Here is a 142,603-nt window from a genome sequence, read left to right as displayed (position 1 = left end):
CCTCCCAGCTCTGCAACTCTGTGCATTTCTGCTTCATTCTTCTCTCTTCTTAAATATTATTCTTCTCCTTCTCTGGCGCAAACAGCAGAACATGGGCACTACTGCTCCAGCCTTCAGCTTTAGGCATCTTGTTCAGCAACCCCCAGATTCCTGGGAGGAAGAAGGTTACTGAACCAGCTCAGTGAGGGCCTCTGCCTGTCACCTCTGGGTGAGGACACCTTCTCCTGGAGTACAAATGTGTGTTCCGGGAGCCCTGCCCCAGGAACAAGGGCAGACGCTCCAAAGTGGGTCCCATCAGGGGCTCCACCCTTCACAGTACGTATGTTTTCAACCATCAGAGGGCATTAACTTTCTGATCTGTTTTAAAGGGGAAGGAAACCAGAGACAGGCCCCTACTTCAGAGAGGGTCTTGTAGGCTCTGGCTGTGACCCATGGTGTGGCCTAAAGAAGACGCAGGAGCCCTTCTCTGGTGGACGGACCTGCTCATGCACACACTCATGTTCATGCACAAACGCATGCTCGTGCACAAACTCATACTCGTGCACAAACTCGTGCTCGTGCACAAACGCATGCTCGTGCACAAACTCATGCTCATGAATAAACTCATGCTGGTGCACAAACGCATGCTCATGAACAAACTCATGCTGGTGCACAAACGCATGCTCGTGCACAAACTCACGCTGGTGCAAAAACGCATGCTCGTGCATAAACGCATGCTCGTACACAAACGCATGCTGGTGCACAAACTCATGCTCGTGCACAAACTCGTGCTCGTGCCGGAACAGGTTTCAAGTGCTCCTACATTCGAAACTTAAAGTTTGTTCACAGATGTGAAGTGGTTCACTGTGGGTCCTCCTCCTTGGCTGAGTTGATCTGCTCCAGCTCATGGGGACACCGCATCCTCTAGGGGTGCGCCTGGCCCTGGCTCTGGGAGTCGTGGACTCGCAGACTCGCTCGCCTCTGTTGCGGCCGCGATTGCCCCACCACGTTGCTAGTCAGCCGTGAACAAGGGCAGTCAGCGTCCTGACGAGTAGGGTCCTAACTGTCACACGTTTAGTGTGTGGAAGCTGGATCCCAGCAGCAAGTGACACCGCTGCCTTCCTGTTTTGTGCTTCTCCTTTCAGGCCCGCCGTTGGGAGGGGCTGCTCGGCGGGGGCCTGTGATGCGTGCTGGCGCCCGGGCCCCTGGCGGCCCTGCCCCGCGGCCTGCGGCTCGGTCCCGGAGGGTCGACTGCATCCGCGCGCGGAGCTGCGCCCCGGTGGCCGCGAGGCGCTGCGCGCAGGGAGAGAAGCCCGCGTCCCGGCGGCGCTGCCTCGGGCCCCCCTGTGACAGTACGTACCCCTCGCGGGGACCACGGCCGCCCGCAGCCCGTCCCGCCAGCCCCGCGCGCCCGAGGGCCGTTCGGAACGGACGCGCTGGCCGGGCCGCCAGATTAGCCGCCTGGATGCGGGCGCAGCCCAGTGTTCCTTAGAGGAGAGACAGGCGGATTCGAGGGGTGTCCGCGCCCCGGGTTGTGCCTCCGCACGGCCTCCCACCTGCCTGGGAGCCTCCTCCGCCGGGCCTAGGGGTCCGAGGGTGGGACTGCGTAGGGGCGAAGGTCCTGAGTTGGGTGTCAGATTTCATCATAAACGCATTTCTCTAGGGAGCAGGCCCCCAGCTTTCTTAAGCTTTCCAGGGGTCCTGACCCTCCCGAAGCTGACACCGCTACCCCAGCACCTGCAGGAGCGGCCTGGCCCGAGGCCGTGGGGTCCCGGGGAAGGCAGAGGCGTCGCCAGCCGAGAAGGGAGTCGGCGCCCTCTGGCTGGGGCGCAAGGCCGTGGCCCTGCTCAGGTTTCCTCGCTTCACCCTGTGACCTCAGGTTACGCTCGTCAGGAAGTCACAGGGTTCTTTCAGCTAGGTCTCTGATGACCTGTGTGATGAGTGGAGATATATGTTGTTATTTTATTTTCTGCAGGAGACTGCACAGACGCCACACACCGCTGCATGTTTGTGAAGCATCTCAATTTGTGTTCGCTAGGCGTCTACAGACGGAGGTGCTGCCGGTCATGTCAAGAAGGATAAACCTTTGGAGGGGTCCTGATGCTGCTGTGAAGATAAAAGAAAAATGTAAAAGCTCTTTTCCCCATGCACAGAAACGTGCATTTCTTCCAAACTCTAGATTCTGCGATGGGAGGTGGATGCAACATCACCAGCGTTCAGCTCTTGCAGCGTCATTTTCCCGCGGCCGGCTGTTAATTCCGACTCTTTCCATGATGTGCTCGAGGACTAACAAAAATGCCGCGGCGCGTGGGCCCTCACCACGTCCTTGTGATGGGGAAGCACGAGGGGGCCAGTGCCTTGTCAAGTGCTGCTGCTTCCTGTGCTTAGTAGCCTCCTACAGAGAGGGCGTCCTGAAGACCTGGGGACACACAGCAGCTGACTTCCCCCCTCAAGGTTTAGGGTTTCGACAGGCTCACGAGGCATCTACGCTTCAGAAGCTCCAGCCAGTAGTTGTGACGGTGTTGGATCCTTGAGTTCCGTCTGTGAAAGAGACAGTCACTCTGGACAGGCTTGTGACACTGACTGGTCCAGGGACGTGGCGGGTGGCGCCTGTCCTTGCTCTGAGGGAACCCATGGGAGAAAACGCAGAGTAGATGTTGCTGCCATTTTCACAACTACGGAAATCGATCTGTGACCAAAGGAGGCGCCCTGGAAACCACAGGAGAGGGAAAGTTAACCTTTTCTACTGATTTTGGAGTCTATTCAAAGCTTTCTTTTAAGAGCTGTGAATGAAAAGTTTTTGTAAGCACTATTCTCTTGCACACAAACACAAAATCAAAGCCCTGTTAGACCTAATTTATGCATAAAATAGTATTCCTAAGGATTTTTATTTTGGAAAAATTATAAGAAAGTAATCTAAATATGAAACCTGATAGCTGAAAAGAATTGTTTATAGTAAATAATTGTTTTGATTTGAACTGATTTTTCAGTAAATCCGAAGTGAATTAGGGTCAGGCTGGAAGTTGCAGTTAGGACTGGGGGTGAGAGTTAGGATTGGGTGACAAGTTCAGGATTAGGATTCGGTTAGTGAGAACGGAAGTTCAGTTAGGGTTAAGGCTGGAGTTGGCTATCGGGTTAGGGTTAGGGTTAGGGTCAGGGCCAGGTTAGGTCAGTCCAGCTGGGTGTAGATTGGGGCCAGCGCTGGTGTTACGGTCGGGGCAGAGGTTAAGTCTGGGGTGAATGTTGCTGCTGAAGCAGTCTGGGGCTCGCATTAAATCGTAAGCTCTGAGGCTGACGTGGTCATGGGCTCTTGCCCTTGCATTCTACCAGTGACAGCTTCGGACGGCACATGACCCCAACAGGTGGTCATACGTCCTCCTCCCGCGTCCCAGCGCTGGGCCGCACGCTGCCTACAGTCTGTTGGCCACAAAGTTCCCTGAAGGAGGTGGTGCTGGACCGCGTGCCCGGTCACCAGCACTGAGCAGCGCCTGCGGCTTTGGATGCGTCTGCGGACGAGCGTGCCGAGTCCCGGCCGCCCTCCGAGCCCCAGGTCTCCTGTTCTGACTCCAGCCTCGCTGACACTGGGGTGAGCACTACTGTACGCAGAGGGTCTGGTGTCTGGGCGGGCGGGGACGTGAAGGGCACACACCAGCCCGTGGGTGTGAGTCATCAGTCACACTTGGTTGGTGAGGTTTGTAAATTAAAAGAAAGATCATTTGTAAAATACTCTTTGTATATATTTATTATATGACTTAAAGGTGCAATATTTTATTTTGTACAGTATGTAATAAAGACATGGGACATATATTTTTCTTATTAACAAAATTTCTTATTAAATTGCTTCACCTTTGTATTTAAAGTTAAAACTTGCTGTTTTTCATTTGCTATTGTACTTTTTCTTGTTATTATTCAAATGACATTCCTGTGTACTGTATTTTACTACTATTTCTGTAACATAAGAGTTAATGTTTCTCTTTCATGATCCTTAAGTAATTCAGAAATAAATTTACTTTGATTATTCAGCGGCATCCTTGTGAATGTGGGTGGCTTCTTTGTTTGATGTTGGTGGCCTTGGGTATTGTCACCTTGGCTGCCTCCTTAGAGTCTCCAGGGTCATTTACTGAAGACAAAAGTCAATCATCTTACAGTAACTTGTGAGACGATGTCAACCTCATGAGGCCGAGCCACACGGGAGGTGAGCAACTGGACACTCAGCTCTCTCAAAAGCGTGCTTTCTTCTCTCTTCCTCTTCCTTCCTGCCTTCCTGCCTTCCTTCCTTCTTTCCTGCTTGCCTTTCTCTCTGTCTTTCTCTTTCTCTTTTTTTTTTTTTTACTAAGGCTGACATAAGTGACAAGGAGTGGAGAGCATCATCAGGAGAGAGAGGAGGGGTTAGCAACTTCATTCATAGTAAGAGAAATTTTTCTAGGAAATCCCCTCTGTTTTCTTGGCAGTTTGAAATATTTTTGTAATCTTCAGTAACTAGGCAAGGACGCTGCAAAATCCAGATTTAACCATCTAAGCACTAGGATCAGGCTTGGGTCCTCTCTCATGTAGTGTGATGACGTAAATACCCAAATTCTCACTCTCTTACATGTCAACTAGGAAAAACGTGAGAGGGGATGGCCCAGTGGTGCAGCGGTTAAGTGCACACGTTCCACTTCAGAGGCCTGGGGTTCGCCGGTTTGGAACCCAGGTGCAGACAAGGCACCGCTTGGCAAAAGCCATGCTGTGGTAGGCGTCCCACATATAAAGTAGAGCAAGATGGGCATGGATGTTAGCTCAGGGCCAGTCTTCCTCAGCAAAAAGAGGAGGATTGGCAGCAGTTCGCTCAGGGTTAACCTTCCTCAAAAAAAAAGAAAAAAAGAAAAAGTGAGAAAATCATTCTGAGAAAATATAGGGAGATTATCCCCACACATTTCTATGTAATAAACAAGGACGGGAGGAGTTTGCGACAAGCCTCCATTCTGAAGTGCAGAGAGAGAAGGTTTAACCAGGGCAGATTTGATCCCACGGCCCCATCAGTTTTGCAGAGGTTCTGGGACAGCCCCTCCGCTCAGGGTCATTCCCTTCTCAAGCCTCGCCCAACGTCCCCCAGCCTATCCCTGAGCTGTGAGCTCTGCCGAGGCAGGGTTTATCTCCCGTCTGTTTCTAGTCCCCAGCATCTAACATGTTGTCAGGTGTGTCGAATGACCTCAAAATTTTTAAATAAATTGACGGATGGATGGATGGCTAGGGAGTTGAAAAGATAAACCTAGTGCACCAGGCCGAGCAGGTTTATCTATTTTTTGAACTTTTTACATGAGATAACTTAAGACCTACAGAAGTGTTACAAAGCAGCACCCTGCACCTGGCGTCCTCTAAGGTTAATACCTTATGCAGCCATAACGATCAAAAGCAAGACAGTGGTGGGGCCGGCCCGGTGGCACAGCAGTTAAGTTCACACGCTCCCCTTCGGCAGCCCAGGGTTTGCTGGTCTGGATCCCGGGTGCGGACGTGGCACTGCTTGTCAAGCCATGCTGTGGCAGACGTCCCACATATAAAGTGGAGGAAGATGGGCATGGATGTTAGCTCAGGACCAGTCTTCCTCAGCAAAAAGGGGAGGATTGGCAGATGTTAGCTCAGGGCTAATCTTCCTCAAAAACAAAGAAACAAGCAACAACAACCAAAAAAACCAAGACACTGACGCTGGTGTACTACCATTAACTAAACTACAGACTTCATTGGGAGTGCACCATTTTCCCACGATTGTCCATTTTTCTGCCCCGGGTTCTCATCCAGGACCCCATAGGGCATTTAGTTGTCCCGCCTCTTTGGTCTCCTCCCGTCTATGGCGCTTCCTCAGCCTTTTCTTGTCTTTCACGACTGACACTTTTGACCACGACTCTGGCTAGAGCTTTTGTAGGATGTCTCCCAGTTTGGGGTCATCTGCCGTTGTCTCGTGATTGGAGTGAGGTCTGCATTATTGCCCTTCTCAGTGTGCAGTATCGGGGGGAACATGATGTCAATGTGTCCTATTGCTGGTGAGATTACCTTGATCCTTGGTTGAGGTGGTTTCTGCCAGGTTTCTTTTCAATAAAGTTACTATTTTCCTCTTTGCAATTAATAAATATTTTAGAGGAAACACTTTGAGACTGTGCAAATATTCCGCTTCTCCTTAAAGTATTGTCCCCTGATTTTAGGATCCGCTACGGCTGGTGCTGGTGATGTTCTAATGGTGGCTTTCTATTTTCTTCATTCCTTCTACTTTTGCTAATTGGAATAGTGTAAGAAAGAGTTGTCCCTTCTCCCCTACTTATTTATTTATTGACTTATGTCGATATGGACTTTAGGATATATATAATTTTGTTTGGGTTAAAATCCAACACTGTCATTATCTTGTTGCTCAAATCGTCCCAGCTTTGGCTATTTGGGTTTTTTTTAGGTTTATTATATATATACTAACCCATGAAAGCACGCACACACACATCTACCTTTATTTCTGTACCTATGCGTTCACACTGAAACCTCAGGTGCCGATCCAGCGCAATAGGTCATCATTGTAATCTGTCTACACCTTTTTCTTATTTGTAACTTGTTTCTCTGACAGTGAGAAGCCTGGCTGTCATTATCAACAATCTATTTTCTTGGTTTGACCTTAGTATACACAGAAAGTAATTTCAGAATTGCTAACACATACCCCTGTGAGAGAAAAAGAATTACCAACTAGAGAACAGTGTTTGTATAGAGTTCTTCTGGTCTCCAGCCGTATAGCGTCCGGTCAGGACACTTCCCCAAAGTTGCTGAGGTCGTCTCCTTTCTCCTCCCTGCAGAGTGGTTAGGTGATTCCTTTGTGTCGTTGTGTGTCACAGTCTGCTTCCTTTTTGGGTTCTCCCCACCTCCTGGGCGATGGCTAACTGACTCCGTGGTTTCGGTTCCATTTAGAGAGTTGTTTATCCACCACCCCACCGTCTCACATAACAGCTTCCTCGCCCCCCAATTCCCTGGTCCTGCCTCTTTGCGGTGCCCCCACCCCTCCCCCGGCAACCACTGATCTATTTTCTGTCCCTATAATATTCTCTTTTCCAGAATTTCACGTAAGTGGGATCATACAATATGTGGGCTTTGAAGTCCGGCTTCCTTCACTCACCAGAACACATTTAAGACTCATGCGTGATGTTGGGCGATAGTTCGTTCCTTGAATGGGCTTTGCGTGGATATGCTATAGATGAGCATCATTCTTCCAGTCAAAAGACAGCTGCGTTGTTTCCAGTTAGGTGATTGTGAATAAAGTGGCGGTACCATTTTATGGTTCCACCAACAACAGATGAGCACTCCAGGTGCTCCGAATCCTTGCCAATACTTAGTATTGTCAGGTTTTTGTGTGTGTTATTTTCTTTGGTAGCCATTCTAACAGGTGTGTAGTGGTATCTCATTGTAGTTTTAATTTGCATTTCCCTAATGACTAGTGATGTTGAGTATCTTTTCATGTGCTTATTTGCCATCTTTTATGGGTTGAATTGTGTCCTCCCCAAAGTTTCTGACTCCCAGAATGTGACTTTATTTGGAAATAGGGTCTTTGCAGATGATCAAGTTAAGATGAGGTCATCAGGGTGGGTGACATTGGTGAGAGTTCCATGTCTGTGAGTACCAGTATGGCTGGTGTTCTTATAAAAGGGGATATTTGGACCAGATACATGCACATAGGGAGAAAGCCATGTGAAGATGAAGGCAGAGATCCACAAGCCAGGGGACACCGAAGATGGTTAGCAGACCCGCAGAAGCTGGGAGAGGGGAACAGAACAGATTCCCGTCACAGCCCTCAGATGGAACCAGTTCTGCCGACACACTGACTGGGACTTGTAGCCTCCAGAACTGGGACACGGTAAATTTCCGTGGTTTAAGCCAGCCGGTTTGTGGTACTGTGTTACAGCGGCTTTAGCAAACTAACGCACCATCGTATATATTCTTTGGTGAAGTATCTCTTTAGATCTTTTACCCATTTTTTTCTATTGTTGAGTTTTAAAAGTTCTTTATATATATATATATATATATATATCTTGACAGCCTGCACCAGAGGGCACCTGCGTTACTACCTGTGAACCACATCAACACGTCATCGTCACCCACAGCCCACGGCTTACTGGGTCACCTCAGCTTTGTCTGTGCAGCTTTCATAAACCATGAAGCCTTTCCTTCTGATTTCTGAGTCTGTGGTGTTATTCCCACAACAGGCTATGCAGGGAGACGGGGAGATGGTGTGGGGTGGGGTGGAAACCTGCTATCACCTTTTCTCTCTGAACTGTCCTTTCTTCATCAGACTCATCCCAGTTTGGCTTAGTGGAAATTCCCTCTGAATCTGGCAGCCTGTTAAATAATGTTACCAGTTTCCAGTGCTGCTAAAATGTTGTGTGAGTGTGTGTGTGTTCCTGAATATTATTCAGAGACCTAGGGAGCCGACGGACGAATCGGGTTGCTAGCTTTCCCCACTGTGTCTTGGAGTCTCTTTAACTCTTGCACAGAGATACAGATCCCTCTGCACCTGTGCTCATGCTGTTCCCACCTTCCCACTTTCCTTGATCTGGCAAGTTCCTACCTACCTCTCAGGACTGAGCTCCACTGTCTTCTCCTTGAGCAAGCCTTTCCTGCACTCCCAGGCTAAACGGTTCACATACACTCTGTGCTGCTATGTCCACACCTGCTACACTGAGTGTTAGATGGTGGGGAGACACTGTTACCCATCTCAGTGTCCTCCGCTCAGGGCAAACTGCCCAGGAAACCCTAGGAGGTGTCTTGTTATGGTGACCTTTGTCCAGGGAGGAGACCCCCCACTGGATCACAGAGGGATCTGAACCCCCAGCATCAGAGCATGGGCCAGGATGACAGCACTGTAGTATTCCCTGACTTTTCATTTGAGTGCATATGTTCTCTGTTAAAACGGTAGGAATATCTAATTACATACAGGTTAACCGAGACAAGACTTTATTAAAAAGCTCTCTTTTCTAGAGAAAATTTGGCGCAGAAATGATTTCATGAAAATTTATTCCTTTATTGACGCTTTATTAATGTTTCATAGAGATATAAAATTCTACATATCCATAATTTTCACTAATAAATACAAATGTAAATAAGAAGAAACTACTTTCAAATTATTTTAACCAAATATTGGATTTATTGTCAATTAAGTATATACTTTGAAACAATTCTAAAGCTACAAAAGATTAAACTTCCTGATAAAATAAATTATATTCTATCACAATCAATCATTCTTAAAGAAAACCACCCAAAGAGTCGAGTTCCTTGGGTGATTCTCAGTGTTCCCACACGCGGCTCTCTCCAGCTCGCCTGCTGGCCTTGTCCGTCCCTCCCTCCTGTCCCTCGTCTCCACGCTGCAGGAGGACAATCCTCCCCATCCCAAGCCTGGGGCTTCTGAGCTGTGGCTCTGGGTGCCATAATTAATTAGGCACATAATTAACCGAGGTCCCCTGAGGATGTCGTCCGAACCGTCACCATGCTGAAAACCACTGCAGGCAGCGCTCTTTCGCCTCTGGAAACTGTCGCTCAAGCCACGGGGGGCCCGCACCAGCCTCTCCGGGTGTGAGGCTCACAAGGGCAGGACTCTTCTCAGCGGTCGAGCTGCTCCTGAGCTCGGAGCGAGTTCGGGGGTTTACAGTCCTTGCTACAGGCCAGAGAGTGAGGACTGAGTGGCAATGACCCTAACAGGAAAAGGAGGAACCAGGGGCAAAGAGAGACTGAATGACTTACCAACGGCCCCTGACGTTTGCTGAGCGCTTTTACTTTATGGATCACAACGTGTCAGAGGGCCTGATGCTCAAAACAAAATTTCTGGGAGGCGGGCAGAGCAGACATCCTTTTACAAACAAAGACACTGAGGCTCAGAGACAGCAGCCACTTGCCCAGAGCAGCACAGACACGAACTGCTGTGGTTAGGACATGAACGCAGGTCCTCAGGTGCCCAGAGCCTGTCCTTGTCACACCACAGCCTCCTGCTGACCGGCCCGCGGTGAGGAGCAGCGCGGCCACCTCCACCACCAGACGCCCGCCGGGCACCATGCGGATGTTCGGAAGCCTGGGGAGATGAGCACTCTGGTCCTGGAAGAGGGACCGTATCATTTTCAGGGGTGTGCTAGACAGTGCTCATGCGTTGATAAATGACAACTGGTATGTGAATAACCACAGAATTGGCCTAATTATAAACACAAGGAGAAAGGACAACAGATTGGGAACAAGCTACCAAACAGTATATTGGGCATTAAAATAATTCAGAGGGGAATGTACCTCATTCAACTTTCAGAAATGCACATTAAAGAAAAATCTTGGTAAAAATATCAGTACAAAATGAATCTTAAGATCCTGATTTCCTATAAAAAATTTTCCAATTTTCTTGTTTAAAAATGTAAAAACTTGAGGCTGGCCTGGTGGCACAGCGGTTAAGTTCTCACATTACACTTCTGTGGCCCAGGGTTCATCAGTTCGGGTCCTGGGTGCAGACCTATGTACCACTTGTCAGGTCATGCTGTGGCAGGCATCCCACATATAAAGTAGAGGAAGATGGGCACGGATGTTAGCTCAGTGCCAGTCTTCCTCAGCAAAAAGAGGAAGACTGGCGGCAGATGTTAGCTCAGGGCTAATCTTCCTCAAAAACAAAAAAAAATTTAAAAACTGATTTTTGTTAGCTCTCATAATTTTTTTCCTACTATAAAAAGTTGGTCTTGCCTTTGGAAAACCCACCCGCTGTGAGTCAGCTTCCTTTCAGTGTGATTTGGTGATCAGAAGGCCTTTACCACGGGAGTGACCTTGCGGAAGAACTGATGACCTCGGGAGTCCGTGTGCTCGAAGACATAGCCTGGAGGCGAAGGACAGCTGGCAGGGCAGATCTCCCGTCTCTTTGGCACGTACTCTGTGGAGTACATGGTTACGTCATCAAACGGAGCAGAACTCTTAACAGGAACATGTAAAGGTCTACAGCTCTCCGTTGGAACCAGTTCGTGAGGCACGTAGTGAGACCTGAAAGTGCTCAAACCCTCGAACCTTCCAGACGGGGCAGGAATCTGCGGCTGCTGCTTGACGGGGCCTTGGCGACGACTCTCCCACGTGGGAAAGTCTTCCTTCGTGGTGCTCTTCCCTTGGAAGGGATCACTGTTCCTCCTCCGATGGGACAGCGGCCTGACGGGAAGGACACGTGTGGCCTGATGGGGAACGTAGTCGAGGTGGCTCGTGCTGTCTGACTGCATCGCACCTGCAGGAGGAACGTACTCCTGCACTTTCCTGACCTCAGGGGGCGGGAGTTCCCACAGCTGGAAACTTTCACGGAATTCAGTGCTTCCTTCGAAATGAGCTCTTTGGGTCACTCTGGTGTGTGCAGGTCTGCAGATTTTCGCAGTTTCACCAGCCAGACCCTGAAAGTCACGTCGGTGCGTTGTGAGAACCTCAAAGGGTTGGCTGGTTGGCTTGTAAACTTCTCTCGGCCTTGCGGACTTGACTTCTAGCTGGTAAGGCACACAGTCAAGGCGATGACTAGTGTCACCATCAAAAGGGCATGTGGAGCATTTGACCACAGAGCTGGGTCTAAAGCTCTGCCTGGGCTTTATCTCCTGTGGAACATAGTCGTCCTGAAATGTGGTTGAATTTCCAAATTTCACAGCGGGGGGAGAGTAAGTTTGTTCTCGTTTATAAAGTTCAGTTTTCTGAATGTCCCAAGCTCTATAATCATCTTGAAAATAATTTTTTTTAAAAAAGAGCATCTTTAAATACTGAACAACCGTCTTTTAAAAATCATGACTGAGTTCTCTCATTGCCATACACCCTTCCATTTCCTTTAGAAACCTGACCACCAGTCAAGTCTGAAGCTTCTCTGATTCACCTCAGATTTGTTTTTTGCCTCATTCCCACCTTCCTCTTCTTATATCCTCACTTTAAGGCATACAATTTTGCAATTGCAGATTCATCCGATTACAGAAGAAGGGAATGGAACATCTGAGTGCTGAAGTAAACCATAGACTCTAGGGGTTCACATAAAATCAGGGCCCTGATGTGTGGGTGAAAGTGACGTGGGTATCATTCCTTGCTTTGGAGGGAGTGCTCAAAGGAGAGAGAATTTCAGCACCATTCTCTCTAGGAAGCCTACAGGACAGGGTAACTCATACTATCCCAGAAAGGTCACTGGCTCTGACTTTTCCTCCTCAGGAAGTGGGTTCAAAGCATTCACAAAACATAGAGGGCCACCGAGGCCAGGAGCGTGGCGTGACGCTCTCAACAGCGTCAGAAGCTGTGCATAGAGTTCAGAAGTGAGTGTCAGAGCTCAGTCTGGATGCATCAAACGCCTTAACTCTGCTCCTGCAGCTTGCCGAGACCACGACAGAAAACTGAAGGGCCTGCACTTCAACTGCGGGTTATCTAGGTTCTTCTATTTCTAGATGACAAAGGCAGAAAGCTGAGAAATACTACAGAATTGACTTCACCCATAAGTATGTATTTCTAAATACCAAAAGTCAATTTATAAATGACAGAAATTATACCACATAAAGCATTAGTCTAGAGTCCATGCAGTGTTTACTGGAAAAGCCAAAACTCAAATGTTTATTATGTGGATACTTCCTTTGAAGAGAAAACTTCCTCATCCATGGACATTTCTGCCAAGATGGCCAAGTTTTGGACCAAATGATTGCTCCCACCTCAAGCTACTGACGTCTGGACAGGAGTGGAAGCTGCTCCAGGAGCAGGCGCTCCTTAGGCTGGCAGAGACCCGTGAGACAGCCTGGCAGGAAGAGACGGGCTGGGGCAAGTGCATTTCCTGTTCTCGTGAACCTAATTTGAAAATACATGGGCAGATAAAAGCGGGAGAAGACTCTAAAAGGATCCATGAAGCAGAATGGAGAGCCATGGTGAGCTGAAGACACCAAGCAGACTTGCAGGGAGACAGGAACGATTGGGGGGGAGGCTGGCGGGCAGAGGGCGGTCGGAGCAGGGTGCAGAGGGAAGCGAGGACGCTGCGGGAGAAAGCACGCGCTCCGGGCAGAGACGCAGGGAGGGGCTCCTCTCTGAGCGTGTGCCTGACGGCTCTCCACTTCTGGTCCACGTGCAGCCTTACACGAGCCTGCTTCCCCTCGAGGCCCACGAAGGAGGCTCCGCTGTTTACAGCCTAAAGTGTAAAACTGTGACACTATTTGTCAGTAACTAAGAGGAGACCACAGGTACTACGGAAAGTCTGCAACTCCACACAGACATGCAGGGAGAGCCCTTGTTGACAAGATGACTGAGAGGAAAAGGAGTTCATTTCACAAGTAGAAGAGAATATTTATCCCTTGTAAACCAGGTTTGCTTTTCAAACAGGAAGAATTTTAGACTGAAGGACAAGGTTTGAGAGCGGATGTTAGTGTGAATATCCATTCTGGGAAACTGCAGAGCACTGACTCTCCTCTTGAGAACATGCCTCTGTTCATTGTGGCACCTTCAGGCAGATGCAGTCTTCCTCCAGTGTCAGAGGTCTCTAGGACACGACCTGCAGGCTGTTTGTGGCAGAGCCCTCATTCTAGGGGGACTTCATCTGCTAAGCATCTACTCCCAAGTGAGACTGCGGGATACTTCTCTAGGACCTTTCTGGTCCAGTCTCCTCTCCCACCGTGCTCCCAAACTCAGCCAGCATCCCTCAAGGAAAACTGGCCCAGCACCTGGGACTCGCAGATTCCACTGTCATGCCAGTCCACGTGGCAGGTGCTCCACTGGTCTCCCTTCCCCCAGTAGAGTCTTCCTGACTCGCCGAGTCCACACTGCGCCTCGTCTGCTCAGCGCCCTGTCAGAGTCTCCCCCTCCACTCCTTCCCACTACGTGCAGCTCTCCTCCTGGACTGCACCTCCTCACCCACTCGCCCAGTCAACTGCTTCACATAGCTTCCGGTTTGGCTCCTTCTAGATTTTATCACTGTTGTAACTTTACACTTATTCTGAGTGAGGTTTCTGACTGCCCTGTTCACTAGACTGCGACGTCCGTGAGCACAGAGCTCAGGACCGTTTCGACACCGCTGCACCCCAGGTTCCTGGCACAGGGCCTGACACTTACAAATGCTTAAGAGACATTGTTCAGTGGAGGAATGGCAGCAGAAACCACACATCTCTGCTTCTCAAGACACCCGAGGGCTCTCTGCTCTTCCCAATATCACCTGGAGGGGAGCAGGCTAAACACAGTCGGGGAGCGGGAGACCCGGGCACAGAGAGAAAGCTCCGAAGTCTCAGCATCTCTACTAGACTAGTTAAGCATTAGAAAGGATGCCTCCAAACACACAGCGGCTTTCTAGGGAGAAGCAGTAAAGGGTGGACACTCTCTTACTCATCTGACACATCCCAAAGCACATGACTCGTCCAGATCATGCTCTCTGGGCTGACTTCTGCCACTCTGGCAGTCAATCCACCACACCATGACTGTAATGCCATGAGGGGTCACGTCCAGACCTGCTCTCCACACCGCCTCTTCCTGGATTACATAAAGTAGAGAATACACGTTGCTGTTTGTTTGTACAGATAAACCAGCTTTCTGCTGCCTAGTCAGCACAGTCAACACAAGGGAGTCAAGCCAGAGTTCCAAAGCCTAAGGAGAAAGAAGAGATCCAGCATTGTACTAAGTGGAGAGATGATTATTTAAGAAATGGAAATTTTAGTTTTATTGCACATTTGGACCTTTTGGGAGTTGGGACATTTCTTTTTCTTTTTCTTTCTTTCTTTCTTTTTTTTTTGTGAGGAAGATTGGCCTTGAGCTAACATCTGTGGCAATGTTCTTCTATTTTGTATGTGGGACTCCACCACAGCATGGCTCAATGAGCAGTGTGTAGGTCTGCGTCCGGCATCTGAACCTGAGAACCCTGGGCTGCCAAAGCGGACTGCGTGAACTTAACCACTATGCCACAGGGCTGGCCCCATCTTTTTCTTCTTTCTTTCTATTTTTTTTTTTTACTATTAAAGTCTATCTGAACAAGTTGACTGAGAAAACCCAGAGTTGAAAAGCAATTGCCTTTCCAAAGAAAAATATGGCAGGTTACGTTTTCCCAATTTAAACACTTAGAACTGGTTAAACACAAAATCTTTATTCAATAAATACAACTATTGTGAAATTTATTTCAAATCTCCATTATGAATCATTAAGGCCTCCGGAAGAAAGAAGTTAAGCCGAAGTAAAAGAAGCAACTATTCCCCTTTGCTCTATCTCAGCGAATTGTTCAATTTCCTCATCTCATTTACTATAATCCGTAAGTACCTTGTTTAGCTATCTGATTTTCATTTTGGACTGTCTTTCCCACGAGACTATAGACAGCAGCAGGGCGAAGCCCCTCTCCATGGCTCACGTCGTGCCCAGTGAACAGTCCGGTCCCTGACTCACTGCTCTGAGTCTGTGGCAACAGAGTCACCAGCAAAGCTGGTTGGAAATGCAGATTCCTGGGACCATTCCATTATCTACTGACTACCTTAGTGGCGCTCTGGAATCTGTGATTTTCACCCTTCTAGATGAATCTAAAGAACACCAAAGTCTGACGAATGTGGGAAGTCTTCCGATTTGTGGAAGAGGCACACACCCACAGAAGCGATGGAACCTCAGGGGACTGTCACCGCAAGGGCTGCCCGGGTGTCAAAGGCAGAAGCACTGGACTAGAAGTCTGAGGGTCCCCCCCTGCTAGGGAGGCAGAGTGGGCTCTTTCTGAAAAGAAATGAAAATCGCTAACACTAAATAAGATGTTACAGCACACTGTTAAAACCCCAAATTATGGAAATCTGATGTCTGAGTTCCTTGAAAGCAGGAACCTGTTTTTATGGATATTGTTATACTTAATACCTAAGACTGTGCCTTGAATACAGTGTGCACAGCAACAGAATAAAGAAAAGAATTAACCCGCTCAACTGACAGAGACAGAGAGAGGTCAGAAAGCTCCATCCACAGGAAGGGTCCAGGCTCAGGGACCCTCATCTACCTCTCACTGAGTGGACACCGAGTCCACCACGTGCTCGCTGGTGGTACTGGGCTCCTGGGAAGGGAGCTCGGAGGTAAGAACAGACGTGGCTCCTGCCCTCACAGATGCTGAGACTAATCTAACGGTAAGAATGGGATGATGCTCTGAGAGCTCACAGGGACTTCCACCTGGCCTGGAGGCTGGGCGAGGGGTCGGAGCAGGTTTCTCAGAGGGTAATGGAGTCGAGATCTACAGCCTGATGGGAATTAACTAGGGTGAGAGGAAGGGAGAATTCCGGGCGGGCAAACAGCACCTTGGAAGGCTCTGTGGCAAGGGAAACCTGGTCCTTTCAAGAAGGGAAAAATGTCCATGGGATGTAAGCGTAAGAGTGCAAAGGGCACTGCAGTGAGGATAAGGTAGAGAAGTGAGGAGGGACGGAACCACGAAGGGATTTTTGTGTCTATCAAATACAATGGGAAAGTATAAGAATATTTTAAGCAGGAAGGCGACAGGATCAGACGTGCATTTTAAGAAGATCATCTCGGCAGGCTCAAAAGTACAGAAAATAGATCAGGGACAAAAACTAGGGTAGATACAGATCTAACAATTAGGAAGCTCCCGCATTCCTCCAGGTAGCGGCAATGGTGGAAGAGCAGATAAATACGAAAGATTTTAGGAGGTAAAAAAAATCAATAAAACTTATTTCCCTTTTTCCTTTTCACTTTTTGCCATTCTAACTTAATTCTCACCTTTCTATTTTTCTCAGGTTGTGACTCAACTAGTTTATTGCTTCTTGGATTGGTTCAACTTAAATCAACTAAATAGTTCAATTTATAGGGTTAAAAAAATTATTAAGACCAGAAGAGTTGGGAGAAAAATAAGTAAAGCAAACAGTTTCTCAATATTTACTTAAATGTTGTCATTGCTTCCATTTTACCGCTGCCTGCTCGAAATTCCTGCTTGGGCTTAAGACTCTGAGGTGGAAGAGCACTGCCATACGGAGGGTATTTTTCCAAATATTCAGTTGTGGGGCAAGACAAGCCAGCATTTTCATAAATCCTTGTGATTCCATGGGGACAACGATGTCGCCTGAGCAAACATAAACAAACGAAAGATCATTTCCACCTGCAGAACATGCTGTGTGATAACTGCATTTTAATCAGACCTTCCATAAACTCAGCGTCGCTAAGTTTAAGAGCAGCTTTACCAAAAAACGCAAACAAAACCCCTTCTGCTCACTCTGCAGTGGTGTTTACAAACGCCGTGAACAAACCGCGGTGCACCCTCACCGGGTGGACACTCCCGCCTGGCTCTGCCGACACCGGCGTCTCCTCCCACCGCAGAGGCGGGACGGCCGGCACGTGGACCGCCCGGGCTCCCGCATCCACGTGCTCGCGGGAGGCTGACTCGGAGCCACCGGGAGGGCAGCGCCCCCCGCACGGCTGCAGGACCGCGGGAGGCGCGGGGCGTGGGGCCAGCAGCAGCGTCCCGGTCACAGGCGGCGTCCTGACCCGACGGGGGCGCGGGGTCCGCCCGGCTCTGCAGTTCCCTGTGGCAGAGGCAGCGCCCCCCCGCAAGGCTGCAGGACCGCGGGAGGCGGGGTCGGCGGGGCCAGCAGCCGCGTCCCGGTCACAGGGGGCCGTCCTGACCCGACGGGGACGAGGGGTCCGCCGGGCTCTGCTGGTTTTCTGATTGTGGCAATGGCAGCGCCTCCCTTGGCAGCCCAGACCTGCGGTGAAACTTTGGGGCATTTTTCCGGAAGGCTTATCTTGAAACTTTTCTTCCATTCTTCCAACAATTCTGTGAGCTATATATACTACTCCATGCCTAAACTCCTTCATGTCCACAACTAAGAAGCGTGACCAGGACATCAGATAAGCTAAGAGCATGCAACTGTTAAACAGAAGGAGGTTGATCCTTATGCACGGCGGCTGGAAGACGGAGAGACGATAAAGTGAGCACATGGGCTGTAGAATAGCGTGTGCAATACGCGCTCTCTCTTTGTAAAGATTGTGGATGTAAAACAAGTCTTAAAGAACAATTGTTATCTGTGGGGAAGAGGATTATGAGGAATTTTTACTATAGATTTTTATAGTGGAATTTTTATACCATGCCTCATGTATATTTACTTCATAATCAGAAAAAAAGAAGATAAAGCTCTTAACAAAACAAACAGAAAAAAGTAAAATCCCGCAATTCTGAAACATAAGGTCAGTTTCTCAGGTCTGGCATCCTTTAGGGACCCCAAGAAGATGAACATGCTCTGTAAAGGAATCGGAACCAGCTAAGAAATCTAGACTCACTGAGCCCCCAGGAAGAAGGTCAGAGAAATCAGCGCTGTGCTTGGGGGCTGGCCAGCGCGAAGAACTGCAGTGCCGGCAAGAGCGAAGAGGTGGTGTCACGGGCTGCCGAGAAAATCCAGTGAAGGGAGCTGAGACTCAGGAAGATCCGCTGAGAACGGAGGCTCCGGAAAGCGCTGAGGTGGTTTAGGGCCCCATGGTCTCCCGGAAACACAGGGAGCGGTACACAGGTCAGGCAAGCAGGTTCTGAACAGTGCACTGAGCTACAAGAATCAACTCAAAGCTTTGGGATCTCTCCGTGTTTGTGTTTTATTTTCCGTCCAAGAAACACATTCACATTGTAACAGATCAAGTCGTGCTGAAGAGCTGGTACAGAAAAGCAAAGCCTCCTGGGCAGTTTCCAACCCCCGGAGGCAACTTCTTCCCAGCTCTGCTTCCTAGTTTTTCCCGAGGCTGCATCTGTAACACTTGTTTATGAGCTCTGAACATCTTGATTTATCAGCTTGAATTACTAACTTTCAAATCCTAACATACTAGACAAAGATTTAATTTATACCACTCCACTCACTTCCTACTGAGATATGGTCATTCATTCCTTTATTCATCCCTGCAGCAAGTATTTAAGGACCAACAACTATGGAATGGTATTGGGGACACAGTAACAAGAAAGAAAGGGCAAAAAATTCCTTCCCCTCCTTGAGCTAACATCCTACTAGGGGAGGAAGGGAGAGCCAATGAACAAACAAATCAGAAAAATACACAGCACATCACATAATGGTTAAGTGCAGTGGAGTAAAATGAAGCAGGTAAGTGGCACAGAGTGTGGGGTGGGGCAGGAGGGTTGCAATTTTAGATAGCATGACATTTGAGCAAAGATCTGACTGAGAGGATCTTTCATTATATTTGAGCAAAGGTCTGAATGAAAGGGATTTTCATTACATATACCTTGATTACATTTGTATCTTTAAATAATACACTTAAACCTCTTTTTTGATTCCATCAACTTCAGACTGCATTTCTGGACATCCCGCTTTGCAAGATGAGGATATCAGCTCTGAAATACTTTTCTCTGATTTTCTCACTTTGTAAAATGATGGAGCAAAGTATTAGCTCCTAATTATTTTTCTCCAATTTCCCCCTCCCTTTCACACCTGACTTTCTGCCAGCTATACCTTTTTATTATATATTACAAGTTTAGATTTTATCCTTCAAAACCAAGTTGCCATGCTTTGAACCCAGGTTCTTCTGAAAAGTTGTGACCCTAGTGTTCTGTTTACTTTACCATGACTACAACATATTGTCTACTGCTAGGCGCTCAATGAGTGCAGGGAGCACCTTTTCTGTTCCATGGGGTCAACACCATGGCCCGAAGAGCGCTCAAAGCAAAAGGTTCCCAGCGTCAAGATTAAGGAAACTACATTTCCTTCATGTTATCACTTATCAATACTTAAAAATCATTCTAAATTTTACTTCATTTCTGAACCATAACTTTATTGTGTAACCTTTAATTTTCCTCAAGTTTCTAGTGCCTTTAATTCCTCATGCGCTGAAGACGTTCACCCTATCGCACCATCTATTTTAGTGAGTCCGCTTTCTTCACGGCAGGTTTCCACAACTGGAGTCCTAACTTTCCCTAGACAAGCAATTTATTTACTTTTTTTTTTTTTGAGGAAGATTAGCCCTGAGCTAACTCCTACTAATCTCCTCTTTTTTCTGAGGATGATTGGCCCTGAGCTAACGTGCCCATCTTCCGCTACTTTATGTGTAGGACCCCTACCACAGCATGGCTGGCCGAGCGGTGCCATGTCCGCACCCGGGATCAGGACTGGCGAACCCCAGGTCACCAAAGCGAAATGTGTGCACTTAACCGCTGCGCCACCGGGCGGGCCAGACAAGCAATTTAATGTTGTAAAGAAGCATTGTTCCTCCCTGCCCTCAGGGGTGAGTGTCAGCCGCCTGTGCTTCACATGGTGGGGGCAGACTGCAGGACATGGGAGGCCAACCAGTGCAGGTGTTTTGGATTTAGACCTCAAATTCTTCCTTCTGTACACACCCTACCCTTCCATCCTCCACTGAACCTGTGCACTTAGAACCGAGTCTCTCTCAAGGCGTTTGGCAGACAGACTCCCAGATGTGCTTCGGAATATTTCCTTCAATATATCTATTTTGGTTTTATCTGTCAGTGTCCCTTCATCCTTTCATATTCCAAAAATCTGTTGAAATTTCATTTCCTAGTTAGTCCTCTGCCCATTCTACTTAATAACATAGGTTTATTTCTATCTCAGTTTCTATAACTTTATTTCAGTAGATCCTAGGAAAGGAAGAAGAAATATGCTCTTTTTATCTGCCATGAGGAACTTGAGGCACAGACAAGTCAACTGATTTCCTAGCCTTCGAAACATCTCCCTCTGTCTCCTCCCTCCTCTAAATCTCACCCAACCATTCAGACCAGGTTTGCAAAGAAAGTTGGTTGTTACCAACTCTCAGTTTTCCTAGCATCCCGCAACTCTGTTTCCCAATATAATGTAGCTCTATCACTTAATTCACACGCACAATTGTATATACACACTGCAGAGAAAATGTCATGACATGGGTAGTTGCAGTAGCTGGTGTGCCCCTTTAAAACCACGTGTCCTTGAGGCTCCTTGTCTTGGCTTTGCACCAGCACTCATGATGCTCAGTCCTGGGCTTCGCCAACCCGGCTGCTTTCTCGTGGGAGACTTAGCACAGAGACCTTCACAGTCTGAGGGAACATGGAGGCCCTGGGGGGGGGCAGCGCTCTGGTCCTTGGAATGCAGGTCATACAGGGACAGTCCCCCTTGGCAAACACGCAGCCTTTGTCTCTCTGCCTACTTAAGCACGATTCTCTCAGGGGACGGCAGCAGATGCACATTGCCTGTCCAGCGGGCTGCCACTGGACCTTCCCAGTAAACCTCTATGCCTCATTTGCTGTCTCCAGGGCTTTTCTTCAGTCTCTTAACAACCTATCCCACACTGCTCACCCAGCTGGGCGTGTGGCAGAACAGTTGCTTTGACTGATATAGTGAAACAGATATTTAAAAAAAGTTATGTAGTAAGAAAAAAAAAAAAAGATTCAAACAGCAGGACGAAAAAGTAGCGGAAGCAAGTCAAACTTTCCCTGAAGAGGTGTCTTGACAAACTGGATCCTCCTACAGAGAGCAATATATGGAAACAGTAGTGAGTTTGTTCTCCTTGTTCTTTCCGCTCCTTCATTTCAAGAGGCAATCAGGGCCTTTGTGTTGCCTTGTTGCAGGGCTTTTGGCAGGGCAAAGAGAAAATGCCTGAAGTCAACACGTTTTCATCTTTTTAAAAACCAATTCATGGAAGACACAAAATCAGGTGTCCCTCTGGAGATGAAAGATAGTTGTCTTTTAGGGTCCCAAGAGGAAAGGGAAGTCTTGGACTGAAAAAGAGGGAAAGACTGCCCCAGAGGGAGGAAGGAGGTAAAAGATGAGAAAGGATTCTTAGACGACTAGGGATCTTTGCCCCACTCTCTATCAGTGTCCCAGGTGGTGGCCAGATTCCAAGAGGTGGCTGAACGGAACCCTACAATAGTAGCTTTCAGCTTTGCTAAAGATTCTCGATCTCTAACATTATCCTGAAGGGGGGCGGGGGGGGGGGGGGGGGTGGCACCACTCCTGAAGCGATTATGCGAGCTTCAGCGAGACGTGGTGGGAAACATCAGCACCTTTTACAGTCTAGAGGGGACGCCTGTGCTGGCAGAGCCTCAGCTCCCTGGATCACCACGTGCTGGAAGAAACGGGAGCCTCCGACATAATGAAGACTGAACTTCCTCACAGCTGGATGGGAAAGGAACTTAGACTGGACATAAACTAATTTAAAGATTAGAAAAAAATTAACTTTCTTGCACATCAGAATTTTGGGATTCATACCTAAATATTAATTTATCTTCTAATCGACATCTAATTACTACTTGTAAACAACGTTTATCACGCAGCTGGGGGAAACTGCTTTCCGTCCACACGCGTCTTTCCTCCGGAGAGGACGCAACAAGGGAGGACGGGCGCCCCCGTCCCGGCCGGCGGCGAAGCTGGGGAGGGGGCGGCGAAGCTGGGGAGGGGGCGGCGAAGCTGGGGAGGGGGCGGCGGGCGGCTGTCGGGCAGGACGCGCAGCCCAGCTCCAGGAGGCAGGGCGCAGACGCCACCTTCTCAGCGGCCAGATCCGAGCATGCGACCGGAGCAGGGACAGGCTCGGCCGGAGGCGGCGCTGGAGGAGGGCGCGGCACGCAGGGGAAAGCGCGGCCTCGCCCCTTTCCTTCCCTCCTTCCCGCCGCATTCAACCTGCGCAGTGCGCTCCCCGGGCGGGTCAGCCTCAGCTGGCTGCGCACACCACCCGCCCGGCCGGCGGAGTCCAGTCCGCACCGACCAGGGCGTCTACACTGCGCACACCACCTGCCCGGCCGGGTCCGTACCGGTCAGGGCGTCTACACTGCGCACACCAGCCGCCCGGCCGGCGGAGTCCGGTCCGCACCGGCGAGGGCGTCTACACGCGGACACGGTGACGCCGCGGCCGGCGGGCGCAGCCAGCGCTCGTGACCCGATGAGCGGGGCCGCCGCCGCGCCCGCGCCCTCCGTCTCCGGGGGCCCCTCCCGGCCCTCTTCTTGGCCGCTTCCTACGGCGGCACCTCTGCTCCCGGTTCCTGCGCGCCCGCCGTCGTCAAGGCGACCGCGGCTTCCGGGCGTCAGGCGTGGCGCCGCTTCCGGCGGCGATAGGGACGCGCGCAGGTCAACGGTCGTGCGCCGGCCGGCCCCGCCCCGGCGCGGCGTTGGGGACGCGCAGAGCTTGGCGGCGTGGAGGCGCGTGGTGTGGCGGCGCGGCGGCGGGAGCTAGTGGTGCGCGTGGTGCCTGCGTTCTCCGCGGGCGGCGGGGCGGGACTGGCGGAGCCCGGCCGGAGGCCGCTCTGTTGGGCCGGGCCTCAGGGGCGCGGCTGCGGGCCGCGCGGAGGGCGGGGGTGTGGGGTGGGTCCCCGTCGCCCCGGGACGACGGGAGGAATACCCTCGTGCGCCTGCTCGACGGGAAGCACGGGACCCGGAACTGGGTTCGGCTGCCGAGAGCTCCGAGGCGGCCGTCACTTCCGGTGGAGGGAGTGGGCATGCGCGGACCGGGCCTGGGCAGGACCGGGCTCAGCATCCTCCCTCATCCAGCCCAGGGACCTCCCTACGCGCCCCGTCCTCCCGCGGCCGCGCGGGATGGGCGTGTCTCGAGCCGGGCGGGGCCGGGCGGGGAGGGCAGGGCAGTCTTCACGACCCCACCTCTGGCTCAGGTGCCTTCGTCAGGAGCTTGATCTTCGGTCACGGGAGGTAAGCGACCATGGTGCTCGGTAGTTTGGACAAGATGGTTCAGCTCCAGAAAAACACCGCCAACATCAGGAATATCTGTATTTTGGCTCACGTGGACCATGGTAAGAATCCCTTTTAAAGGCCGTCTTTCCGGGGACTGAGGGGCGTGTCTCCACCCGTGTCAGAGGAGCGACGCCGCGGGCGGTCGACAGTGATGGTCGCCGAGGAGCGAGTCTTATTTCCTTTACAAGTTTGATGTCAGAAGCTCGCGGGAAGGCGTGTGAAATGAACAGCTGCCTAGTGGTTAGCGTTCTTCTGTGTCGTGTACTGCACTGTTTTTAACGCGACCTTGAGTTTTTGTTAAAAATCTGAAGAGTTTTTGAAATGGCTGTGTCATAGGAAAAGCCTGTAGTCTTGACATAATGTTCTCAGAACTTATGTTTTGTGGTTCTGTTGAACTCAGCAGGGACGTAGTGAATATCTGCTCGGTTAAGGTATTCTGCTGGGTGTGTCGGAAGGTACAGACTTCTGAATAGGGCGTCAGCCCAGCTGTAGAGGAGACGGGGGCTGAGGCGGGGCAAAATGAGGCAAAAAGTAGATTGCCGGGGTCGGGAGAACCCGAGGCTCGGGAAGCTCGGTGTGGGTCAAGGAAAGGCGTCCCAGCATAGTTCGTCTTACCGATGACCCTGGAAGGGGAACCAGGAGGGCAGTGGAGACCACATTCCAGGCGGGAATCGTGTCAGCAAGGGAGGAGGGAATGTGTGAGACCGCAGCGCGGGACAGGGAGGGCAGGGTCGAGGTGGGGCAGGTGTGGCTGTTACACCCAGACGTTGCTTCCTGCTCAGCCGGCTCTTGGCTTCAGGCTGCTCAGTTCGGGCAGCCACAGCAGGGTGCCAGGAGTGGGTGTGTGAGAGGAAGCCTGGTCCCCGTGCTGAAGGTGAGGGAGTCGCAGTTGAGGATGAAGAGTTGGGCGGGCGCGTCCCACAGAGCCTTCATCCTGGTGAGCTCTGGGATGGGGCTCAGTGTCCCGCTCTGCAGCCAGACCACCTGAGTGCGGAGCTCTGTCTCAGGTTCCTTTGCTCCTTGGCTCCAGTATCCGGCATCTGCTAACTGGGACAGAAACCGTCGCTGCCCTATAGGCCTGTGAGGGTTAAACGTGATGGTAGAGGAAGTCCATGGCAGGTACACGCTTCGTTATGAAGACAATCATTAACATTAATCGTTAGGTACTAGGCAGCCACTGGGAGAACAGAATAAGTGCGGGTGTTGTAATCAAATCAGACGTTACAAAGGGCAGTCTGGTGGAAGTTTAGGATGAACTGAAAGGCAGAAAGGAGGTTAGGTGGCTGTTGCCTTTGATAAAATAGCTGAAGTGAAGAAGTATGGGAACTGAGAGGAGGAGTTAATGGGTTGCTTTATAGGTGAAGCTGACTGAGAATGTGTGTCATACAAATCCAGTGACCGACCCTGCCCCATGAGTTTTTCTAATTATGCTGCTCACATTTTGAGGACATGAGGTTCGACAACAGTATTTTTTTGCTTTGTGAATTAAATCGTGTGGCAAGTCAGTGGCATGTGTGTGTATAACAAATTACTTTTAAATTTACTTTTTAAAGTTATGTTAAAATAGTACTGTCCTGGAAAACCTGTCGTTTGTTTATTCATTCAACAAATGTTCATTGAGTGTTTCTTACATGCCAAGCATTGTTCTGGTCCTGGAGGTACAGCCATGAATAAAGCGGAGTCCCTGCTTTTGTGGCGCTTGCTTTCCAGGGGATCTGTGCTTGCCGTGCTTGGAGTGAGTTCTCCCTGGGGTGGCAGGAAGGCGATGCTGTGGGCTTGTGTGCTGACAAGACATTTGCGTGGCGCACAGGTGACACAGTGTTAAAGGTCCTCAGTGCTCCTGCTGATTGGTCTCTGGTTTGAAGTATTTCACACAGATTCCATAGCTTTGCTAAAATTCCTAGGCTGCAGTAGACTTCTTTGTTCTGAGGAAAAAACTCTCCTTTTGTTACTCCAACTCTCAGCTGCAGTAATTGTATATACCCCCAGCGTTCTCTGAACAAAGTTACCTGTCTGTACCACTTGAAATTGTGTCGGCTTAACAAAGGTGACTATAAATGTGTACTTGAGTATACAAAGAATTTCTTTTATGGTAGAGCAGACTCCTAGGTCTCTGTGTGGATACCAGGTAGCATCAGTAGCTGCAGTGTAGCCGATGCCCTCCACAGGCGTACAGACAGTGGGAGATAGGGTAAATTTCCTGAATTTCTTTGCTAAGTAAGTATTTTTCTTGAGACAGTTTAACTGGCAAATGCCAGCTAATGCCATACGAGGAAACATGGCAGAAGATTATGTTCTGTTTCTTGGTGCTGTTTTACCCAGTATACTATTCAGACACAGAAATGATTGCTGTACTGTCTTTTTGTCCTTCTGAGCTATTATGGGTTTAAGTTTATAGGTGTGGTCACCACTATGGATATCGGATGATTGATGTAATAGTTACCATAAACTTGATCAAATTCTCGCAGGACTGATGTGAGTAACTTTGTAAAAGTCGTTTGTCAAGTGTTCTGTATTTTGATTGGCACAGTGGTTTGTCTCGTCATGTAAGAGTCTGTGCATTTTACTCGGTGTAAATTATGCCTCAATTTTTAGAAAAGTTTTGTGCTTAAAAAAAAAAAGTTGCTTGTCAACTTTTGAGATGAGGTTGACGCGATCCACAAGGGTTGGAGACGCGTATTACAGCACTGTGGGGCGCTGGGATGTGTCCTTCCAGATGCTGTTCTGTTTAAAAGTCTGATTAACTCTTTAAAACGCTTGTTATGTCTTGCTTCACTTAGTATAGATAAATAGGAATTCTTTGCTAAACCAATTCTCAGATGTTAGATCTGTAGATACAATCCATCTCCCCCTTAAAGAAAAAGGGGGGGGGGCAGCCTGGTGACACAGTGGTTAAGTTCACACCTTCTGCTTCAGGGGCCCCGGGTTCACCGGTTCAGATCCCGAGTGTGGACCTACGCACTGCTCAACAAGCCATGCTGTGGTAGGCGTCTCACATATAAAGTAGAGGAAGATGGGCATGCATATTAGCTCAGGGTCATCTTCCTCAGCAAAAAGAGGAGGATTGACAGTGGATGTTAGCTCGAGGCTAATCTTCCCAAAAAAAAAAAAAAAAGATTTGAATTATATTGTTATTTTAACAGGAAAAACGACTCTGGCTGACTGTCTCATATCTAGCAATGGGATCATCTCCAGCCGCCTGGCAGGCAAGGTATGTTGCTGTATTAGATGAATACTTGCTGCATTTGAGTAAGCTTTAGCTGTCTACAATGTGATAAACCATTTGCTGTGTTCTTAGAGATCCAAGAAAGTATATAGCATAGTTCATGCATCTAAGAAGCTGTCAGTCTTTTTAGCAAGATAAAACAGGTGTTGAGAGGGGCCGGCCCAGTGGTACAGTGGTTAAGTTCACATGCTCCACTTCAGTGGCCCAGAGTTTGCTGGTATGGATCCTGGGCGTGGACCTACACACTGCTCATCAAGCCAAGCTGTGGCAGCGTCCCTCATAGAAGAACTAGAAGGACTTACAACTGTGATATGCAACTATGTCCTGGAGCTTTGGGGAGGAAAAGAAAAAGAGAAAGATTGGCAATAGATGTTAGCTCAGGGTCAATTTTTCTCAGCAAAAAAAAAGTTGAGAAAAATTATTTACATATTGCTCTATTTTTATAAGTGTAAAAATGAATTTTTGCAACCAGGCAAATGATAGCCTGGCATGATTATGGAAGATTTCACTGAGGAAGAGATTCTTCACAGCTGGATGAGTTGGGTGGTTGGAGGAGAAAGCAGAGAAACCATCAGATGGGGGAAATAACATGGGTAAAGTGGATGAAGGCTAATTTGTATTGTTGTGCTTGATTTGAGTGGAACATTTGCCTAGAGACTACTGAGAGAGCACGTGTGTTGTAGGGAGAGTGTGTCAGCTTATGGAAACCTTGAAGGCTAACCCAAGAACCCAAGGAAGGCTTCTGAAGCCTGAGACTTACGAAATGAAATTAAAGAGATCTTTGTTTCTATCTGTGACTTGAAAGAACTTGGAATAACTTATTTGCAGTAGAAAAATAGAGATATTTCTCTCCTTAATGAATTTAGGATATAATGAGCAGGATTTATCAGATAACTGGGAATAGAGAGAAGAAGAGATGGAGCGGCAAAATTGGATCATGGAGACCTAGGAGACTGTGGGAAGAGTTGGACATTTGAGGCGGGTTAGATGGGGAACTGGCACAAGATGGTGTCTAGAGGAGGCCAAAAAAAACCGGGGTTGAGTGAAATAAAGTGCTTACATTTTTCCTACTTGAGAAATTAGAGTACAATAACTAAAGTAAGTAGTGAAAGTAAATAAAGCACAAATTAATGCAGTGGAAAACAAACGTTTTATAGAAAAGATCAGTGAAGCCACAATTTGTTCTTGGAAAAGACTAATACAGCTGACAAATATGATACAATAATGATGGACATGTTATTCTATGTTTAAAGAGTGAACCCTACTGTAAACTATGAACTTTAATTAATAATAGTGTATTGATACTGGGTCATTAGTTGTAATGTGTACTGCACTACACATTCATGCAAGGCGTGAATAATAGAGGAAACTGTAGTGGGGGAGGGGTATTTGGGAACCTGTATAAGCTCCAATCAATTTTTCTGTAAGCTTAAAATTGCTCTAAAAAGATAAAGTCTATTAATTTTAAAAAAATTACTGGCACTGTAGACAATTTATGATTATCGTGATACAACTCATAAATATCTAGCAAAATTGATGAAGTGAAAAAGAAAAGAGGAAGGAATACATGATACTAGGAAAGAAAAATCCTGCAGCATAAAAAGGTAATAATGGGACATAATGAACAACTTCATGACAGTAAGCTTAAAAGTGGAGAAATGGAAATATGTCTGGAGCACTGTAACTTAGCAAAACGGAGTCAAGAGGAAATGAAAACATGAATAAATCTATCGTTGTTTAAGAAATTGGATTGTTGGCAAAAATTTTTCCGCAAAGAAGTCCAGATGGCTTAACTCTATAGTTTTACCAAACCTTTATGAACCATTCCAAAGTACAGCAGAGGAAAAAACAGGGACTACTCTCCGAATCATAGGAAGAGGGCATAAGCTTGATCCCAGCAGTCTGTTAAGGATGATACAAGACAGGAACGTTATGCCATAACCTTATGGTTTTAGGTATAACAGAATCTGGAATTGTGTAAAAAGTTCTTCATAAGTAAATAGGGTTTATCCTGAAGAATTCAAGATTGGTTTGCTGTCATTTCACCATATTAACAGATTAGAGGAAGAAAATCATAATCATTTCAGTAGATTCAGAAGACATTCAATAAAATTCAATATTCTATATGATAAGACCTCTTAGCAAAGTAGGTTTAGAAGAGAGTTTCCATAATCTGATACAGAGTCTACAGGAAGCCTACAGTGAAGATTGAGCTTAACAATGAAGTGTTGAAACTTTCTATTTGTATTCCAGAATAAGGCAAGGTGGCTTTTGCTCCCTTCTGGTCATTGTGTTACAGCTTCTGTTTTACATTCCAATGGAGGTTCTAGCTGCAACAAAAAGGCAAGACAGAAAAAGTATGAGTTTTGGAAAGGAAGAAACAGCTACACTATTAATAGATGACAAGACTGTGGGAAACTCAAAGAGTATACAGATAAATTGCTAGGATGTTAATAAGAATTTAACAGGTTTTAGGATACAAAAGTCATTGAAAATAGAGTTTATACATGAGCAATAAATAGAAAATATAATTTAAAAATGTCTATCACTTAAATAGCATTAAAAGTGTACCTGTGAGATATTGGAGAAAACTTAAATAAATGAAGAGATATACCATGCTTGTGGATTGGCAGACTCAGTATTGTTAAAATCACAGATTTTTTCATGTTGATCTATAGATTTGGCAGTTCCAGTAAAAATTCCAATCTTTTCTTTTTTTATTTGAACTTGATATGCTGATTCTAAAATCCATACACAAGAGCAGAGGGCCAGTAATAGCCGAGGCGTGTCTGAAGAAGAGTAGGGTGTGCAGTGTGTCTTACCAGGTGGCAAGCCTTATTATGACTCTGTTGTAACTTGTGTTTTGCAGTCAGCTGAGGGGTAAAATTGACTGATGGCCCAGGATACCAGGCCTGGAAACAGCCTAATTTATCACAGACCTGGCATTTCAGGTCTGTAGGGAAAAGCTGAACCTCTCTGTACGTTGTCCGTGGACAGTTGGTTATCTATGTGGGAAAAAAATTGGACCTCTATTTAATAGCACACACAAAGATCAACTGCACATAGTTAAAATACTTATATGTGAAAGGCAAAACTGTAAAACTTTTCGAAAATAATATAGGACAATACTTTTATGTCTTTAAGGGAAGATTTCTTATACATGACAAAAAAGTGCACACCGTTATGTGAATGTTTGATTGGCTCAACTACGTTAAAACTAAGAACATCTGTTTATCAGAAGATGCCATAACAAAAATGAAGAGACAAGCGTGGTAACTGGGGGAAAATATTAATAACACACATATATTGACTAAGGTCTACTGTTTGAATACTAGAAATAACTCCTGTCCAAAGCAAAACAAACCTGTGATGCAGCCATTAAAAAGATGGAGAAAATCATGAACAAGAAACTCACAGAACAGGAATGCCAAATGGTAATACAATAAACTCATAAAAAGGTACTCAGTCCCATTAATAATTGGAGAAATGTAAATTAAAACCTCAAAATGCTCTTTATCATCCATCTGATTTAAAGCATGAAGTCCGACGGTATCGAGTGTTGCTGAGTTTGGAGGCAACAGAAGTGCTGTGGCACTGCTCAGAGCATGGGGTAGTCCAGCTCTTGTAGAAAACAAGTGGGAGCATCGAGTAAGGTTGAAGATGTGCACATTTAATAACTCAGAAATTCCATTCCTGGCTAGTGTACCAAGGGACACACACCTGACTGGTAATAGCAGCTCAGTCACAGTTACAAAAAACTAGAATCAGTCTACATGTCCATCACTAACAGAACAGATGAATGAGGTGTGGTGGATTTGTGTGGTGGAGTCCTATGGTAATGAGAATCGATGAACTACAACTACATCCATCAGTGTGGATGAATCTCAGGAATATAGATCAAAGACAAAGTGACAGAAAAATACATAAATATATGTGTATTTCCATTTATATAAGGCCCCAAACCTGCAGCTCTAAGTGATGTGTTGTTTAGTGATACTCTCAGTTTTTAAAATTATAAAGAAAACAAGCGAATGAACAAGATAAAATTCAGGATGGTGGTTACCTCTGAGCCGGGGGCAGAGGGGAATTCAAAAGTAACAGAAACCTTTTTTTTTTCCTTTCTTAAGTAGGATGGTGCCTACGCAGATCTTCATTGTCTTGTTATTCTTCATGCCCTATACACGTTTTGTATAAATTCAGTCCTTAAAAACACACACCTAGAGAAGAAGAACAGGGGGCTGAGAGTTTTGGAGGAAGGCCCTCGAGGTCAGAGCGGTGCAGGGGAGCCAGCGGTGGGATCTCAGGGGAAACAGGAAGGAAACTAGGAGAGTCCACGCTCCTGGAGGAATTGCACGTGTGTGGCGTGTGCATGCGCACACGAGGGTCATCAGCACCTCTATGCAATACCACACCAACATCGGGAGAGCAGAAGGGACAGCTGTGTCTGGCCGCAGGTTGTTGGGAGCTTTTAGGAATTTGCTTTTGCCTGAGCTGTGGAAAGGGACCCTTTCTGGAAGTTGAGGAGTTAATGTGGGTGAATGAATGTGGCAATCCTGTGTCGGTGAGTTCTTCTCAAGGCTTCTGAGTGGAACAGATGAGTGAGTGTGAGGTTAAGAGCTTTTTGGGAGTTTGGCAGCAGAGAAATAGGTGGGCAGGGACAGGTCCTTCTGGGAGGGAGGGAGTCAGGCGGTGGGCAGGGCTAGGCTGAGCAGAGCCGGGAATGAGGGGTGTGGGCGCAGACCTCTGCGAGCCTTCTTCAGCCAGGTGCTCATGTGATCGGACCTTCTGCTGTGCCGCTCTTTCCTAAAACCGAGTTTAAACTGTGCTAATTTGGGAAAAGGAGTGAGGACTTCTCCTGCCTCTAGAGACTGTCTGTTTCCATGTCTGCTCAGACTTTGTGGAACAGACTATGAACAGGGAGAGAAGGGCCGTGTTCTTGGTGAACAGAAGGAATTTAAGTGTTTGAAGTAAATGTCCAAATCATTCCCTTTTAATGTTGTATTTTAATTCATTGGGCAGTAAGAATGCATGTGCTGTATTTTTACAGTTAAGGTACATGGACAGCAGAGAAGATGAACAGATCCGAGGGATCACTATGAAATCCAGTGCCATTTCACTCCATTATACAGAAGGTAAATCAGTCTGTGTCTTTAAGAAAATAATTCCGTGTCCTTTCTCTTCCTGAATTAATTGTGTGCCTCGGTTTCTTTGCTTTATGTTCTGCAAATTTCCTTTTGGCCCCTCCAAAAGATCTGTTGTCAGAGTCCAGCTGTCCAGACCTGGATGCAGATGGGGATGGTTGACTGGCCTAAGAGCAGCGCTGGCCGTTCACACCTGGCCCTGTGCACCAGGCGATGGGATGGGTGTCTTCCTGAGGAAAGTCAGAGTCCTAGGGCCTTGCTGGTTCAGCCCTAGTGCTCCCTTTCCTGGCTGGTCCTTGTTCTGTCCCGTGGCCTGCATATTGGGTTTAGAGTCTTACTTAACTGTGGGTTTCCATGATCCTTCAAGCTTGCTGTCCCCAAGTCAGAATGTCATTTTGACAGTAACACTTCTAGGAATTTATCTGACAGAAATCGTCATACAAATGTCATACAGAGTTCTACCTGTGAGATAGATGTTCATTGATATTCACCAAAAAGTCTGTGTTAGTGAAAAAACGCCAACAACCTTAATGTCTGTCCTTGGGAAGTGGTTAAGTAAACCTGTACCACCGTGTTGTGAAATGCTGTGCAGCTGTTCACACAATTGTTTGATCTACATGTAATTATATAGAAAAACATGCTAAGAGACAAAAAGCAAGTTGCAGAGTAAATACTTGTAAGATATGAATGTTTTGGTAATAAAAATACATTATGCATGTAGATAAAGATGTCTGGCAGGACACACACCAAAATCTTAACAGTAGTTATCTCCAGGGGCTGGATTATGCGAAACTTGCACTTTTCAAAATACTTATTTTTTTGTACTGTTTGAAAATTTTACACAAAATGTGTGTTTTTGCAGTTAGAAGAAAATAGTAAAGATATATTTTATTCCCCTATTGGCCTGACCTGTGGTTTGTCCTTCATAGTGTCGTTATCTCTGGTGCTGACACCAAGGGACGCACCCTGTGAGGCATGACGGTTCCCTTTGAGGGGAGTCTTGGAATTATTTTTGTACTAAACCAGTTTGAAGCTCTCAGGTACATGAATTCTCAGTGTTTAATATTTAAAGTAATGCCTTGTTTTTTAAAACTACCTCACATTGTAAAGGATCCGTCCTCCTTCTGTGATCCAGCGAATGGGTCAGTGGTCAGTTTCTTTCTCTTCTCTCCTTATTTTTATAGACTTCAGAAGATCTGTCGCTGTCCTTTCTCTATACTCACATCATTAGTGAGTTTTTATTTGAAGATTCCTCTAGTGTCAGTTTTAGTTGCTCTCTCTGCACTTTGGCTCCAGTTCCCCCACCCCTTTGTTTAACTGTCTTACTAAGGTTTACGTGGCATTCACCTGTTCCAGTTCACTTTCGTCTTTCTGGTATGGGACTGAGAGAGAGGGGCTCTAGGACCTTGGGGACTGAGGGGTCTCCCATCTGTTCTGTTGGACTCTGATCTTGGGCATCTCGATCTCGGTTTGCTTTAGATAGGCTTTCTTGATTGCACAGAACAGAGACTTAAGCCAGCTTGGGTTGGGGTGGCTTATTGAAAGAATATGCGTGAAATGATATTGGAAACAATATTCAGGAAAATCAAAAAGCAGAAGCGCTGTTGGAGTGACATCTCATAGAAATTGAAATCACCTGTCGATTCTGGACCCAAGATTGCCATAGAGACCATCAGTAAAAGTTGGACCTTCCGTCTGGAACTCCACTGCTGTCTTTGGGTTGAGTTCTGTGTTTTTCTCTCTCTTATTACCCTATAAGCCTCTTGCTTATCTCATAGCTTTTGCCTGCTCTTAGTGTCTCCATGCTCATAATCCCACCTTGCCCTGACCCTTCTTCTCAACTCCTGTTTTTTCGCCTTATTTCCATTGCTTACAGCTTCTTTCTCTTGTGATTCTGAGCATACGCTCTTAAGAGCAGGACATGGCCCAGCTCGTCTCCTTATGCCAGACCATGGCAGAGGTTGCACCTATGGGTTGGCCACCCCCGGGTTAGATGGTCACCTCCCAGTCTGATCAGTGGTTGTTGGAGTGGTGTCATAAAGTGTCACAGCTGTTTCTCCGTGAGCATGACTGCACAGAGGGGCTGTGGTTAGGCAGTTATCACACGCGACAATTGGTGCAGAGCCTTGCTTTCCACGTCTGCAAGATGGGGATAGAAGTTGGGGATGTTGACTGAGAGGTATGCTCTCAGAGCACCTGAGAGAGGAGGTATATTCTTATCTGTCTCAGTACTGATGCTCTGGAGGGGGTGTTTCCTGCTGTGAAGGTGGGATAGTCTGAAGGGGAGCCCCCTTCTAGAGGAGGGAAGCCTGCAGGTGGAAGAGACTCTACAGGTGGATTTTGTTCACCATGTCTTCCCCTCCTTTCTGCCTCCTTCCAGATGCTCTCTGACTTGAGAATCTCTGTACTGAATGTTAAGTAAGTCCTTTCTGCTTCTGACTCCTAATTTTTTCAAATCCTTATTTGGATTGAAAGATAAGGTATTTTTCTAGTTTAAGGTAAATAAGCTTAGGAAAACCATGCATTATTATAGAAATGATGTTGAAAACTATCAGTGTGATACCCTATCTTAGTGTTTTCCAGGGGCCTAGTTCTTCCTTGAGAAAATAGAGCCTCTCTCATCTTTACATTTGTGACCACAATTTTGCTACAAATGTTGGGACCATATTGTTAAACCTTGTTATTTTCCTGTTTCTTACCCACCTCTTTTTGTGCTCCTCCCACAAGGATATCATACATTTATCTGATCATTTCAAGAGTTAGGAAATACACCCAAGAATACACATTTTGTAAAAAATCCTAAGGGGATATAATACCTTAGAATCCTTTAGTCTAGAATCTATTCAAATGGTTTGACTCATTTGAAATTCATGGACTATTCTTTGAATGATCTCAAAAGGCATATTGCTGTCATTTCTACTCTGTAGCCATTCTTCATACCACTGAGCAAATAGTGCCATTGCAGAACTTCTGAAATGGACTTTTCATTCTAATTTATCTTTTTAAAAATTTTAAATTTACAAATTTATGTTTACTATAGAAAATTCAGTATGTTATAGTATATACAGTAAAACACAAGAATTAAAATCATTCCTAGTTTCACCACCAATTGTTTTGTTTTCAATTTTTATATTTAATCCAACCATAATTGTGCATGTGTGTGTGCACGTGTACAAGCTGTGAGGTAGATATCTAACTTAATTTCCCCCCAGTAGTTAACTGCTTATTCCAACACCAGTCACAGGTGATTGTGAAGTGCTGTATTCTTAGTTCTTGGTGTGGTGTTGGCGTTGACCTATACGTGAGGGAAGCAGTCTGGGGGAGCTGTTAAGGGCTGCAGAGTGAACTATGCCCACCCTTTGAAACACCCTCTCCACTCCTCCGGGTGGGGGCAAGTGCCATTCAGCTCCAGCTGATTGATGCCTGTGGGAATCGGTTTTTTCAAGAAAAGTTGACGTCGAGATTTTTGGTAAAATCTTCCAGTTTTTAAAATACTGACAACTTATTTAAAAATTGTTAAATACCACGTAGAACAAATCGCAGTGGGCTTTAACCTACAGACTTTTAGTTCGTAACTTCAGGCATAGGCTCGCTGACAACCTGGTTCACTGGGACTCACCCAAGTGGCAACCACATGTAGCTTGTATGCACTCCAAATGTGGAGACCACGGATATGGCAGGACTTTCTGCGGAGATGCAAATGCAAGTTCACCTCTTTGTAAACCCCAACTTAGGGGCTAGTAGCTGTGGGTGGGTGGAAAATTTATGCCCCTGTTGGTTTCAGCTCTTTTGCTTTCTGGTCTTGATCTCCAAAGACGAGGCCATGGGGAAACTGACTCACACCATCCAGATTCACAAGGCCAGTGTGTACCAGGACGTTGTCTTTCTTATTTAGAGGCAGTAGCTTCCCTTTCTGTCCATGTAGGTGAGCATTAATACATGGTCCTGCTGTTGCTTAGTCCTTTGGGACTGAGGCTGGGAGGGAAGAGTTCCATTGTCCCTTGTTTGGCTGAAGATTAGATTTTTTTCTCGGAGGATAATGAATGCTTTACTTTGTGACACATTCAGCTGATGCCAGGTCTAAGAAACCAGGTATGTGATGGTTTGATCCTCAGCTAGTTGCCTCATATGCATGATTTTGTGGATCCTACAGCGACCCTTGGAGATGGATATTATCCTCACTTTACATGTGTGCAAAGTGGAGTTCACAGAGGTTAGGAAACTTTCCCAAGGACAGAGCAGTTAGCAGGTATGGTTCTGGGGACCGAGTCATTACATTTCCAGCCTGTTCACTGGGACTGGGAGTCTCGGAAGTAGGTCAGTCCAGCCCATGGGGGGGTCTTGCTCATTCTCTCTAGCGGCTCTTTTGCGCTTTCTGGTCTCTTCTCATCCCCTCCCCGACAGTCTCAGCAGACATCCTTGCCTTCTGTTTCACAGAAAATGGAAGAATTCTCTCAACTGCTTGCCACCGCACCTCACAACGTAGTGGTGTTAGTATCTTTGCTTGCCCCCATCATTGTGAAAGACCTGTGCTCTGGACTTATCTACTGTTGATTATCTTGTTTCCTGTATCTTCAGCCTCTCCCTTCCCTTTGTCCTGATGCCTTGCCATCAGCTTTTAAGCATGTTCAAGTCTGTCTCATCTTAAGAAATATATATATACACACATATATATCGTTGTGTCTATATGTGTGTGTGTGTGTGTATGTATATATCCTTTTAGCTCCATGTCCCTCTGCACAGTCTTAGTCTAGGTACATTGCTGTTACTCCTTCAGTTGCTCTGATAGTAGAACCTGTGCCTTTTAGTAATGGCATATATTAACAATGTGAAATTGAGTGAAAGATGGTTGATCCTTGATCTCTGACTTTCCCTCCAGGGTGATGTAAGCATAGAGAGATTTCAAGCAGGTTGCAAAGGTTTAGAGCCCTTACGTGTGTCCCAAGAAGTGAACATCTACCTTTGTTATTACAGGGTTTCTTATTCTGCTCTTACTCTTTTATCCTTCCAAGCAAAAATGCCAATGAGTAGAAGAATCAAGACGATGTAGGCGTGTAATTACTAGCTTTACTAGCTACACAGCAGGATGTCAAAGATGGAGAGGTTCTCAGTGATGTCAGAGTTCCAGTGTGGACGTAGTACTAGGTGGCTACATGCACTGGCGTTATGCTGAGAGAAACCAGAAGCAGGAGAGAGAAACCGTAATCAGAAGTGGCTCTGACCTGGTCTGGTTTGTTTCGTGTTGGAGGAAGGTCTGGAGAGAACTTTGGGATAGGCTTATGCAGCAAGAAAACTTAACTTATACGTGGTTGGTTGTAGTTGTTTCTAGATCCTTGTTCCCTCATTCCTCCCTGAAACACCTCACTTTTGACATTTGTACCATTAGAGTCAACCACCCACAACCTCTTGTTGTGGCAGCTTTCTCATGAGGACACAGTCGGTTACCCTGCCATGCGTGTTACCTGTGTCAACACACAGGAGATAAAATGGGCCGTACGGTTCTGTTAAGGAGTAAACTGTATTGTGGACTTGCACCTTCTGTTCTGTATATTGATGTAAAATGTATAAGGGACAGTAGTGGTAGTTCCTGTGGGAGCTCGTGGTTGCTCTGTAGTTGGCATGTAGTTCATGTCCACACGTGTTGCATGTTCTATGAAGAAAGCACTCAGGGACGTGGCGCAGCTAACTCAGGTCCTGTCTCTGTTGCTGAGACTTGTGTTGTTAGAAATAGTGTTCTTCTACTGATGCTCTGAAACAAAGGATGCTTGCGCAGAGTACGGATCTTCATCCACAGTTTGAGTGTTTCTCTCTCCCTTCATTTTAAGGAAAGTTTCCTCTCATCGGCTTTCTATGTGTGCTTTAGTGAGCATCTCCAATGTTCTGGAAACTGGACAATGACCTCCTTACATGAAGTTTTACCGTTCGCAGAGGAGATATTTTGGCAGGTACTGGTGACAAATGTGTGCCTTCAGTGAAACCACTACCCCTGGTACTTTAAAACCAGAGGACTCTATGGGCAAGGAGGAGGGTCTTTTCCATAACTCTGTTAGCAGCAGAAATTGCCTGAAAGATGTCTCCCATAATTAACTTCAGGTCTTCCAACTTTTTTTTTTCCGGTTACCTGGAACATAAAAAAAAATTGGATTGGGGCTCAGCTGCCCCTGAACTGAGATTTGTTTTGGAACGCCTGGGAAATGAGGCAGCAGAAGTGGCTGTCCCTTGATGCCGTAGCAGGGATGAGTCCAGTACACAGCTTCAGGACTGCGTCACACGTTGGAAAGATCATTTCGCATGCCTAAAAGGTTATAATTTCCATTAGCAGTAATAATATCTAACATGGTAAACCCCACAGCTGTTTGTGTGTGTGTCTTTCTCTTTGATCCTCACACACAAAAGGTGGTAGATGGCATTCGAGGAAGCAGGTCTCCCCGAGGCATAATGTGGCTGAAGTCACAGCAGAGGAGTTGTGCCTACAGCCTGTTTTTCCTCTAAAAGATGTTGGACTACTTTTCACCTCCCTTTGAAATTTAGTTTGGAGTTATTTGGAAAGAGTTAAGATGAAAAGGTCATTGAAAGAGGAGTGGGAGACCTGGTTCTGTGCTGAGCTCTGCGTTTGTCAGCTCTGTGACCAGCCGTGGCTCTTTCCCTTTCCCACGATCAAATACATTTGAGAAACTCGCTTAGACAAAGTTGGACAGGCTTCCTTGAGCTTTTCTGAGTCTTTAATATGTACGTGTGTTGTGAGCCTCTGCCCTCCTCCCCCAGGGCTGGCCTAATTTTCCAGTTATTTGATCACATACTCTTATTTTTTATTTTGCATATTTTTAGGTGGAAACACTTGATATATAACTAGCTTTCTGTTCCCTTCTAGAGCTGAACCTGCTGTCCCTGAATGAATTTCAAGAGGTCTGAATTGGATGCATAATTGGGTGGTGTAGATAGATAGATATGGGTGGATGGATGTTTGCTTTTCTGGGTGTTCTCTAAAAAGTCTGTAACCCAATACGAGACAAGAGCACTGTTGTATAGGAAGCCCGAGGTTTCTATATGAGAGTGTCTTCAGACTCTGTGAAGACAGCAGACCCAGCCTCGGAAACTTCTGCATCAGGTCCAGGTATTGTCAGGGTAGGAAGGTGCTTGTTGTTCTCCTGCTCTAGAGCCTGGGGTTTGGCCGGATGAACATGCAGGTGTCGTTTCCCCAGCTGCAGAGCTGGGGAAGGAGTCTCAGCCCCTTCTAGGCAGCAGGTGAGTTCCTTAGACCTGGCGTGTCCTGGCCTGCTGCTCATGCTGTGGCGTTGCGTGAGTCTCTCCTTTTGACAGACATGCTAGTTTACCTGTGAACTGAAGGGTGTAGGCTAAGACATGCCAAGTGGTGTCAAGAGCCTCACAGCTCGTGTTTTCTGTGATGGGAGCTGATGGGGCCTGAACGTGCTGCAGCTGCTGACTTTCCTTTGGCTTGTTTGATGAGGCCCTGGTGCTGATCAGAGGGTGGCTGGGAGAGTGGTGCCCTAAGACCTGATGGTGGCAGGCTCTGTTCAGGTGCAGTGCTGTCGTTCCAGGCCCCTGGCTCTTGGACTGACTGGATTTTCCTCTCAGGTATCCTCAGTCTCCTCTGGTTGCAGCCTGGAACTGCTGGGTGCCGCAGAGCCAGGTTCCTATAAGGCGGTTTGCATGGAAAGACCAGGGCACCAGGAGGATGGTATTTAAGAAGGCAGCCTGTTGCTGATTGATGGCAGTCTCTCCGAGCCCTAGTGCACTTCAGGATCCATAGCCAGTGTCGGAAACACTACCACGGGCATCTCAGCGTGTGAGACGAGGCCTCTGTCTCTTGAGGGTCATGTGAAGGTGTCTTTGCAGTCAGAGGGTTTGAACTTGAGCTGTGCCGTTTGAACCGTTTGATCTTAGGCAGTTTTCCTCAGAGTTGGGCTCTCACTGGATTTCTTGGAGAAAGGCGTTTAGCTTTTCTGTGCCCTGGTTTCCTGCTCTGTGAAATCAGGCCAGTAGAAGCAAGTACGGCAGAGGGTGGTTGTGAGTAGACACTGGATAATGTCTGTGAAATACCTGGAGCCGTGCCCGGCACAGAGAGACGGTCCACAGATGTGGGCTTTGGCTGCGGCTGCTGTGTTGTTGCTGTTTCATCATTGTCAGTGTCACCTGGGGCAGAAGTCACGTGGTCAAGGTGTTAAGGTTACACGGGGGAAAATCCTTTAAATGGCCTATAAATTATAATATTCAGCCCTTTAGTGGTTCTGGAGCACATGGAAGTTGAAAAACACTGAGCTGAGAGGAGGCACTGAATAAAGTATATGTGTAGGTGTTTGAGCATTTAAATAATTATTTTGCCTTTGACAGAATTCTATCAGATTTAGCAGTAAAAGAGGGATAAGTGTATAGAATTCTAATGAATTTGTTTTGTTCTGCTGCTTTTCTTAATAATGTTTTAATGGGAAGCCTCTGTAACCTAGCGTGGCCCTTGTTCTGGTTTGTCTGGGACCGACTTAGGAGTTAGTGGGATGGGAACTGACTGGGGTGAGGTGGCATGTGAGACTTGGCGCTGAAACTGAACAAGTCAGCCTCAGTTGTCACCCTCCTGTGATTCGAGTGCTCTTGTTTGTTGTGTGGGGATTAAAGGAGGTGATGCATGTGAGAGCACAGAGGTCACTGCTGGGTGCACAGTAGCTGCTCCTTAATTGCGTGGATCGAGTGTGATGGTGACTGAGCACTCACAGCGCCCTGCGTAACTGTGGGGAGTGTGGCTGGCCTCTCTGTGTCTCTCTGCACCGGCCCATCCTGCGCTGGCCCCTTGGAGCAGCTCTCTCAGCGCTGGCTTTTCTCGGTCTCAACTGCTGACCTGTGAAGTGAGTGCAGTAACGTGTGTCTCCTAGGGTCTTGTCAGGGTTCAGTGACGTGCAGCCAGCCTGGCGCCTGGCCAGCGGCAGCCCTTCTTCTGTGGTGGTGACTGTCAGAGTGATAACGTCCTGCAGCCTTCATACAGTTGCTCTTTGGTTCAACAGTTCTGTCCACGGGAGTCCTGACTCAGAACCATAGCTGCTGACCGGGCTTTCAGCTCCTGACACTCTCGTCACTGCCTTATCAGAAGCGTCCTGTTCCAGAATGCCGAGGAGGCCTGCGTTCACCCGTGTGACTGACGGGCCTGTTCTCACTTCACACAGGTCGCGAGGAGTACCTCATCAACCTGATCGACTCCCCGGGGCATGTGGACTTCTCCTCGGAGGTCTCCACAGCCGTGCGCATCTGCGATGGGTGCCTCATCGTGGTGGACGCAGTGGAGGGAGTCTGCCCGCAGGTAGTGGACTGTCCTGTGAGCGTGCTCACCTGGGCAGCAAGGGGGAGGAGGGACTGACGCGGGTCGCTGTGTGCCGTGTCAGCTGGCACATTTCACACTTGGCAGTGTGTGTGTGGGGGTTAATCCCCTGAGTTTTGAAGGGACCTCAGAGAGGACGCCTTTAAATTTAGATGCTCTGGAGTGTCTGTGACATCCTTTTAGAGAGGGACTCAGCAAGAATGGGGGAAAGGGTGAATTTTGGGGAATCTGGAGGTTTTATTCCAGTGGGAAGGTTTCTGAGCTGAGAGATTGTTGACAGCAAGATGCTGAGCTAGTTCTCCTGGGTAAAAGAAGTTCTCTTCTTTGGCTTCTGGTCCACACTTACGCCTCTGCTTGCCTCCGCACACTCCCTCCCTCCCTCCTTCCTTCCTTGACTCTCCCTGGTCCTTGTCTAGTCTTTCTCATCTTTTCCAGAGCTGGAAAAGCCCCTCAGGCCAGAGCGAACATGGGGCCTTGGGACTCGGAGCTCAGAGTGCTCTCTACGTGCAGTTCTTTAATAAGTTTTTTTTGAAACTTTATATTTTATCTTTAAAAAGGTTGTCACCTTTGTATCCTACTTCTTAATTTACCCGTATTTGTTTCAGTGTTTTTAAAACAGAGTAAAAAAAGATTTAAGTTACCCAAATGGAGGAAATGTGGTAATTCTGGGACAGGCTGTAATTATCCTGTTGCTGTGTCTGAGTTCCCCTGAGGCACTGGTGCCGACTTGAGGAGCACAGCCACAGCCTGTGTGGTGTCTGGGCGTCCTCATCTGAGGGAGATCAATGCACCTGCCTTCAGAATAGCTGCATGTTAGCTCTACGAGTTGGGGGTTAGACCAGGGGCATGTGTCCAGGGGACTTGTGGGGAGTGTTCTGTTTTTGACCTGTGTGTTGGGTGTTTATTTTCTAATTATTAATTAAACTCTGTGTGTGTGTGTAATTCCAGCAAAGGTTTTACCATCTTATATACAGTTTTATTTATCCTTCTCAAATAAATTGTGCCGTCCATAAAGGGAAGGCGGTGTCTCATCTGTGGTTCTTTGCTTCGGTGTTACCCACTTCGGGCGGGTCTAGAGAACACCTCTGTCTGGCTGGCGTGATCTGAGTTGTGATAAAGCAGTATCGAAATGAGCTGATTATTAACCAAGATTTTCTAATATGCTTGAATGATGTCAAATCATGAGTTTACATTTTCCTTTCTGTTTTAATTAGACACAGGCAGTTCTGCGACAAGCCTGGCTTGAAAACATCCGTCCAGTTTTAGTGATTAATAAGATAGATCGCCTGATAGTGGAACTGAAATTCACCCCCCAGGAGGCCTATTCTCACCTCAAGAATATCTTAGAACAGGTATTTTATCCTTTACTTTAGTATTTTAAAAATTAGGGCTCAAAGAAGACTTGTAAGGAAGTTGCCGAGTTGATTATGAGGCACAGCTACAGAAAATTCTCTTATTTATGACTTTTCCACTGAAGATTTGTGTGTTGGAGTTATCATGACAACAGAGGCGACAGGACAAGCATCCTCTCGGGAGTCCACTCTATCTCCTGGAAGCATCCTTCAGTATCAAGCTTAGACAATAGGTTTTCATGTGCTTTTGTTTAAAATCTTGTAGTTTGGTTCCAAAGTGAAGCAATATTGAGAAGCTCTTTGGGTTTGTTTTGTTCTTTTTTTTTTTTGGTGAGGGAGATTGGCCCTGAGCTAATATCTGTTGCCAATCTTCCTATTTTTGCTCGAGGAAGATTGTTACTGAGCTACCATTTGTGCCAGCCTTCCTCTATTTTGAATGTGGACACTGCCACGGCATGGCTCGATGAGTGGTGCATAGGTCTGTGCCTGGGATCTGAACCCACGCAGCCCTGGCCGCAAAACCAGAGTGTATAAACTTAACTGCTACACCACTCGACCAGCCCCTCTTTGGTGTTTTTTATTACTGTCTTTAGATGAAATTTTACCCAAGCATTCATTCATTCATTTATTCAGCAAACATTTACATAGCTATATGTTGAATAAATGAATTCTTGGATGGCCATGGTGTGCTAGGGATTGTCACTATGAAGACAGACAGGTCAGAGTCCCTATTTTCAAAGTTCTCACATGTGGTGGGAGAGACAAACAGTTAAAAGAAATATTTGGAGAATGATGAGATAAGTCCTGGGTGTGATTTGAGAGCATAAACAACGGCCACCTCACCCAGACTGGGTCGGGGGGAAGAAAGTTAGGAAAAGCTTCTCGACAGAAGCCTCGAGATGGAGTGAAGCTTGTGTGTGCCAGATGGAGAACTGTGGCAGGGCATTCAAGAGAGAAGGATAAGATGTACAAAGACATAAAAGCAAGAAGAAGCATCATGCAATGTTTCATTCAAAGAACTGCACATTGTTTGTTATAGCTGAATTGATCTTGTTAAGCAGTGATGAGAGGGAGAGTAGAAAGGAATATAGGGCTCAGACTGGGGTGAGCCTGTGGCCACGCCTGGAGGTTTGACCTTTCTTCTTCAAGACAGTGGAGCACCACTGAGGAGACCAGTTTAAGAATGTTTACTTACTAACGGGAGCAAATGCTGAAGGCAGAGCAGTGGAAAGGAATGCCTCAGTGGACCTAGTTCCTGTGGAGACCCACAGCGATGGGCATAGGGAGAATGCTCCTGCCCTGCAGTGGAAGACGGGCTGGTGGGTTTGCAGATGTGGGGGCTGAAGTTTGGAAGGGGGGGAACTTGTGGGGTTTCTGAATGGTAGGTTTCATTTTCTCTCTGAGATAGGAAACAAGATGACTTACTTGGGAGTGAGAGTACGTGAGGGTTAGAGGTCAGGAAGAGAGCCTGCAGAGGAGATAAGAAGTTCAGACAGCTGATGTGAGAAATGACGAGGGAGTTGACTAAGATTACACACCACGGTGGGGGTGGAAAGTGTGAGTTCCTAGTGACATTGGGCCCTGGTACCGAGAAACAAGTTAAATATAGAAACAAAGATATGAACACTCATGTTTGCGTTGAGTGAATAATCACAAAAATGACTTTTCAGAAGCCTGATAGTTTAGTTTGCTGGGTTTAGAAGGAATGGATTGAGAACATGGAAGTTATTTATCGTTGTAAGTGTCAACTGCATCCATGTGTATTAATCTGAGCCCCAGTTGTGACGGATGACTCTAGGCTTAACCAGGGTTGGACTGTGTGTCTCCTCCCGTGGGCATGCAGAGCATCTGAGTGACCTTCTGCCGTTTCACCATCTCTCCTAGATTAACGCACTCACAGGAACTCTTTTTACTTCTAAAGTCCTAGAAGAAAGAGCAGAAAGGGAGGCTGGATCCCAGGTGAATCTAGACCCTGAACAAGGGGAGCAGGTGTATGACTGGAGCGCTGGCCTGGAGGACTCCGATGATTCCCACCTCTACTTCTCTCCAGACCAGGGAAACGTGGTGTTCGCAAGTGCGGTGGATGGCTGGGGCTTCTCGTAAGTCCTTGTGGATCTAATTACATCTCTATGGGTTTTATATACCATTGATCTTTGTAAATTAAACTTTTTATTTTGAGATCATTGAAGATTCACATTCAGTTGTATGAAAGAATGCAGAGAGTTCTCTTGTACCCTTTACCTGGTATCCCCCCCAAGAGTAACGAGTTGCAAACTAGTACAGGATTGTGTTGAAGTTAATAGGGTCCATCACCACAAAGATCCTTTGTGTTGCTCTCGTTTAGCCACACCTGCTTTCTGCCCCCAACCCCTCCTTAACCCCTGGCAACCACTAACTGTTCTCCATTTCTATACTTTGTTATTTCAAGAATGTTATAGAAATGGAATCAAACAATATGTAACCTTTTCTAGATTGGCTTTTTTCACTCGTTGTAATTCTCTAGAGACTTAATCTAAGCTGTTGGGTGTGTCAATAGTCGGTTCATTTTTATTGCTTAGTATTCCATGGTATGGCTCTATCAGTTTAACTATTCACCCAGAAGGACATCCGGGCTTTTTCCAGTTTTTGGCTGAGTAAAGCTGCTGTAAGCATTTATGTATAGGTTTTTATGTGAACCTAAGTTTTTATTTCTCTGGGACAGATGCCCAGGAGTGCATTTGCTGGGTCATATGGTAGTTGTATGTTTAGTTTTTAAAGAAACTGTCAAACTGTTTTCCAGAGGGGGTGTACTATTTTTCATTTCCACCAGCAACATGTGAATGATCCACTGTCTCCACGTCTTCACCATCATTTGGTCTTTTGTCACTTTTTTTTTAAAGCCATTCTGATAGCTGTGTATTGATGTGTTGTGATTTTAATTGTCATTTTCCTACTCGTAATGTTGTACATCTTTTCTGGTGCTGATTTGTCGTCTGTCTACTCTTTGGGGTGAAATATCTCTTCGTGTCCTTTGCACATTTTCTTTCTTTAGTTGAGGTATAGTTAACATAATATTAAAGTGTATGATATAGTGCTTGATATTTGCATATATTGCAGAATGATCACGAGTCTGGTAGTTACAAAAGATTTTTTTCTTGTAATGAGGAATTTTAAGATGTACTCTCTCAGCAACTTTCAAATATGAATACAGTTTTATTAGCTATAGTCACCACGCTGTACTTGACATCCCCGTGACTTACTGACTTTATAACCAGGAGTTTGCCCCTTTGACCCCTTCACTCTGCCTTTGGCAACCACCCGTTTGTTCTCTGGGTCTATGAGTTGGTGGGGTTTCTTTGTTTTTTTTAGATTCCACATGTAAGTGAGACCATACGGTATTTGTCTTTCTCTCTCTGACTTGTCTCACTCTGCATAATGCCTGCCAGGTGCATACATGTTGTCGCAAATGGCAAGGTTTCATTCTTGTTTATGGTGGAGTAGTATTCCATTGTATATATGTATTGCATCTTTATCCATTGATGGACACTTAGGTTGTTTGCATATCTTGGCTGTTGTGAATATGCTGCAGTGAACGTGGGGGTGCACATATCTTTTCAAATTAGTGTTTTCATTTTCTTCAGATAAATATTCAGAAGGGAAATTCTTGGCCATATAGTAGTTCTGTTTGTTAATTTTTTGAGGAACCTCCATACTGTTTTCCATAGTGGCTTCACCAATTTATATTCCCACCAACAGTGCACAAGGGTTCCCTTTTCTCCACATCCTCAGCAACACTTGTCATCTGCTGTCTTTTTGATAATAGTCATTCTAACGGATGTGAGGTGATATCTCCTTGTGGTTTTGATTTGCACTTCACCGATGATTAGTGATGTTGAACATCTGTTCATGTATCTGTTGGCTGTCTGTATGTCTTTTTTGGAAAAATGTCTATTTAGATTCCTCTGCTCATTTTTTAATCGGATTCTTTGGTTTTTTTTTTCTTTTTTATTTATTTATTTTTTAAAGATTTTATTTTTTTCCTTTTTCTCCCCAAAGCCCCCCGGTACATAGTTGTATATTCTTCGTTGTGGGTCCTTCTAGTTGTGGCATGTGGGACGCTGCCTCAGCGTGGTTTGATGAGCAGTGCCATGTCCGCGCCCAGGATTCGAACCAACGAAACACTGGGCTGCCTGCAGCAGAGCGCACGAACTTAACCACTCAGCCACGGGGCCAGCCCCCTCATTGATTATTTTTTTGCAATTGAGTCCTTATATCTTTTGGATATTAAATCTTTATCAGATAGATGATTTGCAAATATTTTCTCCCATTCAGTAGGTTGCCTTTTCGTTTTGTTGATTCTTTCCTTTGCCCATTTTCTCATTATATTGTTTTTTTACTGTTGAGTTTTGAGAGTTATTTAAATATTCTCGCTCCCAGTCCTTTGTCTCATGTGCTTTATAAATATTTTCTCCCAGTCTGTAGTTTACTTCTCATCCTCTTAAAAGTGTCTTTCACAGAGGAAGGTTTTTAATTGGGGTGGAAGTCCAGTTTATCAATTTTTCCTTTTTATGAATTATGCTTTTGGAGTCAAGTTTAAGAACTCTGCCAGCCCTAGATCCTCAAGATTTTCTCACGCTTTTTGTAAAAGTGTTATAGTTTTACTTTTTACATGTAAGTCTGTGATCCATTTTGAGTTAGTTTTTGTGTCAGATGTGAGATTTTGAGCAGTCTAACATCACTCAGCTGTTGAGTGGCACCGTTGGTATTAAGTTTACGGTCTGCCTGACACTGAAGTTCCTGCTTTCTTACCATGCTGCTTCTGCGGGTTCTTCCCTGTGCAACATAGGGACCCTCATTTCTGCTCATGGCCCCTCTAGGTATGGACACAGGGCTGGAGCCACAGTGATAGCAAATTTTAGAATGTGGTAGGTAATTGATTGCATTTCTTAACTACAAACATCACCAACTTGTGGAATCAGAAAATTCAAATGTAATTGAAGAGTTATTCCTTTGAGAAAAATGTTTTCAGCTTGGATAAACGGTTGTGAGACTATAATGAAATTTGCTTTAGTCATGGGCTTAATCTTGGATATAATTTACAGGGATGATAGAACCAGAAATAATGCACCAGGTGAAAACAGAGCCTATCCATGGAGTGCATGTCAGTGTGACCTGGAAGTGGGGAAGAAGGGAGGGCCGGAAGTTGCCCAGCATGCACAGCTTGGGAGTAGGCTGACCACTCTTGGCTGCTCCTTGTCCTCCTTTGTACAGGAACTTGCTCTTCATCTTCCGTTTTGCCTCGGGCAGTATACTAAGTTATAATAGTGTAATTTTTCCGTGTTAGTTTGTAATAAATTATAGATTCCTTAGTCCAGTTAGTTCCTATAAAGATCATACTAGACTTAAATTCAGATAATGGCTGTATAATTAAAATGGAAATTATAACCCTGCTGAAAATCTGCATGTTTCGTATGTGGTTGACGACTTGCCAATATCACCTTTCTGGGACTCAGTTTTCTCCTCTGAAAAAAGACAAATTTGGGCTAAGGTGATTTCTAAGAATTTCTTTGAGCTAAAAGGGACAGTTATTCACTCAGTCACATAACAGGGTCGGACTTGTTGATTTCCTCCTTTGTGAGCATTTTGCTATGAGACATAAGGTGGGCGGCTTCTCCTTTTCTTGTAATGATTTTCATAAATAATTTACTGTTTTTGTGAATTTTAGTCTAAATCTCACGACTGGGAAAAGTTTACTGTGGAGGGAGAAGGAATGGGGAGAGGCTTGCACGGGTAGAATAAGGATGACTTCCGTATCCCTCAAGACTTTGGACACTTTACACACTTTCAGTCAGTGGATGAACTCCCCTGTGTTAGACGAGGCCGTGTTTAGAGATCTGCTAGTGCCCGTTCTCAGCAAGTCCATGTGTTAATTTATGGGAAGTGGTGGTAGAAGTGAAAGCACTGGGGACACTTTCGTGGTAATTTTCCTCTAAAATGTCAGTGAATAGGAAAAGTTGGTGACTTCTTGTATCACAAAAGTGGAGAATGAGCACATTTCAGAATTTGAAGATGGTTCCATAAACTCTCTTACTGTGGGACAGGATTCAGAAGCATGAGTAGTGGCTGAAGCTGGGTCTGCAGCGTCAATCCACCGTGGTAATAGCTGTCAGTCCAGGAGCATCTGCTCTGAAAAAGCAGAAGCACGTTGACTTGGGTAGCGGGCAGCGGGCATCTGGTCCCTGTGTTAGGTAAATAGAACTGAGCCCAACCCTGTAAAACAGGGACAGGAAAGAGAGGCAATGCAAAGCCCTTCCTAATAGTTCCATTGTCTTTGGGCACCAGTGTCTTAGAATCTTGCAATTAGCAATCTCTTGGGTATCTTGTATGCAAAACGGTATGTGGCCCAATAATTTGGCCAAGTTGTCATTCAGGAGAATAGGCAAAAGACAGATTGGTCAGTAAAGTCTTGGGAAATGTTCCACAAATCTTTTCTGAGAATCTTTTTGAAGTTACTCTGTAGAGGAAATGAATTAAAATAGAATGCAGAGATGGAGGAGTTGTGCTAGAAACTGTCAGTGTTTTAAAATTATAACTAACTAGAGAGAGATAATAAAAGCACTAAGCAATAATAAAGGGTTGATGTTTAATAAGGAAATTTTATGGTAACTGTGGGATGAAAAAGAATGAAAGGATAAAATGTTGAAAGATTTATGTACCTTTGTGTGTATGCATGTGTAGATAAATGTTGGACTGGAAAAGGGTTTGAGGACAGTGGCCTAAGCAAATGGACAAGTTTCTTCCTACGATTTATGATTCTGATACATGTTTTAGAGTATTTGTGAAAATATTTGTTTACCACTTTTGGAATTAAAAACAGAACATATGTCTGACACGTTGTTGTAAAAGATAAAATCTAACAATCTGGGTAGCATAAATCAACATTTGAAAAAAATCCTAGGAACATGAGGAGAAATCATACTAGAAATCCACCTGATCAGAATACTTATGCCAGTAAATGTATGAAATCCCCCATTGAGGAGATGAGGTTTTTTAAAAGAAGGAAATTTCATTAAAAAAAAAAGATCCAGGTTTGCTACATAGAATAGATAGACATAAAACATAACGGACAGAGGGTAAAGACCAAAACTTGGGCTCAGTATGTCACTCAAATGCAAACAAAAAGTAGGTTTGGCAATATTAGTGATAAAGCAGAGTTTACAGCAAGTGTGTTATGGCATAAGAATCATTTTTATGTGGATAATTGACACATTTCAGTAATGAGGGGTTAACTCGGTGTGTCAACAATCGTTAACAGCGAAGTGCATGAGACAGCAGTAGATGTATAAGTAGAAATGAACAGGCATGTGGTTTGGGGGAGGTTTTATCATATCACAGTCAGATTGTTAACAGGTCAAATAAACAGACACATTAAACATGTGAATAGTATAATAATTAAAGTCAGAATTTGTTTTAAGTGTGAGTGAAGGATATACAAAAATTGGTTCTATATCAGGCAAAAAAACATAATGCAAGTTCAAAAAATACGAAAATTTTGAAAGTTTGATGTGTTAATCATTCAGTCATTATCTCCAGTTTTAACTATCTAAGAATGGACCCAGGTTGCCAACATGGTGATCAAAGTGTTGCTTTACTCCCTGAGACCCTGGGAGCATCACTGGGGAGCAGGGCTTTCTGGTAGAGCTGCACTGGAGCAGGTACCTGGGCCCTCAGGCCTCAGTGGTTGCCTCCTCGTGGTTCCCTCCTGTGGGTCCTGGAGTGCATCTGCAGAGCTGCATGGAGGAGTGCAGCCTGCCTGGCACAGTCAGGTGTGGACACATGGAAAGCTGCAGGGAGATCTGGGGCTACTGACCTGCATCCTGAAGGAGGGTTTTGTGCCCTGCCCCAGGTGCACTTGACCACAGGAAGCCAGGGAGGAGGCCCTGCGCTTTCCACTGTCCCTAGGGTGGGCAGCAGAGAGCCCGTCTCCTTTCTGTGCTGTGAGCACCCTTCCCCGTGCAGGCAGCGATTGGCCTTCTCACTGTGGAGGAGCGGCCAATGCAGGAGAGACCCAGAGGCTCCTGTCAGCCCTCCGGGTTAGCAAGGCTATAGGTCTGCGGAGGGAGGCAAGAATTTGTGGAGAGAAGAAAGGTTCCCTCCTTCAAAAGACAGAAAAATTATAAATTAATAATATAGTAGTAATATAATGATAGAAACTAAAATTCTAGAAAATTAAAAACTCTACTAAATAAATAACTGTTGGGTCAGATGGGAAATAAAGTTTACAATAGCAAATTACTTTGAAAGTAATAGACCTTTGAGGTCAGCTCCGGAATGTCAGTGGTCTTTAACTGTGTGATTTTAAAGTTTTATTCCTGATTGGGTACTTTGCTCTCCCTTGGTTCTCAGTGAGAGGGGACACTGGATATTTATCTTCGGTGGTTTCTGTATGGTCTGCTTCTGCTTCTAAGCTACTGCATGATGCTCTTCACATCTCTGGTTCTGACCGTAATTATTAACTTCCCCTTCTCCAGCTCATTATTGCTCCCTCCATGCTTGCATTATCCTGAGAGAATATCAGCCAGTTGGACTTGTTGTAGTGAATCCCTGGTTCCAGTAGACCACAGTTACTGACTGACATGGAAAGAGTTGTCTAGAGTGTTAACTTAGGGTTCCTTCTGCAATGGAGGAAAGAGCAGGCATCTTTTAAGATGCTGGTACTTTGAGAGTTAGACGCAAACCTTAGATTAGATTTCCCTGTAGAGAAGATATTTTTTCTAGGTCCTGTATCCAGACAATGCATATACCATAAACAGCATCCTTATTTGTCAAGTGACTGCTCACAGGGTTGGGGTTTTCAGTGGAGCAGGCCGGGAGCTAATGGGTTTCTCTAAGGGCTGAGGAGAGTTAAGTAAGTGCGTGTATGTTTCCTGTTTAATCCAGAATGTTAACAAGCCTTTTTTGGCAGGTTCTGGCCCTGGAGTTTGTTTTCTTTGTGAGCGACAGGCACCTGTAGCAGTGAAGGGCTGAAGTGAAGTTTGTTGTTGGCATAGTTGTGTTGGGCAACTGGGGCCTGTACTTCCTTGGCCATTGTTCCTCTTCCCTTCCATATATGTGGAGAATTAAGAAAGGGAGCTATAGCATGAATTGCAGTTCACGTGGATGTAGAGAGGGTAGGACAAGAACACGTGCTCTGGAGCCGCATTGTGTGGGTTAGAATCCCAGCTTCACTGCTGCCTGTGTGACAGCCCGGTGGTTCATCACCCTTTTCTGAAGGTGAGGGAGGTGCTTAGTGCCTCCTCAGGGGACGGCTGAAATACTCACGTGTGTAATATATTTGAAGCACTTTGAATAGCACCTGGCACAGAAATGCTCAGGTGTTCGATGTGCTCATGCTCATCTTTGTCATTGTCAGTAACATGGACTCTTGCTTTCCTTTCAGAATTGAGCACTTTGCCGACATCTACAGTCAGAAAATTGGCATCAGAAAGGAGGTTCTTTTGAGAACCTTGTGGGGAGATTACTACGTAAATATGAAGGCTAAGAAGATTATGAAGGTTGACCAGGTAATGTGGTGTATTGTTGGTCACACACTTGCCCTGCGAAAACCTGACACCACCTTTAGTAGGTGTCATTCAGCTTTGGTTTATGTGGGTTAGTACATGAGGGATTTTTTACTGTATGTGTTCGGTTAGAGCTTATGAGTTTTATATTTACGTGTTGCTTGGAGTTCTTTAAATACAGGGAATAAAGAACTTCCTTTTATTTTTTAGAGGAGCCCAAGTCTCAGATCCTGGGCACTTGAAGATGCATATTTTCCATCATACATTTGTGTCCCCTTCCCCACAAAGAGACATCTCCTTCTGCCATGGCCATGTGGCCCACACTGTGTGTGTTCCTGGTCTCAGCCAAGGCCTCTCACTGAGTCCCAGTCACCGTGCAGTGCTGATGGCGAGGCAGCTGCTCCCTGGGTCCCTTCCCTCTGTGCACAGAGGCGATGCGGGACTACTGAGCCACAGACCTTGAAAGGTGCTTTCCTTGAAGCTTGTTTTTTATGTAAAATTCAGGATTTTATAAATTTATTCTCATCAAAGAGCATACATATGCCTCTTAGAAAGTACTCATATATATAAAGCCACAGGAAAGAAAAACATTGGAAGCCAGCACCGCTGATACTGTGGTTTTAACTTCTGTCTTGCTTTTGGACAGAGGCATACATCCCTCAGTTGAGAATTGTACTGTTTATACAACTTACCGGCTTTTTTGCTCGACATCCTATCGTGAACATGTTCCCATGCCATCAAAAGCGTTTTATAAACTGTCTATTTAAGAAGGAGCCAGTCTGGTGAGGTGGGAAGGAGTGTGGTTTGGGATCTGACTGTCCAACTTGCGGCTCTGGCACTGGCGGCTCTGGGGCCTGGTCTTTTCGTCTCACCTGCAGTGTGGAGAGCGGCCCTTCCCTAGTGGAGCCGTGGTGATGCTTGCGTGAAGTAATCCCAGGAGTGCTCTTAGAATAGCTCCTGCACATGAGAAGTGCCCTGTAATTATTTTATTTTCCGAGTGGATCGTCACTTATGTAATCATTCTCCTAAGACGGGGGCATACTTTTTATTTCTATTTTTCAAATGTTTTGATATTGTAAATAAAGTTACGATGGGCATCTTTCTGTATAAATTTTTGTCTTCGCAATGACTTTTTTTTAACCAAGCATTCAAAAGTAATGTCTTAATTTCCTAATACCTTGCCAGTAACTCTTCAGAAAGGAGGTATCAATTTGTATTCCGTCTTGTGTGTATGTGAGAGTGTCCATCTCAAGGTGCTCTTGCTATTTTGCATAGTTTGGTGGGAGAAATGGTAGGTTGTTTTAATATCCTTGTCCCTGAAGTTGAACATTTTTTATGTCTGAGAACATTCTTTAGAGCGAAGTCTGTGGAAAGGCCTGCACATACAGAGTGGAGTTTTAGCGCTGAGCTTGGGTACTGTGTCTTCATTGACGGCAGTGGAGGGGCAGCTGCAGTGATATGTCCCCCAAATGCTCTCGTTGTTTGTGAAGTCCATGGTTCTCAGAGGAAGGGAACAGCGGGTTATTACTGATTGCGGATTCTTAGCTTTTTACACCTGTGGCCCTGGTTTGTTTCCTGGTCAGGGAACCATGCCACCCGTCTGTCGGTTGTCATACCGTGGCAACTGCTGTTGCTGTGATGCTGAAAGCTACGCTTCTGGCGTTTCAAATACCAGCAGGGTCACCCATGGTGGGCAGGTTTCAGTGGAGCTTCCAGACTAAGACAGACTAGGAAGAAGGACCTGGCCATTCTCTTCCTAAATAATTGGCCTTGAAAACCCTGTGAACAGCAGCAGAGCATTGTCTGATACAGCGCTGGAAGGTGAGAGGATGGCACAAGAGACCAGGCAGGGTTCCGCTCTGCTGTCCATAGGGCGTTGGGAGTCAGAACCACTCGAGGGCACTAACAGCAAAGAACTTTCTTACAACTACTTTCGTTTACTTTACTGTTGAATAAATGTTTCCAAGTAGAAATGAGACATAATAAAACAGGTCAAGAATGAATATATAAGATGTCTATTAAATATTCAAAAATTTAAGCCCATATGTTCTTTTCACAGGCAAAAGGAAAGAAACCTCTATTTGTACAGTTGATCCTGGAAAATATATGGAGTTTGTATGATGCCGTCTTGAAAAAGTAAGACTTAATGAAATTGTTTATCTTTGGTCAGTGTACTTTGCCTCGCTGCCCAGCATGAGGAGTCATTTCAGAAGCTGAGATGGACTGAGAAAGTGAGCAGAGCCTTCACAGATGAGTTGATTCAGGCCTTGGACATAGTTTACAGGAGTCTGTGACCCAAGTCAGGCGTGACGGGAGGGACAGAACAGCAGTATTTTATAGGGTGCTGAGGCGGAGAGAGAAAAGGACAGATGGAAACGTTGGACCTTTACTTGTACAAACCCAATTTAAAATAAAATAGTAATTGTAGTAGAAAAGGTGCTTGATATCTTGGATCATTAATGGGGAACTTGGGAAATAACTTGCCTGATAAAGTGGAAAAGAAAGTTTGCTTCAGTAAATTTACTTTCTAAGTTATTCTGGAAGTGGAATAATGATTTTTTAGCACTTATTTGCAAAACCGCTTTATCAGCTGACCAAGTGTGTTTAAGGATACCGTGGAATGGTGCTTCATGGGAAGTAGTTTTAAAGGGATTCTCATTCTGAGAGTAAAGGTTAAGCAGTCCTCTGCTGTGGCAGGAGCCCTTCCCAGCATTTTTAGTCTTTGTAGAAAAAGTAATTTATTAGGAATAAATATGTCAAATAATGTTGAGTTCCTTTTCCTCACTGCTCCTTCATGTCTTTATGTGATCTTCTCCCCTTATCTTGTGTGTTTACACTAGGGACAAAGAAAAAATTGATAAAATCGTGACTTCTTTAGGATTAAAAATTGGAGCCCGGGAGGCACGGCATTCAGATCCTAAAGTTCAAATCAATGCCATTTGCAGTCAGTGGCTACCCATATCCAAGGCTGTTCTTGGTATCCTTTATTTTAATGGTCTTTTATGGAATCATACATTTGACAAAATGAGAAAAAACAGTGTGTCACTGGCAACTAGGCAATCCTCTGGAAATAACGCATTCTAATCCAGAGCAACTCTTCTGTGGTTATGTAGTGTTCTACCATGAAACTATGTTTACTACTTTAAAAATGAATATGCCAATACTAATTAGTATTAATACTGATACCAATCTGAATGAATGTTCTCTTAAAAAGACTGTTTTGTTGTTTAGTAATACATAAAAATAAAAACTTTTGGACTAAGATTTACGTGTAAGTAGATAATTTAGATGTTTGTGTTAGATCACTTTTTCATTTTAGTATCATATTTTCTTTAGCTTGTTGGTATTTCCTATCATGTTAGTGATTCCAAAAAGAATTGATTTTAGATGGCTTACGTTAACTAAAGTAATTGTATAGGTGAATGTGTACTATGTTCTTTTCATTGATGTGTGTGTGCCAAGCAGTCCCCAGGTGGTGGGCTGGGGGTGCAGTGTCCTTGGAGTTGACCAGCAGTGGCATCCCAGCCCAGAGCTGTGATGGACACATACCCCTATGTGACGCTGGCTCTGGTAGGGGACCTTCTTGTATCATAGCTACTGGCTGGTGGTGGTTTTATAACACTTTATATAGACTGAAACTATGAGGACTTCAAGGTCACAGGTAGCTGAGCTCCTGAGCTCTGTTGTCCTCACTTGTTCCATGGGCTGCAGTATTAGAGCGTCTGTTGTGAGGACCCTTCCTGAGCTATGGACTCCTTGAGACTGTATCCCTGATGTGAGACGAGATGCACAAAGTAATGCTGCCTTAAGCCCAGGCCTTGTATGGACAGACATTGTTACCTCAGTATTTAGTGCATACTGTGAGTCTGGGCCCTGGTGGAGGGCCCAGATGGTGGAGGGTGTTGAGTCCTTAACCACAGACTTCAGCTATGGTGTGTCAGAAACTTCCTAGTCCCCTTGATATTACAGCTGAGAGAGTGGAGAAACTGATGTGCACAGGATCACAAACGTTTGACTCTCTTCCACCAGAAACTCAGGCACTGAAAGCAGGTGAGGTGAAGATGCACATGGCATGTACCATGGTTTTGATTGTCCTAAAGTCAAGGCTGGTCTAGACCAATTTGCCAAATGCTAGTTTGCTAAATGGCGAGATGGCAATTCCACAAACAAACAGTTTCACAAATGACTATTTCACTGTGGTTTTTTTCCCCTAATGTTTCAGTCTTGCTACGGCTGTTTTGCTCTGCCGGTGGGGTAGGAGACCGGAGACTGAGACTCCTCCCTTCTGCCCTGATCACATGTCATAATCATTCTGTATTCCATCGTCCTAAATAGCCACGACGTGCTCCTGAGCTGCTGCATCACTGCCATTGCTCTGTCCCTAGGGCCTGTAGAAAAGTGGTTCTGGGGGCTGCACTGCTCACTAGAAGCCCCATCCATATACACATTTCTGCATGAGTGGGGAGCCTCCCATTCCAGCTCTGTAAGGTTCCATGAAGTTCACCTGTGTGTACTCATTTTCCCCTGTTCTTTTCGTCCCATTCTATTGAATTTGCAACCCCCAACCCTGAAATCACTCCACTGCTGTTCTCGGGGCTGCTGTTTCCTGTATTAAATCTAACAGCCAGTTCTCAGTCCTCATCTGACCAGATCTGTCACCAGCATTGAACAGTTGGTCACTCCTTTCTCCTTGGGATTCTTTCTTCCCTTCCAGGCTTCCATGGGCTACTCCTTTTCTCCCTGACTCCCTGGCTGTTTATTCTCAATCTCTTTTTCTGGTTCCTCTCCATCTCCCTGGCTTTTTAACTGTAGGGTACTCCAAGCAAGGCTTAGTCTTTGGGCCTTATCTATTTTCTCTCTGCATTCACTCTCCTGGTGATCTCATCCAGTCTCGAGGCTTTACGTGACAACAGTATGCTTGTAATTCCCGCATCTATATCTCTAGTGCAGATCTGGCCTCTGAACTCCAGACTCATGTCCAGCTGCACACTCCCTCTCTCCTCTCAGCTGTCTAAGAGGCATCTTAAACTTAACATATCCCAAACTGGGCTTCTTATCTGATCCCCAAACCTGCTTCACCTAATTATTCCCATCTCAGTTATAGGAAGTTCCATCCGTTCATGTGCTCAGTCTAAAAAACCTTGGAGTCGTCCATGACTTTTATATTTAACTCACACCCCTGCATCCAATCCATCGAAATCTGTTTATTCTTCCTTTGAAATATATCCAAAATTCAACTACTTCCCACCATTTCCACTTCTGCTTCCCTGGGCCAAGCAGCCATAATGTCTCACCTGCGTGTTGTAATCGCTTGCCAGCTGATGTCCCTCCTTCTGCTCTTGAGTCTCTTCATTGTTTTCTCAACACTGTAGCCAGAGCAATCCTGTTCAGGTGTAAGTCAGGGCATGTCATTCTGTTCCTCAAAACCTTTCAGAGGTTTCCCAGGCAAGACTTCTGATACATGTTTAATTCTTGCTTCCCGGAGTGTTTTCCTTACTGTTGAATTCTTTATGTGTAAATTATTTTGATGTAGGGTGATTTTTTAAAAAAATTACTAACCAGTGGTTTTATACCTTTAGTGTAGGTTAAGAAAAATGTCAATATGTTGATAGGAAATTTAAAATTTATAGATTTAGGGAAAATTGACATCTCTATAGTATTGAATCTTAATTTGTTTCTAAGATTTTTTTTTGTTACTATCATGATAAGATATTTTTGTCCATTTTATTTTCTAACTTGTTATGGAAAAGCTACTGATTTTTATGTATTTTATTAACAAGCTACCTTGTTGACTGTTGACTTTTGGTAACACTTCTCAGTTCTATCCCTTTTCCACTGGAAAAATTTATTAGGCTTGCAATAGGTGGCTAACCCCTTCTCTAGCTGCAGCTGTATACGGGAGTCTCCAGCCCTCCTCCCATCTGGGTAATGTTCCTTTTCTTTCCTTGTTCCTGTCAGTTCTGCTTGCTCTTGCTCTAGTATTCTCTTCTAGCAATTGTATACTTTTCTAAAGTGGAACTTTTATTGTAGTTGTAGAACAGCCTGCTTACGTATTTAGATGATGCTGTATTCTAAATTTCTTGATTGTTTTCCAGAAAAATCTAGTTTTTTAATAATAGGAGAAAATAGTGACAATTTTTACTTCCTGTTTGTTTAGCCTTTATGAAATGTGGAAGTGAAGAGACTGCTCCAGTTATTATCTTTGTTTCCAAAATGTTTGCAGTTGATGCTAAGGCTTTGCCTCAGAATAAGCCAAGGTAAGGATGAGGGGAGATTGGGCTGGGCCAGGGCAATGGTGTGTGCTGGCAGGTCCAGTGGGGGCGTGGGTGGGAGAGTACAGCGAATGCTTTTCCTCCTCAACCCAGAATGCATGTTGAGCAAACCCCATGGTAACAGAATGTGCGCAGTACTGTGTCTTTCTGTGATGCTCTGAGGGAGATAGGTGTTGAAATTAGCTCTGGGCTGTTGATTTGGAGTGATGTGAATCTGAAGAAGAGTAGTAGTGGTAGTGGCCACAGTGAGCCTCTACTGACGGTGAGGCAAGGCCTCAGCTGAGCCTGCCTGTCCACCTCAGTGGAGACTGCATGTGTGAGCATCGCTGCTGATCTCTGTGTGTGTTGTTGGGGGTGGGGCAGCTCTGGGAGATGGATTATTTCTCAGGTTTCCAGTGTCTTGGAGAATCTTCTCTACTTCATCTGGGTTTTTCCTATTTATTCCCCTCCCTCCCAGTTCCACTGCCTCCCCCACTAGTTTAGATCCTGATCATTTCTTGTGAGAATTATCGCCCTAGCCTCCTGGCTGGTCCCCTGCCCCAGGCTCCAGCTCCGCCGATCCCTGTGCCGTCTGCCCTTCAGTGCGGTTTGGTGTGTGGAATGAAAGGTTCATGTGATGTGAGTGCTTGGCACTCCTCTTCTGTACTGCCCACCTCTCTGGGCATTCTGTGTAGGAATCCGGCACGTAGCCTGAGAGGAAGAGTGTGAACACTACTTCTTAAGAAGTTCCTGGGACCTCAGGCAGCATCTCAAGTCTTACTCCTCTATCTTGTAAATAATAATGATGATAGCACTAACAATTGGCTGCAGTTTCTTAAGCTCTTATGCTATTCCTGCCTCACCATTGATTATGCCATTTAGATCTAACAACAGTTCTGCCGCAGAAGTATTTAGCATTTCAGCTTTACTTGTGAGGAAATTAAGGAGCCTTAAAAAGATTAAGTAGTGTGCTCAAGGTCACGTAGCTCGGAGGAGGCCCAAACAGTATTTGAATCTAGGTCTGTCCATCTTTAAAGCCTGTGGTCTTCCACTTTAGTGTGTGGGATCTGGCCGTAGTCTTCCTAGGTGGTTTTTCAACCTCTACCTCCGAATCCAGGCTGGCGGGCAGCCTTCCAGCCTGCCTCCCTTTTTAGACCCTGGGCATTGCTTTTGCTGTTCTCAGCTGTAATCTGTCAGACATTCTTACTGAATACTTACTTGGTGGTAAGTACTGTTGGGTAACTTTCTGTTAGGGGGTCTTTCAGGCAGTTCCTCTCCTGCCAATCCCTGAGCTTATGTGTTGGTTTTGCTTCCTTCTTGAGAACCAACTTCTTCTAGTAATAAGATGCTGTCTTCAAACAGAAGCCATGTCTCTTGGTCTCTTGCTTCCCATCATCTCAGCTACCTGGTAGTGTGTTACCTGTAGTACCCGCTGCAGCCAGCCTTCCAACCCTTTCTCTGACGTTCTCCGAGCCCACTCTGGGACCAGCTTCACAGAGGCCAGAGCCTGAACATTCTGCTTGGAATCCTGAGGATGGATGTTTTGTGTTCTTGTCTTGTTTCCTTTCCCCTCCAAATTCACCTCCCCAATGTGCCATTTGCATCTCCAGTCAACATTCTCACCTCTGGTCTCCTTCATCGCTGCTATTGGTAACTACTGCCACTTCAGGAACTATCATGCATGGTTAGCTCAGCTGCAGCCTAAATAACCCACCACCTGCAACTGTTCCTTGACTAGTGGAGCTCTGTTTTCTTGCAAATAAATGCTGCTTTATTCTCAATAAATACTAGATGTGCAATGGGTACTTCATGTACACCTTTGCTGATTTCTCTTCTGTCTGCTCTGTTTCCCTAGACCACCATTGCCAGGGCCCACAGCAGTGCCTGGCACATAGTAGGTGTTAACTGGATGGATTGGGTACATAGATAGATGGACAGCAAGCCTCTGCACATTTGATGCTAACTTCATGAATAGAAATGCTGATTTATTTCAGATCATGTCACGAACCTCGGCAGAATGAGGATTTAATATATGTGAACAGATATGCTGCTTTCTTAAGCAGAGCTAAAATCAAACCACATTTACTTAATGTGATGATGATTTTATCATCCTTCATTCCTTCTGAACAGGAGACATAGCCTGGTGATAATAAGCATAGAGTTTGCAGTCAGATCTGGATTTGAATTATGCTTCCTCCACTTATTGTCTGTGTGACTTGGGGTCAAATTACTTAAATTTCCTAAGCTTCTGCTTTCTCATCTGTAAAATAGGGGTAATGATAACATCTCCTTCGTTTATTGTTGTGATAAATATGGGCTGTGATATATGTCAGGAGATCGACACCATGTCTATACGCCAGTGATTAGCCCGTGGGAAGAGACCGTCTCTCTTCAGGTGCTAACAGCTGCCTCAGGTGTCTTTTCCTCTCTGTTCTCATGATAATCTTGTCTTCTGCATTTATATCTTAATTCGCACTCTCCAGATATTCTTATAAAAGACTTTAGTAAAAGTCTAGAAACAAAATAAGTCATGTAAGGATTGATGGAAGGTACCGCTGGAGTGTTTAGCCTGGAGAAGAGTGGCGAGGAGAAGGCGTGAGTGCAGGTGGCAGAGAGGAAAGTGGAGGCAGGAGGGCTTGTTGGATGCTGCTCCAGTGGACAGAACAGCTGTGGCCAGAAGTTACGAGGGAGCAGATTCCATCCTGTACTTGAAAGGCTTTCTAACATTGAGTGCTTCCAGTAAAGAGGGCTTATCTCTCGCAGTGGAAGTCGGTGCTTCTGTCCAGTTGGTTTGATGGCCTAGCGACACCTGACCAAGCTGTGCTCGCAGAGTGGTCTCGTATTTTTGTATCCTATGGTGCAGCCCTGTCACCCAATTCGGGTGGGTCTGCATGGAACGGGCCAACTGCTACAGCTGAGCTCATCCATTCTGAGGGGCAGGTTCTAAGGGAGGTAGAAGTAGTGTCCAGTCCTGGTAGGTGGTCTTACCTAGCAGGTAGGTGTCTGAAGAGGACAGCAGTGGACGGTCAGTGAGTAAGCAGTCACCTTCCAAGGTAGCCCACATGGAGTATTAAAAAGGAGGAAGAGGTTTTTAGCACTTGGTGTTGGGAGCTCCAAGAGTATGTGGTCATTTAGAAATGCACATGGACAGTGCATCTTCAGAATGGCCATCTGAAAGGATTCCAGTGTTTAAGGAGAGAGGAGGGGAAAGGGACATGGCAAGGTAGGGGACGAGATTATCAGTCAGGTGTCAAGTCAGCGATCAGAGAGTAAGCTGGAATCATAATGCCAAAGGAAGGGACAGCAGGGGAGGGAGGTGCAAGGTAACATGACTTGTGGAGGAACCTCAGTTTCTTATTGAGGTCTTATGCTTATTTCTCTGCAGCTGTGTCCTGAGCCCTGGTATCTGTTGCTCCTTCCCTTCCCTGTTGTTTGCCTCATCCAGAAGGAATGTGGGTGTCTGAGAAAGGTCCCCTGCTATTGTGATGGCTCTCTGTGGGGACATCGGCCCTTGCATGCCAGTTCACAAGCTCAGAATAGCTGGGGACATGGCGATCTCCAAGAAAGCCTGACAGGCCTTCTCTGCTGTTGCTGCAGCTAGGGAGAGAACTTGGAGAAGCCTTCTGCCTGGGAGGGACCTGGGGCCAGTCTTTATCTTATCCAGCCACACTAGTACTTGCTGTTTCCGTGCTTGAAGGGACTGAGAGATGCTCCATGTCACCAGCTGTTAACATATCTGTGATATATTTAGACCTCTCACTCAAGAAGAAATTGCTCAGAGACGTGAGCGTGCGAGACAAAGGCATGCAGAGAAGCGCTCAGCCGGGCAGGGGCAGGCGCCCTCAGAGCCCACCCAAGATGGGAGTGCCCTTGAAACAAGTCCAGAGGGAGGAGAACCAAAAGGTATGGCATTCCCAAATAGGCCTTGGTGCCAAATGTTTTTACTTAAGTGGGGACACTCATCCTCTAACTCTTTTTTAGCTTTAATTGGGGCTTTTATCAATCTTCTTTCTTTCCTGGTGTTTCTTTCCTGAAACTGAGCCAAATAGTTCCTATTCGCTGTTCTCTCTGTGTTTCTAGGCAGTTCTGGATTGCAGAGCATTCCTGGCACTCATTATTCTTTTGTTTCTGACAGGTGATGAGCAACAGGTGGAGAGTGTGACCCCTAAGCCTGTGTCCCAGGAAGGAGACAGCCAGGAGTCTTTTGTTGCATTCGCTCGAGTGTTCAGTGGTGTGGCTCGAAGAGGAAAGAAAATTTTTGTCTTGGGGCCCAAATACAGTCCAGTTGAGTTTTTGCAGCGGGTAAGAATTGGAAGTAAACCATTAGTATATTGTTTCAAGGTTCTGGTATCTTTTCAGGTCCACTAAGATTGGTGGTTGCCTTACTGGTAGGTTTATTTTGTCTTGAGAAGGGCACATTCAGATGAATCCATATGTCCCTATTGGGCAGCATTTGGTGAACTTGTCTCACTTGGCAGCATTTAGAATACTACCCCAGTGTATGAGCCAACTTTCAGGCCTTATTTGATTAATTATAAGGCTTTTCTCTTCAAGGCCAGAGGAAAGGACTGGTAAGAACAGAAGTCATGCTGGAGCCAGGGCAATGGCAAATCTTTAGGAAATATGGAGATCCAAACTCTAGGTGGCACAGGCCAGGGCATGGGCAACCAGCAGGTGACAGGCGACAACCGCGTGGCAGGGAGAGCCCAGCAACTGGTCAGGAGGGTCTGTGGGCAGGTGAGCAGCCAGCATCTAAATACACCTGAGCCAGAGGGCAAAAAGAAACTACAGGCTAGAGCTTCTCAGAACATTTTTGGACATTGGAAGGTATGTATGTTGTAATTAGATAATAAGGATCAGAAGATGAGAAGATGCCAGAGGCCCACGGAGCCAGTCTGGATAAGCAGGACTCAGTAAGAACTTGTCAGGTGTGCAGCGTCACGAGAGAACAGCAGGTACCCCTCTCTGCGCAGGGGAGTCAGGGAGCTGTTGTGCTTGGCTGAAGTGGGAGAGGGAGGTGGCCGCGGAAGGGAGGCCTGCCGTCGGCTTTCCTTGCCTTGAGTGCTCATTCCGTCAGTTTTCGCAGTGTAAGCCTTGGAGCTGACAGTGCTGCGCAGAGCTCCGCCGTCCTTTCTGGCCTGTGGCTGCTCTGCTTCTGCAGGAGGGAGCGCAGCAGTAGCTGTCTCTGGGGTGGTTTTGTTGCCGGGCTGAGGATGCTGTAGTGGCACGTAGAAAACCTGTTTGTGCTATCTTGACGTTTTGGTTTAGGCATAGTGAGTTTGTTATTTATCAGTAAGGCTTGAGTATTGGTTTTTTTCTTTTTTTACTCTTTAAACTGTCAGTTGAGTAAGAAGTTGTAACTTAGTGGAACTCTGATTTATTGGGCGTTATGAAGTCCATGAGCACTCCAGTTCATCTTCGGTGCATAGTATACCTTTGCTCTTGTGGGGCTAGAGGTTGAAATCAACTGCTCATGTGTCACATGACTCGAGGAGTAGTGATAAAATGAATTGACACTACAAATGACTCCTTATTTCCATAATCGGAGCCCCATAAAATCTAACTCCAACCTACTTTTTTAAAAAATGTGAAATATTTCAAACTTACCCCAGAAGTAAACCCTACTGAACTTTTGTGTTTATCCTTTGTATTATTTATCTATTGCTGCATATTACAGATGACCACAAATTTAGCAGCTGAAAACAGTACCCTTTTGTCTTCCCACATTTTCTGTCCAGGTACAACCTAGCTGGTCCTGCTTAGGGTCTCCGAGCTGCCACAGACTGTCAGCCAGTTGAGCTCTCGCCTGGAGGCCTCACTGGGGAAGGTCTGCCTCCACATTCCCTTAGGTGCTGGCGGAACTCGTGCCCTGGTCCCTCTAGGCTGGGCACTGCAGGTTCTTGCAGGCCGTGGCTGCCCTCAGCTCCTAAAGGCCGCTTGCAGCATCTTGTCTGGACTTCCCAAGCCTGGCTGCGTACTCCTTCCAACCAGCCAGGAGACTCGGGGCGAATCTGCCAGCAGACGGTCTCGTGATGTTACATAGTCGTAAGGTGGCGCCTGTTGCCTGAGCAGCAGGTCGCGGCCTCTCTCGCACTCGGGGAGGGTCACACAAAGGCCTGAGCACCAGGAGGCAGGGATTGTGGGACCACCATCAGTCTGTCTGCTGCATCCTTCTGCTTCTTTTCTTTATGGTTTTACAACGTGTGTGTGCATTATGAAAGAAGACACAGTTTTTGAACTTCATATAAATGGAATCTTACTGTAGTTATTCTTCTACAACTTGGTTTTTTTACTTAACGTGGTAAGATTAATCTATGTTGATGCCTGTTCCTGTAGTTCATTCATTGTTCACTGCTGCATAGTATTCCATTATATAAATAAACATTTTATTTATCCATTTTCCTGTTACTGTATATTTGGGCTGCTTTCGTTTTTTGCTAATCTAAACAGTGCTACCTTGAATATTTTTGTACATATTTCCTTGTGCACATTTGCAAGAAATTCTAGGTAATACAACATGGTGGAATAGAGTATGTATGTCTTCAGCTCAATGAGTTAACTCCACATTGCCCTCCGAGGTAGCTCTGGTTTACCCTCCCAGTGGGAGTGTGTCACGGCTCCAATTGTCTGCATCGTGACCAAGATTTGCTCTTGTCAGGCTTTTAATTTTTACCATTCTGAGGGATACAGTATGGTCTTTTGATGTGGTTTTCCGTATTACTCTTTTAATATGTTTATTGGTCAGTCATGGTTTTTCCTGTGAAGATATGCCTTTGGTTCATTTGCCTATTTTTCTGTTGTGCTATATATATATTTTTAATGTTGGATTTTAGACGTCCTTTGTGAATTTTGGATACTAATTCCTTGTTTAAGTTTTGCAAATTCCTTCTCCAATTTTCGAACTTGTCACATTTTCTATTTAGAGTCTTTTAGTGGATGGAAGTTCTTAATTTTAATGTAGCTGAAATTATCAGTCTTTTCCATTATGTGTTTTGCTTTTTGTATCTTATTTAAGAAAATTAAACTTATGACTATGCTGAAGAAAAAATTTTCTGTTTCCTTCTAAAGTTTAATGTTTTGCCTTTCATGTTTGAATGTTTAATTCAGTGTTTGTATATGATATGAAGAAGGGATCCAATTTCATTTTTGTCCCCATACAATTAACCACTTGTTCCAGCACTGTTCATTGAATATTCGTCTCTACCCACTAGTGGGCCTTGCCGGCTGTCGTAGTCACATGTCACATGTGTACTCGTCTGTCTCTGGACTGCTAGACTGCATTTTTCCTGTTTGTCTATCACTGTCTCTGTTCAGTGCTGTTTTCATTTCCAGTTGTTATGACGTCTCAAAGGCCAGTCCTTCTAACTTGTTTTTCTTTGTGAGTGTCTTGTTTATTCCTAAGTCTTGACTCTTCCATGCAAAGGTTACAGCCAGTCTGTCAGGTTCCCTGAGAAGCCCTCTGGAGCCCCTGATTAGTGTTGCTTTAAATCAGTACATGTGTTTGGCGTAAATCAGCATTTTGCGATATAAAATCTTTCTGTCCATGAATGTATTAGGTGTACATATCCATTTGTTTGGGTTATTTTAAATGTTTTTCACTGAGGTTTTATAATTTTGTCCATGAAGATCTGTAATCACTTTTGTTAGACTTATTCCTAGCTATCTTATATTTTGTTGCTATTTCAAAATTTACTGTTTTAAAAAATAGATATTTTCTCTTGCTGATCTTATAGATCTTGCTGATATATAGGCGTACAATTAACTTTTGTATATTGACCTTGTGTCTCGCCACCTTACTAAACTGTCTTACTAATTATAATTTATCTATAATTTAAGTGGATGATCATGGCCTGCGGATAATTCTGTTTCTTCCTATTTAATCCTTCTGTTTTTTATTTCTTTCCACCCTATCTTTAGAGCTACCCTGTAGAACTGTCGTTGAATTAGAACCTGTACATTCAGATGTGGCATGTACCTGAAGGCCTTCATTTTCATGAAGTTTCCGAGTCTACCCTAACATAATAGCGTCTCCCTCCTCTGAGCTTTTATGAATTTACTTGCCCATACTGCTTTTTTGTCACTCACTCTATGTTTGTGATGTTATCCATCTTTGCGTATGTTGTATCTTAACCTTTTTTCTCTTCATAGCACTAGCACAGTGCTTTGGGCCTGTGGGTACCAAAGATAAGTTGGTCGATTGAAGTGCTTTCAGGGTACTTGCCTTATGTGGAGGTCACTAAATAATCCAAGACAGTATCTCAAGTGCTCTTCAAGATATTGAGTAATTCTTCACAAAACTTGAATAATTTGAGGCAATACCTGCATAAGAATAATATGATGCAGGGGACGCTCGTGAATCTGTTATCCTGTAGCGTGTTTTGCTGTGTGTGTGCTGTGTCTTCTCATCAGTGTCCCCAATATTTCACAGTGTGCTCTCTCCAGATTTACCACATAGCATATAATAGCAGTTGCTTGGCCATTTTCTTGGCATTTTTATTAGGTCTAACTACTCTTCCACAGTTATTCATTTTCGTGTGTTATTTAGCACTAGGACCAGCCTTGTTGAATGCTGGAAGGACATTATAATAAGGTTAAAATAACTTTAAGTGATAATAGTAATAATGAAATATTACTCTGTTGAAATAATATCAGTAATCACCAGAACTAGTATATGACTTGGTTCATATGAATACCAGCAAGGGGCTGGGGGATTTTTGTTTATTAGCTAATGTGGCGCTGCCGTATCACAGATAATTGATATTACTTAGCTGTAGGCTTATGAGTATGTGGCATTCTTGGCAATTTCAAATAATTGATAGATTTCACTATTTCAGATTTTATTCATAAAGTGAGATATTTTTATATTACACTTTCTCAAATTTGCGTGTTCAGGTTTACATGAAATGTGACCACGTCATATCTTACTTATGAATAAAAATAATTTTATAGCTATTAACTCACACTTTTGTTTAATACTTTTGCCAGGTGCCCTTGGGCTTTGCAGCCCCGCTGGACGACCTGCCCCCGGTCCCCCACCTGGCACGCTGCTCTCTGGATCACCTGTATCTTCTCATGGGAAGGGAGCTGGAAGCTCTCGAGGAAGTCCCTCCGGGAAATGTGCTGGGTAGGGCAGTTCTGCGTTCTGTTCTGGGAGCTTACCTATTGCCACACACATTTAGTGACATCTTTGAAGGAAATGAGTTTGATGTCTCTTTTAGTTTGATAATTTTTTTCTGACATCCTTAGACTTTAACTTAGTACATTTGAGTAATTAGCATGGAGATCAATAACTTGCTGTGAATTGTGGCAGTTCTATTTTAAAGAGTACTGCCTAATGTTAGCTCAGCGACAATCTTCCTCAAGCAAAAAGAGGAAGATTAGCAACAGATGTTAGCTCAGGGCCAATCTTCTTCACCAGAAAAAAAAAAAGTACTGCTTAAGTAATCTGTGAATGCTTTATCCTACGCTGGGATTCCATTTGTTTGGAAGCAAGTCAGTCTTGATGACTATGACGCTACTGGTTCTATCGAATGTTGATTTACTAACAGTAGTGATCAATTTATATCTATAAATGTTATTCCTCATCTCTTTCATGTTTATTATGTGCTTGGCTTCTGCTCCTTGTGTCCAGAATTCACTTTTTGAGGTCCTCAGTAGAGCCCTAAAGTCTCAGATTAAGGAGTTTCTCTTGGGTCATCACAGGAACTGAGTGTGCCGTGGAATGCTGTATCCCGTGTTCCTGCTGGGTTCTGAGCCCTTAGTCCTTGTCGGCTGTAGAGCTATTTACTGGGCGGTTGCTTCGGCTGAAAATTCTTTTTATGTTTTAGAGAAGTGGTCCAGACTACAGGTCCAGAACAGCTAATGATTTATCGGAGTTTGTGAACTTTAGTCCAAGAAATTTGCCAAAGCACTTTGCCACTCCCTTGCAGAGATACCTTTTTTCCTGTATTTTTAAATTCCTTGTTGGGAAGGGGGGGCATCAAATTAGAATTCCTCGCTTCTCATCAGTGTCACCCATTCTTTTCCATCCCTTTGGGAAATACCTTTGAACTATAACAGTTGGTGTAGCTCCTTGAGCTGCCACAGCCAACAAAATGCTTTATCAGTAAGGACATGGGAGGAAGGATGGAAAACACTCCGTTTTTGTTTGTAAGCCTTCCTGGGGATTACTGTATTGCTGAGAACCACTCCATTTCGTTTCTCAAATGGAAGGTGAGGTGTAGGATTTCCAACACAATATTCAAGTGAAAGAAAAGGTATTTGTTGAGTGAATGGTTTTGTAATATCTCCTCCAGTTAAGGCCCAGTGTTTGTGCTTTTTCCCCAGTAGAGGTTGGGAATTTGATGTGTGGTAGTTTCTGGTTCCCCTTGTTCTGTTTCTGGATTTCCCTGTGCTGTCCAAGACTGAGGTTAAGTGTTTAATAAGGAGGGAAACCATCTCTCTTTCATCTGCCTCCCGAGGCAGCCTTGACTCTTCCATCTGCTACAGGAGACCAAGCAAGCTAAAAACTCTTCCTCCTGGAGAAAAGAGATGTACCTCATTTTCTTTTACTGATCTTTTAAAATGGTTGTGGGTGGTGATAGGAGCTGGGGTGATGGCAAAGGTGACTAAATATTTACCAAATTTAACTATATAAAAATAAGACAGATGGACACACCACTTTGGGACAAGATGGATTGAGGAGAAAAGCTAGATTTAGGGGCCAGCCTGGTGGCGCAGCAGTTAAGTTCGCACATTCCGCTTCTCAGCGGCCCAGGGTTCGCCGGTTGGGATCCCGGGTGCGGACATGGCACCACTTGGTAGAAGCCATGCTGTGGTAGGCATCCCACATATAAAGAAGGGGAAGATGGGCATGGATGTTAGCTCAGGGCCAGTCTTCCTCAACAAAAAGAGGAGGATTGGCTGTAGTTAGCTCAGGGCTGATCTTCCTCCAAAAAAAAAAAAAGGAAAGAAAAGCTAGATTTATTCCATTTAAGAGTTAGGATTGTATTTAGCTACAGGTAACCAAAATAACCAACTCCATAGTCTTAAACTTCACTCAGTAGGAAGCTTGAGGATAGACAGTTCAGAGCTCGTGTGATGGATTTCTTGTGTCATCGGGGAGCCAGCTTCCTTCTCTCCACCTGTCCACAATCCTCAGCATGTGGCTTTTGTCCCCATGGAACCAAGATGGCTGCTGTATCTCCAGGAATCACATCCACCTTCCTGGCAGGAAGAGGACACGAGGGCCAAAAGCCTTTTCACAGCACTAATGTTTCTATTTGGGAAGAAATGCCCTCGTAGTGACTTGTGTGTCCATGCTTGGTTTGTAATTTTGTCGTATGGTCACGCCTAGCTGCTCTGGAGCCAGGGACTGAGTATTTTATTCTTCCAGCCTCTGCAGTCAAGGCAAGGAAGGCTGTGAATGGCTTTTGAATAGCCAGTCGGCACTATAAGCTGCCTTCCCACACGTTTGCCTGGTGCTGCCTGAGGCCTTCCATCAAGGTTCTGTTTCTTTACATTAAGGAGGTAGATAGTCCACCAGAAGGATTATGAATGTAATATTGAAGGAGGGTGAAATCCAGCCAACCACTTTGACTTACCGTTTTTTTTTTTAAAGATTGGCCCTGAGCTAACGTCTGTTGCCAATCTTTTTTTTTCCCTCCTCCTTCTCTCCAGAGCCCCAGTACATAGTCGTATATCCTAGCTGTGAGTGCCTCTGGTTGTCCTATGTGGGACACCACCTCAGCATGGCCTGACGAGCGGTGCCGTGTCCACGCCCAGGATCTGAACCAGTGAAACCCTGGGCCACCGAAGCGGGACATGCAAACTTAACCACTCGGCCATGGGGCCAGCCCCTTGACTTGCCTTTGAATTGAAACATACAGTAATTATTTTCCTTCTGTTAATCCAAATCTATTCATACATGACTAGAAAACATGAGTATACCAAACTTTTGGTCATGGTTTTGCCACTAACCGCTTATATGGCCTCACAGCAATTGCATAACCTTTCTGGGCTACAGTTTCCCCAGCTGGTTTGGACTAAAGCAGTGATTACTCACATTTCTTATGGTAAAAATAGAACAGCTCTTTAAATTTTTTTTCTAAGAAGACTATTTATGGGTTCCCAGGGCTGCTTTTGTTATATTTATCATATACTATTATATTTGGCATACGTCCTGAACTTTGAGGACAGAACATTAAATAGCATTGTATGGTGCACATTTTATTGCCGTAGATATAAAATATAAACAAAATCGCATTTTGTACATTTTCCTTTATAAAATACAAACAAAACTGAAGTTTAAAATTGCTGTTACAGTGTAGCAGGTTGGCATTTCAGTGAGGATAGAGTAAGGTAGAAGTCCGTAGTGCCCATGCTGCAGAACTCTTCCCTGGATTATGTCAGCATCCCACTGGTTGAAAAAAATCATAAACTAGATTATCTCCAAAATCCCTTTTAGCTTTACTTTTCAGCCTTGTGTTTCTTAGAGAAAAGTCTTATTTCAGTATTTGGGATGTTTCCTTTCCTGTTATTATTGGAGGAACAGTAAATTTTTGATATGGTTTCTTGGTTGGGTTGGTAACCCATTTGAATGGCTCCATCAGAGCATCTTGAACTAGTTACCAGCCTTAGAGTCAGAATTACCTTTTCAGGCAAGTTTCACTTGTTCATGGATTGAAAACTGGAGTGCGTGTAGCGGTCGCAGCAGCTTCCTCAGCTAGGTGTTTAATAAAAGCGGCTTTCACAGCTCAGAGCAAGTTTAAGGCAGGACAGGGGAAGGCCAAGGATTCTGGTACATTAAGAGTTGAGAAGCAAACAGCCCAAGAGAAAGCCAGCTGGTAGCCGAGGGGCCTGAGTGCTGGGGCTGCAGCCATTAGGGGGCTGGGTGAGTTGATGGAGACCAGGTATGTCAGCACAGGTTTTTTTTTTTTTTTTTTTTTAAACTTAAAACAGGTTTGTCTTCTCGGTGGGAGTTGAAATGAAAAGAATAAGATAGATGACAGAATTTGATTGAACTAATCTATGTGTCCACTTATCTTTTGCTGTATAATAAACCACCCAAAACCTAGTGGCTTAAAACAAAGACAGCTTTTGTTTTTTCAGGAATCTTCAGTTTGGGCGTGGTTTGGTGGGACAGCTCGTTTCTGTTCCGTAGTGTCACCTGAGGGGCTCAGAGCTGGGTACTAGAATCAGGGGCTCTTCTCACTCACAAGCCTGGTGGTTCATGCCTCTTGTTGGTTTGGACCTTGCCTGGGATGTCTGGCCTTTCTATGTGGCTGCTGGGCTCCCTTTCAGCGTGGTGGCTAGGTGCTGCCGGCGAGCATCCCAGCAGGAGGCAGGCAGCTATATCACCTTTTAGGACCTCGCCCCAAAACCTTCAGCCTCTCTGCACCGTGTTCTCTTTATTAGAAGTGAATCACTAAGACTGGCCCACATTCAAAGGGAGGGAAGTAGCTCCACCTTCTGATCGGAGACATGTCAAGAATTTGTGGACATGTCTTAAAACAACCACCACTAATTGTAGATGATTTCTTGTTTCCTTTTATATTTTAGCAGGTCAATGACAGGACACATATCACACATTAACACAGTGATGCTTATAGTAATTAGGGCAGACCTGTAAACTCCATCTTTTTTACTCTCGTTAACTTAGAGAGTAAGTTGTAAGTCCTATTTAATAAGAAAATACTAGAGAAGTGATATGACTGATACTCATATGCATTTTTCATCAGAAATAGTACTGAGTCAGATTTATCAACTGCAGATGAAAATTTTTGTTGGAGAAGGAAATGAAAACACTATATGGCATTCTTGAACAAGTCTGTGTAGGTAGCAAAGTCTAAAGGAGAGTTCTTTTATTGGCACTGGAAAATGCGGATTTCACATTTGAACTCAGCTTGGAGGACTTGCACTGACGAGTGTGGAATAGGTTTTGTGGTCTGGAAATAGTTGATTTAAACCTTAAAATCATATAATTTCAACCTCATGTTTGAAAAGTTGGTATAGATGGGACCAGAGAGACCTTACCATGTTGAACACACAGTAGCCTTTTGTTCAATTCCCTACTAAGAATATCTCTAAAAATAAATGTTTGTCACAGGCTCTTTTTAAAATGTGAGGGGAAATTAAATTAAAATTCCAAATCTTTAGCCTTTTCTTGTATACTTTCAGATCTCTTCCATGTGGTTAAATCTTTAAAATTTCAGGGGCATGTTCTAAGAGGGAACAAGATATTCCTCTTTTCACAACGTGAGGAAAATATGAAGTATTAATTAGCCTTTTTCTGAACTGGTTTTACTTCTGCTGTGGTTGGTTGGTGGGTTGATAGGAATGTGGATCAAATGAAGTTGTGTGTGTGTGTGTCCTTAGTTATGTGGGATAATTGAGTCAGAAGCCTTTGAAGAGTTTTACTAGCAGATTTGATTTTATTTATTAAAAGGGAAATCTCAACAGTTTGTGACTTTTAAGCCTTTATGGTAGTTTTATAATATTTTAAATTCGCTTACTAGTGAATTTCTTGTAAATATACTTTATTATCAACATTTCTATTTGGAAATCACCTATTTTAATCAGTAAATAACCAGCAGCCTTCCTAGTCACTTCTTAGTATTAATACTTTCAAATGGTTTTAATAATTTTTCTTTTATAGATGATAATTGGATTTTATTCTCCTCTTTCCTAATAGTTATGTGTCTTAATTCTTTTTATTTTCACATTGCCTATAAAATCATAATAGGTAATAATAGTCATAGCTGCTATTCTGTCTAGTTCTTTCCTGACTTTAATAAAAATATCCCTAGTATTTTAGATTCAGGTTTGTTGATGCCTGTTGATTCATATCTGTTTATTTATCATGCTAAGAAAGTATTTTCTTTTTTAATTTAAATTAGGAATATACACTGGATTTTATTAATGCATTCTCAGCATCTGAAGACAAAGTTATAGAACTTTACCCCTTGCTATAATTGATGTCATGAATTATGTTTATTTTCTGATTAAGATGTCCTTGCATTCCTAGAAAAACACCACAAGCACTTGATCATTGCATATTCTCTTCATACACTGTTAGTTTCAATTTAATAGCAATTTATCCAGATTTTTATTGTTTAATAAATAAAATGGGCATTATTTTCTTGGTATCGTGGCAGTTCCAGAATGGGATACTTTCATCTTTTCCACCCTCTAGAGCTGCACTGTCTAATTGGTAGCCACTGGCCATTATTATTTAAGTTTAAATAGTTTGGAATCAAGTAACATTAGAAGTTTACTTCATCAGATGCACGAGTCCCATTTCACGTGCTCATTAAGCTCTTGTGGCTGTTGGCTGCCACGCTGGACAGTGCTACTCTAGAGAACTTTCTGTAGAGTAGGATAATCTTCTTTGAAAGTTTTGAAGTAGTTCAGTTGTAAAATCATCTGGGCTAGATACATAAAATGTTTGATTCTTTCAATCCAGGATACTGTCTTTCTCATTACCAATTCTGTGTTTATGTTTCTTGCTTTATTTCTTTATTATATAAATTTGTCTATTTCATATAATAGCACTTATGTATGAATTCTAAGGGCTATGTGTTTAAGTTCTTTTTAGAAGATAATTTTCAGTATAGTGTAGGCCATAATATAGGTCTGTTTGAAAACTGCAGATAGACTAAAAAAGAGTTATCTTGTACCATAGGGGTAACCACCAGTCTTTTTATATCCATGTATGCACATATATTTTTTTACATTGTGATAAATATAAAACATAAAATTTGCCATCTTAGCCATTTTTAAGTGTACAGTTCAGTAGTAGTATATTTTTAATACAAAAAATCATACTTTCTGTGATGTTTTATGACCTGCATATTTTTCTCTCAGAGATAAGCTCTTTTCTCGGTATTTGTAGCCTGTTATGTATTTATTTTATGTTTGTGGAGTTTAGATATCGGCATTATACTAGCTGCATGAAACCAGTAACAAAGCAGGGAATGGTTTTCATTGTTTTTTATTCTCTGAAACAGTTTCATGGCACAGGAATTTTCTGGGCCTTCAAACATTTGATATTAATACCCATGAAACCAACTGTACCTGGTTGATCAAGGTTGTGATTTGACAGTGTTATCACTTGTCCTTTTTGCGTTCTTTTTCCTGTTCCTTATGTTGATTTTGGTACTTTGTGCTCTCATAGATAATCATATTTCAGATTGATTATCCAGTTCGTTTGCATGGAGTCTAGTATTAATATTGATTATAACAATGATGTCGAAAATTACCATCTATTAGGGCTTACTCTGCCAGAAACTACTGTATATTCAGGAGTGATTATCTTATTTTGTCCCTGAAAAATGAGATAAATACATTTTACAGGTGGAAAAATAGAGGCTTATAAAGATTAAGTAACTTTCCAAGGTCACATAATAGTATATATAGAAAGGTAGAACTTTTATTTGCTTCTGTATCTGTAGTTATTTAACCCTTTTTTGTTTCTGTATTAATTGGGTTTTTTTCCCCCCTTTTTTCTTGAGCATTCTTATTTGGTGGTTTGTCATATTGTGTCTTTCCTTCCAACCTTAAAGAATCAATTCCTTATGTGTTATGTTTTTTGGGGGTGCATTAATTTATTCAGCATCTTTATTAAATCTTACCTTCTGCTTATCATATATTGCTTTACTTTTTTGTTTTTATTTAGAAGAATTTGTTCATTTTTTCTCTTTCTTTTTCAAATGAACGTGTTTATGGCCTGAATCTTAGTCTTAACTCTGGCTGGATTTCTTTGGTTCTGTATGCATTTTCTCTTTATTGTTAGATTTTTATGTGTGCTCTAATTCAGTGGTTTCCAGCCGGTGGACTGCAGTTGCACTTTACAAATGCGACAAGCTATTTATCCTTTTAGCCGTTAAAACAGCCAAGCAGGTTATAGGATGGCTGGAGTCCCCTTGGCTGTTACCTCGGATCAAATCGTTAGCATGTAGTTTGGTAAAATGCTTATTTTACAGGTTAAGATGTGTCTCTTAATCCTCATTTTCACTGACTGAAGTAACTGGCTAAAACTGCATAACTTCTTTTGAATGTAATACAGCTTTATAACTTAAGAATTTTCTATTAATAAGCTCATTGCCGCTCTAGACATTATATGAGAACAAGGATTATTGATGGGAGTTTTCTTCCCCTCCATCTCCAAAAAATATATTCCTCTTTTACTCTTAAATGGCACTTACAAGATAGAGACCAGATTCTCAGAGGAGATGAAACAAGAGATAATTGAAACAGTTTTTGCTGAAGTTGGTCAGTTAAAGAAAGGAGCCAAATGGGATAATAGTTTGAAGGAATGATTGGGTCAAGGGAAAGAGAAGGAGAGAATGAGTGAGGGAGTGTGTGTGTGTGTGTGTGTGTCTCTGTCTGTCTGTCTGTCTGTGTGTTTAATAGAATTCCATTGTACTTGGTCTTTGGAGTGAAAAAGGTAGTGAAAGGGGAAAGATGAAGGATGCAGTGAAGAACTGAAATGATTAGTGGTATAAAGTGTATAGGCTCTCCCAACGCAACAATGTGGAAAACATGGGAAGGAATGAGATTTTGCAGCATGTGATAAATGCATAGAGAAGCCACAGTAAATATCTGCTAGCAGATCATCAGATGGTACTTTGACTAAATGAAATTGCAGTGAGGTCCTGGGAAGAAGTGGAGACGGGAAGTCCAGCGAGTATTGCTCAGACGTGGAAATATAAGATTGGCCTGAATGCCAGTCAGGAAGGGACTACAGGCTGTTCTTAGACAGTGTGGGGCCGTCCCAGGTGTAAGCTTGGAGGAAACACCACTGAGACCATCTTCTCTACAGGCGCTAGGTCCTCGCGCCCTCTGGTTGGCAAGGAGGGGCAGGCTCTCCTGCCGTGGAGCCACCTTCTGTAACTCAGCTGATAGGCTTGTTCAGTTTCTTCATTTCCATTTGTGTTTTTGGCCCCACTAAACCTATTTCAGATAGTTGAAAAAATGAACAGTTGTATTTAGGAGTTACACATAATGAATGTACTACAGGTCATATTCCATTTCAAGTGACATTGGAAACATGCTTGTGAGTTGAGGAATTATCTGCTTGATTGTCCTGCTGACACTGGACAGGCCGGGGAGTCCAGAGCCTGGAGTTTAGCTAAACATCATCAAGTCAAATGTCAGGTGTAGGAAGCAGGAAGGGTGGGTGGTAATAGGTCAAGCAGAGTCAAGTTCAAGAAACTGATGGTGAGACGTTTGACCTCTGTTCTTAGTATTTCTAATGCATGACAGAGTAGGGAAGTAACTTGAGTTTTGTTCTGGTTTCATGAAGTTTTGGAAGATATCCTTGATGATTCACACCATAGTCTTGGTGACAGGGTCAAATTTTATTTTTTCCAGCAGACAACCAACTGATTGTCAAGAAGATCAAGAAATATACTCTTTACCCCTAAAATGTACATTTGGAGTGCAATTTGGCATTATATATCAAGAGTTTTAAAGATAATTATATCTTGAAAAATAATTATATTCTTTGACCTGAAAGAGCTACCTTTAGGAATGATTCAGAGGAAATAATTAACATTATGCACAAAGATTCAGTATGAGGATATTTATTATAGTTTTGGGGGAGAGGGTAAATGGTTAAGTAGAATTTTTTAAGAAAATTTCCAGAAAGAAAGGTATTTCTTCAAAGACTGTGAAGATAGTTTGTGGGAAGCTGATTTTGAGTGATAACAGTAACTGGATTTTGAGTGGTAGCAGTAATTATGAAGGCTCAATATCTCTTTTGGTCTTTCAGAAAAGTTGAAATATGTGGTTTAGAGGAAGGTAATGTTGAAGGGAGAAGCATGTTTCTAGTGTGAACTAAAATGCGGCAGACCCATGAGATGTGGAATTAATCAAGGCAGTGCATTTTAAAATCACAAGACATCATTTCATGGTCATTAGAATGACAGAAATCTTAAAATCTGGCAGTATCCTTTGTTGTAGATATAGGGCAGTGGCAATATTTATAAATTGTTGATGTAAATTGGTACAACCACCTTGAAGAATGCGTGACCCCAGGATGCAACAATTCCACTTGTAGGTGTATCTCTTAGAGGAACTTTTAAGTCTGCTCAAGTAAGGAGACGTGTACAAGAAGTTCATAGTAGCACTAGATCGTTTGGAACAGTTAATGTCGTCCCAGTCCTCGTCTCTTTTGGGGAGAAGCCCTTCCCATTTTCACACAAGGTCTTTTGTTGTGGGCCCAGCCCAGCTTCTCCAGTTGAGCCGACTGGCAGCAGGCAGAGTTTCTTCTTCTGCCCGGGGTTCCCCCTTGGCCTTCTTCCTCCGGAGTGTTTGTGAGGTCAGGATCGCCTGTTGTAACTTCGGGAGAGGCCAGCTGCTCTCTTTGTGGCATCAGTGAATTCTCGTGACCCTGGGTGACATTTCATCTAGTTCTGTTTTTTCTGTTTCTCGCGTTTGGATGAGACCTTTTCCTGTGTTCACGTAGCCTTTCCCTAATTTTTACCTTTCTTTGGACATTTCACTTGAGATTGGGATGGAGGGATTTGAGGAGGTGAAGGGGAGGTGTCACTGTCTTTGACGAGCCTTCCTTTCTCCTGGTCCAGAGTCACATGTAGTGAACTGTTGTTTGCTCTGAACAGACGCCCCTGTGTCTGCCTCATTCTGCAGCTGCATCTGCTCTCACACGTGTGTTCTGTGCTCACTCCATGCTGGGCTCTGTTCCGTCCACTAGGTTAGATTTCTCATGCTGGGTGCTTAAATTTAATCTTCCAGATTATGTATAGGCCCTTTACAGTTTTGCTTCCAAACTAGTCAGCAAGACAGCCTCTTATATATGAGAAACAGCACTGGATTTGCAAGTTGAGACCTCCTGCAAATTGGCCACTTTGTGGGAAATTCCAGCCCTGAATCTACATCCGTGTGAAATAAGGATAGGTCTGGTGAGCTCTTATGGCCTTTTCTTCTCTTAGTTGGTTTTCTAGGAACCTTCTCCACTGCCCATGACTTGGGATTTCCTATCTCTTTTAAAGTTGCTTTGCTGTCCACAGAACCTCTTTGCCCTCTCCTCTATCTGTGGATTGCTCTGAGTGACGGTCAGAAGGCCAGAGGTCCAGAGGCCTTTTGATAGATAGGAATCCCATCTCCCTAGAGATCTCGTCTCATAACCAGGAGCTTTAAAAAAATGAGTCCTCATCCTGATTGGATGCATAAGGGTCCGCTACACGTGGCTGTGCCTCCTTTCTCCGATGTGAGCCAACTCAGAAGCGTTGACACTTTCCCTGGAAGCCCAATCCTGGATTTCTGGGCAGAGGTTGGGTGGTTGGGTCTGTTCTCTCAGGCCATCAGGGAAGGAAACAGGCATCCGCAGCCAGTCTGGCTCTAGCAAGGGCCTCCGCCACACTGAGATGAGCACAAGGGGGCAGCCTTTCCACGGATTTACCTCAGATCTGAAGACAGAGGAACAAAGACTGGGTGTTTGCACGTGTGCTTGAGCCTGTGCTCTGCGCCAAAGCCCACGCGTGAGCCTGGTGACCTCGACTGTGTTTGCAGGGGCAGCGAGCCAGTGGGTGGAGGGCAGATGAGTGCTGAGTGGTCTGTGCCTCGCTGGGCTGGAGCTTGTTCACAGCCTGGGACCTCTGTGAAGGTGCTATAACTACCTCCCTGCCCAGCCACATCCTGCACACGCAGGCAGGCACTTTTTATTGTCGGAGGTTTGGAGACGTCTGAATTATTAGAATAGAGAAGTTGAGATCAGTTTAGCTTGCTGTTTGAACCTGAAGAACGATTTCAAAGCAGCCATTTAAATTTATTTTGGCTCTTTCTTTCTCTCTCCTGCCCCTCCCACCTCTCTTCCAAATACTAAAGGCATTGTTTCAGTTGTATGTTTTTTCCCTTGGTTTCCTCTTCATCTTGGAAACTGAGTTATGACTCCTTGGGTTGTTTCTACTTGGAAAAAGCGTTATTATGAAAATATATGCTGCTTAGTGGGCAATAAAGCAGAATATAAAATATCACTAATATCCTGATCTCCATGAAATTGGAAGCACATTGTCATTGGTCTTGTTTTATGTTTCCCAGATGACTGTTAATTTACAGCAGTTCAGCACACAATTGCATTGAGGATCATATTTCCAGGGATTTGGGTCTCTTGGTTCAAGTGCAGAATTGAAGTAAGGTTGTTATTCCTTCACTGTTGTATCTAAATCTCTCTTATTATTTGACTCTGTAATAGCTGGAAGAAATCAGATATGCTTTGAAAATCAAAGGCAAAACCTCTGTCCCCTGGGGGTGTGAGAGGGGGAATGTTTTCTTTTAGGTCCCTACAGAAGCAGCAATTAGTAGATTTACTGTATAATAGTTGCTTTTCTTCAAAGCTACAGGCCTTCAATTTTTCTAAAATGACAGTTGTAGAATTTTGCTTTCTAAACAGTTTGCATAATCAATGTCATTATATTTGCATATCTTTTGTTACTGATAGTAATATAGGTGCCACTTTTATAAATGACTTTAAAGATATATCAAACCAACTTTAATCAACTTTTATGTCGTACCTACTTCATGCCAAATGTTCAGTGAGTCCCTTTGTTCATGTTTTCTTATTTAAGCCTCACAACAAACTTGAGTGATAAATTTATTATCTTCCTTTTGCAGATAGGAAAACGGAGACTGAGGTTTTCACTTACGCAACAAATTACACTATCCCAGCCATCCCTTACTGGCTAGACTTTGTTTTGTGTGCAGTTGTGTAGCTGAGATTATTTTAAATACTTCTGTTACTGATTCTCCTCACTTTCTATGATTGTTCAAATGAAAATATGCTATGATTTTTGACATTCTGCTTATAGAGTCCTTGAATTTCATATTTCATGTCGTCCAGTCCCGTCCTCCTGTAACGAGGGAGTCTGAGACTCAGAGAGAGACTGGGTCTTCTCTAAGCCTGGGTAGTGAGAGCTGAAACTAGAGCCCAGGTCTTTTATAAGGGAAAAAACTGTTGGGGAGGATGGGAGGAGAAATAGCTTGGCTCCTCTCAAAAGGGAGGAGAGAGAAGCTGAACAATGAGAATTTGTCAGTTTTACCCGGTTTGGAGTGAGACACTGTAGAGATGAGGTAATGAGACCCTCCCCCACCCAGCCCCCCCAAGGAGTATTTTCCACCGGCCCCTTATACTCACCGCTGGTGTCGCACACCTGGGAGCCTAGACGTGTTTTGTGTGCAGACCTCATAGACCCTTCACTGTCTGTCTGCTTCTCTCTACCTCAAACTCCCGGCTTCAGTTCTCACCACTCTTGAATATATCATGATTTTAAAAAGATTTATTATTATTGAGATATAATTGACATAGAACATTGTATGAGTTTAAGGTGTGCGTCATGTGGATTTGATACTTTTTTACATATTGCAGTGTGATTACCACTGTAGTGTTAGCTGACATCTCTATCACGTCACAGAATTATTGTTTCTTTTTTGTGGGGGAAACACAAAAGATCTAGTCTCTTGGCAACTTTGAAGTTTGTAATATAGTATTTTGTCTGTAATCACCATGCTGTGCATTAGATCTCCAGGACTTACCTACTGGTTGCAAGTTTGTCCCCTCCAACAACATATGCCCAGCTTCCCTCCTTCTCAGCCTGTGGGAACCACATTCCACTCTCTGTTTCTGTGAGTTCAGCTCTTTAGATTCCTCATAGAAGTGACATCATTCTGCATTTGTCTTTCTCTGTCTGACTTATCTCTCTTAGCTTCATGCCCTCACAGTCTATCCACATTAGCACAAATGGCAGAATTTCCTTCTTTCTCATGGCTGAATAATATTCCAGAGAGTGTGTGTGTATTTTACACCTTGTTTATCCGTTCGTCCGTGGGTGGACATTTAAGTTGTTTCCATGTCTTGGCTGTTGTGAATGATGCTGCAGTGAACCTGGGAGTGCAGATGTCTCTTTGAGATCCTGTTTTCATTTCTTTTGTATATATACCCAGAAGTGGAATTGCTGAATCATTTGGTAGTTGTATTTTTAATTTTTTGAGGAACTTCCATCCTGTTTTCTATAGTGGCTGAATCAATTGATATTCCCACGAACAGTGAATACGTCAGGATTTCCGTACCTCTGTTTCAGCACGTGCTGTCTCTTCTCAGGTTTTCCTTGTATTGCCAGGTAAACTCACAAGATCATGATGAAATTTAAATTTATTTTAAAATGTAACAAGTCTGTAGCTTTGTTCTTTGTATAGAATATTTTTTGTGTATCCTATTTTGTTTTCCATTTTCTTCAATATGCCTCGTTGATTTTTAGATTCTGAGAACAAGACTGTTAGCTCCATCTCCCTTTCTTAGTAAAGTGAGCTATTTATTTTTTTAACTAGGGGAACCTCACAACCTGGCTTGCTCAGGACATCCTGGTTTATGCCTGTCGTCTTGGATAAGTTACTAATAGTGCCCTTTTCACTCTTGAAAATCCTAGCTTGGATGATGAATTCCGTGGTCACTCTAGTTATGACTGAGGTACTTTGTCCTTGATTATTTTATTTTATGCTTAGATTTTAATGCTTCTTTAGTCCATTTTTTATTCTACTTTTCTGTATTTTTAGATTCTCTAATGATCTAAAAGGCACATCCTATTTTTAATTCTATTAATGGCTGTCTTTTATGTTTTTCAAATTATTCTTTAAGAGTCAACACTGAAATGTTATCCTGTGCGTGCCACCAGTTTAAGACTTAGACTCTATGAATTTTTTCAGGATGGTACGTGATTCATCTTTGTATCTCTGACAGTTTCTAGTAATATGCTTTGAACTAAGTGGGTGCTCAGGAAATGTTTATGGAGTGAACCTTAGGAAACAGTTTGTCCTTAGAGAGTGAAGGGTGGAGTTCGGTCTAGTGCGGGAGTGATGTGAGGTCCTGCAGGAAGAGGAGCAGGGACTGAGCTGGGGCTGAGGATTGGCTCACCCACAGCACCACTGACCAAACACAGTTTTGGAAGAGATTCCAGTTATCTTCCTTTGTTACCTAGGGACTCCCAAATAAGTTTTCTGTAAACTCTTTTTCAATTAAAATTCTTTCTCAAAGACTGCAGTTCTACTAAATATAAAGGCAAAGGAGTTTTCCACTAACCAGACAGAGAGACGGAGGGTAGCTTGATTCAACTGCTGTGGCTGCCAGCAGTGCTGGGACGGTGCTGTGTCTGGAGCTGGGAGAGTCGGGCCCTGGAGTTGAGTGGGCAAGATCAAGCGAGACAGGAGTTGGGGCGCCATGCAAGGAGTTCATGGGAGAGACCCAAGAGTTGTGTGAGTGTATTCGGTTGATTGAGCCATGTGTATTTCTAAAGAATAGGTTTGGCTGCTCAATTTGAAAGTTAGGTGTATTCTGTAACAGTTAATCAATCAGGTATGAGCTGAGGGAAGAATGCCATTTTTTAGAATTTTAGTTGCAAATTTCCACTGTATTTTGACAGTTTACAACAGCAGAAAAAATTATGCTTTTTAAATGCTTTGCCAAATTTTACTTGAGCTAAGTGCCTCCAAATTTAGACAGAATATGGACAACTTAACTGTTCTTACATGTAATGATGCTGTAGACTCTCATGAGTAAAAACCTTGGATAATGAGGAAGTATTTGATTGTGTGCTAAGTGTAAGGTTTGCGTATCTGCAAAGCTGGAAGCGGGTGTGATTGGGTGTAAATAAAGAAGGCTATGGATAAATTGAGTGCAAATATTCTCTAAGCCCTAAGTTATTAGGTAACTGCTTAGTGCATGATGATTGATGCTCAGTAAATAATAGTTGAATCTGTATTTTTTTTTTTTCCCTCCAGTGAATATGTTTGATCATTAGTTCACTATTCTGTTTTCAGGATCTGGTAGTCTCAAACCATGGTATAATGCTGGGGGTTTTCTTTCTTCTTTTATTTAAATATATATATATATATATATATATATATGTATATATGTAAATACTTACAATTTGATTTTTCTGTTTTAAAAGTAATACCTATTCTTTGTTGGCAAATTTAGCTGGTATGTTTTTATTTTGATTTCACTCATTTGGATTTCAAAAATAATACATGCTTATAGGAAAAATCCAAACAATAGAAAATGTCAGAAATTAATAGCCTTATCTCTACAGCCATTTCTCTGATAAAACCGTTGATAACAAATTGCCTTGTATCCTTCAGTAAAAACACACACACTCAATTTTTGCCTCTTTATCTGTTCTGTAGAGTTGGCATTGAATATATCATTAGTCTGGTACCGTTCAGTAGCTCCATATTGAGCTCTTGCTCACGCAAGTGTCAGGAGGCCTTGTGCCCTCGGGTATGTGTGATCTGTGCCCTTGCGCAATTTACCGAGTTCTCTGCTGACACCTTTTCAGATTCAGTACTGTTGTTAATCCCTATATCAGTTCACAAGGGCGTTCCACCTCATGATGCTGTGAGACCAAAATAAGGGGACGTTTATTAAAGCACTGAGTTAAGCATAACGCAGTAAGACTTGATGACAATAATTACTAATGGTTATTTATGAATGACTCTGGTTTTTGTAATTCCTAAGGGACAAAATGGTGCATCTGATTATATTTCAGTCACTTAAGTAGGCTCCATACATTTCCACACGGGTTTGCTTACTGTGTTTCTTACTTTAGATGTGGTGTGCCTCACCTTCTTTGTCTCAACAGATGTTAAAAACAAACTCCCATTAGTTGTATCTTCAGCAGTTCGTTTCTTCCATATTCTTGGCTAGATCTTGGCTATATATTTCTTGGATGGACGAGAGTGAAATAAATAAATTTCATTCAGTTAATATGTGTGCGTTGGAGTCTAAGGTTTGTTATGGATTTGTATTCCGTGTCCATTGTTGTGATTATTTTATCACAACTAATTAGCTACAGCCAGAGATTTTAACTTTGCCATAAATATAAAGCTCTGCTTTGTCAGAAAGACCACACGCCACTCTTGAAAAGTTACTTTTGGATTTGATCACATAATTTCCAAATGTCCTCCAAGAAAGTGAGCATGGTAGCTTTGAGTGAAAGACTATAGCATTTGACCAAAACCTCTCAGTTTGTTTCTAATCGTGTATGGATGGAGTGTAATTTGAAGTCCACTGGCCTGAAATGATCCCAGTAAGAGGCAGAAATGGATCTGGCTTGAAGTCTTGCTGCTTCCTGCCCTCGTCCAAGACTTAGAGACTCACTGAAATGAATGAGTTTGGGATTTCATGTCCAAGTCCATTTTTAATGCTACCACCTTATGTTTTTATAGCACTGTCTGCTTTTCAGAATGCTTTTATCTATACTATTTGATCTGTCCAGTCTGCCTTTAGCTTCTGTATTTCAAAGGCCAGCAATGGTTAGATTGGAAGTAATACCTATTAGAATACGACTTTGAAAACTTTGAAGTCACTTCCAGGTGTTTTAGATAGACTACATTTGCGTGATGAAACTTTAAACTTTCTTTTCTATAAAAGAAAACTTTACTGCTTGAAGTAATCTTAGAAATTAGCAACGCCAGAGATTTCACTTCTTTTGTTGTTAGTGTTGTTTTTCTTTTTTATAATGAATATATACAATTTACTGAGATGTGGATAATGAATAATATGTGTAGAGAGAGCTATGGATGTAGCCAAGGAGAAAAGATGGGGCAAAAAAACTCAGTTTTCCTTAAATACCTAAGGTGGTGGAAATTAATTTTAAATCATTTTCAGCAGAGAAAATTCCTCTTTTTTGATCACAAGGTGGATGCTAATTAGGATGGAAAAAATCAAGGAGAGAATCAGAAAATAATAGCTGTGCAGTATATATGTTGGGGACTTTTCTGAGATTTTACTTGTGATGTAATATCCCTTTTTAAAATGTTCCATAGACATTAAGGTTAATTTGCACATACACACATATATATCTATTAAATCAGTATTATTGCTTACATTACTCAAGATGTGAAAAAGGCATTGAGACAAAAGTAAACCCCCTGCTCGGATTCTGCTTGCTGATCCTTTCTTATACCTAACAGATGATTGCATCGTCAAGATGGCAAAGAAATTTACCATAAATCCAAAATCTTCCCTCCTCTTTTCCTGAGGACTAAAGATTTGGACAGAAACCTGCGTGATCTCTGGCACAGCTCCTCAACGCTCGTAAAACAAACATGGATACTTGCCTCTCTTGGAGTGGACTTGGAAGAATCAGTGGACATGCAGAAAGATACAGCATTTCAAAAGAAAGACGAATTCAACCAACAAAAGTGAGAGGACTGGTTGAAACATACTTCTTATAAGAAACCAGGGAAAACTTAGAAAAATAATTATCCGAAGTAAGATTAGGAAGGTACTGCATTGGTAAAACCAGAGTAGATAGTCAAGAAAAACAAATGAACTGAGAACAGAAAAAGTTATTAGAAATCAAAAACAGGTTGTAGGATTTTAAAACAAAGCAGTAAGGAACAGATTCAATCCTGAAGAATACTGAAGAAACCTGAATCAGAGACGACAAGAAAGCTAAAGAAATTCTAACAGAACTCACAAGAAAAAAGGTGAAAATTCTGAGTGGAAAGATTGGAAACATGGAAAATAGACACAGAGAATTCGGTATAAATAAATGTGTATATTAATATGTATGTGTGTGTGTGTGTTTACACCAGAAAGAAATAATGGGAGAAAATTTTCCGTGGACCTGGGACCTCTTATTGAAAGGACACCGTAAGTAATAGGCATAGTTGGGGGCAGGGGACAGAGGTGGGGGAGAGAGGACTCCTAGAAGTATTCCAGAGGAAAATCTGAATTTCAAGAATAAAGAAAATATTCCAGGACATCCAGATGATTTAAAGCAGAATACCCACTAAAAAAGAAAATAAGACCAGCATCAGGTTTCTCTTCCTGCCCCCAGAATTTTGAGAGGGGAAAATGTGACTCATGAATTCCCTAAGCTTCTGGGCTCAAGTATTTCCCTCATTAGAATGTAAGCTTGATATAATAGGTATATCTAAAACACTGTTCTCCATGTATAAATTACACTTAAAAATTAGATTCTGGATCACAAGTAAAATCTCAGTAAAGTCCCCAAAATATAAACTGCACAGGCTATTATAAAGTAAACTAAAAATTAATAAAAATTTATTCAAAATAATTCTCACCAGTTAGATATTAAAATACAATCTCTTAAGTCACTTGTAGAGCAAAGTAAAAATTAAATTTGCAACTATGGGATATAGTAATCCCTTGATTTGAAACATTTGCATTTCATTTTGACCAAATAGCCTTAGTGGAACTTATACCCATTTTACAATATTTTTTTCATCATTTTTCATCTTCCTCTGTAGAGAAGTGCCACAGTAGCAACCGTGTTTGTGACCCCCCAGCCAGCGTCCTTTGTGAGGTGACGGGTCATAGAGAACATTTGCAAAACTACTCTTAAAAATAGCCTATGTAAGAAGGTAAAACAAAAATCCAAGGAGTATGGTGATCAAAGACAGAGTTCAAGGAAATGGTGAACAGCACAGCTCTAGAAATTAGCTGGTCATTTCAGGCTGGAGTTCCAGGGAGGGGTGCGCACAGACTGCCTGCGCAAATCCTGAGGTCCCGGCTTTTGTCCACCACGTTGTGGGCATCGGTTGCAGAAGGACGTGCAGTGGAGAGCAAGGGGAGCCTGTTTATCAGAAAGGACTCGGGTACTGTGCTGGTTGTAGCCTCTTCCTGCAGGATGAGGACAAAACTAAACCATGTGTACTGGGGCCTCCACAAAGCTGGCACTGAGAGCCGGTCTGGACAGTCGGTCACAGGCCTGCAGGCCGTGGAAAAGGGAACCTCAGCTCAGAGGAGCCAGTGCGTAAGTTCTCAGGAATTTTTCCAACCGGTTGTTAAATTTGGCCATTATTAAAAATTAAATTATATAATTTTTTTTTGGCTTTTTCTCCCCAATTCCCCCCAGTACATAGTTGTGTATTTTAGTTGTGGGTCCTTCTAGTTGTGGCATATGGGATGCTGCCTCAGCATGGCCTGATGAGCGCGGTACCATGTCTGCGCCCAGGATCTGAACCAGTGAAACCCTGGACCGCTGAAGCAGAGTGCACAAACTTAACCACTCAGCCCCGGGGCTGACCCCCTAAATTATATAATTTGTAGTTCAGCTAATTATATAAAAAATAAAGATGTTAAGTAAAAAATGGATCCAAAAATAAGTGACTGGTGCTCTGGCAATAGCAGAATGCAGTGAAACTGGACCGCTTGACATTTGGAAATGGTTCAGTTCATCCTGCATGCTCGGCTGCTGAAGCATCCACTTCCTTGGCCTTTTTACATAGGGAATGTCCTTTTAGGTTGGGCTTTCCTGGAGAGCCGATGCCTTAGCCCTGTAGGCAGAAGGTTTTTGTGTCACGTCTGTGGCCTCCCCCTTGCCTTTTGCCCAGTGCCCTGCATTTGACCACTGTTAATTAGAGGTGGAAAGGAAAGTGGCTGCGTGAATTTTCAGTCGACAAGAGTAAGATCAAAGCCTGTAGATGTGGTTCCAAAACTCTGAGTATAAAAAACTAGCTTTTGCTTTTATTAAATGAGAGAAAAAATTAATCATTCCATTGAAAAAATCAGAGAAAGAACAACCACCAAAAATAAATAAATAAATTTAAAAAAGGAAAATAGGAAGATAATACGCTGGAATTGATGAATAGCGGATATGTATGATCAGTACAATAGATAAATTTCTCATTGAGGAAGGGGGAAAACGTACACAAGGAATGAGTGGGAATAAAGTAATGTACACAGAGATTTTTAAATTGTGAGAGAACACTTCTCCTTTTGAGGCTGAGGATAGAGAATATAGAGTTCTCAATATGTCAGCAGCTGATGGTATTGAGTTTTAACTTAAATTTGCCTTTACTTTATTCTTAATGAGGTTGAACACTATATGTAAGTGTAAGTTGGATTTCTTGTATTTCTTTTTTTGAATTGTTTCTTTGTGTCTTTGGCTGCATTTTTTAATTTGGCTATTTTTTATTCATTTTCTCATTTATTGGTAAAAAGCTTTTTATATCTTGAGGCTATTCATCTTTGTTCTAATATATACTTTAAATAATTTTTTCAATTTTTGATTTAACTTTATTATAATTTTTGCCGTAGAGAAGTTTAAAAAATTTTGAGCAAAGATATAATTTTTTCTAAGATTTTTTTAGTATTTAGAAGTTGAAATATTTTTTTATTTTTTAACTTTTTTTACTTCATTTTTTCTCTTTTCTTTTAAGAAGATATGCATTACAATGAATTAAGCAAAAGAGTGGCGTATAGAGAAATTTAGGAGTCTCGTCCTTTCTCCTGATAAACACTTCTTTTACTAGTGTTTACTGTGAATTGCTTGTAAAAACAAAATGCATACATATGTCACTTTTTGATCCATCTGGATTTTTATCTTGGCTTACTGTGTGAGATAGAGAGGTAAATTTAAATTTAATTATTTTCAAAAATGGGTGATGTAATGTCCTAACTCTATGGAGGGGTGGGGAGTGGGGTGTACCTAGAAACACACACGGCGTTTCTGAGTTGCGTGTCTTCTGGGAGGGGTGATGCGTGTGGTGAAAGACCCTCTCTGTGATCAGCAGAGCTCACACTGGCTTTGTCTCTGAGAGGTCGTGGTGGGGCCCTGAAGACGGTTTCTTCTTCTTTTTCTGCACTGAAGAGTTTGCTTCGTGTTGATTGTCTGGAGAAATGAAGGCCTCCTAATTTTTCACCCCACCCTGCAAGTTGTCCTCATCCTGCAGTCCTCAGATGAGAAACTGTACATTTCTCTGTTTTATGATTACGTGTATTTTGGCTGTATAGTAGCTTGTTTCACCTCATTTTATCAAGTAACCCCTTATCTGTCAACCTCTGAGGAATTTGGGAGTGAGGAATTTTCATCCTCTTCTTTATAAGCTACTTAGCTTCAACTTTTTTCCAGATGTGGGAAAAAATTTCCAAAATAGCATAAAGGATGTGAACTGCTGGAGAAACAGTTTAACGGGACGCGAGAGCCCTATGAAGTGTTGTCTGTGCTGACGGGGGCATGGCCCTGTTCGTCCCAGTTGTCTTTGTGGTCGGTCCTGCTGGGAGGGTCTGGCTGGGCCCTACCTTGCAGTGAGTGTGGCTGGTGGAGCAGCAGGAGGACCAGGTTCTGCTCTGGCGGAAGGCTCCCTGTGCTGATTAACCCCCACCTCCAGGGGACTGAGCTCCGAGGTTCACAAGTCGACCTGACTTTCTCATTGTTAGAATAACCTTTCTGAAGCTAGTTAACACCTGAGATCTCTCTCAGGTTGCTGTGAGTGTGTGTTACCAGTCACTGCTTGAACTTTCCTGATGCTTCTGCTGTGTCCTGCAGGGACCAGGAGTGCCATTCACTGCTTAGAGTCCTGTGTATCTCAACTGCACGTCTTTTGCGTAGTAACATAGCAGTCAGGCCTTTCCAAGACTAGACAGTTATGATCACGACTTTTCTGTCAATATCAAAGGTGAAATGTTTAGATTAAAAAGAACTATTAACCACTGATTATGATGAGAGCTAAGATTGGCACTTTTCTTAGCCACTGTTCTAGCCTGCTTGACATCTCTCGTCACCTCTGATGTCCTCGAGTGACACAGCCGCATAGAAAGTAAACCCAAACCATGAAGATGAAAGCATGACTGTCTCTGCCACCTTGAAAGGTGAGCCCCTCGTTAATAGTGTGCTGCTAGAGTGTTCTGCTCTTGGACTTGTAAGATAACCTGACCTTGTCCTTCGGGGCAGACTTCCCAGTGCTTTGCACTTTTTAGGGAATCTTGTGCTTGGTTTTGTTTTCGTGTTGGCTGCAGTAACTCCCTAAGAAATTTAGCCAGCTGCCAGCTGACCCTATTCATAAACAAAGAACACAAGGACCTATTGTAAACCCAGTGGTAGTGTTCAAAATGGCTAAAAATTCAGTGCCTCCGAGCTACAGAATAAATTTTGCTGGACCATGCTTAGAACCTTAGTTATTACTACATTTCTTCCAGCTCCTTCCATCAGATTTGGGGAGGCTGGACCTGCTGGCCTCAGCTGGCCTCTGCTGCCGTCTGTGGAGAGGTGGCGGATGTATGCCGTGCAGCAGGACAGAGGGCAGTGAAAGGAGCCCGGAGTGGTGTATGACAGCACACCCTGTGGAGACGAAGCTTCCCCCCCCACCAAACGATGAGACCCACTCACCAGAGAAGCAAGTGAGAGAGCCGCATGCCAAGAAAACAAGCTTGACTGCCGAGTTTATTTTTAGCCTGTGTGCTTGAAGAATCGGGCATATACCCTGGCATAGGCAATGCTTTATTTGAGTTACTAAAGGAATCAAAGAAGGACAAAATTATTATAAAATATGATTATCAACTTTCTTTTACCCCACATTTGAGAAATTGATATTTTTTGGCTACTTAATATATAGCCAAAGGGATTCTATAGTAAAATTCCCCTGACAGGTCCTCACTTAGTTTTGCCATTTCCCCCCGAAACCTTGGGTCACAAGTGGGCTGTTGCTGCCAAGTTCTCTTTCCTGCTAGGTGATCCTTTTCACCTGCAGACCCCATTGAGAAAACCTAAAACTGAGTTAACAGCTACCTCAGACTAGTTTGCAACAAACCTAAAGTCAACCACAAACTGAAGACCGTTTTCACACAAGTAACTGCTTAGAAATGTACCTGTGTGCAATGATTTTTTAACCTAAATATAGTACTTTACTCTCTTAAATTTATATGTGGAGCATAGAGGGAATTGGAAGTTTTTAGGGGCATTTATGAGAACAGAAGTGTTGGGGATGATTTGATAACTTGCTTTCAAGTATCTAAAGGCCTGTGTTACTCCAGAAGTAAAGCCAGAGGCATGGTTTTATAACAAGGAATGTGATCTAAATACAACACAAGAAAGCCCGGAAGAGCTGACAGGTAGAGGCAATGTCATATTCATTTGCCTACCAAAGAGCCACCCGGGCAGTAGATCTCCACGGGGAGCAGGCGAGTTCACATATGCGCGCACACGCGTGCACACGTGCACACGCACGCACGCACGCACACAGGAATGAGAACTCCTGCTCCTCCCTGGGGAAGTGGGCTGCTGCAGCCTCTCCTCTTGGATGTGGTGAGTGGGGTTCCATACTGCAGCAGGGGGTTTTAAAGCAAATAGCCTGTCAGGGTCCTTCCATTTCTGCAGCTCTGTGTTTACTTGATTAATTGTTATTTTCTGTGTTGTCGCTGAGGATAATAAATCTGATACGTATCAAGTAACTGCTGTTTTTTTTCTTTCCCATGTTCTAGTCACATAGTATATCTTAAATGATATTCAGAGGGTTGAAAAATTGTTTCCTGCACTTGTATGCAAAGTGCAGAAATGGGTCTTAATTCGAGTCTTACTGGTCATCTGAAGATGGTTTTATCAGTCAGTTAGATTCAGGACAGAAGCACACATTGAGTTTTATAGAGCGTGCCATGTATGAATCTAAGGGAAATGATGGTATCATAAGACCCTCGATGTTTAGAGCTTAAAGGAGGTGGTGATATCATTTTATCCATTCCATGTTCTTTGGGAGGGCCTACTTTAAGGATCTGGCTGCCATTCTTGAGATTTTATCAAGTTTACCCATGTACCATGTATATCTTCTTACCATGTTTACCAGCATATTCCAAGTGTATCTCCTTATATTACAAAAGGGGGGAACCTCATTATTAATATTGTTTTAGTCTACTTTGCTTTTTTATAATATATCTTAGATATTTTATCAGTACTGTATCTTAGCATATGTTATCACATTCAAATTTACTATATTCTTTCTCGTGGCTAAATAATTTTTATGAGTGTACCACAAGGTTTTTAAACCAGCCCCCTTCCTAATGGATAATTAGTCTGCTGTGGCGGTTGTTTCCCATTTCAGACAATGCTAGAGTGACCGTCATTGTGTTCTGTTGCGGTGGTCTCTTTTTTTGCCAGTGTAATCACAGTTACTGCTTCGTTTTAATCAACATTTAACATAAGTGAGCTTCCTGCATTTGTTCTTGCAGCAGGTATCTCTGGAGGGCCGACTCCATGCCAACATAGCTGATCTGGGGATCGTCCGAGTGGAGAGCAGAGAAGCCACAGTGAGCAGGAGAGGATGGGGAGCGGGGATAGAGACAGACGGGAAGGGAGCATGCAGAGGGCGTCAGCAGACCCTGCAAGTCCCAGTGTCACCTGGCGGGGTGGAGCTGGGCACATACAGCCTGTGCTCTCTCCCGGTCTTCTTACTGATTGTATCTATGTTGTCAAGGCACCTTTCCCCTCATTTGTCTCTTGTGGGTTTCAGTTGATGTTAATTTTAACCCGATTTCACCTGTCTGGATATTTGCAGGCAGGGCACCCAGGCTTTCCTTGCCCAGCCCTTTCACCCCCTCAGGAGGATCCTGGGCACAGACACTGGAGTCTTCAGGAATTGTCGCTTTGTCCTCTCCACCCTGGTGCACCCTGCTCCTGTGCGCCAGCCAGCTCTGCAGGAGAGGGGGACCCACTGCCTCTCTGTCCACTCCAGTCCTTCCTGCTGTCTTCTCCTTCTCTCTCAGATTTGGCACTTTTTACTGTCCTTCAGTAGAGGAAAGGCATGTGCATGAGATTTCAGTGACTCTGGAAAGGAGCAGAAATAGGATGAGTGTTGGTTGGCCTTGGAACAAGGTAACTCATCTGGGATACATTGAGGAGACATGGCCTAGAGGAGGAGCCGTGGCCTGGGAGTCAGGAAATGGGGCTTTCTCCACCACCACTGGTTGTGATCTGGGACCAGCCTGGGCCCACCGTGCCCCTAAGACCCCTCGTCTGGGAAGTGGGTGAGCTCTGAGGGCTCGTGGGAGTTTCCTTTTATGTTTGTCTTTAAAGCAGGGACAATGCTGTTTTACGAGCAAGCTATAAAAGTTGTTTTCAGAACTTTAAAGAAATTCCTTCACGTTAACTAAAACAGAGACTATTTTAGAGATGGTTTTGTTTTCCAGATAAGGCATTTACCAGCCTGCTCTGGTGGTGAATCTGGAACCTGGGCTGCCCCCCGGGTCTCCTGAAGGCTCCCACCTGGGTGTACTTGGGAGGGCTGCTGCAGCCTCCTCTTCTGCCGCCTGAGCCAGACACCATGAGCCACTTCTCAGTGCAGAATAGTGCCGCAAAGGGTTACCACCCAGGATTGACTGCAGCGTGCACTGAATCATTTTCTGGGTTGCTGGTGTGGGACATACCCAGATTATTGGTAGAACGGGCCCTCGAAGGTAGTTGAGGTACCCCCTGGAAGGAAACTTCTCCTAAGGAACAGGAAACCAGACATGACAGAGTAATCCAGTAGCCAAGCCTTAGTCCAGAGGGTTGGAGGTGTGATCCTGTCACTTGATTTGCCTGTGGCCCAGTCCTGTTGCTCCCATGACCGAGACCTTTGGAAGGCAAGAGTAAAACCTGGCAGAGCTGACCTCTGTTAGACACTGCATCCCAAGCAATGTCTTATGCCCTCTGAGGAATATAGCATATGGAGGAAGCATTTCCCCTGCTTCAGAGGCCCCTGCAGTGTGTTGGCACTGTAACGCCACCAGGGCCTAAGGATCTGTGGTGCGTGTGAGCTCATGGGCTTGGGAGGAACAGCCCAGAGAAGTTGATGGACAGGTTCCAAATAAGGCCCTCTGTGTACTCGTGGGGACCGAGAGCCAGTGGGGTTTGGCTGTGGTTCCTCTAGCTCCACTGGTGATTCCGACCTGGGAAGCCTCGAGAAGGTAGTTTGCATCAGCCGGTCTCCTGAAGGCTTCTCCACAGGTGCTCCCTCTGCCTTTCGGAACCGTGACACAGTGGGATTCTTAGTCTGCAACAGGTGTCACTGGACAGAGCTTGTTGATAAGTTGGGAGCACACTTGTGATGGTTCGAGAAGACACATTCAGGTGCCCTGTAGAGTAAAGGAGGTTCTCCTGACAGCCCCTTTTTGTGGGTTTTCTATTTGGGGCCAGTTAGAAATGATAATCTTACCTCACAATATTTCTGGGGTCTTTGCCCAGACACTCAGTACATAAGGCCACTGGGGCCCATATTATGGAAATAGTCAACTCGAAATGACTTGCACATTATTTTGCTGACCTTTTTACAGCACTTTGTTTTTCTTAGAGCCAAAGGAACGTCTCCTGTGATGTGAGCTGAGATTATTTTACTCTAAAGATAGATTTCAGCAGTGGTAGCTGGTAAGAGTGGAAGGAGACATTTGGAAATTCTCTGGGTTATGTGTTGGATGGTTTTAATAAATAAATAAAGGCAGCAGTAGAGAATTATATGATGTTTGCTGGGGATTGTTTGGTTTTCCTGAAAATGAAACAGACGAAAACTAAAGAATAGTTTTATAAACCATTTTGAGCATTTTCCAATGGGTGTTTAAAAGGACCAACCTCTGAATGAACCACAGCGTGTCGGGAGCCGGGAGGGTAGATGGAAGCACCCAGCCAGGAGGAGGCTGGCTGTGCCTGTTGGAATAAGGGAGTGATTTGCTCAAGAACAGATCTCCTCGGAAGAATTCGTGTGAGGACACCGCAGTGAAAGACACATTTCTTTATTCATTGTCTGATGTGGAGGGAAAAGATACAAGGAGATAAACCACTGGCTCTTTTACTGCCAGCTCTTTTTTGAAGGCTCTGAAATGGTTTATTAGTTGCAGTTAATGACATCTCTAAAAGACTCAAAGCACTTTAAATACCCATGTAATTTGTGTCAAATAACATTTTTAAGTAAACTTTTATTGATGCATAATAGGCATATAGAAAAGTATGCAAATCTTAAACCACGGCTAGATAGATTTTCATAAACTCAACATATCCAGTGTTATAGCATCCAGATCCAGGAGCAGAACATTACCCGCGTCCAGAACCATGTGCCTTTCCAGTTACTGCTGCCCGCACCCTCCACCCCTAAGAGTAGCAGCTTTCCTGGCTTCTGACATCGTAGATTAACTTGACCTGTTGTGAAGCTTTGCGTGAACTGAATCAGAGAATGTGCTCTCGTGCCAGGCTCCTGGTGTTCACCGTTCTGGCTGTGAGATTTGCCCGTGTCACTGCCCATGGCTGTGATTCATTTGCTCTCGTTGCTCTGTTGTGTGACTGCCACAATTTACCTCTCTTCCCTTGGTGGACGTTTAGTATTGGGCTGTTCCAGATGTTGCTTTGAGTATTCTTGTATGTGTGTTTTGCTCAATATTTGTGCATGTTTCTGTTGGAAGAGAAGTTCCTGTGTCATAGGGTAGACGTGTGTTTCAGGCTTAGTGAGTGTGCCAGTTTGTGCCTCCACCAGGAGCATCTGGAAGTTGGGTTGCCCCATATCTTTGCAATCGCTTGTTTTGTTTCCTTTGAGCCGCTCTGGTGCATATGGAGTAGTATCTTATGTTGATTTCCCTGATGACTAATGAAGTTAAGCTCCTTTTCATTTCTTTATTGACCATTGATTTTTACTCATTTATGAAATGCCTGTTAAGTCTTTGTTTTTAGATTATCTGCCTTTTGTGTATTGATTTTAGGCATTCTTTATATATTCTGCATTAAAAGTCCCTGGTTGGATATATTTATTGCAGATATTTTCTCCCACTCTGTGGCTTACCTTTCTGCTCTCTAGTGGTATCTCTTGATGAACAGCAGTTCTTCATTTTAATATAGTCTAATATTTATCATTAGTGCTTTTTGTGTTCTGTTTAAGAAATCTGCTTACTCCAAAGTCAAGAAGTTGTTCTGTGTTATTCTTCTATAAGCTTTTTTATTTTACTTGGGAAATTTAGACCTATAATCCATCTGAAATTAATTTTTGTAAGTGGTGTGAGATGGGGGTCCAGTTGTTTCTTCCATTGTGGATATGCCATTGACGTAGAATCATTACCAGACCTCCAGTGCGCTGTGGTGTCAGCTTTGCCTTGTGTCAATATATTGTGCATTCATTTGATTCTGTTAATGGCAGCTCTTAAGAAAAAGATCAAAAGTTCTTGCAGCTTGTGTCTAATAACTTTTTGTGGTAAAAATTACAATATTTTTTCTTCTGAAATGGTCATTCATAATCTCAACACTAACACTATTACAATTTTTATTTTTAGTTCTATTTCTGTTAACTTTTATTTATATAACCCTACCTACACAGAGTTTTGTATTTTGCTTTATCTGTGTCTAAGTAGTGTTCACAATTCGGTTTATTGGTGGCTGTGTGGCATCTTAGTACTTCGTTAGCCAGCCCTCTACTGCTAGGCGTTTAGGATGTTCTTAGTTGGTGATGACAAGTGTTACCTGGTAGAAATTTATTGATCTGTCATTTTACAAGAGGGTAGCAAATGAGAATGGATATATCGATAGCCCCATCTTTGGTTATTTTTGTCTCTTTTTTGACTGAGTGCCCATTAATCCAACCCTCTGGGACGGATTCCTTTGTCCTTTATAAAGGGGTTTGACTGCTCTACAGTGCCAGTACTAACCAACTGTGCTTCCATAATATAAAATTAAAACCATAACTACTAATATTGAAAGTGATATTAACATAAAAAATTCAACCCGTAGTTCTTGTTTCATTGATCTATAAAATGATCAGTCCATAATAACAGAACCACTTTACAAGCTGCTGCTTCTCACAGGGATGGAAAGCGCACACTGGAAAAAGCATTGGCTTGAATTAAAATGACCTACGTTTGCTTGAACTTTAGCTAGGATTCTATTTTTGTTCCTTTTTCCTCTATGAATTATATGTCCTTGGTAGGTTCTACAAGGAAGCTGTAACTTTCCCACATCAGGATGCAGACACATGGCAATCGTGTGAGAGATCTCAAGCTCCAAGGCTCAGGGATTGGAATAAATCATCAGCAATAATGTGACTGAGTTTTAGAAATGCTGTGGGGGCACTTACATTTACAAAATGCGAGAAAACTGAATGTGGGATCTTGGTCTAATTCATCTCTGTCTCCTCCATGGTGCTCAGCACAGACCTGTAAACGTGAGTGGTCAGTAGCTATTTGATGACTTAAATCTAAGAAGCTCAGGAATTACATGAAGTATTCCTTCACCAAGTGTTTGGAGCCTGACCCTCAAATAAGTCACTGTATTAGACTGTAAGGTTCTGTGGGCCCCTAAATTCCATAGTTCCTGAGTTGACTTTAAGGAAAATGTTAACCGTTGGAAAAGAGATTGTTCCAAATGGTGAAGGACACAGGTGGCGTCAGGGGATGCAGGCAACACGGTGGCCTGTGGAAGGGTCTGGAGGTTAGGGTCTTCCTGTGATGGAGCAGGGCTGTCAGCCTAAGGCTGCCAGACTCCTCACGCTCAGGACCTTGATTAACCTGAAGAAACACTCCAGCTCCCCATCAGATAGGAATCCAAGACTCCCTCTGCGGACATCCAGTACCGGGAAATCCAAGTCTGCCAGTCCAGAGGGGAGAGCACAGTTTCAGTTTCTAGGGCCTGAACTGATTAATACAAATGTGATGGATTTATGGCATAATCCCAGGGTTTATTGCTGTGTGGTAATTCAAACAATGCAAGCATTCAAGGCACAGAAGCAACAAGAAGGCTGTTTTTTTTACCTTCTGGTTTAAAAAAAGAGTTTTATAATCATAAAAATAGTATATGTAGTATAATGAACATCCACCTAGAAATGAAATTCAAAAATAAAATAATCTACTTAATTTCAAAACATCAATACAATACCCTAACTGTGATATAAAGGATAAATAAAAAGGGAATAATTTACATTAAAAGAAAGTACATTGCAGTCTATCAATGCTGCGGTTTGACTAGACCGGATGGCACAGTCGAGTCAGGTACTTGCAGTCACATGCATGTTACAGCTACGGATGTAGCTTGATGTGGATGTGTGGCAGTGATGACTCAGGTGTGTGAGTGGCTATTGATAAAATGGTGAACAACTCATTTTCAGAACAAAATTCCTGAAAATTCAGTGTATATTAAACTGTGCAAAAAAATACTATTATTAAAATGGAGTTAGATTTAAGCTCAGATCATTATAAACAGGTTTGTCCAGCAGAATACTCAAAAGCTGTGTGACTGGGGAAGGTTCCTCCTGTGGGACGCTTCCACACACTGTAAGGCCTGCCAGTAGTAGGCCCCAAGCAGAAATGCCCGACCGGGTACCAGGTTGCCTAGATTTCTACCACTGGATTGCACCTCTTTGTGTGGCATTCTGTTGATACACTGTTGTGCCTGTTGTCAACGCTGTTTGGGGATGTACAACTAGAAATCAAACTGGTGAGTTGCTCAGTCTGGACGTACTTTGCTATACGTTGCAGAAGTGTTCTCCCACGTAGTCGTTACAATTTTTGTTCCCATCTCCAGTGCATAAGGCCTAATTTTTCTGCATGTACTTGCCAACGCATGGTTTCTTCCGACTTAGACCAGTTGTATTGATGTGAGTATCTCCTTGTTTTAGTTTACATTTACCTTGTTATTAATGAGATTAAGATTCTTTTTAATATGTTTTTTGACTGCTTAGGGCTTCCTTTTCTTTCAGTGTCTTCTCTTGGAACAGCTTACATTCTTTGCCCATATTCCTGTTGGGTTGCCTGTCTTTTCATTACACTAGTTTTGTTACTTTCTGAAGAAAGGAGTTATGAACTGACCCTAGCTGTTCTTCTTTAATTTGACCCCCAGCTAACGGAAGGAGCTCAGTGTGAAGCGCCCTTCTCTAGTTTCACTACTCCTTCAGCTTCTCCTTGGTTCTCTTTCTTCGATCCTTCCAGTCATGATCTTGTGTATACTTGTGATGAAACTGCCGTTTCATCCAGAAGTGACTCTGCTTTCTGTTTTTAATTGGAAATATTTTGAGTTTAAAAGTAGAAGAAATCTGGTTATAATTTACTGATTGTGTAAAGCCGTATCTGTTTCGTTTTTTTTTTAAGTCTTAAAACAAATTTCCAGCATTGTTTTAAACTGTACTAAGCATGTTATGCTTCTTACATGCTAAACCTTACATGTTTCCCCCATTTATTTAAATCATTTGAATTGGAGTGCACATCCTCAAGGAGCATCACTTAAAACCGTGTGTTGCTATATAAAATATAAATTTAAGTCAGCAAGACAGGAAACAGTGCTCATAAATGGACCTGATTGTTAATATGAATTTGAGCCTCATAGAGAAGTTATTACAACCTTCTTTACAGTTAACTAGTTAATAGTATATATAAAAATTAAATGTGCATTTCATACCGTACACCAAGAAATCTAAATTGATTAACAAATCTATTAATAAGACTACTCTTAGTACCATGACCGCTATAACCACTACTGCCACCACTCCCCTTCGTTAATGCTCCCTCTGTGCCTGGGACGTTAACTCTTTATTTGATTATCTTACTTAATGCTCACAGTCACCCTGTGAAAGTACCACCTGTATTATGTGCATCTTCTGTACGTGGAAACTTGAAACTTGGGAGGGCTTAGGTAGCTGACACAAGGTTAGAGCTTTAACTGAATTCAAGTCCCTCTGATTCCAAATCGAATATAACAAGAATGCTTGTTGGCTAAAGAGAAGAATTGATAGCAGTTGCAAGATTCAAGAGAAGTGGAAATGAATGGAATAAAAGTGTCTTTTCAGTCTTGCGCATGCTCCACGCTGCAGCTGTGGGTCATGACTTTGGTTCCTCACTGGACCTGGACCTCCCTTGGTGCCCTCCCCACCCCCCACTCTCCTCCCATAGTATCTGCATAGTTATCTTGGTGCTTCTGTACGTCGACTTCTCTAGGACATCTGTAACTTTTCAGTTTCTCTTTTCGCGTAAACAAACCTGTACTTTTCCCATTATAACATTTATCACATTATATTGTAATTGCCTGTTTATCTGCCATTGTCTCCCTCCGGATTTTAAGCTCTGAGGACAGGAACTGTGCTCATGTTCATTTGTTCATTGAAGAAACTTTATGAAGTGCCTATTTGTGCCTGTGCCCTGAAAACGAAGTCATTGAAAAACTAACAGAAAGTTGAATAAATATTTACCAGTTCTTTGAAAGCACAGCTTTCTAAACTCTAAAGCTTAGAAACCAAATAGAAAAAGCACAAAAAGGTGCTAGAGAGAAAAAATAGAAGTAAACTAAAAAGAGAAACTATAGTCTGCAGGAAAAAAATATGATAAAATGTTTATTACATAAAGAACAAATAAAACGGTAGGAAGAAATTTTGAACCTAAAAGAAGTTTAAGAAATGCTTTGAACCAAGTAATAATCTGCTTAGTTTTCCAAGTCAGAAACCTGGATTTTATCCTTGTTTACTGTCCTTTGTTCCCAACTCCTAACCAATCACTGAGACCTGACAGCCTCCCTCATTTCAGCTGTGTCCCTCTGTATCCACAGCTTTCAGAGTAAAGTCTAAACTTAGCACGATCGTATTCAAGTCCCTCGATAGTCTGTTTCTGTTCCCTCCAGCCTCGTGTCAGTCAGCCCCTCGCTGTGCTCTCTGCCCTGGGTGTTCTGAACTGCTTTGGGTTCCCAGAACACGCCAGGGCTTTATATGCTCAGTCCCTGGCCTGGAGCCCCCTTCCCCACCGTTCTATAACTTAATCTTCCACATCTATTTCTGTTCTAATAGGAAGCATTACTTTTAAATATTTTAATTGATTATGTACTAGCCTCTGCAGATCCTTTTGTCCTGGTCTGATACACCGAGGGACAGCCAGAGGCTCCCTCACTGACGGCCGTGTGTTTGCTTGGAGGGACAGTGTCAGGTACATTCAGGTGCTCTGCTCCATCTCCAGCCACAGCTGCGTTTCCTCTGCTGTTTTAAGCCTAGACCAGCCCTACGGGAATTTCCTCGGCGAGAGCTGGGCTCTGCTGGGTGAGGCTGTTCCTGCAGGAGTGGTGCTGGTCTGGGTCCCTGATGACCCTTTCTTGGGGCATAACTTGTGACCTGATAGTGACACTCAGTTAGACCTTTCTTACCTGGTTCAGGACGCTGAGGAGCAAGTTTTTACCTATTCTTGAATTTAGACAAAGGTAGCAAACCTACACATCTCTAAAAAAATGTTTTTGTTGTTTCTTTAGATATTACTTTTTCTTATTTACTGTAGTCTGTCTTCTGAGAAAAGGGTCCCAAAGCTTGATGTAACTTGCTTAAGAAGTATTATTAGCTGGTTATAAGCTCCATCTCTCCCTACAAGAGAAGCTTATGGGCTGCTTTGCTATCCAAAGACAGAAGGACCTAGGGCGGAAGGTGGTCTTCCAAGAATGGTTCTCACCCTGGGAACTTGTACTTTAAAAAGAGAGTTTTTTATACCCATCTGAATCCTCATGTCCCTTCCAAAGGTAGTGTTCATTGCTCTCCAAGCTCTCTGAGGCTCTGTCGACGTCCACGATGTGTAACTTGCATTTACCACAAAGATTTAAAGGAATCAGTTAGCTCAGGCTTATTAAACAGATTAAGAGGAACAGGTTGATGGTTCTTAGGTGTAGTAATGTTAAAGTTGGCATGAAATAAAACTTTAGTAATTAGGAGACCGTATTGTAACTAGGGCATTAACATATTTTCCCACAAAACGTTTTTAGTTTCAGTAATGCTTTTATCCTGGCAATGAAAGGGCCCTTCACGAATCCAAACTTCCCTAAAGATGGTGGTGCTGTGCTCTGTGCAGACGGCTGACGGGCTTGGGCCCTGGAAGTGCTGTTAGAGTTGCTGGAGGATTTCACCATCCTCCCACCTGCCAGTGTGACCTCATCTAGACTGATTCAGCCTGTGCAGTAGTTGTTGCTAAGAACAGAAGGGGCTGGCCCGGTGGCGTAGTGGTTAAGTTCAAATGCTCCACTTCAGCAGCCCACCATTTGCTGGTTTGGATCCTGGGTGCGGACCTATGCACTGCTCATCAAGCCGTGCTGTGGCAGCATCCCCCATACAACATTGAGGAGGATTGGAACATATGTTAGCTCAGGGACAGTCTTCCTCAAGCAAAAAGAGGAAGATTGGCAACAAATGTTAGTTCAGGGCCAATCTTAGTAACCAAAACAAAAAAAAGAATAGAAAAAATGTTGTCAACAGAAGGCTAATCCATCTCCCAGGCCTCACACAATATTTTCAGTCTCGTGTTGTAAAAGATGAGACGTGAAAGATGTTCCTTAATATTGTTTGTATTTGAAATGCTTTTTAAAGGGAATTTTAGAGACCCCAGAAGTAATTTTGGCCTGACAGTGTTTACAAGATGCTGATTTTCGATTGAAAAGAATTTGAAGGGTGTGGTCTACAGCCTGGCAGGGGCGTGTGTACTGGTGGAAGCACTGGCGTTTACCTGGCTGTGTCTGTCACCCTGTCTGAGCTAGTGTCCACACACTTGTGTATCTGATTTTACTTGTGTGGAGAAGAATCAAGATCAGAGAGGACTGGGATCTCGTGTCTTCAATCAGACAAAAGTTACTGGTATTTGGATAAAAAGCTGGAATTCTTTTTTTTGAGGAAGATTAGCCCTGAGCTAACTGCTGCCAATCCTCATCTTTTTGCTGAGGAAGACTGGCCCTGAGCTAACATCCGTGCCCATCTTCCTCTCCTTTATACGTGGGATGCCTACCACAGCATGGCTTGACAAGCGGTGCCATGTCCACACCTGGGGTCCTAACCGGCGAACCCCGGGCCTCCGAGAAGCGGAACGGGTGCACTTAACCGCTGCGCCACCGGGCTGGCCCCAAATGCTGGAATTCTTAGTGTTTAGTAAGTTGCTTTTGCTCCACATTCCTCAACCTGTTTTCACTCTCTTTTGTTTAAATCATGTGCTGTCTTTTGGATATACATAAAAAAAAAACTTGCACCCTTTTCAATCCTTGGAACAAATCACCCTAATTTTGATTTCTTTTTTTTTCTGAACTATCACTTCTATCCCAGAAATTCTGAAATGATTCCATGAAGGAAGCACGCCATTCACACTAACCCCAGTTGAAAGTGCAAATGTACTTTATGTGAAGGAATTATTCCTCCTCAATTGTTATAATTGTGACTAAAGCAACTGAAGTGAAAAGTCACATGATTTAAGCAGAAAGAAGGATACAAAATTATTTGGACTTTATTAACAGCATAAATTATGTGTGCCAATAGAGGAGGAAAAGAAAGAGGGAAATACATCAAAATGAAAATAGTGACAGTATTAGAATGGTGTGATTATGGATATACTGTTCTCTTTTCAAAATTGTACCTGATGGCATTTTTAAAACAAAAACTTGTTTTAAAGTATATTTTGTATAAATATCAAATTGTACCCTTAAAAATTATCTGATAGTATATCAAGAAATTCTCAAAGTGATTTTTAAATCATTCATTTTGTTGCGATTCAGCCAAATAACCTTAATGGTTCTTTTCCTAGATTTTAAAATTATGTTTAAGAATAAGTAAAAATGCTAACATATAGTACAAGTAGTTTTTTTACTATCTTTGGAACATTTCTTTTTTCATAAAAATCTTAATCTTGATTAGGAATACTGTGGTATTGACTTTTTTCTTTTTGGGAGAAATATAATTGTGTTCAAAAGTCTGGGCATATCTAAATAGCAAGAGTAGAAATGGTAATTTGAACAGCAAAATGTAAACTGGAAGTTCAGAGAGACAGTGTTCAAAATCTACTGACTGTCTGCAGCCTACATTCCTGGTGATTCAGAGGAAAGACCAGCGTTTATCTTGTCGTTGAAGCCATGTGCTGTGTGTGCAGGAGGGAAGTGCATACTGGTCAGAGGTCAGAAGCAGAATGGATGAGGTTTGAAGGGAAAGTTTATTGTGGGGTGTTCCTAACCCCCTGGCCTCACGGGAGATGTTGTTGTCTCTAGTAGATTTGGTGGAAACTTGGGCAGACCTGGAACTGTGACATCATGTGCCAGCTGGGGAAGTTAACAAGAAGCTGTGGCCATATATAGACCTCTCTGTGCTGGGCCAAGAGGTAGAGTGATAAGAAACCTAGACCTTGACCAAGTCAGTGCACTGGAGGCACAGGACTGGAGTGAGCACCTTGGAAACTTCAGTCTGAAGAGGCTCTGTGCGTGAAAGGTCTAGAAATCGTGCCATGCGCCAAACAGTTAAAGGAGCCAATGATGTTTAATGTGAGGCAGGAAAGGGCTAAAAGGATCTGACAAATACCTTGAAAGTCCGAAGGGTAGTTGGTCCACGTGAAGCAGCATGTTTTCTGTGGACTTTTGGAGCACTGAACTGTGTAGAGATGGGGGGAGATGGGTTAGCATCATGTGACGAAGATTTTCTTATTGCTGGAGCTTCCTCCAATGCAGTGTGGGGGTGAGTTCTGGATGCCCACAGGTGGGGTGCTGCAGGGGCTCCACGCCGTGTGGTCAGCCTCTAAGCCGCCTTCCAGGCTTGTGTGTGAGAAGCCTCTGCTTAATCCCCACCAGTGGACTGGAGCTTGTGTGGCATCCCGTCGCCCTGGCCCTTACATCGGCTTCTCAGCTGAGGGCAGCACAGTTGTTTCCTTTGCTTCCTTTCCTTCGTTGTGTCTAAGCTCAGGTCCAGTCGTAGAATGCTGAGTAACTGTCACTGCCCCTTTCTCCTATGTCACCTTCCCCTAAAACAGGTGGCTCCCTTTCCATGCCCTCCTCTATCTTTACCTTAACCCAAAAGCACAAAAATGGCACTTGTATATGTTTCTTCATCTGTTCTGAAATGTTGTCTGCCCTTACTCTGGATGTGAGGTTCAGTGTGACCCCTCCATCTCTCTCTCTCAGGCATTCTGTCTGTTCCCATCTGCTCGAAGACAAATACGCACCCTATAGAGTCTTATGCAGTCTTCAGCCAGGAGCCTGAAGTGGAGACGGGGCAGGGCCGGGAGGTGGGAGTTGGGGGGGGCTGATGTTTTCTTCTAAACTCCGGGTGATGTGGAAGGTGGCTTAGGGTCACGTGCTCCATAGGAACATCAACTTTTAAGTCTTTAAATTCCCTTTACCCAAATGCAAGTAGATTTAGTAAAAAGGACTATTTTATTAGAGACTTATCAAATTAATATATTTTAAAAACTAAGAGTTAGAAATAATTAGTATTTTCAGACATATGTGTCTGGACATAATTATTTCTGTAGTCAAAGTAGGTATGTGTTAGTCCAGTTTGTTGTAACAGGATTTGTACATTTGGAAAACAAAAACTAGCAGAATTTCTCCATTTTTAACAGTAACTAAATAGTATCCAGTAAACAACTATAACATTTTTAAGTGTTTTTCCTCTGTCACATATATATTGGATTGATACTGTTATTTTTCTCATGTAAATTCAGAATTTATCATCCTTTATTGACCCTCTGGATCTTTTCTTCCCTGCAGGAATAGGAGGCCTTCAAGACTTTGTGCTGAAGTCTGCAACGCTGTGCAGCTCACCATGCTGCCCGCCATTTATACCACTCAGCTTTGAAGCCACCCCTATTGTGAGGGTTGCTGTTGAACCAAAACACCCAAGTAAGGTGACCTTTTTTAAAGCATATGGTGTTCATCACACTTTTTCAGTGTGTGCATTTAGTAATTGGTTCTTCACCATTTGCCTCAGCAGTAGACTGTGCATCTTCATGCAGGTGCAAAATAGTAGTCTTTGCAGCTGTGACGCCATACAGACAGCCAGCTCTCCCAAGACCTTGTCTTGGGAACCTTGGTTTTAGGAGCATGGTGCCCCTTCTCTCCAGGGAGACTGCGTTCTTCTTCATGGCAGGACAGGCTCGTCTCTGCATCCTGCACAGCCCTGGCAAAGGTTGTGTCTCAGCAGAGCTCGTGCGTCATGTGACTGGTCCTTACAACCTTGTCCTAAGCACCTTGGTTAGGAATCCCTCATCTGCCTCGTGCTTCTGGGTTTGCTAGATGCTATGGACACGGAGCATCTCCTGTCTGTCTCCTGCCCTCCCCCTGGCTGTGTGATGCTATGTAGGCCAGACCGTGGAATAACTCATCCCTGGTCTGGTCTGTGCCATGTGCCTGACCAGTCCTCATCAACTCTTATATTTCGCTTCCTGTGACTGTCGCTAACCCCTTATTCCCCATGTCTTTGCTGTTCCCAGTGCTTAGTGGTTGTCAGTGAAGAATTTCCAGGCTGTGCTTTCAGGGAACCAGAGAACAAATGGGTAAAATGGTAGTTTTCTGTTGAGGTATATGATGGCCTCATTGCCTCTGCATCTCTCTATCCCTCTTGTCTCCAGAGCTGGAGTTTTCTGAAAGCTCATCTCTGCCTCCAGGTTTTTTTTTTCCTTTGGTGAGGAAGACTGTCCCTGAGCTAACATCCATACCAGTCTTCCTCTATTTTGTATGTGGGATGCTGCCACAGCATAGCTTGATAAGCAGTGCGTAGATCTGTGCCCAGGATCTGAACTCGCGAACCCTGGGCTGCCGAAGCAGAGTGTGCAAACTTAACCACTGTGCTACTGGGCCGGCCCCTGCCTCCAGTTCTAAGACATATTCTTAGCCATTGAGGGTCCCTGGGACCCAAGAGCAGATGCTTGGAGGACTGCTTCTGACCTCTGGGCCCAGTCTTAGCAAATAACCATCTGTCTGCCTTGGGCCTCAGAGACACTCTTGCTGGGCTGTCGTTGGGGCTGACAGGGCCGTGGTTGCTGCATGGATTGACGCCATCCTCTGTAATACCTCCTTCTTCTCTGGGCTTGTCCAGATCCTGGCTCTTTTATTAATGTTATGATAGATTACAACCTTGTGAGATTTCAGTTGTACATTTTTGTTAGTCATGTTGTGGGTACACCACTTCCCCCTTTGTGCCCTCCCCCCACCCCCCCTTTTCCCTGGTAACCACCGATCAGTAGATCCTGGCTCTTTATTGTTTGCTCTTGTCTTCTACCTGCTGGGCTGGCTCTGGCCATTGTCAACTGCCTCCAGCCCTAAGGAGCACATACAACACAAGGACACTCACTTTTATTTAAGTTGCGACATTTGAGTCTGGCAATGGTGGTTTATTCTTAGGTGTTTCTAGTATTTTTTTATATCTTATTTCTTACTTAATTTTTTTCTGTTCCATTTATATCTAAATGTTTTAAATAGAGATTAAAGAAATAATTGACAGTTTAACCCATAATGTTTTACTAGAAATTTATAAGTTTTTAAAGTCTGTGTGACGGTTGTGTGCTGTTCCATGCTGTTATCCAACCAAGCAAGCCTGGCCCCAAACGGCAGCGACCCTGCCCCGGCTGTGTGAGGCCAGGGGTGCCGGTGCCCTGCGCACTGCCTGTGCCAGACGGATGCTCAGTAAGACCAGCTTCCTTTCCATAAATGAAGTATCCAGCAAGTAGGACTGTTTAGGGTTATTCATCCAGATGCCAAAGTTTATTTCTTCTTATGTGTATCGTTAGATTTGTCTGAACTTTGTAAAAAGTAAACTAAAATGATTAGAAGGGGCACTCAATTTTCTTCATAATTTTAAAAGAACTGTTGCTCCTTTTTCCCGTTAGGTATATTTTTGCTGCATTTACCCTGCATGTTCTTGACTGTGTCACTGAGGTACCCCATTCTGCATTTCTGGGTCTGCATTTTAACCTCATTGTTTGTCTTCTTGGTGTCATTGCAGTGTCGACATCTTGTTTTACATGTGGGGCGCCTGGGAATACTTGTCTTCGTGCTTTCCTCACTCCTGTGAGCCCTCAGACATGACTGTCTGTCTGCTCTTCGCCCTGCTTCCTGTGCCCATCCTTACTTTGGGGCTGTAGCTTCTCCCCATGGGTTACGTGTCTGATGGCTGTTGGGATGTCCCACCCTCTTGTTCCTAGACTTTCCAGTAATACTGCCCCCAGGAAGCACTGGGCAGATGCATTGTTTATTTCTGAACAGAACATGTGTCCCAAGGTCCTCTTTTCTTTCTCATACTGATGCTCCTCTCAGCCCCACACGGAGTGAAGCCCCACTCGCAGTCTTCCCTCAGGCTTCTGTGCATCCCACACGTGGCTCCTGCTGCTGATCTGTGAGGGTGCTGAGACCATCACAGAGTGAGGGCGCTGTGGTTGTCTGCCTGCAGGCTTCAAATCTAGTGACTGTGGCCATGAGCACAAGCTCCTTAGCTTCTCTATACCTGTTTCCTCATCTGTAAATGAGAACAGTAATCATCCATGTCTCTTAGTTAATGAGTTCATATATGTAAAGTGCTTGTCTGTCATATTGTTAGCACTATAAAGTGTTAGTTATCGTTAGAAAAGCTTCATTTCAAAAAATACGTACTGTGAAAAAATAACTGGTCATGGAAGAGATATGGATAATCAACTTTTATAACATATATTGACAACCCCTGATTGCGGAAAGCTCCTGTGGTTTTGTTTGTTTGGCATCTTGAAAACCAGGCATGGGGGAATTGCTGAGTCCTCCTTCCAGTGTGGAAGTGAAACAAGACTGCGTAAAAATGCCTTCAAAGCTAAGGTCTCTGCTAGGTCGACACAAGAGGATTCCTCTGACCTGTTGGAGTGAATAGTGGCCACAGAGTCTATGGAAAGGGGTGAAAAAGCAGCCACACCCATCCATGCCCTCAACTCCCATGACCTGTAGGGCAACAGCTGTGATATTCCAAGAGCCCCTGCAAAATGGGATGCAGAGGTGCCGTGGCTCCTGCGGGAGCAGCTGGTCATGTGGTCCAGCTGTCACCCAAGGGCAGCGTTCCTCTCAAGCTCGCAGTTCTGTCAAGCAGTTTCATAAATAATCAGTTTAAACGTGGGGCTCTGGTTCATTTTCTTGAATTGAGTATCATATTAAACGCTGCTCTTGCTTGTTTGTTAATTGTATAGGTTCTGTTTGGGGAAGAGTTCTGTTACATTTCTAGGTATATAGTATGTACATTTGTAATAAGATTGAGGTGGAGTCACAAGTATGATGATGGCAGTTTGTATATTTGCTGAGTATTTGAAGAAGTGCTATAGATCAGCTTTGGGGTCTTGAGGATAAGCTTGTAAGTGTCTCATGTTAGCTCTCTGTACAAATAAATTACTAGAAGGTAGTTTGCTTCATGTCGCTGAATTATTTGGAAGAAAAATAAGCCATTATTTTAAGAGTTGATTTTATTGTACTTTTCCCTTCACTGGCCACAGACATCATCTTTAGATTGTATTTAATCAGTATTTCATTTTGTTAACCTAGGTGAAATGCCTCAGCTCGTCAGAGGAATGAAGCTGTTAAACCAAGCGGATCCCTGCGTCCAGGTTTTAATTCAGGAGACAGGAGAGCACGTCTTGGTCACAGCAGGGGAAGTCCATCTTCAGCGATGCCTGGATGATTTAAAAGAAAGGTTAGGAGGCGATGGAGATGGGGAAGTGATAGGTCCCAGATCAGTGGGCTGTGGTTAGTGTTTCCTAAACTGGTTGAACTTAGAATGTGGTTTGTTTCTGTAGAAAAAGGAAATGTCCTCAGCTCCAACAGGAGCTGTTATCATGTTGTTGGATCATAGGTTTAATTTCTAATAACTCACAAATAGCATTCACTTCTGTTTGAATAATTTTGCGTTTTTAGCTTGAGTCATAAAATATTTTCATTTTACTTTAAGTATATACACACACGCACAGTATATCAGGACAAGAAAATAGCATCATGTTTTGTAAACTTAGGCGGTGATTTGGACAGACTTCTTTGGTGATGAATGTGGTCTCTACAGTGTTTATATTTCTCCATCATGGTGATATGTAAGTGCCGTAAAGCAGGTATCCCAAATCACTTTTTGTAAATAACATTTTTCCTCTTTGTTCCAAAGGCAGTGTATGTTTATTGTAGCAATTAGGAAAATACAGAAGAAAACAAAGAATCATTCGGTTACCTGCAGAGACAGCCACCATTACACTCGGCTTCATAAATGCCTGGTCTCTTTGATGCAAGGTCTTTAAGCACAGCTTTGAGTAATTGGTTAGGATAAACTCCTACAGGTATTGTTGCTGGCTCAAAAGGTGGCATATATTGCTGGCATAAGAAAGACTCTTCCACGGGCTGGCTCTGTGGCCGAGTGGTTAAGTTTGCGCAATCTGCTACAGAGGCCCAGGGTTCAGATTCTGGGCGCGGACATGGCACTGCCCGTCAGGCCACATTGAGGCGGTGTCCCACATCCCACAACTAGAAGGACCTGCAACTAAGATATACAGCTGTGTACAGGGGGGGGTTTGGGGAGATAAAGCAGGGAAAAAAAACAAAAAAAGACTCTTCCAGTTTACACTGTAACTAGCAAGAAGTATTTGAAAGTGTTTTCCCAGCCTTCACCAATTCTATATATTATCATTTTTTTAAAACTTTATCAATCTGGAAGACAAAAGGTATTCATTGTTAATATACATTTTCTGTACTTACTGATGATATTGAAACTTTTTAATTATGTGTTTATTGGCCATGTGTTTTTGTTGTTGGATGAACTGCCCTGTAATGTCCTTCCTTCCCTTTATTTTTAAATTTTCTGGGACTATAATAATCGTAGCTAAAATAATAATTATAAACGATCAACATAATTCTGTACTAGATATTACATGCCAGTCACTGTGTTAAACACTATTTGTCTCATTTAATCCTTGTAACAACCCAGTGAAGTTGGTAGTAGTAGTAGTAACAGTACTTAGTAGTCGTAGTAACAGTCCTGTCACGACTCTGCCCACGAGGCTGCCTAGACTGGGCAGGAGGAGCTGCTGCGGCGCCTCCGTTCAGGGTTTGTAGAAACTCCCGCCACGTCGGGAGGTGCTTTTTTCTGTTCTTCGGGGTGAAACGGTGCTGTGGCGTGTTTTATAGCTGAAGTTAGTATAGACTTGGAGGTGGGCCTTCTGTGTCTGTCACGCTTGTTGCCGTTTTCTAGGAATTTCTGAAGTTTCTGCTGTTGCTTAGAGAATAATGCTAATTGGATAAATTGTAAGACATAATGTACAAAATAATCTAATTCTCAGAGTTTTTAAAAAAACAATTGAAATGTTATTTTTTGAGGTCTTTGAGCTAAATTACTTTCTCTCTTTTCACACTCTTTGCTACCAAATTAAAATCCATGTTAAATAACCTCACGTTTCTCAGGCCGTTAACTCCACTTTGAAAATAATACTTTTTGGTACTTAGAATTATGTTTCAAATAATCTTCCCCCTTAAACCTAAAAACTAATTTTAATTGAATTACTTATCTGTATCTTTGTTTAGTCTTTTTTCATGTTTATCTCATGGTTTTTATTATGAGTGCTTTTTAGTATCAGGAGAAAAAAGCTATATAATAAGAGAAATTAGTTTTCCAGAAATGCGTGCCCTTAACATGGCGTTAAAATATTTTAATAAATCAATTTATTCTGGAAACCACTCTATGTAAACCTTTTTCAGAAAATATCCATATCCAAATACCTAAAAATAATTTAGACATAGATTGAGGACAGTAAAAGCAATAACACACCTGCTTTTCAAGAAATTTATACTGCCTTAATAAGATACTTCACGAATTCTGAAGTATTTGTTAACTGCTTTTCCTCAACATTCCAATTTCTGAAAGTGGTAACACCTCCCTCCAAGAGCAAATGAAACAAAAAACCAGTTTCCTTTGCTCTGTGGCCTGGTGTGATGGAGAATAACCTCAGCTCAGGATTCTGTCAGAACTCGGCGAGGTCACCCAGAGCCCAGGTAGGGAGAAATCTCCCTGTTCCCCTCGTCTGGGCAGTCAGCAGGAAGTCAGCTAGACTGAGCGGGGAGGGTAGCGGACAGTTCCGCAGGCCCGTCAGGCCGTAGTTTATGCTGTGCTGTTCTGGAAGCCAGAGGGAGCGGAGTCAAGTGGTGCTGACCAAAGGCCACTGCACCTCAAGTCCCAGTGTCACGTAGAGTGTAGGGCCCCTGATGTGCTGGGTTCGGGGCAGCTTCTCCTGGGCCAGGAAACGTGAGAGAAGATTACCAGCAGTTCCATACCAATACATTTTAAAGGAAATGAGGAAATTCCTGGAAAAATCTGACTTAAGAAGAAATAGAAGACCTGATAGTCCTGTAACTATCGAAAGAACTCAGTGTTGGAGTAACATTAAAAATAGCAATCAGTGTAAATTTACTGGATTAATAGAAAAAAGGAGAGAAATCACCTCGCTAGACAAAGGAAAAAGCATTTATAAAATGCAGCTCCATGGATGATCACAGTTCTTAGCCATCTGGGAATAGAAGGAGATTTCCTTATATTGATATCAGTATCTTCAGAATAGCTATGGCAAACACGTACTGATAAACTTTTTGAAAGCTTTCCTTTGAGATCAAAAATAAGACAAGGGTACCCCTCTTACAAGTTTTATTTAACATTGTACTGTAGATCTTGGGCAGCATTATAAAGAATAAAAAATAGAAGATATAAGAATTGAAAAGGAAAAATTAAAACTGTCGTCAGTTGCAGATGATATGATTATGTAACTAATAATGCAAAGAGATCTATAGACACTGGGATTTGTAAGTAAATGCAGCAAGGTCGCCATATTCAGGATTAATGCGCAGAATCTATTGTATCTTTATATATCACTAATAAACAAAATGAAAATTATTTTAAGGTTACCGTTTACAGTAACAACAAAAATATCAAATACCTAGGACTAAAAATGCATTCATATTTATAGGCCCTCTAAGCAAAAACTATGAAATATAAAAAAGGTATATACCATCTTCATAATTTGAAAAACTCATTATTATAATGATGTCAGTTTTCCCCAAACTGATTCTGCATTCAAAGCAATCCCAGAAAAAATCTCGTTAACTTTATGTTTATTTGTTTTGGGAACTTGACAAGTTGATTCTAAAATTTGTGTGGAAATGCAAAGGGCCAATAATAGCCAAAATCTTTTAAAAACAAGATGGAAGTTCTTACTGTACTGGAAATCAAAACTTATTTAAAGGTACAGTGGTTAATTATGTGATGGTGACACACGGACAGACAGATCAGTGAGCTGGCATAGAGAGTCCTGCGGAGTAACGTGGAAAGGGTGGACTTTCCAACAAATGGTGCTGGCCAGTTGCATATCCATGTAGAAAAAATGCAACCTGACCTCCCCTCGTGCCGTACAAATCCAGGTGGACTGTGGATTAAGGTGTAAAAGGCAAAACTATGAAGTGCCTGAAAGATAGTGTAGGAGAGTATCTTCAAGACCTCGGGATAGGGAAAAGCTTCTTAAAATAAAGCATCAGTGACAAAGTAAAGGTTTGACCATCAGAAGACACTTAAAAGAGTAAGAAAGTAAGCCACAGGGTTAGAGAAGACCTCTGTGATGCACACTCTAGACAAGGAGCATACAGCCCCTGTATATAAAGAATTCCTACAAGTAAGTGGGGAAGGTGACAATCCCCTAGAAAAGGGGACCAAGACTGGAACAGGTCTTCACAAAAGAGAAGTCTAAAGACATTAAGCATATGAAAAGATATTGAACTTATTAGTAGTTATTAGTAATTATTATTAGTAATTATTATTAGTATTTAGTAATTATTATTAGTATTTAGTATTAGTATTTAGTATTAAGGTATTAGTAATTAGTAATTAATGAAATGCAAATTAAAGCCAAAGTGAGGTGCCTCTGCATACCCACCAGAGTGGCTGAAATTTTCAAAAGCCACAATATCAAAGGGTGGCAAAGACGTGGAGCAGTAGGACTTGCCTGCACGGCGAGTGGAGTGGTAGCCACGCAGCTGCTTTGCAGTGTTGTCCAGTGTCCTCTGCTGGGGGGATGGGCACTTCTTCTGGTGGCAGATCTGCCATTTCTGCTCCATGTGTGCTTAACACAAAGCTGGACAAATGTGCATCAGGAATATTCATGGACACAGCAATTTTAATAGCCCCAAACTGGAAACAACTCAAGCCACAAAATAGGTAAATAAATAACTTATGATATGATCATGCCATGGACTTGTACAGCATTGCCTCAGTGAACAAGCCAGCTCTGCAAACGTGGCTGACTCTCAGCATCTTGTTGAGCAGAAGAAGCCAACTGAAGAAAAATTGTTTGATTTTGTTTATACGACGTCCAAACAGCAGGCCAGGATGAACTGTAGAGATAGGGGTGACATGTTTAGGTGGTAAAAAGAATTCAAAAAAGGGGGTGACAGTAACAGTCAGGATAGCAATTGCCCTCTGGGACTGGAAGCAGGCTTGATGGTCCTTTTGAGGTACGGCAAGGCTGTTTCTCAACTCGGGTGGCGGCGGCTCACATGGCCATTGGCTTTGTGGTGAACCATAGGTCAGTGGGCTTTTGTGTACTGGTCTATGTGACACTTAAATTTCACAGTTATGCTTACATTAAGAACAGGTATAAAATTCTAGAGTTTTTTAGATCTCGTAGGACAGAACCTGCCTTTAATATATAAGCTTTTGTTCAGCTTCTGCAGACATTTTCAGGATGTATTACGTACAGGAATGGGAGACCAGGCCCTAGAACCTGTCAGAGTTGTCAGCATCCAAATCTCCAGATGGTGACGCTCAGACGTGGCAGGAGGCCACAGGACACGCCAGTGTGGTCTGAGCCTGCTGCCTTCTTCCTGAAGTCCTGATGGGCTCTACAGCGCCAGGATTGGAAGGACCTTGGCCCTGAGGCACTTGGCGGGTGTGATGCCATGCACACTTCCACGGGAGGAGTGGTTTTAATTAATCTTATCAGTGATTGCTACAGGAGACTTCTTGGGAACCTCAGAAATTTGAAGGACTAATAGGACTGAAAGCCCTTTGACCTTAAAATGCGATGAAAAGAGGACAGTGTCATAGATGTGTTCACTCTCATGGTTTCAATAGCTGTGCAGTTGGTTTTCTTGAATGTTCTAAGTATATGAACTTTTTTTTTAAATGATAATTTTAAAGATATTTTCCTATTCCTAAGATTTCAAGTACTTTTCTTTTTTAAAAATCAGGAATGGATATTAAATTTTGTTGAATGTCAGTTTAGCTCTTTTTTTCTTGGTGAGGAAGATTGGCCCTGAGCTAACATCTGTTGCCAATCTTCCTGGTTTTTTTCCCCTCCCCAAGCCTGCAGTACGTAGTTGTATATCCTAGTTGTAGGTCATTCTAGTTCTTCTCTGTGGGATGCTCCCACAACACAGCCTGATGAGCAGCGTGTCGATCTGCGCCCAGGATCCAAACCAATGAACCCCAGGCTGCCAAAGTGGAACACATGAACCTAACCACTACACCACTGGGCCAGCCTCTCAATTTAGCATTTTTAAAGATGATAACATAGATTACTTTGACATTTTTAAATGCAATATGTTATTTTAAGACATCTCCTAATACAAATCAATTTTTATAACCTGTGATAAAAGCTACTTGGTGTTGTGGTAAATTATTCCTTTAATATGTTTAATTTGATTTTTCAGTGTAGCATAATGGGTAAGAGCATGGATTCTGAGGTCAGACTGAGGCTTGAATTCTAGCTTCTCCACTTGCTAGCTATGTGACTTTGGAGAAGTTACTTGATCTTTCTCACCTGATTTTCTCCTCAGCAGAGTGAGGATAATAATATACCTGCTAAAGAAATAATATGTGTAAAACATGTAGCACAACGCTTCATATGTAATAAGTGGTTAATAAAAAATACACACATATTTACTTTTTTTTCATTATTTTATCGTAGGTTTTTATATCTGAATTCTTAGGTAAAATTGAATTACAGTTTTGTCCATGTATGCTGTTTTTCTCAGGTTTGAGTATCAAAGTAATTGTAAAATAATAAAATGTCAGGTAGACATCCATCTTATTGTATATTCTGCAGCTACATGTAGCCCTGAAGTAAGCCAGTCCTTGAAAGTGAGCAAATTCATTGGCAAACCAAAACCTTTCTTGGAAGGAATTTTTTCCCCACAACATTTTTATCTTTTTCCACACATTGTGATCTGTTTAGGTTCTATATTCTAAAATCAATTTTGGTACATAGTATTTTTAGAAAACCATCATTTATTGAGTTTTCAAATTTATCAACAAGTATAAAATCAGGTAAACCAAATAGCCACCCCACACCCACAAAATGTAGAAAGCAGAAAAAAATCTAGAATTAAATGTAAGTATTTCAAAAACTTTTACTTTTAGTATTTGGTTCCCTTATTGAATAACTTTTCCCAGGGAAAAGCATTGTTCCAGGATCCCAAAACTTCATATAACATATACATGTACACACACAGATACAGTATATGTGTGTACATACATACATGTACGAACATTTATACATACGTAAATGTTCCACAATGCCAGTAGCAGACACAGACGAGACCCAGCTTTAGTATTACCTGGGAATGAGGTAGGCAGACAATAAGAAAAAAAGATTGCATGGTGTCATTGTCATCAGAATCAATCCATGCCAGTTTGCAGAATCTGCCCTCTGTGAGCTAATAGCTCATTTGGAAGAAAATGAGTATGAAACTAAACTTGAGAGCATGTGAAACAGAGGCCAGACTGAGGTTCAAGACCTGTGCCCTCCATTACGGGAGCCACTAGCCACATGTGGCTGTTTAAAACTAAATTAAAGTTGAGTAAAATTAAAAATTTAGTTCCTCAGCCACACTAGCCACATTTCAAATGTTCAGTAGCTATGTGTGGCCGTTTAAATTTAATTAAAGGTAAAATTTTATTTCCCCAGTTGTACTAGCCACATTTCAAATGCTCAGTAGTCACGTTTGAGGTGAATATCTTCGTCAGTGCGGAAAGTTCTTTTGGAAGGTGCTGGTCTGGACAAACTCCCGGGTCGCCGGGCCTTGCTGTGAGCCTCGTTACCCAAGCCGGACACACATCAGGGTTTGCCTGGATGTCCTGAAGTTCTGTGATTCTTCGTCTGTTTAGAGTTACAGTCATTGAGCTTTTCTTCTCCAGACTCTTAAATCAGCAAATATTATTTTAAAGAAATTGATATGTCAAATTTTACTAAAACATTTATTTTCCATTGAAAACATTCTTATCTAAATGCGTGGTTTATTTATTTTGAGAATGAACAAAGCAGTGAAATTCTAATACATGCAAAGAGCTCCCTGAAGGTATGTTCCCATTAGCAGTAGTCTTCTAAATCTGGAATGGAAGCAGTTTTTGAATTCTGATATAATGTAAATTACTGATCTTTCATAGTAAAATAATTTTTACATTTCTGTGTTTTTGCAGAATCTTCATTGCGTAATATTTCTATCTGGGAGTTTTGATGCCATTTTGATTATAACCTTCTGTTATTTCTCTTGAATTTGTCTGTAGGTTTGCAAAGATTCAAATCAGTGTATCTGAACCCATTATTCCATTCAGAGAAACAATCACAAAACCCCCAAAAGTTGACATGGTCAATGAAGAAATAGGCAGACAACAGAAAGTTGCGGTCATACACCAAACAAAAGAAGATCAAAGCAAGATTCCTGAAGGAGTCCCAGTCGACTCTGATGGACTGGTCACCATCACAACTCCCAATAAGCTCGCCACACTCCACGTTCGAGCTGTGCCCCTTCCAGAAGAAGTCACGCAGATTCTGGAAGAAAATAGTGATTTGATTCGTTCTATGGAGCAGTTGACATCGTCTTTGAATGAGGGTAAAAATACTCACATGATTCACCAGAAGATCCAAGAGAAAATTTGGGAATTCAAAGGAAAACTAGAGCAGCATCTAACAGGAAGAAAGTGGAGGAACACTGTTGACCGAATCTGGTCATTTGGCCCAAGAAAATGTGGGCCAAACATATTAGTAAATAAAAGTGAAGACTTTCAGAGCTCAGTCTGGACAGGCGCAGCTGGCAAGGCTTCAAAAGAAGCCAGTAGATACCGAGATTTGGGCAATAGCATCGTGAGTGGCTTCCAGCTGGCAACGCTCTCTGGCCCCATGTGTGAGGAGCCTCTCATGGGCGTCTGTTTTGTTCTGGAAAAATGGGACCTGAGTAAATTTGAGGAACAAGGAGCAAGTGATAAGCGGACTCAAGAGCAAAGTGATTTGGAGCAAGAGGGACAGGGGGAAGGTGAAAACCAACAGCCACAAAGTGGCTGCTCAGAGCCCCTTGAGAAGAGGGCTCCCCCGAAGGGAGAGCCTGCCCTCGCTGACTGCTACGGACCCTTCTCGGGACAGCTGATCGCCGCCATGAAGGAAGCGTGTCGCTACGCCCTGCAGGTGAAGCCACAGCGTCTCATGGCGGCCATGTATACCTGCGACATCATGGCCACCGGTGATGTGCTCGGTAAGGAGGGAGGGGACCGGCAGTGAGACCGCGCCCCAGCAACGGAGTCCTAGGGCAAAAACTGAAACTCCTGTGGCCTTTTTTTTTGCAGAAGCTATATCATCTAATTTACTAAGGAACTAAGATCTTTGAAAGCCCAGAGGCCTTAAGTATTAAAATCCTGAGGGGTGGGGGGCATCTGACTACTATTGATCCTGTCTTTTGCAACAAACAGACCCTTTTCTGTAATGAAAGTTCTGCCAAATGAGGTTTAAACTGTCTGCTTATGTTACCGTCCAAACCCGCACAGCATTCTTTCCTCAAGTGAGTGGGCGTATCTGTCCTTCTGAACAGGATCCAAGAGCCAGGCGACGCTCTCGTGCTCCTGACGCAAAAGGGCTTCTGGGAATTCTGGGTCCTTTCTGAAGAAGAGAATTATTTGGGGCCTTTTTCATTGCTAACCATTATATTAAATCTGACTCCCGGTTTTCCTGTCGTTGGAAGGTCCTTGGGGATCTCAGGAGAGATGGGGCGCTGGCTCTTAGTAGCCGTTTGACTTTGACAGGTGTTTACTTCCCTGAGACTTACTTTCTTCATCTATAGAAAGGAAGATAATTGTCTGGAGGTTGTGAAGATGAGCCTCAGAACACAATGTAGGGCCTAGAACGGTGCCTGGCGCACAATAGTTCTCACCCTCTTGAGATCATGGAACGGTTTCACTGGTGAGGGTAGAAAGGGGAATCGAGCACCGGATGAGAGTGGACCAAATTGTTAGGTTTTCTCAAGCACTCAGGTCCTTCAAGTCAGTATGTGGTTATTTTACATTTTTTTTAGTAAGGTTCTTTTGCTGATTAATTCCTAAAGCCAGAAATGTAAATTATTGTCTTTTTATCTTACCAAAAGAAATTTAGATTTGCCTCACAGTAAGGTTTCTTGAGACTAGTTGGGCGTGCACAGCAGCATCTCAGAAACAGCTGGGTGAGAGAGCGCTCCACACTCTTGGCTACTGTGGGGCTACCTTCAGCCAGCGTGCACTGAGGGTCACGTCTGTGAGTGCATGCAGTGTTGCTCAGCCTTGTGTGAATGCAGCAGGCCTGTCCACGTCTCGTGGAATTCATACGTTGGTTTGAGGAGCATCAGTCTAGATCGTTCCCAGAGGAGAAACCTTCTCAATTCAAGGAGGCAGACGTGGAATTACAGTCAGGGAATCTTGATTCCTTCACACCCTTGAAGACTCAGAGCTCTGCTCCGTTCTCTCCAACCCCGACGGATGCCTGCTCTGTTTGAATCCTCTGTTTACCCACAGCCAGCTCCACAGACAGTGTCTTTCCTGTGGTGAGCCAAGAGTCTAAGAGTCTTGTCGCCCACCAGTGTCCAGCCATGGTGCCACCATTCGCCCCTCTCTCATGCAGCAGCACTTTATATATTTGGGGACAGCGTTATTTTTCTAGTCTTATATCCTGGAGAAAGCGCTCCAGATTCTTCAGTTATTATTCATGATAGGACTTTTTGTGCCCTTCCCGCATTCCGGTTGCTGTCCTTTGGACGCACTTTATTTGGTCACCCTCCCCCTTGAGTAAAGCAACGGCATTTGAACACAGCGCCTCAGATGTCCTCTGACCAGTGCAGGACGCAGACGCACTGTCACCTCCCCAACGTGGTACCACGTTCTTTAATGCAGTTTAGCTGCTGCATCTTGTCATTGACTTGTGAAAAGTCAGGATCAGCTCCATTTGTTTTTTTAAATAAGTTATGCCTTCCCCTTTTGTTTACCAAAAAGCCAAATCCAAATTTCAGTGATTGAAATGATGTAGGCCCACCAAAATTCCTATATTTGTGTATGAGTAAACTGGACCTAAACAATTAATTTTTTCCTTAGGATATATATATTATGTAATAAACATTACAACAATAGTGAAGGAACTTTTTTGTTTTTTTTAATGCTGAGAGAAAGAAGTCCCAACACCATGATCTTAATGCATTGATTCCTTTTTTATTTTTCCTTTAAGATTTTTATTTTTCCTTTTTCTCCCCAAAGCCCCCCGGTACATAGTTGTATATTTTTAGTTGTGGGTCTTCCTAGTTGTGGCATGTGGGATGCCGCCTCAGCATGGCCTGATGAGCGGTGCCATGTCCGTGCCCAGGATTCGAACCGGTGAAACCCTGGGCCGCTGAAGCGGAGCGTGCGATCTTAACCACTCAGCCACGGGGCCGGCCCCTGATCCCTTTTTTTCATGGGAACTTTTCTTCTCTGGTCACACTCAGTAAGCAGTGAATCGAATGTTTTGATGAAGTTAAGGTCCTTTATGTGTAAAGCATTCCCAACTATCGACGTAACCAGCACGTTAGAAGAAGAAATAAGCTTAGGTGGATGGATTTTGTCTTAGAAAGTCCTTGTCATCTCCGGAGGTTTACCTCATGCTTATGTAAGTATGTACAGATCTTTGTATTGTGTTCTTAAAATTCTACAGGAAATTAGCAAGTGGCTTTCTAGTCTGCAGCTTATGGAATCCAGTGTTTTTATCCTCAAAAAATAAACTTATCATTTACCTTTTAGGTGTAGTTTGGCAGCTACCCTGCTACCCATAATTTCTCAAAAGGGCAAATTTGTTTAGGACCGTGAGATATAATTCTGGTCCTGGAGACGAGCTCCTTTAAGAAGGCCAGGTCTTTGCTCATCCGCTTCTCAGCTGTTTCGAACTCAGTGTCTGCTGTGTTTGTTCTGCCTGCTACAGTCCTTACAGAAGAGAACGCAGGTACCTGGGTGCTAAGAACCAACCCTGCTTTCCTGCTGTTCTGTTACCATTACACTGGCTTCTCACTGTAGTAGGTATGTCTCATTCTTATTCCGAAAGTAGAGGAAAAGACTCTCTTGTTGTCGTGAGCTCTGTTATGTTGGTAGACTTAGCTTCTTCTAGTTTTTAACATCCTGGACATGCTGTTGATCTACCCTTAGTTGGGATCCCCTTCTTCCGTCTGCTGTGTGTGTCCTTTTAAAATGGGAGTTGGAAGATACAACAGAGTGCCTTCCAGGACTCAATAGATTTATTGTGAAGCTACTGCCATATTTTGGTGGGCGAGTGTCTCTCCTCCTTTTTTCTCTCATGGGGTTAATTCATGATTGATGTTTCAGACTCCTGTTATTCCCGAAAGGAATTTTATCTTAGGGTTTGTTATCCTAAAACCGGGGTGGTTTTGTTTCTTTTCCTTTATGTATGTGAAATGATCCCTCCTGAAGTCCAGGGTCCATCTACATCTATGCCTATCCTTTCCCTCCCTTGGAGTCCCAAGGAGCACATATTTCCTCCCCAAATTGCCATCTTTCCTATGTTATTCATTTGGGGTGGCATTTGTCCTTTGCTCTCTCAGAAGACAAATTTTCAGCACAACATGTGAAGCCAGGATCAGCTCTTGGTGATTATCAGACGGAAACTCCCAGCAGACTCTTGAGTCACCTTTGTTGAGTCAACCCTCTGGGCCCATTTTCTCATTTCTATTGAGAAATCACCACCTGGACCCTGCATGTGACCAGGCAGCCCTAGGACGGTTCCTCGAAACAGCGCTTGTCATCCTGTCCTTTTGTTTTCATCCTGGCACTGTCAGACTCAGCTCTGGCACTTTCTAGGAAGAGATGCATATCTTAACCCTCAGGGTTATTTGTCCTCTTCTCTCTTAGGAGCAAGGTATGTCTTTGCCTTGTCTTATCCAGGTACAGATCCCACTGTGCTGGGCCTCCTTGACCCCTGGGGGTGGTAGCTGTGTGCATTTGGATCGTTACTGTGCAGTCTCTGTGCCATTGTCGCTGGGCAGCCATCTTAACCCGTTTCTCAGAGACCATGCAGTGGTTGTGTGATGGCTGCCACAGCCACTGCCTTACAGAGGGCCTATGTTTAGATTTGGTCTAGGATTCTGTTTTCCTGAATTGGTTTGAAGCCCTCTTGCTTAGCTTGGAAAATCTCCTCCCTGAGCTCGTTCTCATTGCTTTGAGGGGCTCTGGTGATGACAGCCAATTTCTAGTGCCCAGGATCCGTCAGGGTAGAAGCTGGTTGCTTCTCGTGTTTTCCTCTTTCTTTCTAAATCACCACTTTCAACTGAAAGAAGTGAAGAGACCTTTATATCTCCAAGGCCTTTTGCTTCCTGCTTGGGTGGCGATCTTCCAAGAAGACTTCAGACTCTGCTGATAGTTACTTTAATTCTCCAAGAGCCGGCACAAGACAAGTGAAAAGACAAGTTCTTTTTTATTTAGCAAAAGTGAATTCCCTTAGTCTCTTTTTAAAACTTAGTTCTTTTTACACAGATTGTTACAAGAAATCATTATATATATGGATAGAATTGCTTATGGTCAAAATGGGAAATTTTGTAGAAAAATACTCCTCTCAAAATCATTTTATCTGGGGAAATAATCCCAAGAAAATGACGCTCTTTACTTGTAATATCGACTTTCCAAAGGTGTGGTTCTATCATTATTTTTCACCCGTGATAAGTGCCTTAAATGGACATCAGAATTGGTTTGTGTTTTTAATTAATTGTCATGTGACTAGTAAATGGTCTCTTCATATTTCTTCTTCTAACCTACTAACTCTTTTTATTCTTGCTCGTCATTGTTCTTGTCTCTGGGAATAACTTCACATATAAAAATCTTTTTCTGTTTGACAGTATTAGGCAGAGTTTTAATCACAGCTTCTCTTACTGTAGTTCTTCTGTTTTTATATAGAGGAGTAAATGCTTGCATTGTTAGAATGTGTGTGCCTTAATGCATCAGAAACATTCTTAAATAGGTTTTGTTGTTTACTTTTAAGAACCTTTTCTTATTCTACACTTGGGGTTCTTTTTACATTTCATCAGCATTTCATAATTCAATTTAACAAAAATGTATTAAGTGGTATATGCCACACCATGCTCATTGTGATTCCTTCTTGAGAGATGAGTTAAGGTGACAAAGCTTAATTGTGTAAAACAATTAGAAAGTAAAATACAGTTGAATTTAGTGAATAAACATGGTTTTCCAGTGAAATTTTATAAGAAATTTGGATTAGCAAAATTTGAAACAGGGTGGGTCTTTTGAAAGTGATAGTACTTTGAAATGGGCTTTAATGGAATAATTTTGAGTTCAGCAACTAAGTGCTACATTGGCTTTTTCTGTCCCACATGCTGGAGGCTGCTTTGAGCTCTAAGGAGACTCATTCATAGTTTGTTTTAGAGGAACTGCTGTCGGCATTCTCTCTCTAATCCTGGACACCTGGTTGGTTGAACCCAACTGTAAAACCTTGTGTTTACTGTGCTAGCTTGTGTCTTGTTAAATTTGGGTCCTTACCTAGTTATCCTTGTTCCATCAAAGTATTTATTACTCAGCCGGCTGCACGTGACTGAGGTGTGATGGTGGAACAGACGCCGGTTGAGGGGTACCCAGCATTCACAGTCAGAGGCCACGGAGCAGAAGTGCTGGTTGACGGGGCACACCGATTTCTGAGGGAACAGCAGCAGGTTGAGGGTCTCCGAACGCATCCCAGTGCTGGGAGCGCCTGTCGGGAGAGCCCAGCGCATTTGGAAGGTTGTATTGTAGCTGTTTTCCTTTGTTCGGTGATCCATCACTGTGCCCCAGTTTTAGGATTTAGTTTTAGTGGAATTAAAATTGAATGGCTTAAAAGTTGCATGATTAATTACATTCAGTTTCGGTTACAGTTATTGATCCAAGCCTGCTGGCGGGAAGGAGGTGGTGGAGCTGCTGGCCTCACCCCAGGGCGGTCGGCGGCTGGCCTCTGGCCCCTCAGTCGTGTGCCTCCGTTTACTCGTTCCTCCTGCCGCCCCACCCCGTTGTTGGTATTGACTTCCATAAACCACCTTAAAACTTTTCCTAGAGTAAGGTAGCAGAGTAGATAAAGATTGCTGGTGTCAGCTTTTAGAGTGTTTTTCCCCTCGTATAAATCTCAGGCAAATAATCTATAGCCTAAAGGAGATCATTGATAAAGATAATAATTGTTCTGCTTTTCAGACTGTGCCTACAGTATTGTTTTCAGTTCTGGGTACCACATTCCAAGACAGATGTAAGGAAATCATAGCAGTTCAGATAGGAAAGTTGTCAGGATGGAACAGGAAAGAAAGGTCGTGTCCTAGAAAGATTGGAGGTATTTAGATGGGAGCAGAGAAGGCTGCACAGCTGTCTTTGAATAGCCTAAAGGCTGATCTGTGGAAGAGGGACTAACCTTGTCCCATGTGACAAAAACTAGAACCAATGGTTAGAAACTTCAGGGGAGCAGATAAGGGGCTCAGGAATTATCTGCCAGTTAGGGTGTTCCAGAAGTGGGATGGGCTGCCCTGGGAGGAAGTGAGTTTTGAAGTCTGCAGCAGAGTTTAAATGTGTACTCTGGCAGAGCTTGTTAACCCTCAAGTCCCCTTCTAACCCACTGTTCTGTGACTGAACAGAATGAGCGACAGGGGAAATGACCGTTCAGAACTGGGAGAGTGGAGCTGCTTTTGCCATAGGTAATGTGCTTTATCTTAGCCGTGTTGGGTTTGGAAGGGAGTCAGGCTCCACGGTGCAGCCTCCCTGGCAGGCATCCTCTAGGGATTGGAGGTCGAGTGAGGGGCCTGGCTTAGAAATAGAGTCTCAGCAGCTGCAGGCATGAAATCAATCGTTCAGTCCACAGACCTGAGAAAGGAGTTGGCTCTCTGCACGAAGAGTCTGTTCAGAGAAGGGTGTGGAGCCTCAAAGACTGCTCTTAGGAAAACATTATCCCTTTAATAGTTAGTGAAGTAAACGGTGCAAGGATGGTCAGGGGGCCGGGGGTCCGAGGAGGGTAACGCTAAGATTGGGGAGTTGTCAGAGGAGCTGTTGATCAGCAGCTTCAGAAACCACAGAGCGATGGTGGAGAACGAATACCGAGAAAAGGCATTTGCGATACGAAAATTACCATGAAGTTCAAGGAAACAGGTTTAATGGAGCGCAGGGCAACCCATGGAGCCTGGGAGTTGAGAAAGAGCACACAGCGAGGTGGCGAGAAGCTGCCCCATGGGAGATGTGGGGAGAAAGTGGCGGCCAGCGAGGGCAGAGACAGTAACTTGGTGCCTCTCAGCTCTCGCGGAATTTGTAGTTTGTTTTTCAGCTGAACAGGGGGAGCAGAGGGAGGGAGGCCCGCGAGAGTTTTTAGGGTTTTTTCCTAAGACCCTGAGACATGTGCTTCCTGCCGTTTGCTTACCTTTATCCTTCTTAATCACCACCGCCAGGGGGACATCTGAGTCAGAGAGAAAGGCTGGAAGTCAGACAGTTTTATGCTGTGTCCTCAGTTCCTAGTTTAAAAAATAAACAAGCAAAGGTGGTGCAGGCACGACAGGTCATCACCCTTTTGCTTAGGAGGAGAGCCCAGGACTCAGTGGGGAGACTTACCCCTCACGGCAGTGCTTCAGCTTCCAAGGGTGAGGTGTTCCCAGGTCACTTAGGTGACTAGAGCATTGCTCTGAGTGGTGGGGAAGGCGCTTCAGTGTGCATGTCTGCCACCCGCAGCGAGTTCCTCACAGCTGTCTGTGCGTTTCAGTCCATCTGCTCTTGCAGAGTCCGTTGTGCTTACTGGTTGGGAGGAAGCTTTGAGTACCCAGAGGCGCCACCCAGAGCCAGTAGGGGGCCATCTCCCTCCTGGGTGTGAGCAGAATTGTGCTGAAAGGCGAAGTGCAAGTGTTAGCCCAGAGAATTTGTTCAAATCCTTGTGGCGTGGCGATAGAGACTGTTCGCAGACACTGAAGGTCCCAAGACGGTCACTTTTCAGGGGAATAAAACTCTCACGCTTGTGCCACTTAAATATCGTCAGTTAGAAAATATGAGCAAGCATTTATATGTGTGGTTTTAATTTTTAGCATAAAAATGTCATTGTGCCAGTTGTTTGCTTACTAGACCCAAATAGCCTATGTCATCATCATAATTATCATCGCCACATTAGTAATGTCTCATAATTATTACAATTATAATATTTATGGAGCTCAGTCACACTCCTCTCATTGGATTTCATACCCAAAGACAGCTCATGGGTAAAACTGCCTCAAAGCGTCCTTTTAAAAGTCTCCGGCTTCTCCTGCTGTGTTGAAGGGCTTGCCTTTGGGGGAGGCAGTTTGAGGGGACTGCACGTTTTATCTCTAATTTTTCTATAACTGTCCTGCTTTACTTTTCAAGTAAACTCTTTAAGAAAAAGTCTCCATGCTTTTGTAAACCAGAATCATTGGTAACAGAGTTGCTCGTGAGTGGATTGTGACAGAGTGCGTGAGTAGTCTCATCTTCGTGTGGCTGGAGACACATGACGGGTCAGGAAATTTACAGGCTCTGTGGCTTTGCAGGTCGGGTCTACGCCGTGTTGTCGAAGAGGGAAGGTCGGGTACTTCAGGAGGAGATGAAGGAGGGGACGGACGTGTTCACCATCAAGGCGGTGCTGCCGGTGGCTGAGAGCTTCGGCTTTGCGGATGAGATCAGGAAGAGGACGAGCGGCCTGGCCAGCCCGCAGCTGGTGTTCAGCCACTGGGAGGTAAGAGCCCACGGCCGGTCCTCCGTTCTCGCTGCGGGTGTGCTTCTAGTGGTGACGCCGGGGGAGCAGGCCGCCTTACGTGCCATCAGCATTCTGCATCTGCGCCCCCCAGGCAGAGGCTTCTCGTCCAGGTTGCGTGATCCTGAGACCGGATGTGATTTGTAACACACACGTGTGCCTTCCTTCTCTGTGTTAAGACACAATGTGTCATCCTTTTTTCCACTCTAAAGGTATATTTTAGATTTTTAAAAGAAAACCACACATTTCGAAAGTGAAACTTTAAGGAACTTTTCTATTGGGGGAAAAATATTTCCGGTATTTAGAAGGGGACGGTTATGTTTTGCATATTCTCCGGTCCCCGCTATGGAGACGCCAGGTTTCCACGGCCTTCAGGTGTGGGGTGAAGCGGCTCATGGAAGCCCTTTGTTGTCGGTGTCGGCAAAGGTGGTGAAAAGGCAGCCTCGTCAGTAATCAGAAACGAAGACTGAAAGATCTGCGTGGCTGGGAGAGAAGAAAAGAAGTGAACACGTTTTTTAACTGAGAGGGGAAAGTAACAACAAGAGGGGCCGCCCTCCTGAACAGCATTCATGACAGGGTAGACGCTGGCCCTCCAGAGAGAGGAGAGGCCGCGAGGGACGTGGAGGGCACGTGCGAGAGGCAGTTTGCGATGCTTCCAGACGAAACCTGTCATCAGGGACGGTCGGTGTGAGTAGAAAGGTCGTTTTAGGATCACGGCTTCTGCCATCTGCGCTTACAGGGACTCTAATGACTTCCCCTCGTCCGCTTTTGCCATGGAGGTTTGCGGTTTAGCGGGAGGAGCGCTGACTTTGGGGTTGGAGGGTCCTGGTGTGGAATTCTAACTCTGCACCTGCTGTGGACAAACTGGGACTTCGCTGAGTTTGCTGCACTGTGAGACGGCGTGGGGAGTGTCCAGCCTGGCGCCCAGCACTGGTGGCCCCAGAGTGAAGCTGGTTCCCTTGTGTCATTCTCGGAGTCTCCGCCACGCTCGCTTGGCCTGCCCTCGGCATGTGGCACTGCACTGGGCTTCACGCCGGTGGTCCAGGGTTTTCCCCTAAACCCGTGGTTAAGGTTCAGTGCTAAGCTGTTGTTATTTCTCTCACTTCCTTTAGCCAGATGGGTCCCTTTCTCTAGAATACTCCAAATGAATAGTTTAAATTTAGACAATAAGGGAGAATGGGAATAATTGAGGAGAACTTTCTTTTTAAAATGAATTTTATAGTCAAGTGAATCGGCAAAGTCAAGAAAGGTGACATTTCAGGAAAATTGACTTGGGACAGGGCAAATTTAATTTTAATGTGCAAGTTCATGTCTGAATTGATACAAGTGAAGTTGCTAGTCCGAAACAGTTGTATCTCCTTCTTCTTAAAAAAAAAGTCACGTTCTTAATGCTTGATCTAGCCAAAGTCAGTGTTCCAATTTAGGCTACCTTTTTTTGTCAGTACAAACTACGATTTAACAGTGATTTACTGTGAAGTTTTTCTTGTGTTTTGTATCTTTATCTAGAAACCAAATGATGTTTTGATGTTTTTACTGACTTATATCTGATTGGTATCGTTACTGTATTTCATTATGTGGAAAACAGTAGCTCCAGACATTTAAATTATTCGTTAATCCCCAAGCTCATGGGTAGTAATCTCTCACTTATCCAAACTTCTGGCTTTTTAGTTTTGGGTTTTTGGCACTCAACTGTCACATAAGAACACAAACCAGTAAGAAATAGAAGGATGGGATTTATAGAGGCAGCTCCTGAATAATAACAACAGTGTCTGTCATGTAAATACGTTACCGATGTTCCTAATGAGAAACACCACTGGCGTCCTCTGCCCTGGGTTTCAGTGACCGACGTGGTTCCAGGGCAGTGTGGCTAAGTGACATTTAGAACCGCAGGGAGATGTGTTCCACTTCAAAGTGATGACCTGGAGAGGAGGATGCATTCCTCCTCAGTACTGCCGTTGCATGAAGCTCCTTCAGAGCTTGCAGCTTGTGCTTCTGCACGTCTGAGAGATGGCACGTCGTCCATCTCGGGAAGACGGCCTTGATCAGCGCTGGTGCAAAAACTGGGTTACAGTGTCTGGTCAGAGCAAAGGGGGTGTAGGTGAATGAGCCCTGGGATTCTCTGGGATCCAGCTCTGGAGGAGCTGTTAGCAGCTGTTGTGATGGTGTTGTTATTGGAAAACTTATATCTCCTGTTGTTTGTTAAAAATACCTCATCATTTTAAAGTCAGTCTTATTCTTGAAAGTGATTTTATAAAGCACACTTTAGAAAATCTATAAAGTTCTGATCATTTCCTAATTGGCAAATATATTGGTTAGGAAACGTGTAAGACTTCTCCATGGAAGGGATCTCAAAATAGAGCAGCTCACGTAAGGCAGAAGGCTCTCGAGGCTGTGGAGGTGGTCCAGGGCTACTGTGGCTCGCTGTGGTGGGGCCCAGGCTCCTTCTGGTTTGCTGCCTTTGTCAACAGTTGGCTTCTACTCATGGTCCAAAGTGGCCGTTCACCTCCCACCATCACGTCTGTGTTCCAGCCAGTAAGAATGGGGAATGGGAAGAGCAGGGCATAGTCCTTCCCTTTAAGGACATGAACTGGGTGTCGCAGAAGTCACTTCATCTGGTCCTGTTGCCCCATGTCTAAGATGGCCCCACCTCACAAGGAGGCAGGAAGTGTAGCCTTGACTGGATCAGAGGTCGGCAGACTGTGGCCTGTTGCCTGTTTATCTTGATAAATAAAATGTACCGGGATGTGGCCACACCCACTCATTTATATATTTTCTGTGGCCAGTTTCAAGCAGAATTGAGTAGTTGTGACAGAGACCTATGGCCCGCATACTAAAATGTCTACTATCCGGCTCTCTAGACAAGTGTGCTTTGCTCCCTGGGACCCAGGTGGCTTGTGTGCCCGCCTGAAACACCTGTCACCAAAGACGGGGGAGGATGGGTGTTTAGGAACAACTAGGATAAAAACAGCACGTTTTTACCAAATAGGCAGTTTCTGTTAATGTGAAAATTTTCAGTCTCTTTTCTCTCTCAAAATTAAACCAAAAGAAGCGAAAATTAATCCTACATACTTAGTAGTTTTAAAAAGGTTAGTTTCTGGCCTGGTTATAGCTTGTTATTAAAAATGTCTCTTCATAAATAACTTCAGAGAAAAATCTAGTCGCGTAAAGTTTGCTGCCGTCCTCCTGTCATCCCTTGGCCACCTGTCGTGGTGCTGTTCCCCAAAGCTTCAGGTTTTTGAAAGTCTTGAAAACTCCTTTATCCTTAAATGTCATTGACCTGACGTTCTTGGCCGTCTCGGTTCCCCCATAGTTAGGGTAGAAATAACACGGCTGAGACCTGGCTCTCCCTCCATGGCGCTTTTCTTATTGGTATTCTGCCACATCACGTCATTTACCAAGAGCTTCTGAGAGAAGCTGCTTCAAAAAATAGAGAAAATAAACTTAGAGTCGTTTTCCATGAGGAAACCTTTGAAGTCAGCAATCTCCAAATTTCTCTTTCAATATTTTACCTTCTATAAAAAGGAAGAAAAGGAGCTGATAAGAGGCACAGAAACAAAAATATTACCACCCGGTGCTGTTCAGCATCGGTGCCAGTGTAACCTGGAGGCTCACCGGTTACTGTCGAGACCCCCCACCGCGGCTGGGCTGCAGGTCGCATAGGCTGCAGGAGCGCCCAGGAAGGCCGTTCTGGACCTGGTGTTTCCCACCTGCCAGCCAGAGTCATAGTGAAAACTGGGCAAAACATTGAAATGTAGCTCCCACAGCTTTCTCCTTCTAGACATTTTTTTTTTAACGCCCAGGCCAACAGCCAGCGCTGTGCCTTCCTGAGTTAGAAAGTGCCACCCCTCCAGCTGTGGGGTTGCATACACCCCTCCACGGTGGGCACGTGGATCCTGAGTGAGCCGGCCAGAGAAAAGTGCCTTTTCCTCCAGGCTGCTAGCATGCCCTGCTCCGTGGCCCCCAGGGCCCTTTCTGCAGAGCACAACCTGGATGCCCTTGGGGGTCGCCGCCTCGTTGCCCCACTAAGGAAAGTGAAAATGAGCCTACCCGGGCAGGCGTGGCTCCCTCCGCTCTGTTCTGAGACTTGGTTGGGTGTGTTGAGGAAGAGGCTTCAAGACGTCTGCACAGAGGCCGGCGTGGGGAGGGGCCGCAACACAGCACCCGTGGATGAGGCAGAGGAAGCCCACAGGGTGGGGGGCAGGAACGAGTCCCCTGAGGGCTCCGCTGGGCACATGGAGGTGAGGGCAGAGTCCTGGCGCTCAGGAAGCACACTGAGCAAGCCTCAGTCGTGTGTGCTGAGGCTCAGGCAGAGCTGGACTGTTTTGAAACACCTGGGTCTTATATTTTTGAAACAAGGACCCTGGTCTTAGATTAGCCAGTCTGGGTCTGTCGGCTTGCACCTCCTTTATTTCTCTTTAAAAATCTTGTCACTTTCTGAACAGATTAAAAATTTATTTACCACAACTTAGACCTGCTCAGAACATGGAGCTTCTTTATATTCTATGATGGCTCATCGTCCAGCTGGTTGGGGAGGGCACCAGTAACCAGCTTACAACTCGTGACGTCATGGTCTCTGTCAGTGTGGTCTTTGTGGATGATGGCCCAGGGAAGTGTTCTGTTCTGGCTGTCTCCCTTACCCTCTCTGAGAAGGATGGGCCTTCTGTGACTGCATGGTGGGGAGGGGAGAAGGGCCCTCTGCATCGTCACTGGTCTTTGCCATGAAGCACCTTGTCTGGTCCAGTTCTCTCGGACCCTTAGGGCCGGTTTGGTGGCCCAGCCAATTTCAGGAGTCTCTCATGTTGGTCGTTTGTCTCCAGCAGAGAATTCCGGCCCGCGACTGCCTGCGTCCTGCCCCCGCGTCTGCGGCCCCTCTGCACCCCCAGTGCACTCACCAGTGTGTGCAGACTTCTGGGCCAGCAGCACCTCTTACTGCTCAGGCGCCTTCTCAGCCTTTCTCGGAGGTGTACAGTCTCCCCATCTGCTTGTGCAGGGGCTCAAATGTGCAGGACGGGGAGGAAACGCCCATCTTCTTAAGAAGCTCAGCCTTCTGTAGTCAAGACAGGTGTGCAGGGGTCCACGTCAACACGCGCTTTCCAAGTATAGGCTGAGGGCGCCAGCCGCATGGAAAGACAGTCGTTTGTATATCCCTGAAGCAGAGCCACAGCGGAGGGTCATGGTGGGAGGAGAGGAGACTTAGGAGCCTGGCGCGGTGTCCTCAGGGTCCTTGCCTCACGGGGCAGGCTGCACCACCTGCCTGCTGGGCTTCCTCGGGCAGTTTGCTGCCAGCCCTGGGCTTGGGCTGCAGGTGAGATGGTGGCGTGTGGACGCTCAGGACGATCCTTGTGTTGGGGCAGCCTCGGTCAGCCTGCTGTATCGTAGAGGACAGAGACTCAGCGAGCTTATGTCACTTGCTCAAGGCCGCACAACCAGTTAGTGACCGGGCCAGATGCTCAGTGGAATCCAGACAGGAAGCGCCCATGTGTATGTCCCTGGCGTGGTGGGCCAGGTGTCCTTCCTGCTCAGAGAGACATGGACCTCAGGAGGCGTCCTTAGTTGATGATCTTTGCTCCCTTGTCCTGCTCCCTCCTGACTCCCCCTGCTATCTGCTGGCTCATGTCTAAGTGCCATTTCTTGTATTCTCCTCTGGAAATGAGCCTTTTGCTGCTGGCCCCTTGGGGACTTTGCTAGTCACTCTGTAACCTATACCCTGATGGCACTTGGTTCCTCATCTGCAGCATCGTCCTCCTTCGCTCTGAGGGCGCCTGTGTGTGGTTGTGGCATGGGGAGAGGGGCGGGCAGGGTCCCCCAGAGGCAACAGGACACCGAGGGGTCCAGCTGCTGGCGCAGAATGCACGCAGCTCTTGGTGGAGCCGCTGCTCCCATGGCTCCAGCCTGACAGTTTCCTCACGGCCCTGGGGACACGGCCCAGCTTCTGGGCCTCCCTTTCCCTTACATCCAAGTGTGCTTGCCCGTGGCGCTGTCCTGATCCCTGACCAGCAGCGTGGGGAGGGCGGTGATGTGCTTGCTGCCCTCCAAGTGCGCTGCCTGAGTCGGCGGTCTTGCTGAACCCTTGCGCAGTCCATGCGGTTGGGCTTCTGTGCCACATCCCTGCGGGTGGGGCGGAGGCGCTGGCTGGTGTGAGCTGGCTTGCCCAGACCACGCGGTGGGGTGTGCGGGAATCCACGGGGCACCCACCCGCCTGGCTAGTCCAGAGCCGCCAGAGCCGCCCTGGCCTGGACTCATGGACCTCGCTCCTCTCACTCCTTCGGCTCCTCCCTGTTTTGTGGCGTGAGGAACAGGCACACCCCCTCCCCCCTCCCCCCCACCACCGCCAGCAGAGCCGAGTGGGCTGCTCCTGGGCAGCTCCTGCGCTTGGCCTCTTACAGAGACTGAGAATTTCACTTCTTCCTTCTTCGGGATCATCATCTCTTTGCTAAGGGTGTTCCGTTGTTGAGGGTCTGTGCCAGCAGCCCCTGCTCAGAGGCCTCCTCTATTCTTGGCAATGGTTGAACTGGGTGAGGAATTGTTGGTTCTCCCTGAGGCCCCTGGCGCCGAAAGCACCAAGCTGTGTTCCGGCGTTTGTTGCTGCTGCTGCAAAGCCTGTTACCGTCCCATGCAGGTTCTCTGGGGGAAACCGGCTTGTCTGTCGTCTCTGCCTGCCTCGGCGCAGGGACGGGGCTGCTGCTTTGTTTCCAGCCTCTGTTCGGGGCCAGCGCCGTCCTGGCCTGCACCTCCCATCCTGGAGCCTCAGCTCAGGCCATCCAGGTGTGCAGCACAGCGTGGTGGCTCTGCCATTTTCCTCAGGGCCCCGCAAGAGGGTCAGTCTGAAGACTCGTTCCTCCTGCCCTCTGGCCTCTGACTCCAGACCTCCTCTGAGACGTGTCCTGCACCTGTCTTATGGTTCTTAACTTTCCTTTCATATTTTTTTTATCTCTATCTCTCTATTATATTCTGGAAAGTTACCCCATCTGTTTTAAAAAATAATTTATTGAGGTGAAATTCACATAATATAAAATGTACTGTTTTAAAGTGAACAATTTGTTGCATTTAGTATATTCACAATATTATGCATCCACCACTTCTGTCTAGTTCGAAAACGTTGCCATCACCCCAGAGTAAAAGTGTATTAGTGTCCTCCAGAGAAACAGAACCAGCGGAACGTACAGAAAGAAACTTGTGGGGAATGGCTGTGGAGGCTGCCAAGTCCCGAGGTGGACGCTGGCAAGCTGGGGGCCCAGGGGAGGCCATGCCGTGGCTTCCAGTCCGAGGGCAGGAGGGGACCAGCTCCCCAGGTGCCATCAGGCGGGCGAAGCTCCCTTGCTCGGCCCTGCTCTTCTGTTCAGATGTCCAGGTGAGGACGGCACGGCTTCTCCTTCATGGTCTGTGACTCACTGGCAGATACATGTCTCCCCGCTCCAGAGAAGAGCCGGGTGGTCCTGGTGCCCACCTGCCCAGAGTGTGTGTTGGGCCCGTCTGAAGTGGCGTTGAGATCCCGGCCTCCCAGCTCACGTCTGTCGTGGCTCCTGTGGATGCGGACGGGGCCTGTGCCCTGTTTACTGCTGTGGGCTCCTCTCTCTCCAAAAACCGCTCCCTTCCCCGTCCACAGAAATTCCCTTTCTTGTGTTGAAAAGTGACTATTTTAAAATATATTTTTCTTTCATTTCTGTATTTTAAATGGAAAGTGTTGGGATTTGAGGCCACTCAATAAATACCAGGCCTTTCTGCCCAATTAAGAAATAAGAAACAACAACAGCAAGAGTAAGCATATAGAGGTCAGACTCTCACCTCTGTCGCTAACAAAGCCGAATCTGGAAGCGTGTGGTCCTGGTCCACAGGCAACACTGGGTTCCGAGCACCGCCTCCAGAGCCCAGGGCAGGGCAGGCCGGGCTCCTGCTGCAGGTCAGCTCTGGAAACGGCTGGAGGAACAGGGCTGGTTGTGTTTCCTGTGGGCAGCTTGCTTCCCGTGGGAGGGGAAAAGAAGAGGCCGGGCTCCCCACATCGGCTTCTCCTCTCAGTCGCCAGGCAGACTCATGGGGAGCGAGGGGCGAGGGCACAGAGGCAGGACTGTCAGGCTCAGGAGCCCTGTCTACACAAGGGGCCCGTCAGGCGGAGGGGACCACCTAGAGCAGAGGCACAGCCCTCCATCCTGTTCTGGAGGGCAGCCCCTTGTGCATGGGCCCGAGGAAAGTCCGTGTCAAGGTCCTGCCTCCTGAGACATCGTGACTTGGCTGCAGAGGACCTGAGCCCCTTCCTCAGCTGCTTCCCTGCCCCTCAATGAGGAGCCTCAGAGAGAAATGTCCTCCAGGGCATCCCCTGGGCTCGGCCTCCTCACCATCAGAGTAGTAAGTAGGCGTAGGCCAGAGAAAAGAGGAGAGGCTGCTTATGTCTGCCTCTGGCTGGGGAAGTCTGGTCCTCCAGGTCCAGCTCCCCAAGATCCCCATTGACGTCCAGAGCAAAAGCTCAGTCACCAACATGTGCTTACATGTGGACAAAGGCAAGATGAATGAAAAGACGCCAACCCCCACATCTGTCCCAGCGGGAGGGAGATGTCCTTTATTCAAAATTAATGGTTTCCTTTATTCCTTCCTGTTTTGCGGTGACTCTGAGCAAAGAATAATATGTGAGTTTTGTTGACTCGACTTCCCTTTGTTCACCCCTCCCACGAGTCTTCTGTTTATACCAAACTTGACTGTTCGTTGCTTAACTTTTTTTCTTTAAGACTGTGTGAATTGAGGTTTGAAATGAAAGGATATTTGCCTAATCTAGCACATTCTGTCCCTTTTTTTGACAAGGTCATTCCCAGCGACCCCTTCTGGGTGCCGACCACTGAGGAGGAATACTTGCACTTTGGGGAGAAGGCTGACTCGGAGAACCAGGCCCGGAAGTACATGAATTCTGTGCGGAAGCGGAAGGGGCTTCATGTGGAAGAAAAGATTGTGGAGCACGCGGAAAAGCAGAGGACCCTCGGCAGAAACAAGTAGCCGTCACCCCTGGAGGGTCCTTCTCTTTCCAATAAATTAAAAAATGTCGCCCAGGTTTGACACTGGGACAATTTCTTTACACTGCGTTATCTCTGCGTTCACTTTCAGTAAAGTTGGTCCACGTAAATATTGTAAGGAGGGTATTAGAAAACACATTTCCAGAGTGTTTTTAGTTGATGCTGGTTCAAGGCAAGAAGTCATTATAAACGCTGCAGTGCGACACACTGCTTCCCTGTGTGTAACCCCCGGTGGTCAGATGTGGGCCGTGGTGCCGGCAGCCTGTTCAGTGCTGGGGGCTCCATGTGCAGACCCGACACGGGGCTGCGTCCCCTGCACTGAGTGGCCGCGCCTGTGCCTGTCACCACAGTATCACGCTGAGATTACAGCCTCCACTTGCACATGTTTCGTGTTGAATCAGTGAATGACAGCGGTTAACGCCGTGTTGGAGAGACCATGTGCTTGAGACCCGCTGCCTTTTCGTTAGTGAAACCAAGCTGCTCTTATAGCTCATTCGTCTAGTGGTTTATTCAGCAAAACAACGAATGTTCGGTTGTTGGCCTTTAAACTTTGTGTTTTTACACTCGTAAATTGCATCACTCACATTTAGATAAATGTTAAAATGATGATCTAAACCTTTTTCTTTTTTTAAAAAAAAAAGGTAAATTTGTAGTTTTCTTGGCTGCTTCCTCTTAGCCTTACTGAAGGGATAGTAACTAATGTGCTTGAGATTACTCCCCTTACTGTGAAGATTTTTCTGAAGCTGCCTCATTGGCCTCATTTGGGGAGATCCCCACGTAAGGAACAAATGCAATTCAGTCAAAACTAGATTTTGTAATTTTTGATGTTGTGCTAGTAATTTTTATAGCCACTTAAAAGACGGATTCTTTTCAAAACACGTAAAATTATCAGACCAGACTTTGTTTTTGACATGCTTTTAATGGGTTTTTTTCAATAAACTACGTCATTGTTAATACTAGTTGTAGGCATTTTATCTTTAATCTTTAAGGCCCTGGTCAAGTGTAGTTGACCCAGACTTTGGGAAAGTGTGGATAGATGACTCACTGTCTAAATTTAGCAGACACTGATAGCTGGATTAATTTAGAGGAGTGATGTTCATAGTGATTTATCTGGAATCTTTGATAACATGGGAAAAGCTAGCATATGGATTTATAGCATTTGTAAGTAACATCGTTCCAACTGCCAGATGTGCTGTAAAAAGTGCTGTTAGACTGCGCTGTATCACAAAGGCTGCATTTGGTCGAGAAAGGGCTTCAGCCCCCGAGTGCTGGGGCTCCCTCACCATCGTCCTGGCTGCAGCTGTGCCAGTGTGGGAGGACTCGCCAGGGTGACAGATCACCTCTCTTCCTTCTTCCTGTTGGGGGAGAGAACAGTGAGCGGTGAAGTGACTAGGACAGCCCGGCCAAGGGTATGGCCAGTCTCCATGTGAGCGGTCTCCCTTATTGGGCAATTTTTGCCGGGACCCCAGCCGCTGATTCCCTGCCTGCCTGCCGCAGCCTTTGAGACTGTGTCTGCACTGCCTGCTCAGGGCCGCCCAGCCCCAGCCTCACGTGTTGAGTTCAGTGGAAGTGAACCAAGAAGTCGTCAGTCCCAAAGTGGAAGTGGGGTTGTTCGGTGGGGTTGGCTTCTTGCAGTCCTTTATGGACAGGCCTCAGGAGCAGTGAGGAAGGCTGGGTTGAGGAAGTGCCAAAACCAGGACCCTCACACTCTGGAGGACTCTTTGCGTTGAGGTCCAGAGGGGGCTGTCCTGCTCAGGGGACGGGCACAGGTGAAGTCAACATAATGCCTTTTCTCAGCCAACCCTGGGGCAGAGGCGGGCCAGGGCAGGGGAGGCTGGAAGGGGTCTCCTTCCTGGGTCACTTTCCATGGACTTGAGGGGAAATACCCATCTCCTGTTTTGACCCTGGGCATATCCAACAGGAATGTAGGGCCTGATGAGAGTGGAGTTCAGCCCATGGTCCATTTCTCGTCCGCTTGCGCTCTTGGTGAGCCCTGCTCCCAGGGCATCACAGGGCTCTGGGACTGCCACCTGCCTGGTGTCGGGACCAGATGTCTGAGTAGAGGTCGGATCCTCAGCCCTCGGGGCAGCTGGTGTTTCTGTTCTGTGCCTCGAACTTGGGTAATGCCCTCCGTGTCCCGGGTTCGGAATCATCATCTGTACTGGTTCACATTTATGGCTGGAAGGTTTAGAAAAATAGTTGATTTCAGAAATTGGGTTAAACCTGTGTACTTGACTGAGAACAGGGAACTGGGTGTGAAATGCCCCTTCTCTCCTGTCTTCCAACAGCCGTGAGGCTCGGGAGGCAGAGCCTTCCAGACGAATAGGTCATTACATCTGGGAGTTAGAAGGTGTTCCCTTGTGAAGTCACAGTCATCTTTTCTTTTGAAACTTTCTCAGGTAGAAAAAATTTGATAAAATTAATAATAAAAGCCAAGGATTTAGATCAGACTCTAAAAATAGAAGATTATGAATGTCAATCCAAACCAAGCAAAGGAAGTGCTGAGCCTGCCTTTGAGTGTTGTGCTCTGTAGACGGAGCCTGCAGCTGAGAGAGTGTCTTCTGGGGACTTTGCAACCAGGAGTGAGAGGGTTTCTAACCCTGTTGAGACAGGGCCAGCCTAGCGAGACAGGGCATCTGCATGGCACCCTGCCTAACAAGGTTGGCCCTAACCAAGTGGCAGGCTGGGAGAATCAGGCCACCAAGATGCACGTTCCACAGCCTCTGGATGCTCCCGGGCTCACACATGCGCCCAAGCCCCCAGGAAGCCACAGAAGGTGACCCTGGCCCCATCAGCGTAGTAAGATCACACCCAGGGCGGAGAGTTAGCATGCGCATGACCCACGCTTCGTGCTACGTGACAGCGGAGCCGCAAGCACAGCCCCCTGTACCTGCCGCGACAAGGCGCTCCTCCCAGCCTTTGCCTAATAAATGCCCACAGTCCCGCTCCCTAACGAGCCGGCCACCTGCCTTTCTTTCCCAGCGGCTCCCTTGTGCCTCTCCTGTGCATGAGCTGATGAACTTTTGCTTCTCTACTCTTGTTGTTGTGTCTTTTGGTTTCCATCCTGGGGACAACGAGAACCATGTGCCCATAACACCGTGGTGCACCTGCCCCGAGGCCCAGAGCAGAGCTGCGTGTGGCAGACCCAGGGAGGCAAGCAGCTCCCGCCAGAGAAGGAGGCGGAGCAGAAGTGAGGGTTCCCTAGAGTGGCCGACAGAAAGGGGCCAGCACCCTCCCGGCTGGACATTCCTGGCCTGGGCTGGAGACTGGAGGCTTGATCTCGAGCGGTAGGAAGCTCCCCTCCTCTGGGCCTTCTTGGCGTTCCTGAGGAAAGCCCAGAGCGCTGGACGACTGTGTCCACCGCAGGCCCCTCCCCTGGGCCATCTCGACCCCAGGCCAGGGAGGGTCTTGGTGTGAGGGACCCGGTGATTCTGTGTGACTCGGGTTCATGGCGAAGGGCGTGACAGCCCTGGTCCTGCTGTCCCAGATCGCACTGATTTCTCCAAAAGAAACAGCTTTCGGCGCCCAACTTTAAAGGCCCTTTTACCTTCCTGCACAATCAGGGATCTTGAGGAATTGTGATTTATTAATTTTTGAGTGACCGTTTGTAGAATTTTTTCCAAAAAATAGTTTTCAGTTCTTTTTAAAGAAAAAAACAGAACATTTTGGTTGAACTGCACAGCACTGATAGGATTCACAGAATAGCAAAGCAGATAACTCTGGTTGAGGCAGAGTGGGCAAACCTGCCACCTGGCCGTGGAACTGCCTTCGTCCTTGGCGAGTCCGCAGTAGTTGCTGTCTCAGTGGGAGGAGGAGCTGCTTGGAGGAGGGCTCGGCCCAGCTGGGACGCCAGCCTCCTGCCTGTCTAGGCCTCTCCAGCATCCCCAGTTCCTGAATGCTCTGGACCAGCTCCCTTTCCTGCCTGCCCATCTCCTCCGGAGGTGGCACTCGTGGCTACTCTGGGCCTTGCCACGGGCCTGGACCTCCTCGGTGTGAACCCCACCGTGCCTTCTGTCTCCCCACTCCGGCAAGCCATGAGTCTTACCACAACTCTGCCAGACCACCAGTTCCTCCTACGTTTTTTACCCCCTTTTGGCTTTACTTTCTTTGCCTCCAGCCTGGGCCCCAACAATAGTCTCTGTGAACACTTTCACCAACACACTTGACTCTTCCTTCTCCATCAAGCCACATCCGCCAAACACCAGCGTCCCTGCGTGGCCTTGCTCTCGCCATGGCCGTTGGTGGTGCTGCCTTCAGTGCCGGAGCCGAGGCTCCCTCCGCCGGCCCTCTGTGGCTGCCCCAACGCCTCTGCCTCTGGCCACTCATTGCCCTGGTCAAAGAGCAAGGGGCACAAGAGGGCCTTAGAGGCGGCAGTGCTGGCGCTGCAGTCACTCAGGGATGGGCTTCCAGGGAGCCCACCATGGGGAGCGGCTCAGCAGCCTGGTCTCCAGTGGAACTGGTGCAGCAGGAGGAATGTGATGAGTAGCAGTGGCTCCTGCTCTGACTGGTAAGTGCACAGCAGCCTCCACGAGGCACAGGGCAGGCCCAGGGCCTTCTAGGGGAGCAACAGTGGACTTCAAGGCTGTGGGAGATCTCTGCACAGAGGCTGCGCTGGCCCTGCCTTGACCAGACCTTTGGTGATGACACACACACCAGAGACTGCTTTCAAGGCCTGGTCTAGACGGACCCGCCACTGCCCTTCTCCACCGCAACCTCCCAAGCTGAACGGCTCCCCTTGTGGGGGTTTTGCTGCTGTAGAGAAGAGAGGCTGCAGGCAGAGGGGACGAGGACCAGGATGCTGCCCTGGACCAGATTCAGGCTGGAAGCCAGGTTGTCCCAAGTCTGCTGGCAAAGGGCCTGAGAAGTGAGTGTGGCCGTTTGGTTGGATTGGCTCCCCCTCTGACGGTTACCTGTGGTCCCAACTCTGGGCTGTGCACACGTGTGGCGGCTCTTACTTGTTTTCCCTGTACGATACCCCGTAGACCAAAACCTTCTGGGAACACACCTGCTTTTCTTCTGGGAAACCACCTCATTTCTACCCACTCCCTGAGGTATGAGTGGGTTTGACGGCACCACACACGACACCTGCCCATGACCCAGGCTGGGACGATCTGCACGTTCAGTCCCCTGGCCTCATGGGAAGAATGCGTGACCAGCAGGGTCCAGTGCATGTCAGCTGCGGGGCTTTTGATAAAGAGGCAGTGTGTTGGGAGACAGTGTCTTTGATCTGGGTTGCCGTGCTGGTGAAATAAACGTGTGGGGCTGCCGGTGGCCGTCTGTCTCCACGTGGCTGGACCCCACCAGAGAGTCAGCTAGTAGCTGAAAGCAGAGCTGAGAGGATGCGCGACCAGCTTCTCAACTCTCCCTGGAGCTTCTGCCTTCTGCACGGTAGACATGCTGCCCCGAACTTTCCAGTTAGGGGAGGCGATAAGTTCCGCTTTTTGTGTTGACGTCGATTTGAGTTGAGTTTAAGTCACAAGCAATGAGGAGTCCTGGCCAAGACAACACTGTCCATCATGCTGCCTCCTGCTTGTCCTGTCTGGTGGGTCCTCACATCCCCGCGCCTTTGCCCTGTCTCTGCTCCATCCTCCAAGCCGTCTCTGTGAGGATGTCACCTTCCTTCTGCCAGCCAAATACACTTATCTTTTCCTGAGGATGTTCTGGGAAGTGTGGTAGTGGTTTGTGAACAGATCTCGCCCATTTACTGATCTGGAAGCTTCTGGAAGGTCTGTGCCTTGCACACAGCAGATGCTCGGTAAGTCCTGGTGGAAGAGCATTGAGGAGCCTCAAGAGTACACGTTCCGTCAGGTGGAGCCACATCGAGAATATCCCAGGGCTTCTGGGACGCCCCCCTTCCATCTTTACAAGAAAGAGATCTCAGTAGAGGGGACGTGTTGTCGCGCAGTGGTTCTCAAAGTGCAGCCACTGGCCAGCCAGCAACATCAGCGCTGCTTGGAAGCCTGTGGGCGACGTAGCATCCCCACGGCCCTCAGACCTCTGGAGCCTGACTCTGGGGCGAGGGCCCGGCGGGCTCTTTGACAAGCCCACCGGGGATTCCCATGCACGCTCAAGATTGAGCCTCTGCATCGAGGTTCTAACTGACGCTTATTTACACGACGCTTCTCACGTTTGAAGTTTTTAACTGCTTCTTGATTTACAAATGAAAGTGCACACTATTCATCTTCAGAGTAATTTTAAGTAAAATTTGCAAGGCCTCATTTGGATAATTAACTTCCTTCCACCTTAGAGTAAACAGAGAAATTCTGAAGTCTAAATGTGTACACTGTTATTTTAGGATTGAGAAAGTAAAGGTCAAAGGAGAAAAGTTTATTTAGCTTGAAAAAGAGCATCTGCACAGCACTTGTTCTGGACAGAACATTGCCGCATGGAGGCAGACGCTCTTTGCCTTTCAGACTCAGTGGGGGTGAAGGAGGGGAGGGACAGTGTGCCCCCCTCAAAGATCTGGGGCGCTTGGAAATGTACTTCTGAGAGAGGCCTGAGTCAAACTGGAAAGGGTCGTTTGAACATCAGATTTAGATGGTTCTTTTTTTATTTGCCCTAATTCAAAAAAAGTGACCTTATGAAATGTCTAGTTATGAATGTTCACTCCCCTTCTTTTATCTTTTTTAAAGAGTGTCTAGAAAAATCAGAGCTGGGAGAATTTTTCTGTTACGCGTATTGCTTGAGGTTATTG

The 142,603-nt window shown here is 44.7% G+C and overlaps 2 protein-coding genes and 1 long non-coding RNA gene across 6 annotated transcripts in view; 2 read left to right on the top strand and 1 right to left on the bottom strand.

The window, feature by feature from the left end:
* Window positions 1–3,937, top strand: part of LOC124235691 (uncharacterized) — a 15,183-nt gene extending 11,246 nt beyond the window's left edge. The window contains exons 2-3 of the long non-coding RNA XR_006887547.1: window positions 1,125–1,331; window positions 1,955–3,937. This is a non-coding gene — a long non-coding RNA (uncharacterized LOC124235691). The remainder of the gene's footprint in view (window positions 1–1,124; window positions 1,332–1,954) is intronic.
* A 6,693-nt stretch (window positions 3,938–10,630) lies between these two features.
* On the bottom strand, window positions 10,631–17,661 carry SAXO2 (stabilizer of axonemal microtubules 2). The gene is made up of 5 exons (XM_046652785.1): window positions 17,150–17,661; window positions 16,820–16,999; window positions 15,939–16,049; window positions 12,665–12,783; window positions 10,631–11,689 (listed from the first exon to the last, which is right to left on the bottom strand). The coding sequence occupies exons 1-5, from the start codon at window positions 17,659–17,661 to the stop codon at window positions 10,746–10,748; spliced, it is 1,866 nt and encodes a 621-aa protein (XP_046508741.1). The 3' UTR covers window positions 10,631–10,745.
* A 5,299-nt stretch (window positions 17,662–22,960) lies between these two features.
* EFL1 (elongation factor like GTPase 1) lies at window positions 22,961–135,971 on the top strand. 4 transcript variants are annotated; one of them, XM_046652439.1, is made up of 20 exons: window positions 22,961–23,084; window positions 23,516–23,653; window positions 26,738–26,805; window positions 31,868–31,952; window positions 41,135–41,268; window positions 42,501–42,638; window positions 44,523–44,737; window positions 52,057–52,180; window positions 54,237–54,313; window positions 55,018–55,154; window positions 56,105–56,227; window positions 58,335–58,434; window positions 62,180–62,331; window positions 62,564–62,730; window positions 67,414–67,552; window positions 105,627–105,758; window positions 109,410–109,557; window positions 117,445–118,406; window positions 126,708–126,892; window positions 135,704–135,971. In XM_046652439.1, exons 2-20 carry the CDS (start codon window positions 23,563–23,565, stop codon window positions 135,890–135,892), a joined length of 3,366 nt encoding a protein of 1,121 aa, XP_046508395.1. In that variant the 5' UTR covers window positions 22,961–23,084; window positions 23,516–23,562; the 3' UTR covers window positions 135,893–135,971. The 4 variants fall into 4 exon arrangements, with proteins under 4 accessions (XP_046508395.1, XP_046508398.1, XP_046508396.1 ...); XM_046652440.1 differs by lacking the exons at window positions 22,961–23,084; window positions 23,516–23,653 and adding an exon at window positions 23,681–26,069; XM_046652441.1 differs by lacking the exons at window positions 22,961–23,084; window positions 23,516–23,653 and adding an exon at window positions 26,086–26,577.
* Window positions 135,972–142,603: the final 6,632 nt, after the last annotated feature.

This window comes from Equus quagga, chromosome 2 (genome assembly GCF_021613505.1).
Source record: "Equus quagga isolate Etosha38 chromosome 2, UCLA_HA_Equagga_1.0, whole genome shotgun sequence".
NCBI classification, from domain to species: Eukaryota; Metazoa; Chordata; class Mammalia; order Perissodactyla; family Equidae; genus Equus; species Equus quagga.
Note: the sequence above shows the minus strand (reverse complement) of the source record. Positions and strands in the feature narration are given on the sequence as shown.

What these genes read in the sequence shown, in the direction of transcription:
- SAXO2 (XM_046652785.1), bottom strand. Translation starts at nt 17,661, where the DNA reads ATGCCCCAAAGTTTCACCGCAGGTCTGGGCTGCCAAGGGAGGCGCTGC. An exon ending in TTTGTAAACACCACTGCAGA is followed by an intron (nt 17,000 to 17,149) that starts GTGAGCAGAAGG and finishes ATGTTTGCTCAG; the next exon opens with GCGACATCGTTGTCCCCATG. An exon ending in GCTTCCACTCCTGTCCAGAC is followed by an intron (nt 11,690 to 12,664) that starts GTCAGTAGCTTG and finishes ATTATTTTCAAG; the next exon opens with ATGATTATAGAGCTTGGGAC.
- EFL1 (XM_046652439.1), top strand. Translation starts at nt 23,563, where the DNA reads ATGGTGCTCGGTAGTTTGGACAAGATGGTTCAGCTCCAGAAAAACACC. An exon ending in CCCTCCGGGAAATGTGCTGG is followed by an intron (nt 67,553 to 105,626) that starts GTAGGGCAGTTC and finishes TCTTCCCTGCAG; the next exon opens with GAATAGGAGGCCTTCAAGAC. An exon ending in GGCCACCGGTGATGTGCTCG is followed by an intron (nt 118,407 to 126,707) that starts GTAAGGAGGGAG and finishes GTGGCTTTGCAG; the next exon opens with GTCGGGTCTACGCCGTGTTG.